This window comes from Hyperoodon ampullatus (assembly GCF_949752795.1).
Source record: "Hyperoodon ampullatus genome assembly, chromosome: 13".
In the NCBI taxonomy this organism is placed as follows: Eukaryota; Metazoa; Chordata; class Mammalia; order Artiodactyla; family Ziphiidae; genus Hyperoodon; species Hyperoodon ampullatus.
In genome coordinates this window covers 9,256,683-9,400,861 of record NC_136926.1, presented here as the reverse complement: position 1 = coordinate 9,400,861, position 144,179 = coordinate 9,256,683, and the positions used below count along the sequence as shown (strand labels likewise).

General features: G+C 43.7%; 3 protein-coding genes and 1 pseudogene across 14 annotated transcripts; 2 read left to right on the top strand and 2 right to left on the bottom strand.

Annotated features, from left to right (window-relative positions):
• Positions 1–15,802: 15,802 nt before the first annotated feature.
• Positions 15,803–36,800, top strand: PPP1CC (protein phosphatase 1 catalytic subunit gamma; the record flags this gene model as incomplete). Of its 11 annotated transcripts, none has more annotated exons than XM_079717332.1 (8): positions 15,803–15,857; positions 26,391–26,519; positions 27,414–27,644; positions 32,231–32,335; positions 33,658–33,881; positions 34,092–34,226; positions 35,475–35,535; positions 36,421–36,800. In XM_079717332.1, the coding sequence occupies 8 exons, from the start codon at positions 15,803–15,805 to the stop codon at positions 36,489–36,491; spliced, it is 1,011 nt and encodes a 336-aa protein (XP_079573458.1). The 11 variants fall into 11 exon arrangements, with proteins under 11 accessions (XP_079573458.1, XP_079573459.1, XP_079573464.1 ...); XM_079717333.1 differs by having other exon boundaries at positions 27,414–27,648; positions 32,238–32,335; XM_079717338.1 differs by having other exon boundaries at positions 26,391–26,522; positions 32,273–32,335.
• A 26,974-nt stretch (positions 36,801–63,774) lies between these two features.
• Positions 63,775–91,634, top strand: HVCN1 (hydrogen voltage gated channel 1). Its single transcript, XM_079717662.1, has 7 exons — positions 63,775–63,803; positions 68,033–68,072; positions 82,020–82,295; positions 86,920–87,024; positions 88,594–88,825; positions 90,847–90,959; positions 91,322–91,634. The coding sequence occupies exons 2-7, from the start codon at positions 68,052–68,054 to the stop codon at positions 91,385–91,387; spliced, it is 813 nt and encodes a 270-aa protein (XP_079573788.1). The 5' UTR covers positions 63,775–63,803; positions 68,033–68,051; the 3' UTR covers positions 91,388–91,634.
• Positions 91,635–92,658: 1,024 nt separating this feature from the next.
• On the bottom strand, positions 92,659–120,438 carry TCTN1 (tectonic family member 1; the record flags this gene model as incomplete). Its single annotated transcript, XM_079717979.1, has 14 exons — positions 92,659–92,802; positions 93,239–93,364; positions 95,392–95,554; positions 97,152–97,290; positions 97,823–97,910; positions 98,289–98,414; positions 99,197–99,340; positions 104,078–104,098; positions 105,777–105,886; positions 108,009–108,096; positions 109,628–109,779; positions 111,134–111,264; positions 116,682–116,802; positions 120,219–120,438. The coding sequence occupies 14 exons, from the start codon at positions 120,436–120,438 to the stop codon at positions 92,659–92,661; spliced, it is 1,773 nt and encodes a 590-aa protein (XP_079574105.1).
• Positions 120,439–124,288: 3,850 nt separating this feature from the next.
• LOC307062095 (large ribosomal subunit protein P1-like) lies at positions 124,289–124,631 on the bottom strand (annotated as a pseudogene). Its single transcript has one exon. The product of its transcript is annotated as a large ribosomal subunit protein P1-like (transcript).
• Positions 124,632–144,179: the final 19,548 nt, after the last annotated feature.

Genomic DNA, 144,179 nt, shown 5'->3' with positions numbered 1-144,179 from the left:
GTGGCATGCAGGATCTAGTTCCCTGACCAGGGATCGAACCCAGGCCCCCTGCACTGGGAGCTCAGAGTCTTAACCACTGGACCACCACGGAAGTCCCTATACTCTATTTTAAAAAGAAAATGTTCGTAAATGGAAAACCAGTGTCACTTGCCATAAATAGAAGATAACTGTAAATATATATAGTATTTAAAAACCAACAGGATCTTTTCACACCTAAAGGCTGGATCTGATGTCTAATCTCTCTTTCTTGAAAAGAGATTATTGGGACTTCCCTGGTGGCACAGTGGTTAAGAATCCGCCTGCCAATGCAGAGGGGACATGGGTTCAATCTCTGGTCCAGGAAGATCCCACATGCTGCCGAGCAACTAAGCCCATGTGCCACAACTACTGAGCCTGTGCCCTAGAGCCCAAGAGCCACAACTACTGAAGCCCGCGTGCCACAACTACTGAAGCCCCCACACCTAGAGCCTGTGCTCCACAACAAGAGAAGCCACTGTAATGCGAAGCCCATGCACTGCAACGAAGAGTAGCCCCTGCTCACTGCAACTAGAGAAAGCTCATGTGCAGCAACGAACACCCAAAGCAGCCATAAATAAATAAATAAATAAATTTACTTTAAAATATAAATAAATAAATATATAAATATATAAAAAGAGATTATCAAGGTTAGGACTTATTAGCAATAACTGAGACTTTCTCCTTAAGGTAATCATTGCTTCTAATTAAAATATTAAATTATATTCAAAAGTAAATAACTGCTCTAAACCAAGAGTTGTCAGACCAAACCATGGGCCTGCCACATTTTTTTTAATTTAGTTTTTAATTTATACTATCTATTTTTAGATGTGTTGGGTCTTCGTTGCTGCACGTGGGCTTTCTCTAGTTGCGGCGAGCGGGGGCTACTCTTCATTGTGGTGCGCAGGCTTCTCATTACGGTGGCTTCTCTTGTTGCAGAGCACGGGCCCTAGGCGTGCGGGCTTCAGTAGTTGTGGCACACGGGCTCAGTAGTTGTGGCTCGTGGGCTCTAGAGCGCAGGCTCGGTAGTTGTTGTGGACAGGCTTAGTTGCTCTGTGGCATGTGGGATCTTCCCGGACCAGGGCTCGAACCTGTGTCCCCTACATTGGCAGGCGGATTATTAATCACTGCGCCACCAGGGAAGTTCCCTGTCACATGTTTTTGTAAATAAAGTTTTATTGGCACATGGCCACACCCATTCATTTACATATTGTCTGGGATGCTTTCATATTACAGTGACAGAATTGTCAAGGGCAGAGATCATTTGGCCCATAGAGTCAAAAATATTTACTATCTAGCCCTTTATGGAAAAAGTTTGCTGACCCCTGCTCTAAATCGTCACACTCAAATTCTTTTCTTTTTTGTTTTTTTTTTTGCGGTACTCGGGCCTCCCACTGTTGGTGTGGATTTTTATCACCTTTAAGGGAAGCATCTCTTTGTAATAAAAAGCCCACAGCAATCTGAAAAGGCCAAATGCTATCCAGTTTGTGTGAAGCAGGCTCTTTAGATGCAAAATTCTTCCCACCTTTCTGAAGGCAATAGCCAGGAATGCCTTCCCCAGAGGGAGAAGAGTTGGTCAGAGCCCCTTGTTTCTCACTCTGAGCCAGAAGTGGCATCTTCCTGTGGGTTTTGCTGGGTGGTAGAATTATGTACGATTTTATCCTTTCCACGTGTCTTCATTTTCCAAATATTTGATACATTGTATTAGTTTGCTTGGGTTACCATAACGAAGTAGTGGTGGTTTAAACAACAGAAATTTATTTCTCACAGCTCTGGAGGCCAGAAGTGCAAGATCAAGATGTCAGCAGCGTTGGTTTCTTCTAAGATCTCTCCCCTTGGCTTGTTGATGGCAGTCTTCTCCCTGTGTATTCTCCTAGTCTTTCCTCTGCGTGTGTCTGTGTCCAAATTTCCTCTTCTTATAAGGACCCCAGTCATGTTAGATTAAGGCCCACCCTAATGACCTCATTTTACCTTAATTACCTCTAAGGACCCTATTTCCAAATACAGCCACATTGAGGGACTGGGGGTTAGGACTTCAATGTATGGATTTTGGGGAACACAGTTCAGCCTCTAGCACATGTATTAGATGCATTACTTAAAAATGAGTAGTAGAATGTTAAATATTTTAAAAGATAGACTAACAATCGTGGCCAACATTTTAGCCCGAGACTTTTAGTATGAAAGTAATGTGTGTCCAATACTTTAAACATTCAAACAGTGCAGAGGGTGGCAAGGGGATGTAGACACCTACTCCCACTCAGTCTTACCCCACTGTTGACAGTTTCTTGCATATCCTTCCAGAAACGTCCTCCACCTTCATGCTTTTTATTTTGCACAGCAGGATGATGTTTTATTTACTGCTCTGCAACTTGTTTTTTACACCGAACAATAGATAAATCATTGTCTGTTTTCAAAGCAGTGCATTCATCTTGCATCCTCAACCTCCATCTCAACGCCCATTTCCAAAGACCCCAACTTGCAAACAAGTTACTTGGAAGCAAATCTCAGACATCATGTCATTTCACCCATAAATATTTCAGTAACTATTACCAAAGATCAGGACCTTCTTTTTATTTTTAAACATAGCCACAAAACAAACGAACGAAAACCAGAGTAAGAATAGAGGTGGTGGTTTGGGGAAGGGAGATGATGATTCTTTTAATTTTTATTTCTCTTGATGATACTGCAATGCTGATTTGGAACTTTGGAAAATAAAATCAATAAAGAGCCATTTGTTCTTCACCTCCATTCCTACCATCAAAATAAGCAAGGTTTCTCAAGCCCCAAGAATCCCTTTGGTGTTCTTCCATCCTTAGCCTATAAAGCAGTGAGGCCAGAGAGAGTGTCCTTGGCCCTAGGGACTGCTTTCTTACCCTGCAATGATGGACACTCTAGCGCCTGGTAGAGGTCTGCTCTGCCACATGAAATGCACAGAGATGACCACTGTTCCTCACTGTCCCCAGGTACTGTCCCCTGGGCCTCAGACAGTCTTGTGATGTGAGGCAAATAACAACCTTACAACACACTCCTACTTAGAGTGCTGTGTTAAGCATTTACCTGCATCGTTTCATTGAATTCTGCCCCCAACTATTATTATCCCCATTTTGCAGCTATATTATTATTATTTTTAAAGGGACCAGTTTATTTTATTTATTTATTTGTTTTGGCTGCACCGGGTCTTAGTTGCGGCATGAGGGCTTCTCAGCTGCAGCATGCGGCTTCCTAGCTTCGGCATGCATGTGGGTCCTAGTTCTCTGACCAGGGATGGAATCTGGGCCCCCTGCACTAGGAGTGCGTGCGGAGTCTTACCCACTGCCACCAGGGAAGTCCTGCGGCTATATTATTAACAATGTTACCAAATCCTAGCTTGCACTGCTCTCTGCAGGACAGGCCAATACATCAAGAGATGAGTTGTTGGGGAAAAGAATAGCAACTTTATTCAGAAAGCCAGCAGATGGAGAAGTTGGTGGACTAGTATCCCAAAGAACCATCTTGCCAGAGTTAGAATTCAGGCTTCTTTTATATTAAAAGGGGAGGGGGTGTGGCTAGTTTTTGCAAATTTCTTGGTGTTGGAATTTTTTGTTCTTATAGCTGTCCACATAGGTCTGGTCACAATGTTCCTTATAAACCTCCAACTAGACAAACGTTATTCTTAGTTCTGCCACTTTTTATCTCTATATGCGTGGGAAAGCGTTATAGCTTTATAGGTCAGAGCCTTGAGAACTGGGCTATCCTGTATATTTCAGTCTATAGGTAACATTCTTTTACAAAAGGTGCAGAGCCAGCATGACTCAGCACAAGCAACAAAGCACAAAGGTTAGAGCTAAAGGAATAGATTCAATATGGAGTCATGTTTGTTCTTCTCTGTTTCAATAGCTTCGATGTATTTGTTTGTTTGACAGATTTTTACTGAGCATCTTGGATGTGCCAGGCACCCAGAATATAGCAGTGAACCAAGCATACAAAATCCCTGCCCACGCGGAGACAGAAAATAGATGGGCAAAGACATAATACAATGGCAGATAACTAGGAGTGACATGGAGAAAAATAGAAGAAGGTGAGGGGAGAAAGGGTGACAGAAGGGTTGGGGAGAGAGGGCTATTTTAGGTATGGTGGTCAGGGAAGGCCTTCTGACAAGGTGACAGCTGAACAGAGACTTGAACGTAGAGAGCGAGCAAATACCTAGGGTGAAGCATTTCTATCCAAGGAACAGCTTCAGGATGGGAGTGTGCTTGGAATGTTTGAGGCGTAGCAAGGAGGCCAGAGTGGTTGCCAGTGGCAAGGCGGAAGGTGGTAGATAGGAGTCTGAGGCTGGAGTGTGACACAGGGTCTGGCAGCTGTCGTGTGTCGTAGCCTTGTTCATATGGGCTCTAAGAGCTGGCAAATGCTATAAATCAGGGCTTTTTTTTTTTTTGAAAGCAGACATACCACTTACCAGCACACCAGTGTTTGTAGGCAACAGTCAGGGTTTGGACTTTATTCCAGGTGTGACAGGAAGCCATTGGAGGCTTCAGAGCAGAGAAAGGCATGATCATACTTTTGTTTCTAAGAGCTGGTTCGCAGGCTGGGTGGAGAACAGACAACAGGAAGGCAAAGTAGAAACAGTTTACTTTAAGTCCTCCAGGCCAGAGGTGATGGTGGCTTGAACTTGAAAGGGTTGGATTTGGGATGTGTTTGGATTTGCTGTAAACGGGGAACATGGAGTGTGAGCAAAAGACAGACAGCAATAATGATACACCGAGGTTTACTGTGGCCTTTCCGTGCTCTGGTTATCCATCGCAGCACAACAAAACAGCCTGAAACTTGGTGGCTTAGAACAATAGCGATCATTTACTTAGCTCATCTTTGCCCGGAGTGAAGTGACTGCTGTAAGGGAAGGGGCCTGGAAGGACTGCTTGATTCTGGGATCTTCTGAAAACTCTTCACTTGCATGTCTGATGGTTGATGCTGGCTGTTAACTGGAACCTCACCTGGGGCTGCAGCCAGAACACCTGCCTGGACCCTCGGCATGTGGCCTTAGCCTCCTCACAGCACAGTGGCAGGGTTCACGGAGCCAGTGTCACCAGAGAGAGCTGGGGGGGTCATTCTACCTTTTCTCCCCAGCTTTATCCAGATGTTATTGACCTGTAACATATGCATGTTTAAGGTATACAATGTGATGATTAGACAGATACATGTGTATATTGTAAAATGATTCCCACAATTAGGTTAACACTCCATTCCCTCACATAATTACCATTTTGTATGTGTGTGGTGATAGCATTTAAGCTCTACTCTCCGAACAACTTGTGAGTATGCAATACAGCCTCGTTAATTATAGTCACCGTGCTGTGCATTAGACCTCCAGATCTTATTCATCTTATCGCTGGGGTTTTTACCCTTCGACCAACATCTCCCCAACCCATCCACAGCCCTCCAGTCCCTGGCAACCATTCTACTCGCTTTTTCTATGAGTTAGGCTTTTTTAGGCTCAGCAAAAAAGTGAGAACATACAGGATTTGTCTTTCTCTGTCTGACTTATTTCAGGCCAGGAGAGAGTGGGATGGTGTACATTACCTTTTGAGACCCAGCCAGGTAAGCCACATAGCATCACTTCCACTGTAGAGACTCCCACCCAGACTCAAGGGGGAGGGAACCTAGATTCCATCTCTTGATAGGGGAGGGGTAAGGTTATAGAAGAGCAAATGGGACCGGAAATATCATCATGGCCAATTTTAGAAAATACAGTCCGCTACCTTATGTTTCAGGTACCGTGCTAAGCAGCCCACATACATCATTTCATTCAATCCTGCACTAACCTCACTTCACAAAACTGAGGCTTAGCAATGTCACTTGCCCAAAGCTACTCAGCTACTAAGGGGAAAGAGCTGGAGTTTGATTCCAGGTAACAGGCAAGCACCCGGTGGAACAGATATGGGGGTGGCAGAGAATGGCCTTCGGAGGTGAACCCAGAGAGGGGGCAGCCAGCAGCACAGAACTGGCTGTTCTGAGCCCGCTTACAGCCCTCTGCCCTCCCCAGGGTTATCCTTTGTTTCCCAACTATGTCCAAGGCCACAGCATTACTGTAATTCCAGGGCTGTGAAGAGGAGATGAGGTTTGAACACTCATGGGCAAAAAAGACAATTTGCTCCGAGTCAGGCCCTGGTAGCCTGATCTGGTTTGGCTCTGGAGGGCCTGGAAATCTGGATGGAGCTTCGCTGCTGGGCTGGGTAGGGGCCAGTGTGTGAGCAGATGGAAGGGCTGGTGGAAAGCACTTCCAGAAACCGTCAGTGTGTGGCTCAGATCCTCAGCAAGAGAGCTGGAGGGCTGGGCATTCCAGACCTCACAGATCTGAGATCCCCAGAAGGCTTCTAAGCCGAGCCAGCAGCCCCTTTACTGTGATCGATATTTCCTAGAAGAAAAGGCCAGACCAGAGCAAAAACCAAGATGGGCTCTAGGGACCTCCGGTTTCTCTGTCCAGTGGCCCATCATTAACTTCCACGGCAGGTGGCCTACAGTGGTTTTCCAGACTGCTGACGAGGAAGCGTTGACTCGGGGATGTGACACCAGAAAAATTGCCAGAATAACATGGCGGGTGCAGGGAGGGGATGTTGTAGATTATATTTATTACTTTTTGTTTGTTTTTTGTGGCTCCCTTTTCTTCTTATTATTTTGGAACTATCTCAAATTGTATATTTATTTTTTATTAAACCAACTTGGACATAAATATTATCAAAAAATTTTCCAAAAACTGGAAACCACCCAAATGACTGCCGACAGGTGAATAGATAAACATATTATTATCTATCCATACTATGAATATTACTCAGAAATAAAAAGGAATGGATCACTGACACACACAATATGTACCAATCTTAAAAACATTATGTTGAGTGAAAGAAACAAGGCACAAAAAGAGCCCACTCTGTATGATCCCATTTATCTCAAACTCTAGAAAAGATCACTATAGTCTATAATCGCAGACAGGAAGTCAGTCATTGCCTGGGACCGGGGTTTGGGGGTGGAGAGAGGTTGACTACAAAAGGGCTTGGAGGAACTTTTTGGGGGTATTGGAAATGTTCTATATCTTATTGTGGAGGTGGTTACATGAGCATATTCATTGGTCAAAATTCATTAAACTGTACACTTAAAATGGTTGTCTTTATCGTATGCAAGTTGTACCTCAAATGAAGTTGATTTTAAAAAAGTAATGTAACGAACTCCCACATACCCACCTTCCAATACAGGAAACAAAACATTAGAAAGAAAATTGCACCCCTGTGTACCCCTCCCCAATCTCCTCCTTTCTCCTTTCCTCCTAAATATGATGTGTTTCATGAATGTGTCTTTATGTTTTCATTACATGGAAACACTTTCCTGAATGTGGTATGTTTCTTTTTCATTTGTCTTTATACTTTTACTGCATGGGGTATATTCCTACACTGGTATTTTTCAAAATCAGTTTACACGGTCACAACCAGCATTTTAATAATAAGGATAGAATAGGATTAAAAAATAATCAGAGTGTATGATACATGGTAAGGTAAATATGTCTTGTGAAATTTTTGTTCAAGTTTTACATCTGTATATATGTGTACTGGGTTGAGACATAAAATATCTTTTTTTTAAATTAATTTATTTTTTATGCAGCATGTTCTTATTAGTCATCAATTTTATACACATCAGTGTATACGTCAATCCCAATCGCCCAATTCATCACACCACCACCACCACCCCCCACTGCTTTCCCCCCTGGTGTCCATACGTTTGTTCTCTACATCTGTGTCTCTATTTCTGCCCTGCAAACTGGTTCATCTGTACCATCTTTCTAGGTTCCACATATATGCGTTAATATACGATATTTGTTTTTCTCTTTCTGACTTACTTCACTCTGTGTGACAGTCTCTAGATCCATCCACGTCTCTACAAATGACCTAATTTCATTCCTTTTTATGGCTGAGTAATATTCCGTTGAATATATGTACCACATTTTCTTTATCCATTCGTCTGTTGATGGGCATTTAGGTTGCTTCCATGACCTGGCTATTGTAAATAGTGCTTCAGTGAACATTGGTGTGCATGTGTCCTTTTGAATTATGGTTTTCTCTGAGTATAGGCCCAGTAGTGGGATTGCTGGGTCTTATAGGAATTCTATTTTTAAAATATCTTTCGTACAGAGCACCGTGGCCCCCAAAAAGTTTAAAAAACACTGTCCTAATATATAACATAATATATTTTGTCATTTTAACTTTTATGTAAATAATATGATACAGTCCTAATCCTTCCCCAGCTGGCTTTTGTTCACTTGACATTAGCTTCCAGATGTATCCATATTGAGACATGTAGCTTGGTTTCATTCATTTCCATCACTGCATAAACATGCCACAAGTTATTTTTCCATCCTCCCATTATGGGATTTTTTTCTTTTGCCAAATGGAACGTTTCAAAAAATAGCTGTCACTATCACCACCATTTCACTTTAGGAAGGACATTTTAATATAAATAAAATTGGAAAGCCCTACTCTCAGAGTCAAAGATGGTCTTTTTAATGGACTAAATCTGGCTTTATAAAAATGCATTTGAGGGACTTCCCTGGGGGTCCAGTGGTTAGGATATGGTGCTTTCACTGCCGAGGACCTGCAAGCTATGCTGCACAGCCAAAGAAAAGAGCATTCCATTTACCCCACAGGGGGTAAGGTTGTTGTTAGTTCCTTGTTGATTGTTAGTTTGTTCAGTATACTGGTAAGAACACAATACCTACACAACATCTCAGGCAAGGTCTGCTGGGGAGGGGGGAGGAAGCGAGTAGAAGGGAGAAGGGGTTCAAAGGGAGTCTCAACTATAATGCTTTATTTCTTTTGTTACCTAAAAAAAGTCCAAGTCAAATATGGCCAAATGTTAGCATTTGTTAACTCTGGATTGTGAACAGGGTAATCCAAGCTTTGCTCTAAGCTTTCAGTAGTTCATTAAAAATGTTTTCATCATCAACCAGTGTTAGGAAATTTCCAGTATAGATAAGACAGGTAAAAGACAGTTTTGTCTTCATAGTTTAAAATCCAGAGCCGCCAGCTTGTCAATTCCTCTGTGATGTTGGTGAAGTCATTTAACTTTGCTGGGTCTTGTGTCCCTCATCTGAAAAAAGGGCTGGGCCAACCCAAATGTCCAGCAACGAATAAATGGATAAACAAAATGTGGTCACTCCATACAATGGAATATGATTCAGCCATAAAAGGGAAGTACTGACATAGGCTACAATGTCAATGAACGTCAAAAACATGATGCTAAGTAAAAGAAGCCAGGCAGGGCTTCCCTGGTGGCGCAGTGGTTAAGAATCCACCTGCCAATGTAGGGGTCACGGGTTCAAGCCCTGGTCCGGGAAGATCCTACATGCTGTGGAGCAAGTGCGCCACAACTACTGAGCCTGCGCTCTAGAGCCCGCGAGCCACAACTACTGAAGCCCCCGCGCGTAGAGTCCATGCTCCGCAACAAGAGAACCCACCGCAAAGAGAAGCCTGCGCACCGCAACCAAGAGTAGCCCCCGCTCGTCGCAACTTGAGAAAGCCCGCGTGCAGAAACGAAGACCGAAAGCAGCCATAAATAAATAAATAAATTTATTGGGAAAAAAAAAAAGAAGCCAGGCACAGAAGGTCATGTATTGTATGATTCTGCTTATATGAAATATCCAGGATAGGCAAAGACAGAGTTAGGAAACAGGTGGGTGGTGCCAGGACCTGGGAGGAAGGAGGAATGGGGAGTGGCTGCTAATAGGTACAGGGTTTCTTTCTGTGGTGGGCTTGTGCCTCCTAGAATTATTGTGGATGAAATTTAACACATATGCAAAGCTCCCAGCACTGTGCCTCCATGATACCATCATTGTTCAAAGTACCATCTCACCCATAGTGGGAGAAGGCGGGGCTGGGCTTATTAAGCTTGTTTCACCTGGTAAGTCAAGTAAGTGGCTTGCTCAAGGCAACACAATGAGTCATGTGTGAACTCTGCACTAGAACTTGGCTTTTCCAACCTGAGAGTCCAGAACAAGTTCTCTCCATGCTGCTTCTTCTCCTACTTGATACCAGAATGGCACTTTACTGTTTATAAAATATTTTTCCCCACATGATTTTCTAACACCTCTGGCTCCAGAGGCTCAGAGTAGCAGAGTGGTTAAAGGGCATGGCCCCTGGAGTTGGATAAATCTGGGTTCAAATCCAGGCTCTGTCGCTTCTTAGCTGTGTGTCTTTCGGCAAGTCACCTCTCTGAACCCTGTTTCTCCATCTATATATGGAGAATAATGACTTATGCATTAAGTGGGAATAAAGCTGGAAGATAGATAGATAGATAGATAGACAGATAGATAGATAGATAGATAAAGCAAGACTTGGGTCAATGCCTAGCACATAGTAAACTCTGAATAAATGATAGCTATTATATTAGTATTAGTAGTTGAGGAGTTACTCTGGCAAAGCACTTACCACACAGGGTTAAGACTGACAGAAGAACAGAGCAACTTCAAAGCCGCTTTGCCACAGGTCCCAGATGCTGCAAAGTGGTGGTTCTCATCCAGGAGTGGGAGGGTGGTTTTTGGTGGCACCTGGAAACATTTTGGAATGTCACTATTGGGGAGAGGGGGTGTGCTTCTGGCATCTGGTGGGTAGAGGTCAGGGACGCTGCGGAACATCCTAAATGCCCAGGACGGCCCCACAGCAGAGAATGATCTGCCCCCAAAGGTCAGCTGTGCCCAGGCTGAGAGGCCCTGCACCAAAATGAGCTTCCCTTTGCCAGACTTAGTTCCAAACAACAGTGTCATCCACCCTCTAGATATCGGGACGACTCGCTACTTTCCCAACCTGGAGTGAGTCATTCTGTGAAGCTAAGGAACACTTAGCAAGGCGATAATCATCCTAATTTCTCCTAAGTCCAGATGGAAATATATTTGGGGCCTTATTAAACAGAGAAACACCCAACATCACCATGTACTCTATGAGGGCCAAGGATGGTTTGAAAGACCCATCTTAATCCCCCTTCTCCAAGGCTTCTGGGAACATTCCAGGGAATCTGCTTTCCTGATTCTGCATGAAGGGCCTGAAGCACAAAAACTGGCACACAGTAAGCACTCAGTAAATGCTAGCTATTACTGTTATTATCATCATCATTATCATCATTGTCCTCATTATTACTTTCATCTCCCCAGGTACAGGGTAAGGTACGTTCTCACAACAACCTTCTGAGATGGGTGATATATCATTCCCATTTTGCAGATGAGGAAACTGAGGCTCAGAGCAGTGATGCCACATTTTTCATCAGCCCCCTCCCTGATCTCAGAGCTTCCACTCCTGCCCACCTACAGTCCATTCTCCTCACAGACACCAAAGGAATCTCTTAAAAATGAAGTCAGATCTTATTTAGGAGAAGATGTTCTCTGGGTAATGATGTTACGTGATATTTTATGACCCAACATTTCTTTATGATTTCAATATCTTGAAAAATTAAGATCAATGCCATGGTTGTGTAAAATGTTAACATTAAGGGGAAACTGAGTGAAAGGTATATGGAAAATCTTTGTACTATCTTTGCAACTTCGCAGTAAACCTAGAATTATTTTAAAATAAAAAACTTATTTAAAAAGTGAATCAGATCATATTACTCCTTGGCCTAAAACTGAGTGATTTCCCATTTGGCTTAGAATAAAATCCGAGTGCCTTCCTGTGACCTATAAGGCCCTGAGTGATCTGGCCTTTGCCCACTTCTTCATCTTCCTCTCCTAACACTCTCCCTCTCACTCTGTACTCCAGCCACTCTGGTCTTTCCACTGTTTCAACACTGGAAGACTGTTTCTGCCTCAGGGTCTTTGCACTTGCTGTTTCCTGTGTTGAGAATACTCTTTCCCCTATGGTGTTCTTCCCATAACTTTCTCCTTCTTATTCTTCAGATTTTGACTCAAATGTCAAATCCTCAGAATCCCTTTCGTGTGGTCACATGACCCTTTCTAATTCTCTCACAAAACTCATGACTCTCTGAAATTATCTTCTTCACTAGGTTCTCTGTTCGTCTCCATCTCCTCCACTAGACTGGTACTTCCATGAGGACAGAGACTGCTATATCCCCAGCTTCTCACACAGAGTAAGGCCTCAATAAACATTTGCCAAAAAACCCCCCCAGAAAAACCCAAAAAACAAAAAACAGTGTCTGCTGGTAATACCACAGGACATTGAAATAAAACGGTGAACTTTGTCAAAGGGCTTTCACCCATATTTTTTCCTGTGGTTCTCTACTCTGTATAAAACCTCCAGAATATCCAGGCAGGTCCAGATCTGCTGGCAAACCTCATCAACAACATTTCGTTTAATCATTTAACAATAATCCCAATGCTTATTAAGTTGGGGGAAGGGAAGGGGAAGAGTTCGCTCCCTACCTTCTAGAACAGAATTCCAAATTGTTGGCCTAGGGTCAAATGTAGCCCATGGATGTGCTTTGTCAGCCTTACACAGTGTTTTAGAAGAATTTGAGTTCATGACCAAACTTTAAAAACTGGAACATTTCACATCAAACTTCAGATGCCCAAGTTCTCCTGAAAACTCAAGAGGATCTGGCCCCAGTGGGCCCCAGTTTCCCACAGGGCCCCAATGGACTAGAGCTGGGGTGTGTGCTCTTCAGTTTATCACAGTCACTATCCACCTGGCTTAATTCTTTCATGTTATCAGCCTGGTCCCTTTAGTCACTAAGATTCCCCCTCAAAGGCTAAAGTATCCTTAGGAATACTACTGGTTTTCAAATATTTTCACTACAGCCCGTCTTCAAACCTTACATGGAAGCTCAATGTCTAAAACAGATAATAGTGATAACAGTTCATTTTGATTGAGTGCTTACTGTGTGCCATGGTTCTGCTTTGGTTGACTCAAGGGTTTGGGGATCAGAACCCCATCAGGTCCCCGTCATCTTCAGCAGGCCCTTAAGAAAACTCTGTGCATCCAAGGAAGACAGTTCAAAAAGTACATTTTTCTTTTTTTTTGGCCACGCCACGCGGCATGCAGGATCTTAGTTCCCTGACCAGGGATCAAACCTGTGCCCCCTGCAGTGGAAGTGGGGAGTCTTAACCACTGGACCACTAGGGAAGTCCCCCCAAAGTACATTTTAATCCATTCTCCTCACTATAGGCAAACTAGAGGAGGGAAGAGACACTCCACCTGTTGGAACAGTAGCCTTTCTGGCAAATGTTTGTCTGCTAGTCCTTAGTGTTGATAACAGCAGAAAAAAGTCAATAGGCGATACATTCTTTCCTCCCAGAGCTGTTTGCTATTTTCCGGGAGCCCTTCAGGCCTACCCTGCGAGCTCATGCCACTCTCAGGCTCAGAACCAGCTAATTCTCTTAAGACATGTTTCAGCAAAACTGGACTCTGGAGGGGAGTTGCCTGGCAGAGAATGGCATGTGGACAGAGGCCCTCCCTGTGCCCTCCCTGTGTCCCAGTCCAGTCTGAAGTTCTCCTCCAGCCCTGATGATGTCAGCAGAGGTTAACCCACCTGCTACTTTGCACAAGGAAATTTATGGTACTCTTATTGTCCATAGAGATGTGTTTAGACCATTCCCACATTTGTTGTGTGCTTAGTGTGTGCCAGAGTTGCGCTAGGTACTGGGGGTTTGCAGTGAGAATTTATTAAATATGAACAAGGGCTTTGGTTTCTGGCTGTCCTGACTTCCAGCTGTGGCTCTGAAACTTACTAGCTGTGTGACCTTCAGCAAACAACCTAGCCTCTGTGTCTCAATTCATCTGTAAAATGGGTGTGCTAGGAATAGTACATAATTCCTAGGATTATCTTGGGGATTCAGTGAGATAATTTTTGACACATACAAAGAAAACAAGTGCAGTGTTTGTTTTTCTCCACTTGTATTTATCAGAAGCTGCTATTTTTATTTGCGTCTTTTTTTGTCTGTCTGGCTTACTAGATGACTCTCCATGAGAGAAGGGCCTTGTCTTTCTTGCTCACCCCTGCTTCTCCGCCTAGAACAATGCCTGGCACAGAATAGGTGCTCCATAAATATTTGCTGAATGAATCGCTGTCTTTGATATTCCTGCTCTAATTGCCATTGCCACAATGCGCTTTGGAGGAGCCCAAAGTCTCGTGGACTCCAGGGAGAGCCACCCTGACCTTGACAGCCAGCTGTTCACAGCGGCTCTGGGCATCAACTCTGATGTCACCAACTGGGCTCTGTGCCTTGGGCTGACAAATGACACTTGTGTGTCTTCTGGTGAACAGAGCTACAGCGCGGGAGAGTGAGTTGGTGACTGGGGAAAGTGGAGTGAGCAGCTGAGCCAAGCAAGGGGAGCTCTGAATCCTAACGCCCCCAAGCTGGCAGCAGGGAGGCCATAGGTCCTTGTGCAAGGAGCCTGGGCCCCACCACCGCTTGGGCCCCCCCGGGGCGGGGGGAACACCGATTTTGAGATTGGATGCCCGGGTGGTGCAATCACCTCGATGGCATTTCAGGATGGGAATTCGTGCATCCTGCGTGCCTTGAGAAACAAAATTAATTTCTCTAGGGGGAGGGAAAGGGCTTTGCAAACTGTGAAGCGCTGCAGGAAAAAGCAGTTAAATGAAAAAGACAGGATGCAAGAAAGCAGTTGTGTTTGCTGAGCGTAAACTGCACTTCAAAACCAAGCTAGAAGAGACATATAGCCCCCGGAGGTGGCACACTTTGGAGGGGTCTCCTAGAGAGAGATGCACTTGGGGAGACTGGGAAGCCAAAGGAAATGGGCCAAAGTTTCCCGGGGTGTCTGTAGAACCCGGGACCCGCCCGCAATGCCCGTGGATGCACACTCGCTCTTCTCTTCCGGCCTCGAGCTCCGACGCGCGAAATCTGCAAATTCTCCCTTTATCTGCAGCACACGCTCGCTCATCTTCGTTCTGGCTGGAATCAGGGTAACCGTTCCGATGATTATATAACTTCCCGAGCTCAAGAAAGACAATCCAAAGATAGGGATGATAAAATTTTTTTGAGGGTGGATTAAAAATTTTTTTCCCCAAATGTAAGTTACAGAGCGCACAAAAAACGTACAAATACCCATATTTCCACCACTCAGAAAGAATAACTGTTAACATTTTTATTTACCTAGGAGAGGAGTTTCTTTATTAGTCATCAAATAAACCATTCCTTTCCTCCAAATCCCAGCAAATCTGAAACCAAATAAAGTCAACCTTCCTCTCTTTATTATCCTCCCTGTTCACCTCCACCCCAGATTTAACTTAAGGGGAGATTCCAGGACTCCCGAATCCCCTCCGTGGGCTTTTCACATGACCAGGTCTGCAAAACCTGGCCCCAGTGAACAGCGTCCCGCGGAGCCCGCAATCGTCGGGTACACAGCTGCATTTTCTCCTCCAACCCCAACTCCCGCGTGCAACTTTGTAACTCACGCTCCCGCCAGGGGGCCTATTTGCTCGGCCCGTTTGGCGGAAGGATTCCGCGCGCCATCACAGTTACGCTCGCAGTCTCCGCCCCCTTCCCGCGCTCTGGCCCCGCCCCCTCCCTGGTGCCCTATGGCCCATAAAGAAGTCCCGGCCGGGCCGCTGCACTCCCCGCGCGCATCCGTGCGCCGTCCGAGGCTGGCTAAGGAGGCGGCGGCCATTTTGTTCTTCTCGTGGTTCCAGTGGGGAGAGAAGGAGGAAGCAGGGAGTGGGGCGGTTGGGGGGGACCCGCCGCGGCTTTTGCCACCGCCGCCACCACCACCATCTCTGTGCTCGTGGCGTGGGAAAGGAGGTGTAAATCCCGGGCGCGAGCCGGCGGCGGCGCCACTGCGGGAGGGTCGGCGGTGGGAAGGCGATGGCGGATATAGATAAGCTCAACATCGACAGCATCATCCAACGGCTGCTGGAAGGTGAAGGGGGCGGCGGGCGGCTCCGGGGACTCGCGGGGGGAGGGGGATTTGGGAGGCCTTTTGGACTTGCGGCGCCGAGAGGAGTGAGCCCCGCGAGTTCGCCCGCGGGCCGGGGGCTGCAGCGGGAGGGAGGCTGCCCGGGGTTCCGCACTTGGGCCAACCCGCGGACACTCCTGGCTCCACTCATTCATTGCACGAGGGTGCAGCCTTTCTACTAGCCTTGAAATTTGAAAACTCCGCTCCCCACCCCCACGTTTCCGGTACGTACCCCAGTGCGCCCCGCACACCCGACCAATCTTTGGATGAAGGTTGGGGGCCCAGTCCAACTTACAGGACGGCACGTTACGAACTTTCTGGTCCTCGTTCTCTTGGAAAGCAACACGATGGGGATATGGATTCCACCGGGCTTGGGGCTTCTTTCCTATCCTGCTCATTTATATTTTTTGTGAGGCTGGGGTCGAGGGGCCCATTACTTGTTATTTGGTGACGAACGTTCGTATCTCAAGGGGATATTGGAACTCATCTCCTCCTGCCCTTCCAAATACTCTTTTTAAGTTGTCCTTATCTTGAAGAGGTCTCCGCGGTCTTTTCTGAACGTGCCTCTGAACCGAGAAGCCAGCAGTGATGACAGTTTCGTTAGGATCTTTCCAGTGTGCCAGGCTCTGTGTTAAGCGCTTTGCGTTCATCGGATAAATACAGTTATGATATTAGCCAGCGCTTTTAAAGCGCTTACTGTGTGTCAGGCATTTTTTGGAGGACTTTACAGATTTCATGTAATACTCCCAACAACCTTACGAGGTAGGTGCTATTATTTTTTTACTGTTTTTCAGAGGAAAATAAGACTCAAAGAAGTGAAGTCACTTGACCAAGGTCACACAGTAACAGTCAAGTTTCAAACCCAGGCAGCCAGGAGCTACAAGTCATTCAAGTCACCCTATGTATGAAGGAAGGAGGTGTCCAGTGGTTGAGCAAAGGTTAAAACAAATCTTAAATATTGGCTGTGAGACTCGTGAGGTGCCTGGCAATTGATTTATATTGATGTGGGAGACGGATGAAGTTAGTTCGGATTTTAAGGAGGGACGCCGAAATGAAATCACCCCTCACCACCCCCCAAATTCCAGAGCACATCTATCAATACTAACATCTAATTCCAAACTTTGAAAGAATTCACATCCCTTTCTTAATTTGAATACTGGATAATGTAGATTTGGCTGAGTTTTAACTGCTTTTTGTCTTTGTACATTTCTACAGTATTGTTGGACTATAAATGCTGTGAGAGATGGAGTCGAGAGCATAAACAGTTGGACAGTTCTGGTGTTAGAATTTGCAGATCTTTTGTTTAAGTCATTAGAATGAAACTCCTAAAAATATCTCTTCTTAATCTCTGTAAGGTATTTTCATTTTATAGTTTCTTAAAAGAAAAACCCATTAAATAGACCCCTGAAATGTTGCTGCCATTGTGGGTGAAAACCTTATTTGTTCAGTACCTGGCATTTATTTAAGAACCACACTTTTTTTTTTTGCACCTTCATGAATGTATTTATTTTCTTTTTTATTATTATTATTTTTTTATACAGCAGGTTCTTATCAGTCATCAATTTTATACACATCAGTGTATACATGTCAATCCCAATCGCCCAATTCAGCACACCACCATCCCCACCCCCTGGGGTTTTCCCCCCTTGGTATCCATACGCTTGTTCTCTACATCTGTGTTTCAACTTCTGCCCTGCAAACCGAAGAACCACACTTCTAATGCTAGTTACTACAGTTCTTTGATTTATGTGAGGCAACAGTGGGTCAGAAACGGATTAAACAGTTTGCAATAAGAAAAGAACTTAAAAATTTTTTTTTCATTCAGAAATTGTAAATTCTGCATATCTATGCAGGGACACGTGCGACTAGTTAAGAGCTGGCTTTATTTCGTTGAGAAGGCAGGAAAAAATGGAATCTGTGGATTAGAAACATTAGAATTTTAAGATTAGGTAAGTCTTGTTAAGTCCAGGGTTGCCCATAACTCTTGTATTCATATAACATTTTGTTAATTTTAATCTTGTTTTTTAAATTGTGCCAAGAAATTTGCCTTGATAAACTTGGATCATTTATAATGAGATCAATCTTTGTTTATTAATAATTTCTATGCATGTTTTGTACTTGAAAACCAGATTTTTTTAACATTTCATTTTTTTCATTGAAATTAATAAAGCATTGTGTTTTAGTTCCTCGGGAATAAGCTAGCTGCTCAACAGACGTAAATTTCCTTCTTTTCTAGTCAATGTTAAATTGGCAGAGAAACGGTTGAAAATGATCCATTGAGTATATATATAATCCAGGGTAGAAAAGGTTGATAATAAATTCTGTGATTCCTTTTTTTTAATGCCCCACAAACTTTTTCCTGTAAAAATTTTAATTAAGATTTGAGTATGTCTGAAAATGGAGGGAAATGTGAGTTTTGTGGCCTTGTTAGAATTGTTTACATGTTAGAGACTGTCTCCTTTTTTAAGGTGGGGGACTGTACAAGCTAAGTGAGAAGTAGTTCGGTAGTAGTACTAAAAAGACCATTCAAAAGTGAAGTCTTATTTAAGAGAATACCGTGTTGGTTTTAGATTTTAGTCACTACAGCTTTGCAGTTCTTTTCTACTCTAAACTTTTTAGTGAATTTTCCTTAAGGAGGCATCACTTCTGCAACCCACCGCAGAAGATCTCTGCCTTGTGGGTGATAAAACCTTAAGGTTGTCACTCCTTCGTATCATTCATGTTCACTTATTTAAATAACTGCACAGTAAAACTTTGGATTTAGGGAATAAGCCAGCTTCTGGTTTGTCTCATAGTCCTACTGTGTTGGAGAAAAGTGAGGTTTGAGGCAGAGTAACTTTGTAAGTGATCTCGTTCAGGGAGCGGTGATGGCTAGCGATTTTCTTGCAGAGCAGGCAGTTGTAACTTGTTTTCACATCCTGATTTGCCAGAAGCATCTTGGCTCTGAAGGTGGCGATTGTCAAACTGAAAGACTGTGCCAAGCTCTGCACAATTGCTTGACTTGCTTTAGTGATTTAAATATGACCTCTGCCCTGGCCCTCAGACAGCGTTTACTAACTTAATCCTCTGACTTGTAAAAGTAACCCGTGTGTTTAGATTTTCGGTGTGAAATGAAATATGTTTATATTGCAATGTTTAAAAGACAGGGGTCCTGAAGATAATAAAGGACAATTGTAATGGCAAAAAGAAAATAAAATCTTAAAATGCTGACCAAAGGAAAAAAAAAAATCTTTCCTAATGAGACCTCTGCAATTATTTTTTCTTTACACATCAGATAATTTCACCCATTAGAGGCTTTTCTTGGAATCAATGATCATAGGGCATTTTGCTGATAAAGACACTAATATTAAAGTACTGTGTTACTAATACTCTAAATTACAAGAAGTCTGTGTTGTGAGCCCCCTGCTCTTCCCACCCCTCCCGCATGTCAGTTGTATGCCGCGTCCTCTCCTATAAGGTAAGGCAAGAAAGCTCTTTTAGAGGCACGATCAGCAGCTTGCACCAATCCGAAACCACGGCATGAAAGGATTACTCTCCTTGTGCCCACAGTGCCTCCTCGCCTGTCAGTAGCAGGAGGCAGCAGTGAAATCTAATGGGATGGTGTGTGTCATTCTGTTGTGCTTGAGGGAGGGAATGTTAGCCCCAGCAGTGAAATCTGACGGGATGGTGTGTGTCATTCTGTTGTGCTTGAGGGAGGGAATGTTAGCCCCAGGAGCAGGAGGCCAGGCTTTCCTCCTCCAAGCTGGGGAAATGCATGCCATGCTGCGCCATGCATTGGTAGCCCGTCTGCAGTAGAGGTTGGTGAGATTGTTTTATATCTGGGAAACTGCAGTCCTATAATAACTTATTCTGCAAAAGTATGTGCCACTGCCAGTCAGTCTGCTTGACTAGGGTGAGGATTACTGATCTTGAAGCAGGGAAATCATTTCACTTAACCTACCATCACGGCTGTTAGTAGACCTTAAAGATTGAATTGTGAAGGAGATAATATTCTGATATGAATTGCTTTGTAAATGAGGAAGCTGGAAAATCTTATTCAAGAAGAAAAAGGAAGGATTCAATCTCTTTGGAGTTTATAGAATTCTGGGACAAATTTTTATGTTTTAGGATCAGACCACTGTATCCAAAGCATGTAAAAATAGATGATTTACTTAATGGTCTTGATGTTTTATCTGAAATATCCAATTTCACCCCTACTCTGGGGTTTACTGGCATCCCTCATCTAGAGGAGAGTGTATGTCACTGATATTAAGGCTTATGAAAATGAAAACCACTCATTACAAACGTAGGTTCAGATGTGAAGTCTAATCAGTGGTAATTTATCAGAATTGGTGGCTAGACTGTAGAGAGTTAAACATTTTTCAATAAATTGGCTTCACTCTAGGTGTAGAAAACTCAAGGTTCTTTATTGAGAGCAATAGACAGTGTTTTGCAGCTATATCCTGATTATCTGCCTTGAGAAAATTGGTGTCACCTTTAAATGCCCAAAGTATAACACCAGCAGTTAGGAAAGTCAGGATGGGGGAGGAGTGGTTTAGAAATTAAGATGGCCAGAAAGTGGATGTCTTCCTGCTGGTGACTTTGCAGAGAAACCAAGTGATTCTCGATTAACATTTTTGTGGCTTATATTTTTTGTAGAAAAGAACTTCATTGTTTGCAGGAAAGTTTTAATGTTACAAATATTCACTGTTTTTTGTTTGTTTTGGTTTGAGGTTTTATTTTCCTAAATCTGTCAGATACTGTGAGGTTATTGATTGTCACTGAAATGAATACGATGTGGCATATTGTTAAGATTGCCACCTACTTTAATAGGATTATCTTATTAGCAAAATCTCTGTTGATTTATTTTTACACCGCTTGTGCCAGTTTTAGGTTTTAAAACTTGATTATAGTTCAGCTGAGGCTTTTTGGTGGGTATGCTCTTCCTTGTCTATGATCTTCTTTTAACAGTTAAGGGGCAAGAAGAACACTTGCTTATTCCTCATAAATAATCCCAGAGTAGTCTTAAATTTCCCTCTATGGTTTTCATCTCTGCTTTGTTACCAGGCTGTCAGAAAAGTTAATGTTGTTTTGTGAGAAAAAGCTGGCATTGCAAATAATCACCAATGGCATTCTTTTATTATATCAGGTTTTTATCAGTTTGTTTTCAGTAAAATTGCATGGGAGTTTTTATCACGTGCTCATGTTAGTGATTTGCCAGATAAATAAATGATCAGATAAGTCAGAACAGAGCAGTCCTTGCTGGTAACAGCCATAGTGCATTTTTTCCGGAATCTACCATTTTAACCAGATAAAGAAAAGTTTTCGCTCAAAAAACACACGTTTGGGAATTCCCTGGCGGTCCAGTGGTTAGGACTTTGAGCTCTCACTGTCGAGGGCTCGGGTTCAATCCCTGGTCTGGGAACTAAGATCCCATAAGCTGTTCCCCCACAAGTCGCACGGTGCAGCAAAAAAAAGAGAGAGAGAGAGAAAGAGAAGTCACACATTTAAGATCTAAGTTGACCGTTTTGGTATATCAATCACTAACCTACGTATGTTCACTGTGCCTGCTGATTTTATTTCCATGCAGTGCCTAGCACCTGGACTTATGAGAAACATTCCACCTGGAAAATGGAATTCTTATTTGTTGGAATATTTTGGATTCTGTTGGCAATTGTTGAAATAATTTGATACATGCAATTTGAACTACTACTTAGGAAGGTATCATGAGGAGACAGCCCTTGAGTTTCCCACCTAGGGTCTCCTTTTTGTGTAGGTTTCTCCCATCATGCACAGAGCACAGTGAGGGTTTTAAACCACGAAGTAGTGACTGATTTTATTGAGCAGAGCTGTACTGTTTGCATTTTTTCTTTGTAGCTAATAGCGATAAAGTAGATATTCAAGCCTTTGTGTTTTTAATGGTATTGAAGATGTCCCTGAGATAAACTTTTAGTTTTATAGTTTTTAATGGATGGTTAGTTTTAGCTACAGCATTTATAATAATCTGCGGTTACCTAGTTTGTCTTATTTTATGCATCCTCCACTAGAATGTAAACCTCTCAAGAAAAAGGACAGAGTTGTCTGTCCTGTTGCCCAGGTATCCCCAGCATCCAACACAGGGTCTGGCATGTAGTGGTGCCTAGCAACTATTTTGTTGAATATTTGAATGAAGCATGGTAAAAATGAATATTGAAAGTCTTAAACAGATTACATCATTTAGTTCTTATTTAATGCTTCCTATATGTAAGGATGCCTTATGATTTTATATCCCATATCAAATTTTTCTTAGGGAGCAATGATTGTTGGAGTTTCAGTAGTTTGTCCTATAAAAACTCCTTTGGTTTAGAAGCTTAATGAAGAAGAAATTCCTTTTTTTTCACTTTTTCATGTTTATTATTGCTTATGAATTTGTAAAATGACAAAAACAGTTATGTGCTAGTTTACTTGCTTTCATTTGTTTTGTTTCTAAGTTAATACCGTATATTTTAAACTTATTTTCAAGATGAAGAACAAATTCTTAATTGGGAGGGTGGTCTGCTGGAAGCACTGCTTCAGACCTAGAATCAGTTGGGGCCTGGTGTCCTTCTTACAAGCGCTGTGATCTTGGACCAAGTTACTGAGCCTCTTCGAGCCTGTAACCCAAAAAAGTGACAGTGCCTAACGTCATGGGATTGTTGTGTTGAATGGCAGTATAAAGCCTGGGAAGTGCTCGGTTCGTGTTAGCTACAACTAATGCATGATTCTATTTGATGGACACTGAAAATAGTGAAAGTAGATTTTTATGCTGTTAGCCAATAGGCCATTTTTAAGAAATGTCTGCAGTGTTCACTCAGACTGCCAAAACCCATTTTGAAATCTTTATCTTCTGTTGCATAAATTATCTTCAACTTGAAATTTAAGAGTAATCCTAAATTTTCACAACTAGAAACTCTAGTAAAGCCTATGGGGAAATGACACTATTGCTTTGTAATTTTAAGGCACGGACAATTTTTGTTCTTGTTTTTTGCTAATCAAAAGTATATAGCTTGGGGGCTTCCCTGGTGGCGCAGTGGTTGAGAGTCCGCCTGCCGATGCAGGGGACACGGGTTCGTGCCCCGGTCCGGGAAGATCCCACATGCCGCGGAGCGGCTGGGCCCGTGAGCCATGGCCGCTGAGCCTGCGTGTCCGGAGCTTGTGCTCCGCAACGGGAGAGGCCACAACAGTGAGAGACCTGCGTACCGCAGAAAAGAAAAAAAAAAAGTATATAGCTTGGAATGCACGCTAATTGGAATGCCACAAATTAACAGAGATTTATTCAGACTTCATCCATGCAACACATTTTGTGCACCTACCATGTACTGACCATGGGCATGTACACTGCAGAGCAAGTGGTGTGGTCCTGGCGTTTACACTCTACCAGGAGGTCCAGATGAATAGGTGGAAGCAGACTGGCAATTATAATACACAGTGTGTGCTGGGCAGTGACCAGGTGTTGTGAGAGAATTTCAGAAAGCATAAAGCAGGCTTGTTGAGGGAAGAGGAGATGGCTAAGAGAGGTTTTCCAGAGTGAAGTGATATCTAAGCAGTCACGAAAGATAAGCAGGTATTCGCCAGTTGGTAGATGGTTTTGGCAGTTTCTATTTTTATAATTTTATTTTTTGAGCTAATTGTAGGGAATTTAAGAAGCTTTGGGACTGTGCTGTTTTTAATGAGTGCTGTTCATCAAATATAAAATATATCTTGATTTATTCTGGAAAAACTGCATTTAATCCTCACTCCAGTGCATATATGTGGAATGTAGAAAAATGGTACAGATGAACCTGTTTGCAAGGCAGAAGAAGTAGAGACACAGAGGTAGAGAACAAACTATGGACACCAAGGGGCGGGGGGTGGGTGGTGGATGAATTGGGAGACTGGGATTAACACAGACCGCACTAACTAAGAGGTATAAAACAGGTAACTAATGAGAACCTGCTGTATAGCGCAGGGATCTCTACTTCACTTTGTTGTACAGTAGAAACTAACACAACATTGTGAAACAACAGTACCCCAATTTAAAAAAAAAAATCCTCACTCCACATTAGGAATACTTTTTAAATTGTTAGTATTGTTCTTTACTAATCTCTGTACACTCCCACTTGAGGGACAAACAGAATAAGAGAACTAAAATTACCATGAACTCTGTCTAATGGTGGTAGTGGGAAGCCTCCAAAACCAGTAAAATTTATATTAGCAGCATTGATTTAATCTGATGCATTGGTGTAATATGATAGCATTCATATTAAAAGAATAGCCTGTGTGTTCCTTATAGGTGTAAGTCAGTTATTACATATTCTCCCAAAAGACTTAGAGTGGGCTATTCACTTACAGGTGTGGGGGCTCTTCTGAAAAAGATTCCAGTTGAAACCAGAAGCATCTAGGAGTCCCCTAGCCAAAAATAAAGTTTCCTTTTGGGCAGTCTGCCCAAACTTCTGGCTGACTTGTGGTAAAATCACTAATGATTGGGGTTTTCTGGCCAGTGAAGGAGGGATCCCACTATCTTTTCATTGGGAGTGTTTCTTGAACTCTCTCCTTTGTGTGTCTAGAGAGAAAAAATTACTTTGGTTCTGGGAAAAAAATCATTTTTTGTTGTACAGATAGCTCAGTTGCTGTTGTAAATATTATATACGTGTCTATTTTGAATAATTCCCTCAAAAGATTATCCTTACTATGCTTTCCCTTTAATTGCTTCTTGTTTCTTAATATTTGATCAGAATGAGATTGGCAGTCGTTTAGTTTAGTTACATATTTTGGGGTCCAGAGAGGTGATTTGCCCAAGCTATAAAATCAAGACAGAAACTTGGGGCTTCTGGCTCCCAGTTCAGCACACTCAACATTTTCTCTTTTTTTTTGTGCCCTTCAAGAGTTGGACTCTTCTCACGTGTCATGCTTTCTTATTTATTGTCTTTCATTGAAAAAAAATAACACCCTTCCATTTCTGCTCAAAACTTGTTTCTTCAGGGAATTCAGTTTCAGTGGCTATTCAGGCTGAAGGATGGCTTCCCCTAAGACAATATTTCTCAAACTTGGACACAGCCCTTTTTAATGGGAAAAAATTCTCAACAGACATCAGAGCTTTTTACTTGTAGTTTTTATTACTGTGTAATGTTACTTAGATATTTACAGAACAAAGCTAGAGTACAAACCAGTTAAACCTGTTGCTCTTGTTCAGCTATTAGGCCAAATGATTTTGTGATTTTGAATACAAACAAAGCCTCCAAAACTGATAAAATTTAAATTAACAGCATTGATTTAATCTGCTCATCACTTTATATTGGGTTTAATGGTGGAAAGATGTAGCCTTAGTTTTGTATTTAGTCTGGTCCGGTGTTTTTGCTTCAATTCTAATTTGGAGAATGCTTGCTTTCATAAATCTTTTGTACATAACAAGTATTAAGACTTTGATTGCGAGTTTTTGGCAAGCAGGCCAGTTCATAACTGTGAAATTAAGGTAAGTTTAGCAATTCAGTGCTATTTTTTATGTATTTAATAACTGTCTAGTCTGTTACAACTGGAATCAAAACAGAATTTTATTTCCTACTACTACTTACCTGCTGATAAATGAATTGTTATAAGGCCAGAGGATATCTTGTACTTCACTTTGATAGTAAGTAGAACTCAGAGTGCTCTGATGCGGGCACTTGGGAGTTTAGGACACTTGGTACTGTGCCATTTCTTTTTGCCTTTTCTCAATTTTTATCTGTTCAAATTACTAGGAAACCTTTCTCACAGCACATGCTGACATCCTTTGCCCTGTAGAGGCATGATTGTATTCACAAATGCAGGCCCAGAAAGTTGCACAGCAAAATAATGCACAGCAAGCATACAGTGTGTTTTAATGAAATGAAAACAACACTTAAGTTTTTTCATAGATAAATCTGGGACCCTTGAGAGACCTGTGGACCTCTGAAAAACACTGATTGAGTGGGGAGATCTGAGCATTTCCAATCTCACATTTTAAAACGAGAAATTCTTAGAACCAACTCAGTAACATGACAATCTCTAAAATCTCCTGCTACACAAATACTAATTCATTTATAAGGCTGGAGAAGGGAAGACAAGATGAGAGGCAAAAAGAGCTGGCCTGGTGGGCGGGTTATAGGTGAACCAGGCCAATTGTATGTCTTGGATGCAGAACTGAGGCCTTGAGCTGTGCCCAGGGGGAGTCTGATTTCGCAAGCGATAATAAGACTTTTCTAACACTATTCATACACAAGAGAGGATGACCCCTTGATCAGGATACTGTAAAGAAGTCTTACCTTGGTGTAGAAAATGCAATTAAATCTCTGAAATCCTGTCTTAAGATTTTAAGATTCTAATTAGGCATTAAAATCATGTTCTTTATAAGTGTCCTGAAAATAAAGCCCAGCCAGAAAGTAGTTAAACTATGTTTTTGCCTCCTCTTTATTTAAAACTTCTACCTTTTCCGATATTTTTAATTTTTACATTAAATCTTATTTTGACTTCTCTTGACTAAATTGGGGTTTTTCTCCCCTACAGTGAGAGGGTCCAAGCCTGGTAAGAATGTCCAGCTACAGGAGAATGAAATCAGAGGACTGTGCTTAAAGTCCAGAGAGATCTTTCTTAGTCAGCCTATCCTACTAGAACTTGAAGCACCACTCAAAATATGTGGTAAGTTTTGGCACACTAACAGTTATCTTTGGTTACGTGATTGATTGACTGAGTCAAGGATATATAGATGACCTTGTGTTAGCCAACAAAATTATTTACTATTTATGAGTAACCTGGAACTACTTAAAATTAAATAATTGTAGCCTTAGAATAAATACCTCTAATGGACTTAATGTGCTTAGATGTGCTTCGCATTTTCTTAAAATTATTTCACTAAACGAATATAAACATTGCAGAAGAAAGGAAAGAAATGAAACAGAATGGAGAGCTAAAAAAAGGCCTGAATTATGAGTATATAGGGATTATATTTAAGCTTAAAGCAACACTGGTTATGCCTAAAAATATGCCGTTTTGTAGTTCTGTTTCTACATGATAGATGCAGATAACTGGTATAAAAACTAAACTCTATCTGAGAAATGCTGTATTTATTCTTCTAACATATTTGACTGCATTGATGAATCTTGTGGTGTTTGTTTTTGTTTTTAAGTAAAATGCTCTTTGGCATTATCTAGCAGGGAGACATTGAAAGCCAGATGCATTGGTGGGTGTAGTGTGTGTACACCTTTGTTCACACCGGGCCAGGGCTTGTTAAGAGTGCAGCACTTCTGCTGACATGATCCCCAGAGACTGAGCTGTCGGAGATCTGATATTGATCAGCCAACCTGAAAGGAAAACCGTGTTACTTGGCAAGAAGCCCTGCCTAGGCATTAATAATCCTTTCCATAAAATAAAGTCTCAATTAGTTGAGTTTTGTGTGAGAGGCTGGATACACTTAAAATTATCACTAAGCTCAGTTGAACTAATAAATATGATACAAGTTTGGAAATTAGTAATGTTAGTGGTTTGGACTATATGTATGAAGACACTATGTAACAAAATTCTTGCTTCTAGGTGATATCCATGGACAATACTATGATTTGCTTCGACTTTTTGAGTACGGTGGTTTCCCGCCAGAAAGCAACTACCTGTTTCTTGGGGACTATGTGGACAGGGGAAAGCAGTCATTGGAGACTATCTGCCTCTTATTGGCTTACAAAATCAAATATCCCGAGAATTTTTTTCTTCTCAGAGGAAACCACGAATGTGCCAGCATCAATAGAATTTATGGATTTTATGATGAATGTAAGTACTTTCTACGTCTAAGGAAGATTTACTCAAATTGAGATTCTTGGTCATAAACTGAACATATTTCTGTTAGGATTTGCGAGTTTAGATGTAGTGTTGTAATTTCTCATATTTACTATTTCATTAACCTGTTTTTATCCTGGTTTTCTTTCTTGGTGTAAAATAATAGCACTCATTGCCGTATAATAATGCCCTGGATTCTTGTATGATGTGATGATTAGATTAGGAAGTAGCGATCACAGTGGTGATTTCTTTAAGATAATTTTTGTGATGAATAGTCACAGATAATTTAATTCTTAGTACAACTCTCAGAATCTGTCCACATAATTAGCTTCGTTTTTGACAGCTTTGAGATAAAATCTCATTTTGTAAACCTCATCCATCTTAAGTGTACAATTCAGTGATTAAGTAAATTCATAGTTATGCAGCCATCACCACAGCCCTATGCAAGCACTAATTACTTTCTGTCTCTATAGGTTTGCCTTTTCTAGACATTTCATATAAATGGAAATTTGCAATATACAAATAATTACTTTTTGTAATGTAGTTTTTTTCCTTCTGGCACATCTGCACCCCAGGAAAAATAGCAGTTACTATCTGAAATTGTGCTGAAAGGAGAAAACAGAATTGGGGGGGAAGCTAATTAAAAATATTTGTATAATTCATACATTTTATGACCCATTTTGGATTATTTAGTTGAGGTGCACTTTGAGTTGATAATTGACAGAAACAAGTTTTTGTTTCTTTTTTAAATGAAATAAGCCTTTTATTTTTATTTATTTTTTTACAAGAGTCTTTTTCTTTATTTCATTTTATTTTATTTTTTTAATTGTTTATTTTTGGCTGAGTTGGGTCTTTGTTGTTGCTCACAGGCTTTCTCTAGTTGCGGAGAGCAGGGCTGCTCTTCGTTGCAGTGTACGGGCCTCATTGCAGTGGCTTCTCGTTGTGGAGCACGGGCTCTAGGCCTGTGGGCTTCAGTAGTTGTGGCTCGCGGGCTCTAGAACGCAGGCTGAGTAGTTGTGGCGCACGGGCTTAGTTGCTCTGTGGCATGTGGGATCTTCCCGGATCAGGGCTCGAACCCATGTCCCCTGCATTGGCAGGTGGATTCTTAACCACTGAGCCACCAGGGAAGTCCCAGAAACAAGTTTCTTAAAGCCTTGAAAATAATCAGTTTTGGTGGAGAGTTTTATTGTTGGTGCTGCTGTTTTTAAGTAACTATAAAAAAAAATTTTTTTTTTTTTTAATTAAAAAAAATCCTTACCTCTATCTTCCTTTTGTATTCATCATTTCTGCCAGCAGGAGAGTTCAGGCTGGGAGGAAAAGGAATTTGAATTACTAGCACTTGCCAGTATAATTATAACAAGACTGGTAAAGCACTGTCACTGTGACCCTCCCCTAGACTGTAATAATAACCTATAGTCTCTCAGGGTATGGTGTTTTTCCATCTCAGTTTCATATAGATGTGTTCAGCTAGTGTATTTGTTAGAAGTACATTGCTAGAAAGGTTATGTTTATAGACTTAGCCCTCGTACTCGCAACCTCTTACATGACTATATATGTATGCCTATGGCCCTGAGACCCAGCTCATAAGATGAGGCTGGAGGAAATTAACTATACTTCAGTAAACAATTAAAAACAAAACAAAACAGGATGAGGCAGGAGGGATTACCAAGAAGAAAAATACTGTGGGTTCTGAACTGACTGGGACACCTGAGTTGGTCAGGAAAGATACTTGATATTGACAATGAGTCTATTAGAGAAGTACTAGTAAGGCAGTCAGTACTCCTTAGGTAATGCAATGAGAGGCAGAGAATTTTATAACATTTTGTTTCAGGTATTTGTTACAGATACTACTTTTTAGAACAGGTTCCTTTTTACACAGCTGTTAGCAAGTATTTTAATGTTTTCATTAATGAAGTTCAAATCCATAAGATCTCTTCGTTGTGACATATATCCTAGTCTAAGGGTATTGGCTACATCATTTTTGTTTCTGTTTAATGTGAGGCCCTATGATTTAGAAGGTCAGCACTGATTGGAATCAGTTTTGACTCTTGTTCGTCCTCAAGACTGATGTAATGACCTTGTACTCCAGCTTTCGCCTCTCCCATCAGGCAGGTAGAATTTGCCACCCAGTCTATTTGTGGGCCTAAAAGTGTTCTTGACTTAGGTGGCTTTCAGTTGATGCTTTGCCAACTTTTTTTTTAAAACCTTGATAATTTTGTTAAAATTTTATTGTACTGAAAAATTTTATTCAAATGGAAATTGTCATGGAACAATTTAAAAACCACTGTTTTATGTGGTAGAATTATTTCCTAAGTGTAACAAGCACTCTGTGCTACAATTCCCCCCCCGCCCCCCCCCCATTTTATGACTGTAGTCCTGGAAAAGCCAAGGTATCTGTTGTTGGATAAAATGTGGATGTGTGTTATCCTTTTCTGATACAGAGCTGTCTGGTCTATAGTAATAGGAAACTGCATTAGGGGTTCTGGCTCAGAATCTGAGGATTTGGAAGCTTGAAGAGACCTTGGCAATTATCCAGGAATCCTGGAGCCAGATGCTCCTAGTGGTCTGAAGTGGCCTTAGGGAGGAAGTGTAGAGAGGAGAGGAAGCAGGAGCCCAGAACTTAGTTAAGATGCTCAGAGACAACAGGAGGAAGAATCTTAAAAATTTTTTTTAGTTTGTTTATTTTTGACTGCATTGGGTCTTTGTTGCTGTGCATGGGCTTTCGCTAGTTGCAGTGAGCAGGGGCTACTCTTTGTTGTGGTGCACGGGCTTCTCATTGCGGTGGCTTCTCTTGTTGCAGAGCACGGGCTCTAGGCGGGCGGGCTTCAGTAGTTGTGGCACTTAGGCTCAGTAGTTGTGGCTCGTGGGCTCTAGAGCACAGGCTCAGTAGTTGCGGGATACAGGCTTCGTTGCTCCACGGCATGTGGCATCTTCCCGGACCGGGGCTGGAACCCGTGTCCCCTGCATTGGCAGGCGGATTCTTAACCACTGAGCCACCAGGGAAGCCCAAGGATCTTAATTTTTGATAGAGAAGCCAACAAAAATAGCAAAGGAATCCATAAGAGTAGCTGGAGTGCGTTGTGAAACTAAAGAATCAAGGAGTGAAGCACACTTCAAGAAGGAAGAGAATCTGTTGGCACTGGCAAATGCAGCATCTGAGCAAAGGAAAAATCCAGGGGAGCCATTGGAATGTTGTTCAGAGACCGGCTTCAGTAGAAAATGTAGACAGAACCAAATCACTTTTATACATAGGGGTTAGGACAGCCCAGCCCTGTTCTTGTATTATTACCATTGTTGGAAATTGGAGGTGCACAGGTTCCCCTTCAGGCTTTTGTAGAGAGGAATTCTGTTAGGCTTCCAGAAAACTCCAGTGAAGGAAGATATGAGACAAAGGGAATTAGTGGCCTCCAAAGAAATACAAAACAGGGTGAACCATGGTGAGGGTTATACCCAGTCATAGAGAAACATAAACTATTAGGAGAAAAAACAAAAATCCTCCTCTGCAAAGGGAGAAGTCAAATGTTTGTTGAATTTGCATTGCGCTTCAAACCTGTGCTAAACTTTCTCCCTGACTTGATTTACAGTGGAGTGGAAGATGGGGTTCAGGAAGCCTGTTGCTTGGGCCCTTGTCGGACTCAAAAGAAAGGGTACATTGAAAGCTGTAAACCTTTCAGTATCCACAGGATAAAAATGGAGAAGAGACTGAGGACAAACTTGGTTTAGGAGTAAGATTGTGCTTTTAACCTTTGGTGTTTTTTAGTATGGAGTGTACAGGAGATGAAGGCACCCTAACAATTGGGTCTTCCTCATCCAATTCAGAAAGATTTGTATTTCCAGGGTTTATGAGTGGGTTTTTTACTCAAAACATAGTTTTCCTGTGGAAACAGTACCTGAAAGGTATGCTTCTGTTCAAAGCACACAGTGACTCCAGAATGCATGGAATATATGGGTTGGTGAGGTGGGAATATAAACCACCCTGTAACATTTTTGGTGGGGGGGCATTCTCAGTGTTTGTGCAGCATGTTAGGGTTATCCTGGTGTGCCTGCAATAAGCAGTCTGTATTCCTCTGTAGTCGTTGTGCTTCCTACTAGAATATTTAGGGGGGCTGGGAATTAAATGGTTCCAGTAGCTTATTGAGGGTGGTGGTAGATGAGATGGGTGTTAACTCTCAGAGGCTTCCTCAGAAGGAAGAATATAATGGCACATGTGTGAGTTGTTCTTAGTTGCCTTTAGAAATAGGAACCTACTTTCAGGTTGAGAGTGGACAAAACAGACTAGATGTCAAACAGATTTGGTGTTATCAAATAATTGTTGAGGTTTAATGGTTATCCTTAATCATTATATCTAGAATTCTGATTTCAGACTTCCATGGAATTTTTAAATACTTCATATGAAACTGTAAGTTGTTGCTTATAAATCAGACATCTCCAAGTATTATATATATCTGATTCTCTCTTTTTTAATAAAAGCATAGTTTTTGTTTACTTAAGGTAGTCAGAACCTGCCTTGGAGGACTTGTCCTGAGGGAATGTACCTACAGAACACCAGTCTCTTTTTAACCATCCCAAAATTTTTACAGGTAAAAGAAGATATAACATTAAACTATGGAAAACTTTCACAGACTGCTTTAACTGTTTACCGATAGCAGCCATCGTGGATGAGAAAATATTCTGCTGTCATGGAGGTATGCGGGCTGATTTTAATTCCACATAGATTTTGATCTCTTCTAAGGAGTGTACACTTTGATATTTATCATCCCAATGAGTTATCATTGGGATAACTTCCTCTGTCAGGTAACTCCTATATTGCTGTGTTACATCTTGGGTCCACTCTGGCACATCCAGGATCATTTGGATACAAGTCCAGAGTACCCAATTGATTTGTTACAGGGAATTAAGGGTTCTGTAACAGCTTTGAAAATAGAGCAAAAGGATTTTTGAATATAAAATAAACAATATGCTGTACCATAGATCCGCTAGGATACTGAAAATGTGAATAGACTTCCCCTTGGTCTGTTTTTGATCCTTTCCTTTCAGAAATTTTTCGACTTAGATGTTAAAAGTTATTTTGCTTGGTGGTTGTGCTGTATATGATGTAATTAAAATAATAATTGCAAAGAGGATTTCTTTTCATCTGTGGTCAGAAATTAGACAACCATCAAAGAGCCAACTCACTATATTTTAGTAAATCCACTATCCCTGCCTTCCTTATATACTTAAACTGGTTTTGGTAGAGTTGGGCACGTGATTTTAAACTCATGAGAGTCAGCTACATCTGAGCTGGTGTGATAGATTTTATGGTCCTTGGACAGCGCTGGTTTCCTAGAAAGCTACATCACCTAAGTGTCTGCATCCTCTATGCCCAGTCACTACAAATGGTCAGCAGGGTGCTCTCTATGTTGAGGTAACTTTCCATATGCTATTTAAGCACATTGTGCCTTGCAAATTAGTGCATGTAATAAGTTCCAGACAGAGCCTGCCGCCTTTTTTTTTTCTTTTTTTTTGCGGTACACGGGCCTCTCACTGTTGTGGCCTCCCGCATTGTGGAGCACAGGCTCTGGACGTGCAGACTCAGCGGCCATGGCTCACAGGCCCAGCCACTCCGTGGCATATGGGATCCTCCCAGACCGGGGCACGAACCCGCGTCCCCTACATGGGCAGGCAGACTCTCAACCACTGCGCCACCAGGGAAGCACCACCCCCGCCCCCCGCCGCCTTTTTTTAACCAAAGCTAAATAAGAAAACGTAGCAAAGATTTAATGTAAGCCTTTGTAAGAGTCACTGGGTGTCTCTGTAGACAAATGGATCTGTTAAAAGTGGTAACATCGTTTTTATTTTATTTTTTTTAATTTTTTTTTAAGTGGTAAGGAGCATTGCTACATGAGCCTTTATTTTTATTATTATTATTTTGAATTTTTGAATTTTATTTTATTTATTTTTTTATACAGCAGGTCTAACATCCTTTTTAAAGTTCTGTTTTCTTCAATTTTTTTTTTCCGTTTAATAGGTTTATCACCAGATCTTCAATCTATGGAGCAGATTCGGCGAATTATGCGACCAACTGATGTACCAGATCAAGGTCTTCTTTGTGATCTTTTGTGGTCTGACCCCGATAAAGATGTCTTAGGCTGGGGTGAAAATGACAGAGGAGTGTCCTTCACATTTGGTGCAGAAGTGGTTGCAAAATTTCTCCATAAGCATGATTTGGATCTTATATGTAGAGCCCATCAGGTATTGATTTTGAATTTTACATGTACACTTAAGAGCATGTGTATGAGCACAGATTCTCCTTGTTGATTTTGGTGGGTAGGTATTGCTTATTTATACAAAACGTCTCTGGAAGTGTGACCTACAGGATATCAGGCTCAACGGGAAACTGAAGAGTGGTTTTACCCACCTAAAATTTGCACCTCCTTATACTGAAAATGTTTTCTCTCCAAGGTGGTTGAAGATGGATATGAATTTTTTGCAAAGAGGCAGTTGGTCACTCTGTTTTCTGCACCCAATTATTGTGGAGAGTTTGACAATGCAGGTGCCATGATGAGTGTGGATGAAACACTAATGTGTTCTTTTCAGGTAGAGGATGCTTTCGGCATTGTTTCCTTTTATTATGTCTGAATTTTACTGATTTTTTAAAAAATGCTACTTTCTGCCTACTATTCATTTATGTTGAGTAGACTGAATTTTTATTTTCCCTTAACTGGTGTTTGTCCTAGTTCAGTAATGAGTGAATTCCTTTTAAAGGAAAAAAATTATCATAGAACCCTTCCTCCAGTGTTGAATTTAACTGTTTTTACATTATTTAAGTGCATAAAGACCACAATATATTAGCTTCGTATGCTTATGGCTCCTTTACTATAAGTCTAAAACTACAGTGTCAGTGCAACGTTCAGCTAAAATTAAATCACCACTTGCACGTGAAAGTAGTACTGACTGCCATGTGCCAGATGTGCTATGTAATTACTCACTTCTCCCACCACTTTTCTCTAGTCTAATTTCTATAAAACCTCTTATTGATTCACCATGACATCATTTGGCCTTCACTTGGCACAAAAGAATCATTTACACATAAAGTCTACCTCAATCTTTTTCTCATTCACTTGTTATGAATAAACTTGTATGACTTCAGGCTAGCCCAATCATAACAAAAATACAGCCACTGAAGTCATGAGGCAGTCATCAGTTAACTGAATTTAAAACAGGTGTTTTTTGTATTTAACCAAGTATCAGGGAGAGCTTGCAGCTCCCAGAGATTGTGACACGATTCCCTAGGGCAGGGGTCCCCAACCCCCGGGGCCAAGTTAGGAACCCCCCAATCCCCGGGGCCAAGTTAGGAACTGGGCCGCACTGGGTGAGCGACTGAGGCTTCATTTGCCGCGCTCCCCGTCGCTCCTCATCCATTGCTTGCATTACCGCCTGAACCATCGCCGCCAGCCCCGCCCTGTGGAAAAATTGTCTTCCACAAAACCAGTCCCTGGTGCCAGAAAGGTTGGGAACTGCTGCCCTAGGGGTTTGAGGGACACTATTCTAAAGAACTCCCCCCCACACACACATCAGAAGGGATACCTAAAGGTGTGACTTCCAAAAATTGTCATTTTATCCATAGGCAAAATAATTTGTTCAGCTCATATATCTTAGCTGTTCATCAGAGCATTTATTACCAAAATGTTTGTCAGCTTGGTTTGTATTAATATGCCGGTGGGGACTTCCAAGTTGTTGGGTCAGTTTTAAACAAAAAACTTTCTGAACAAAAGATTTGAGTGAAATTTAAGATTTGAGGTTGAGTGCATTTCCTAAAATGCATGGTCTTTTGAATCCTTGCAGATTTTAAAACCTGCAGAAAAAAAGAAGCCGAATGCCACGAGGCCCGTAACACCTCCAAGGGGTATGATCACAAAGCAAGCAAAGAAATAGATGTCATTTTGACACTGCCTAGTTCGGACTTGTAACATACAGTGTATACCCTTCGTTTTTAAAAGTGTGATGTGTATTGGTCAGCCTGCTCAAAAAGTGTTTGTGGGCCCCCCCTTCCATGTTTGACTTAATGAATAGTATTTGCTGGTTATAACAGCAAATGAAAGACTCTCCACTCCCAAGGAAAAATGTTTTGTTTTGTTTAGTTCTCTGTTCCTTTTTGCAAACAACTTTAATGATGGTGTTAAAGCTGTACACCCCAGGACATTTTATCCTTTCTAAGGGGTGAGTGTACAACTGATCTTTTTTTTAATTCAGTACAGCCCATGAATAATGTAAATGCTCACTTTCTTTAGGATATAAAGAGAGCCCTAGGGTGCTCAATCTGTACATGTTATTGTCATAAAATGCATATTGTTGGATACAAACCACTGTGAACTCTTTTTTGTTTTTTTTCAAAGGGATTGCTTTTTTTCTCATTGTCTTATGTACAAGCTAGTTTTTATAGCTATCAACATTAGGAGTAACTTTCAACCTTGCCAGCATCACTGGTATGTATATTTAATTAAAGCACACTTTCCCCTGCGATATACTTAAAATGACGATTAAAGCCATTATTTTAAATGTTTGTGACTCTTCCTGAAGCCAAAGTTTCTGTTGAAATATATATTGACACCCCCCTAAGTACAAGGTGGCATGGTTGTGTACATCTGCCGCCTTTATGGGGATTCAAAAACAGGTTTTTGAGTTTGAATAGCAATTAGTAATATAGTGCTGTTTAAGCTATTAATGATTAAAGTTAATAACATTTTGTACGATTTCCATATAGCCTATTCATTAAGTAATCTTTTTACAGTTACATCAGGCCTGAGCCCGTCCATTCAGAAAGCTTCAAATTATAGAAACAATACTGTTCTATACGAGTGACTGATTATGCTTTCTTTGGCCTACATTCTTTATTCTGCAGTGAAGTTGAGGCTTATACGTCAAAACAAAGGAACTAACTTACTATCCAGCAGTTTATACAGAACTCACAGTATCTATGACTTTTTTAAACTAAGATCTGTTAAAAAGAAATATGTTTCAACAGATGACCATGTATAATACCATGTGGTGAAAATAAATTCAGACTTATTAAATGATGAACTTGTTAAATTCTCTCAGTGTCCGTTTATCAGCACAATACACACAGGAGAACTGTCGATGGCATATTGAGTAGCCTTTAATGAATAAATTGCTCTGGAAACCACACAGTTTCAACTTGGATTTGTCTTCCTTCAAATAGTCTGTTTTCCAAGATGGATTATAATATGGATGCTCATGTTCTTCGAGTTCTTACCTGGATATAACTAAGTTTCTGAAGTAGAGCAGTGAGATTGAACTGTCTTCCCCTACTATTTAGGGAGGTGTGGGACTTAGTGAGTTGTGACATCATCTGTATCCATAGTTTTCTTTTTATCTGGGTTCATTTGAACTTGGCAGTAAAATTCAAGAGCTACTTTTTAAATTATTATAAATCATCCACCAGTGTTTTTATACACAGATCTTTGCTCTCTTCTCCCTTCCCTAATTCATATGGAACACAGTGTTGTGTCCTTTTATATTTGTCACAAGTGTGTCAAATGCGTATTTCTCGAGTACATTAAAAGTGGGTGGAGAGAGTATCATTTGAAAAGCACTTTCTTTTATCAAAAACTGATGTCTCTTAGGGAGTTGGGAGAGGACCTCCTAGTGAGGGATTGTTTGAACTGACATTTGCTTGTGGAGAGAAGAGCAAAGTCTGCACTACAAGTTCTGGCCCTGAGGCATAGGCTGTGTCCTTATCCCCAGTGTGCTCCTGACTTGAAGGAGGATGACCTTGTGAGCTCTAGCTCCTTCCTGCTCCATGTTTGTGACAAATTCAGAGTTTGCATTATTTTACTTATGATATTCTCCCAGATCTCTTTGACTACAAGAAGAAGATGATGAACAATAATTGGTGTCAGTTTCATAAATCTTTAACCTATGCCCTGGACATTATCAATTGTATCACTTGTAGGATTTCAAAATCCTATAAAGTTGTACAATTGGGCCATTTATAACCCATTGGGCTTGGGTTATAAAGTGTGGAGTGTATTATCTAGCTTAAAATTCTTCCAAAAAGAACAGGCATAGCACTGGTTAAGTAGAGAACAAAATCAATCTTTGGTTTTAGGACATAAGATCTTAGGAGAGACTCAAGTAATTTCAAACTAGTATGTGATGACAGAACTCGAGGCTTTGCCTTGTAAATCCCAGTCTGCACTAACCTTACCTTCTCATTTGTCCTTTATCTCCGTGTGCAGTTGAGGTCACATCTGCCTTTATAAGCTAGTGGTTGTACTCAGTCCAGGTCCTGGCTCCTCCCCTAGCTGTGTGATTTGAGTGTGTGACTTAAATGCTGAGCCACAGTGTCCCTAGCTATAAAACAGGGACAGTATCTGCCTCTCATTGTGAATCACTGAATGAAGTAATGAGATATGTTCAGAAGAATGCCTGACTCAGAATAGTATGCAGTAAATATTTGCTATTTGTTGCCTTATAATTTATCCCAGTTGTTTCATGTGTATGAATATCTCAATTGGCTGAGTTCTAAGTAGCACCTACCTTTTGTTTGTAGCCCTATTATGACCTGATACTGAGCCATAGCTAGCTACACATTTCTTTCTCCTTTTTTTTTTTTTTTTTTAATTTCTTTGGTTGCACCAGATCTTAGTTGTGGCTCACCAGCTCCTTAATTGCAGCACGCATGTAGGATCCTTTTACCCGACCAGGGATCGAACCTGGGCCCCCTGCATTGGGAGCGTGGAGTCTTAACCACTGCACTATCAGGGATGTCCCTAGCTAAGCACTTCTGAGCACTGACTGCATACAGAATACCTATAGATATTCTCAGCAGATACAAAAGAAATAACTAGGAAATGAATTTGTTGTAATAATTAGTGTAATTTTTTCAATTCTAGGTTTTTTTAAGTGAGTATTTTATAAAGTATTTCAGTTCTCAAGTTGACAGCACCATTACAAAACCATTCAGAAAGACAGGTATTGCCATCCCTATGTAGCTAAATAGTCAACATAATACATTTAAATCCATTCACAGAAATTACTGATTTGTACCTACTGGGTTAGGCTTGCCCACGTCTATCTGCAGTAAACAGCAGATTCTAACATAGCATCTTGTTCTTCAGCCACCTTGATTTAAGACTAGAGGCATTTCAAGTAACATACACATAAGTGGAATAAGAGACATGGGAGCTGGGAACAAATGACTGCTGATCCATGAAGAAGGCACAGGATTTAGACTGATGGAAAGGAAGAAAACCTAAGTTTCCCAGTGTTGAGCCATGATGAAAGGTTGAAAGAAAACTCAGTTTGTGGGGAAGTGAAGATGTAAGATCAACCAGTACAGCTAAGACAAGGTGGGCATTTTGGTACTCGAGAAAGGCGAAAGCCATTGCAGGGAGGTGCAACATGAAAAATGTTAGGTTTATTTTGGCAGAAACACCCTCTAAGGTAAGGGTCTCATCCAAGTTATCATGAGTGTAGTAGAAGAGAGGGCATAGAGCTGGTTATTGGCATGAGGGCAAAGAAGCAGTGTTTGTTCATGTCTGGTTACATAGAAATTAAAGAGCTCCTTCAAAAATAAGTTAAAGAGGGGACTTCCCTGGCGGTCCAGCAGTTAAGACTCCGCACTTCCAATGCAGGGGCACGGGTTCAATCCCTAGTCGGGGAACTAGGATTACATGCAGCACAGCCAAAAAAAAAGAGATTTCAAGTTCTGTATGCCATTTCCTACCTCTTAAGAAAAGACAGACCCAAAGCTCACTCAGCCTTGCAGACCAGTTAGTTTGAATCTGCAAGGATGATTCTTCACTTTTTTTTGTTCTGCAAATCAGATGTGCACGTCAGCCAGAAGAATGTGACATCTTCTGCTCCAGGCTTCGGTTTCCTCACCTGTAAAATGGTGGAATTATGAAGATTAAACCCATAAAAAGTGCCTACAACTTGACTTACGCATAATAAGCATTCACTGTAGAGTTATAAAACACCAGAGAATATTTCCAAGATTTACATCAATGGCAGCACAAAAGTTACATTAGGAAAATTTGATACAGGCAAAAGTCAATTTTTATCTTTACTGGATTATGTATGTGAACTTCAGATGAAGAGTAAAAATGAAGGACTTCCCTTGTGGTGCAGTGGTTGAGAATCTGCCTGCCAATGCAGGGGACACGGGTTCGAGCCCTGGGCCGGGAAGATCTCACATGCCACGGAGCAACTAAGCCCGTGCACCACAAGTACTGAGCCTGTGCTTTAGAGCCCGCGAGCCACAACTACTGAGCCCGTGTGCCACAACTACTGAAGCCCGCGTGCTTAGAGCCCGTGCTCTGCAACAAGAGAAGCCACCGCAATGAGAAGCCCGTGCACCACAACGAAGAGCGGCCCCCACTCGCCGCCACTAGAGAAAGCCCGCGTGCAGCAACGAAGACCCAAGGCAGTCAAAAATAAACTAATTAATTAAAAAAAAAAAGTGAAAATGAAGATGTACTATCAGTGCAGTCAACCTCAGCCCAAGAAATAGAATGAATACTTAAAATTTCTGCATCTGTGAATTGGTACGTGATTGATTGTGTGAACACAGAGGTGACTGCTATCCATCTGATAAGCACAATAGCTTCAGTCATTCAGTCATGACATTTGGATATATTGCAAATATCTGAAAAATTTCAAGTACAGGTAAGCATTTTAGTTGTGAGAATTGTGGGTCTGTATATTGTCAGTTATTTGAAGTACATGTTATAGGATTAAGTAAAGCACTTCAGTTAATTACAAACACAGTTTTTTAACCAAGAAGTTAAAACTAAGAAAGTTAGAAATAATTAAGTAGGGAAATAGACTGTTACCTAGATAAGTTAAGGATGCACTTTATATTCTTTGAGCTAACAAGTTTATAAGGCTGCAAAATATTGGAAATTAATCAGTGTGGCAACAATCTTCTAAGTGCTTTTTTTTTAACAGTACGCGGGCCTCTCGCTGTTGTGGCCTCTCCCGTTGCGGAGTACAGGCTCCGGACGCACAGGCTCAGTGGCCATGGCTCACGGGCCCAGCCACTCCGCGGCATATGGGATCCTCCTGGACCGGGGCACGAACCCGTGTCCCCTGCATCGGCAGGCGGACTCAACCACTGCGCCACCAGGGAAGCCCTTTTAAGTGCTTTTAAAGTCATTATCCTACTATTAGAATGCAGCACTCAATTTGGTTTTAGGGCCAGCCAAACGACAACTTCCAGTTTCAGGTAACGGTGAGCATCTCTGCCTAATATTACAGATGTGCAGATGCTGACCACACGGGGCAGTAAAGCGCCTGATGGTGCTAAGAATCGTTCCTGCCTAGTGTCTACTTTGGAAAATTCTGACAATTTTAATAATTTAAGACATTTTTTTGGATAAATTTCAAATTCATTCTTATGTCCCAAACAACCAGTTCTCTAGCAGTGATATTTGGCTGTAACCAGCTTATGAATTTTCATAATCATTCAGCCAAGATATATATTTGATGTAACTGTAGAAAAAATACTAAGGAACCACTTTAAAAATGTGTATTCTTTTTTTCTCCTAGCCAGCCAGTTAGCACAGTATCAAATACCATGTCTCCCAGAGATGACCAGCCCACACACCAGTTGTTCAGGGCTGGGGAACAAGAGAACAGTAACCAGTCATTATGTTCTGGGACAGACTGGCTGCTTGACCTTTCCAGCAAAACCCTGGCAAGTTAGGTAGGTGTGGCAGGAGAGCGGGTGGGATTAAGGATGTTCTTGCTGAAGTTGGCAGAAGTTCACATGCCATCTGCTGGAAATGTTCTCATTCACCAACTCCACGAGCCTTTAGTGGAGGCAAATTCTCTACCTTTTATTTACCAAAATAAAGTCACTTTCCAAATTTTGATGACCTACTGACAAACACCAATATCTTCCTTCTCATATTTAGGTTTAATCTTTCTGATTAAGGGATAGCTGGAGTTGACTTCGTCAGATTGTAGACTTAATCCCCTGGTCGGGAGGCTGTACAGCATAAATAGGATGCACGGATCCAGTGTGGTGGATCAGGGGTTGGCTGGATTTTGCTTTGCTTAGATTGGTTTGAGATTTGCTTTGTGTTCCTTTTGCTGTTCTAGGGCCATTGGGTATTTCTAATGATGATGGACTAAAGAGAGGAAAGAAAACCAGCAATCCTAAAGTTTGCTGCAGTGAAGATTGCTTATTGAGTGCACATTTTGGTCACCATGATGTGCTTTTACAAGATTTTTAAAATCCATAATCTTGCTCAGATTAACACAGTTTTCAGTTGTATTTATACTGAGACTTGAGAAAGGTGATCTGCATTCCTGTCCAACTCCAGGAAGCTAGGATTCCTGCAGTGCTGTTCAAACTTTTTTTTTTTTTTGCCAGGTGGAACCCTTCAAACAAACGTATCAAAGGCATCATTTGTAAAATAAATAAAATCAGAAAGCCTCTGTTAGAAGCAGAGGCTTATCATTCTATATACTTACAGGCCTGTAAGCATCGGTAGGATGTCAGTATAACCTTCTACTATTAGAGCCTTTTCAAACTTTGTGATGCCATGTCTAAGATCTAACTAGCTAAGTACTCTTTGGGTAGAAAGTCAAACAAGTTAGCACTTTGAGAGTTATTTAGCTGGCTTTCATTTCTTAGCATTGCATTATGGGACACAGTAGATCAGGAAAGCATCCTGCAGATCCTAACAAAACATCCTTTAGGAGACCAGGGCTTTTCACTCGGGGTGTTCCATGCCATTTATGTTTCTTGAGTGTGTGTGGGTGTAATTAAATGTATTCCAATGTGTGTATATAATCATATCCTTGCTTTTTCTTCATTGTATCCCTGAACAATATGTTAAATTTTGCCAATTTTTGAACTTTATGTAATGAAAATTATACTGTGTATTCTTCTGTAAATGGTTTCTTTAAACATGTTTTTTTTTAGGGGTTTATCCATGTTGACATGCTTGATTCCCAGTTTTTGGTTTTGTGGGCGTGTGGTGGGGGGTTCCCCTCCTTTTTGCTTTTCTTTTCCTCCACTTTTTTTCTATTTGAAGTTATGTTCTTTATAACTCACTGTTCTTTTAGTGGTTACTCTTAACAAATTTAATTTAAATCATTAGTGTTAGAAGTTATTATCTTTGCTCTTCTTCCCCTTCTCCTTTGACATCTACAACGAGATATGTGTTAGACCTCATTTTTCCATTTCTCTTCAACCTCATTTTTTTCCATCTCTGTCCTTATGATCTGCATTCTCAAAAATAGCTTCAGCTCTGTCTTCTAGTTTATTAATTTTCTCCTCAGTCAGCCTAATCTATCTAATCCATCCAGTGAATTTTTAATTTTAATCACTATTTTTATTTCAAGTTTTGTTTTGTTTAGATTTCAAAATCTGCTTGGCTATTCTTGTTGTCATTTACTGCCTCCTAATTTTTTATTTATTATAAATTATTTATTTATTTTTGGCTGTGTTGGGTCTTCGTTGCTGTGTGCGGGTTTTCTCTAGTTGCGGCGAGTGGGGGCTACTCTTTGTTGCGGTGCGCGGGCTTCTCATTGCAGTGTCTTCGCTTTGTTGCGGAGCATGGGCTCTAGGCACGTGGGCTTCAGCAGTTGTGGCACACGGGCTCAGTAGTTGTGGTTCGCGGGCTCTAGAGCACAGGCTCAGTATTTGTGGCGCATGGGCTTGGTTGCTCCGCGGCATGTGGGATCTTCCTGGACCAGGGCTCAAACCCATGTTCCCTGCATTGGCAGGCGGATTCTTAACCACTGCGCCACCAGGGAAGTCCTCCTAATCTTTTTAAACTTAAGTGTTATTTCCCTGAATATGGTAAAATGGTTGTTATCCCAATATCTGAAATCTTTGGGAGCTTCTTTGTTGTTCCTGCTGGTTCTCATTTCTGTGTGTTTTGTGATATTTTACTTGGAGTTGCCCGTTTTACTTGTCCTTTTATCTTTATCTGTGGGGAGTCTCTGCAGCCTGGATTGAAGTTAAGTTTCCCCAGAGAAGATAGGAGTTTGCCTTTCTGGGTAAACTGGGGCAGTAGCAACATAGAATCTTTAATTCCTCACTTGATGTTTTTCACATCATACAGGTATCATGAAATGAAGCCTCAAACGTTTAGGTCCTAGCAATGAATTCGTAGGAAAGAGCTTTTTACTCCCCTCTACCCAGTGCCAGGGTCAAGATAGGCAAGCTTCTTTGCCATCTCCTGCACGGCAGGGTTATTTCTTCTGTTTTTAATGCCATATACCCAGCTGTAATTGGGGTCTACTATAATTAGGTTGAACTATGGAGGAATGCCTACATAATTCAGCAACGTCATAAAGTTTGGGGCCTTAAAAAAATGGCAACTTTCTAATAGATTCCCTGCCTTGAGTAGGTTCTGGGCTTTATCCCCTTCCCCAGCACCCCTAGAGAGGTATAAAAACTGAAGTGGAAGGTCTCCAGGGTTTTGAAGAAGCCTTTAAGACAAAGCCATCTTGGTGCCCATGTGCTTCCCAAAGTTCAAGGTTCCTATTTCCACTTTGTTTAGGCATCACTCTGCTAATCTCTTTTCTGCCAGCCCTATAATTTATTTTTTTAACATAGTTTTTACATTTCATTTAATATTTTAGTTATTTTAATCAAGAGAATCTTTCAGGGTCTTTCTCCATCCTTTGGTCTCTTCAAGTCTCTTTAGCTCATTTCTATTTCAGTAGTTGATCCTATTAAGTTGAATCCTTGGCATTGTTTTATGAATTCAAACATACCACCACTTAAACCCAGAGACTTTAGTATTCAGGTGCCTGTCAGATTTCTCTTTAATAGTTCCTTTCTTTGATCCTGGATGCCACTTCAAATGGGAATTATTTTTTACTTTATATTTAAATTGTTTGAAGTTACCACCTGCAAATCCTTTTAAGATCCGAGTTTGATGTAGGAAATAATTTACTGGGTGGGTGTATTTACTACTATTTTAAAGACCCATGTTGATTTGCTGTGCTATTTTCCTTTTATAAGAATTTATTATACACTTGGATTCCACACCAGGAAGTGAAGCGGCTGTGGTGGAAAGACTATCAGGATTTAGGTCAAAGGAATTGAGCAGCGAGACCAGGCAGCAGAGGTTCCTCACTCCATAATTCCACAGTACAGCCTCTGGGGTTATTGATCTGGGTCTGTGAGCTCCCTGAAATTCTATGCAGTATATTACCTGTGAATCTTTCTAAGGAAAGGATTTATAGCTTCATCAAGTTTGCATAGTTCAGAGGGGGTAAGTGCTGGTTTGAATGAGTGAGTGGGCCTGGGTCCTACCTCAGACTTCATTTGGTTTGAAGGTGGCCATTCTCATGATGACTACTTTAATTCTAGAGAGGGTTTCTAAAATACAAAGAAAATTTCCAGGCCTAGAATTTAATTCTCCCTTTTTTTTTTCTTCATATCTCGTGTTTTAAAATGGTATTTATGCACTCTTTTTAGTAATTATCTCACTCATGGTTTCTTTGCCAAGAGTAACAGAAATCCTGTTGGTAATAACTTTAGTATTTATGATGAGCAGATCTGTGTTCATTTTGATGAAAAAACAGCAGAATCATACATCTTACAGCCATAAGGGAACTTTCTGAATTGTTAGTAGTTTCTTTACAATTGTTAGTAGTTTCTTTACAATATAGATGGGTGAGATTCAATTTAAGTTTCCTATTCCTTTAGGAGTCGTTTGTTACAAAGAAGTAGAAAAAGTAACTTAAAATTATAGGGTTTTCTGCAAACTGCTGCTCAAGCTAGTTCTTACATACACAGAGGTACCCATTTCTATAATGAATTTTTGGATATGTGTGGCCTTGAGCTAGTTACACTCGCTCTCAAGTCTGCAGAAGCCCACATACGCAGCAGCTCGCAGCTCTTCCCCTTCCTCAGGGCCGTACTGGGTAGTGGTTAGAGCATGGACTCTGCACCCTAGGGCTAAGGTGGGAATCCTCACTGCCACTGCTGATTGTGTGGCCTTGGGCAAGTCATTTAACCTCTTTGTGCCTCAGTGTTTCCCTTGGTTAAAAAATAGGGATGGAAACATTACATCAGTGATTGCTGTAAAGATTTTAAACATTAATACATGGAAAGAACTGAGACCCACACCCATAATAGCTGTGTGGTAAATATGAGACATTACTATTATTGCTTGACTGCATCCTGCCACCAAACCATGTAGCATTAAATGAAAGGTATAAAACAATTAAAACAGAAAACTCTAATCCCAGCCTCCTTACCGTCTTATGGTTGATAACCAAAAATGGAATTACTTAGCAAAATGCACTGTTGTGAAATTCTGTTCTACAAAGATCCACAAGCTTTCTACAAGTCACACCAAGCCAACCAGGAAACTGAAGGAAAAATATCAGTAGTTTCACACACAGTCTCAACAAATCAATTACAACTAATTAATCTCTTTTTTTAAGGCATGTTTTAACCTTTTAAATTAATCCACTTTTTGAAAAGGTGTAATGCACGTAAGTCATTTTACAAAACACTCTAAAATGTTAATCTTCCATTCTCCCTGGCCCCTCGGCCACCCTCCCCAGATGAAGCTGTTCCTGTTTTTTTTTTGCACTTTTCATGGATCTGGCTACTTACACCAGTGTGTATGAATATATATCTTCTCAATCTTTTTTTTTCTTTTTAATGCCAGTGGTATTGGAACATTGTTTTTATTACGGTAGATTTTCCCGTATTAGTATATTATACAGCTACCTCATTCTTTGAACTCAACCCCTGGTTCTAATTTTTCAAAAAGCTTATTAAAAGAACATTCTTCCTCCCTTTGTGGAAAATAGAGAAGTGTGAAGCAGGAATACAATAGTAAAATGTGGGGAGGAAAATCCTATCACAATCAGACACAGAAAGCTGTTTTATGCCAACAGAACTGACAGTATTTACCTGTAAACATTTGTTCTTTGTAACAAGCCACATTCCCAGCCCTGGTTTCTCAAGTGCAGGTTGAGGAGTGCCTTCTGAATCAGTTCCAAAAGACGGAAATAAGCTCAGCGGGCCCCAGTACAGCTCTGTGATTGTGCCAGAAGGAAGCAGCAGGGACCGCACCCCAAAAACCAAGCAAGGGCTGAGCACAAGACAATGAGGGGGCCTGGGGCACCTGCCAGGTGTGGCAGCTCACTCAAAATGATGGTTCATTAGCTGCTACCCCTGTGCCCATGTACCCTAGAGCATCTTGTTCAGATTTTCTCACTGATTTTATGTAGTGGATAATGACCATGCATGTGGTTAAAAAGGTTTTTTTTTTCCTGAAGGTAAAAAAGGATAGACAGTGAAAGGTCTCCTAAGCTTCAGTTTTCCTCCTCAGAGACAGTGAATCTCCAATCCTGTGTATTTGTAAGTTGATCTTTTTTCCTTACACACTAATTTTTAACACACTTCTACATTTTGGTTTATGTAGTATATTAACCTATACTCAGTAATCTTGGAGATCATCTTATATTATGTGTACATATTGCTGCCTTATTCTTTTTTAGAGCTATTTGTATATTTTTACCATAATTGATTTAACCAGCCCCCATTGGATGGACTTTTAAGTTGTTTGCCCTTGTTTGCTGCTATACTAATGCTGAATAAATATCCTTGTCGTGAGGTGAACACATGTACAACTCAAGTGCTATCTGTTAAATAGACTCCATGAAGTCAAATTGTTAATCAGAAGGGGAGGTCAGGTTTTTCAACTTCTCATTCTGAAAAAATTTCAAATATGTAAACAATTAGAAGAGTAGTGAACCCCCATGTGGGTGTCATTCAGCCTGCACAGTCAACTTGGAGTCGAGCTGTGTCATTTCTACTTAACTCCCCTAACATCATTTTGAAGTAAGTCCTAGATATCATATTTATAAATATTTGTTTGTACCTCTAAAAGATGATTTTTTAAAAACATAACTATGATACCATTATCACACCTAATACCCAGTCAGCATTCAAATACACTGAAAGACATGATACTAAAACATTAGGGATTGGAAACTGTCTGTACTCTGACATTCTTTCTTCATTTGTTACCAAGAATATGTCTCTACACAGAAACTTTCCTTCCTCCGCTCTATGATTACCCTGAGTTATAATGTGTACAGGAAAGTCAGGATAAACACTTGACTCTTTCCCTTTATTTACCAATTAAAAAAAATTTTTTTTGGCCACACCACGTGGCATGTGGAATCTTAGTTCCCCAACTAGGGATGGAATCCACACCCCCTGCAGTGGAAGCGCGGAGTCTTAACTAGTGGACTGCCAAGGAAGTCCCTTATTTACCAGTTTTCAAAATGAATGTGTCACCATCCTTTCACAGGTGACCGGAGATTCAGGATTTGTTTTGTTTTGCTCTGTTTTAGTATCATTATGAACTCGTGGGCTTCAATCCGTTGCAATTCATATTCTCAAAGTTTACCTTTTACCATCTTTAGCCAGTCAGAGCCTCTGAGTTTCCCTACATTTTTTTTTTTTTTTTTTTGGCTGTGTCCTTTTGACGTGACTCTACTATGGATTTCCGTGCCTTCTGCTCTGACAAGGTGCTAGGTGCATTTTGAACTTTCCTCCATTTCTCCAGAGCCACAGTTCCCTTCCGTGGGAAATGGCTTTTGGTCATTTAGTGTTGGGGTTGGGGCTTGTTGCTACTGAGTTTGTTTCTAGGCTTTTCAGTGAACAAAGCTAGGAAGTATGTATTTTTAAGAGAAACTAGAACATTAATTCATGCTGATATTTCCAATCCAAATTTAGGATTACATAGTTTTTACTTCTTTGATTTTACATTTGTATCTTATTCTCTTATAATGAAAATATTAGTTCCCAGCAATAGTAACAATTATTTATTTGCTTCATCCTATATTACATATAATAGTTTCAGAAAAATATGAATATTATTAATAATATGAGTACTGAATTTTTTAATAGTTCTTTTTGTCCTTAGAGTCCTTTTAAATCCTACTGGATGTACAAATTACCATGTTTTACAATCACCTGAGACAATTCCTCTCGGTGGGATTATGCCAGAATAAAACAAAATTGTTCATTTGTTTCATCTTGCTTCTCCTTTTTTTTTTGGCTGTACCACGCAGCTTGTGGGTGGGATCTTAGTTCCCTGACCAGGGATCAGGGATCAAACCCAGGCCCTCAGCAGTGAAAGCACAAAGTCCTAACCACTGGACTGCCAGGGAGTTTTCTCATCTTGCTTCTTTAAATTTATTTTTATTTAAATTTTGCTTTTGTACCTAAGGATAAACTATTTACATGGTCCCAAAGTCAAATACACAAAGCAAGTTATATTCAGAGAAGTCTAACTTCTCTCCCTGCCCTCTCCACCCTGTCCTTACCTCACCCTGTTTGTTAATCCTCCTAAGTGTGTGCGTATGTGTGAGTTTAATATAAGTAAATACATCTGTATATTCCCAGACCCCCTCTTTCTTGGAGAATGGAAATATATCAGGCACACTTGCTCATACCTTACATTTTTCTTTAACAGTTTCTCTTGGAGGCCATTTCATAGCAGCATTTGAGTTCCTCTTGCACTTTTCCAGCTTCATGGTCCTCCAGGGTGGTAATGGAACGGTTTCTTCAACTAGTTCTCTATCAGTGACGCTGGGGTGGCTCCCAGCCCGTGTTCTCTCAGTAGCGCTGTGGTGAGTAACTTGCACATACATCTTTCCATGTCACTGGCCCGGTGCCTTTGGGATAAGTTCATAAGAAGAGTCAAGGGGTAAATGTATATGCATTTTTAAAATAACTTGATATATTAACTTGCCTTTCAAAGAGAGCACTGCCTGCCTTCCACCAACATCCTTTGAGAGTAGACTGGTTTGAAATGCTTGTTTGCATGGCAGTGACATCCAACTCAGTGTCCCTGTGTGTTACAGGTGTCCTTGCTTCACCCCTTGAGCCCTGATGAGTCACCATGTCACAGGAGGTAGACCCGGGGCCACATAGACCAGGCACAGACAAGGGAGGGTGGCTGGGCTGTGCTGTGTTAAAACCAAAAACCAGGGCCATTTAGATGCCAAATCTTCCATGGTCTTACATTGCCTTTGTGTTCTTCTAGATCATTTATTTTTATTTATGAGCACATGTGTACTTGTGCGTGGGTGCATGTCTGCATGTGTCAGACACCAAGTTTCAATGATTTGTCAGTAAGTGCCTTCTGATTACAGGTCAACACATCCATAGTTCTTTCCTTTAAAAAATATATTAATTGAATGGCTGGCATGTCCTCAGCATATATTAGAGGTCCCAGAACAGATTCTTCATCCTTCCTGGGGTTCAGGGTTATTTCTGTGAGGGTAAAATTGGACATGATTGGAAAACAACAGGGCCTTCCCCACAGGTGTTCTGGATGGGAATTTCAGGCTGAGGTAGTAGTGTTTGATGCATCCTGGGCTCAAGTATCCCTTCTCAGGTTTACTTTGGGAAACTCTGTTGCTCACCCTTAAAAATTTCCCCAACTTTTGGACAGTACAGTTGCCTCCCAACTTGCACCTCCCCCTCTCCTGTATATAGAGCCAAAAGTGGGACAGAATTAATCCCACTACTCATTGGCAGAAAAGTTGGTCTAGTCATGGTCAGCCCAACCCAAGCCACCTAACACATGGTATTTCCCTGGCCAGAGTGTGTTGTTCAGGAATAGAAAGACAATCCAGATTGGTCTAATCAGAACAGAAGGAAGCCCAGGACCATTCTGTGATAGGGGTATGGGGCAAGAAGGCCTCTAAGTTGTGGTATGCCAGTGTGAAGTCTAGAACTGCTACATTTTGCAACAAGGAGGGAAACTAGTCTGAGGACAAAAACCAACCTAAGGAGAATAGAAAGGCCAAGGAACAGCAGAGAAACAGAGCCAGAGCCTTGATCAGACCATACCTGAAGCCTGTACAACCACTGGACTAGTTCAGTTATGTGACACATTTCCTGTTTGAATTGAATTTTCTGTTATTTGCAGCAAAAATGGGCTTCTGGATTTGCCATCAACTTATTTTGTGCAATGATAGGAAACAAAGCAGCTTCTCCACAGAATGGTTTTAAAATGCTACCAAATATCAACAGCTGAATCATTCAAATACTTATATATTTGGGTTTCCCAAAAGAAACCTTCATAAATTTTTGTGCTCTGACCCAGTCCATACTTTCCGGTGGCAGACTGGATGGAATTGTACGAGAAGATTGTTTTAATGTGCTTGTTTCCCCCTCTACTTCCTTCTCCAACGGCTAGACTTAACAACCAGTGGAGGAGTGAATCCCCCCACATTGATAGAAAGACAGCACCTTCCAGAGAAGTTGCTTTTGTAATCCTGCCAGATGAATAGCCAAGCCTAAAGTTGGGGAGCGCAGAGAAGAAGCAGTGTTGCCAGCACAAACTGGTGCAGCTTAGGAAACTGGACATTCTATCCATGGCCCAGGAAAAGACCCAGCAAGTGTTGGGTGATGCCCATGTTTTATTTGGTATAAAACCCAGTGCCTGTCCTGATATTGGCCCCCCTCATAGCCCCTGTTACTGTGTGTGCCAGGCACCACATTGAGCCCTGTCCCTGAATTAGCTCATTCTGTCTTTCCATGCCCAAGGTAGGTACTCAGAGCCCCATATTATTAATGAATAAGGAAACTGAAGCACAGATTGTTATTAAGGCAAATGATGTGGGGGGTTTTTTTAATATTTATTTTATTTATTTATTTTCCTTATTTTTTTGGCTGCGTCGGGTCTTAGTTGAGACATGTGGGATCTTTTCGTTACAGCGCGTGGTCTGCTTGGGTTTCTCTCTAGTTGTGGTGTGCGGGCTTCTCTCCAGTTGTGGTGTGTGGGTCTTCTCTGTCTAGTTGTGGCACGCGAGCTCCAGGGCTCGTGGGCTCTAATTGTGGCGTGCGAGCTCAGTAGTTGTGGCGCGCGGGCTTAGTTTCCCCACAGCACATGGGATCTTAGTTCCCCGACCAGGGACCGAACCCCCATACCCTGCATTGGAAGGCGGATTCTTTACCACTGGACCACCAGGGAAGTCCCTGGGTTTTTTTTTTTAATGAAATAAAGATCAGCCAAGTACATAGTAGGCCCTCAGTAAATGTTTGTCAGGTGAATACGTGTTACATATTTTACTGGGGTTACAAAAGGCTGACACTTCATTAATACCTTTCTTCATCCAGGTACTACAGCAGTTATTCTGTAATAAGCCCTGGGAAGGCAGGAGTCCTGCCCTCACGGAACTCAGTCTGGTACAAGAGACAGGCATTAAGCTGAGAACTAAATAGTATGGATCGGTGTGAGCGGGGGGATGACCAGGGACGGCCTGCTTTGGGGTGTTGGGGGTGCGTTCCTGAGGAAGTGCCATTGCAACAGACTTGAGCGTGAGAAGGCACTGCCGGCTGCACCCACATGGCAGGCCGGCGTTTCTACAGGAGGAATAACATGCATGCCAGCCCTGAGTGAGGAGCCTGGTGCAGGAGAGGAAATCAAGACAGGGCAGCAGGAGCAGAGTAGCGGGGTGCGGACAAAGCTCAGTGGAGCTGGGCCCAGGCCAGGCAGGGAAGGCCTCCTTGGCCACAGGATTTTAATCTCAAGAGCAAGGGAAAACCAGTGAAGGTTTCTGAGCTTTGTGACTCAAGAAAAATACTTTATTCCTTAACCTGGTGGTGAGGACATGGCTGTTTTTATAGTATTCTGTATAATTTTTGAATGTCTGTGATATTTTTTTTAAGAGATATGATTTTGTGAAAGTCACTCTCAGTACTGGGTGGGGAGCGCAGGTCTGAGGTAGACAAGAGTGAAAGTAGAAAGACTGCTGGAAGCAGCAGGTGGTGGTGACATGGCCCAGGATGGTTACAGTGAGGACAGAAAGAAGACAGACACCAGGGGGGCGGAAATGGGCTTCGGGGGAGTTATCAGGTTGGGGCAGCGGCGGGTGGAGCAAGGAGGAATCAGGACTCCTTTTCTTTTTTTTTTTTTTTTTTTGCGGTATGTGGGCCTCTCACTGTTGTGGCCTCTCCCGTTGCGGAGAACAGGCTCCGGACGCACAGGCCCAGCGGCCATGGCTCACGGGCCCAGCCGCTCCGCGGCATGTGGGATCTTCCCAGACCGGGGCACGAACCCGTTTCCCCTGCATCGGCAGGCGGACTCTCAACCACTGCGCCACCAGGGAAGCCCAAGACTCCTTTTCTAACATGAGTAAAAAGGCCACGTGCCCAGCATGTAAAAAGTTCTATTTTCATTCTAAAGATAGAGCAGGTAGCATTGGCAAGGTGCTTACTAGTGGGGATTTTGGGACAGACAGAAACTGGTTTTAAATTCACCAACAGAGTGACATTAGGCAAGTCAATAAGCCTCTCTGAACCTCCATTACTTTCCTTAAAATAAAGATTTTCAGTGGTTGTGAGGATTACATGGGGAGTGCACACGTAAAGCATTTCCACAGCCCTGTGCTGGGCACCCGTGAAACAACGAGTCAAGGGAAGGACTCTGCTTGGCTGTTACTGGAAATCTAAAGAGACTTGTTGTAACCTCCAACTTGGTGGCAGGACCTTTGTTGGATCCCAGGTCACCTGTTTCAGCCATTGCTTCTCAGATTGGGTGACACGAGAACCTCCTGGAGTGCTTGACAAAATGCAGAGTCCTGGGCCTCACCTCCAGAGATTCTGATTTGGAAATTGGGACCCAGGAAAGTGCATTCATCAAGTTCAGTATCAGAGTGATGCAGATACTGGGGGTTCATGGACCACACTTGCAGAAACTCTGCTGTAAGCCCCACTACTTTCATAAAATACACAGATACTCCCCACCTCCTCCTAGGTGGTGATAAAAAGAGGGCTGACATTTCTACCTCTGTTAGTTGGCAGTGACAGGAATACCAATCAGACTGGCTGTAGCAAAAAGGGAATTTGTTGGCTTGTACAACTGACAGGACCAGGGCTCTGAGCACAGCTGGATGCAGGGCCTCAAATGAGATCAGCAGGATGCAGCCTCCATTTTTCCATCAGATACCTCTGCTGTCCTCTGTGTTGGCCTAACTCCCAGGCAGGCCTTCTCCACATGATGCCCCACAGGTCCAGGCTTACCCATCCTTGCAAATAGCAGCCCCAGCAGAGGACTTCTCAGTGAAGAGTTCCAGCCAGAGTCCTCTATGGAACCCCACTGGCCTGGTTGGGTCAGCTTCTCTCAAACCACCTGGATTGAAATTAGGGGATGGCTGACATTACCAGAAGGAGGGGGACAATGCCGAGCAGGGAAACACTAAAGATAGCCACCACGCTTTCTAAGGGAGAAGTCTGACTAGAAACACGCCCAAATACAATGAGCTGTCTCACAGGTAATGAGCTCCCCATTGCTGGAGATAGTCTAGCTGTGACCAGGGTGCACTTTATAAGATGCTACCCCGAGAAATGATTTTCTTTCCTCTAGACCTCGGCTCTTAACAATGTCCTTCTTTCCCCTTTTCCCAACCGAGAAGACCCAGCTTAAACACCACTTCCCCTGAGAGGCCTCCTCCCTGCAGCTGCCCTGTGACTCTGCTTTCCTCTGTGTGACTATAACCACAGCTCCCGTGGACAGTGAGTTCACGTCCTGCCTTGCCACTTCATGGCTGGGTGACCTTGGACAAGTGACTTCACCTGTCTGAGCCTTGTTTTTCCTCATCTGTAGAATTACTGGCCGTTTCCCAAAGGTCTCTCTCCACTTCTTCAACAACCATAGACTTTTTACCGGGCACAAGGTGCCCTGAATAAAGACTGCAGTTCCCATGTTCCCTTGCAGCTGGGTGTCCTGGGACCAAGGGCTCCCCATGGGGTGGGAGCAGTGCTGTGAAGCCGCTCTGAAGAGGTGGCTGGCGTACACCCATCTAGTGTCCTTTTCTTGTTTATCCTCCATCCTCCTGCCTGAAGCGCAGGTGCCGCCATCTTTGACCATGACGATGAAGGCCCTAGGAAGGTGGAGCAGTGAGCTGGAAGGTGCTTTGTGGAACGGAGGCACCTCCAGCCTTTGGCACAAGAAATAACTTCTGACTTGTTTAAGCCACTGATACTTCGGACTTTGTCTGACAGCAGGACCTAATGCTAACTCATCAGAGTTCCTGCCTCACGGGGTTGTTGCAGAGATTAAACAAGGAGATGTGTTGGATGTGCCCGCACAGTGCCTGACATGCAGTAGGCATGCACTCCATGCAGGTGGCTGTTATTTTCTCCCAGTTGCCATGCTCCCTGCCCTTGTTGTTCTGCCACACATTCCAGTGGGATGTTTACAGCTCCACCTCCCACACTGAGGACGCTGTACCTTAACAGCAGGAACTTCCCCTATCTCTCTCTCCCTCAGCTCCTGGCCTGGGTTCCTTGGATGCAAATGAGAGAAACCAGCTCAGGCAGACAGAAACAAACAGGGAGTTTATTGGAAGGCAGTGAGACACCCACATGGTGGAAGGGAAGGCTGGAGACCCAGGCTTGGCACAGACAGGCACCAACAACCCCAGAGCTTCTCCACTGCAGACCCTGCCCTGATGTGAGCTGTCTGTCTCTTTCCCATTGGCTCCATTTGGGTCTCAGCTAGAAGAGGGGGACACCTTGAACAGTTCCATCAGACTGTACCCAACAGGTGAGTCAGTTCCCTGAACAGGAATGGGTGCTAAGCAGCAGCCCAAACCCAACAAGTGTCCAAGTGTGGACAAGCGCTGGATGTTCTTGGCAATAAGTAACAGAAGTCCTCACCCAAACAATAGTGAAATGTGTCATCTCTCAAAAGCAGAATTATGCAGGTGGCTGTGGGCTGAGTAGATTGGTGACTCGGCAGCATCATCAGGGGCCTGGGTGCTTTCCGCCCCTCGCACTGCCCTCCTCAAGCAGGGAGCAGGAGTGCACTCCAGGCGTTAGGTCCAGACCTGGACCAGAGGAAGGAGAAAGGCAGCAGGCTCCTGCGATGCTCCTGGAAAGAGCAAGCTTCCCCTCAGGTCTCACTGGCCAGAGCATTGGGTCATATGCCCTTTCCTGAAACAGATACTGGCAAGGAGGGATGGCATCACCCAGATTGGTCTAGACTGATCTCCTGGGTGGAGAGAAGTTGGGGAGTCAGTCTACCTGCAGACTAACATGGGACCCATCCATCTGGTTGGACCTTCTCCAGCTGGTCAGGAGGGCCGAACCACATGGGCGAGAGTAGTTTCCATGAGTAACCAGCAGGTGGAACAAAGCGATGCTGCTAAATCTTTTAATTTGAGGTTCTGCTCACCACAGTGAGAGTGGGAAAGTATTTATAGTTCCTTCTGTCCTCTTCTTCCCAGTGTAAGAGTCTCACCCACTTCGACAGGAAAGGTTCCAGAGAACTGGAGAACCTGACCCCTGAACGCTGGCACCCACTGCTCCTGGCACAGGTGGAGAAGTCCACTGAGAATCCTGTGTTTGGGGCACGGTTCGTGCTCCACCTCTGCCTCTTACCAGCTGTGTGGTCTTGTAACTCACAGTCTTCTCTGTGAAGATGCTTAGCACATCTTTGCCTGACATACAGTAAGAGCTGAATAAACGCAGCTTCCTACATTCCAGGTTCCGTGCTAGGCCAGGGGGACTCCGGCGTGGGCCCTACCAGCCCTCCCACTTCTGCCCTGTTTCTCTGCTCCGTTTCATGAGCGCTCATTCTTCCTTGAGTGGTTTCTGTGCCCTCCCTCCACTTCCCTCCCTCTCTGCACTCTTCAGCCCACTCCTCTCTGCATCTGACACCATTCACTCTTCCGTCCTCCACACACTCTCCTCTTGGTCCCCAGGACCCTGCATGCTCTGGGTTTTTCCTTCCACCTCCCGGTTACTCTGTCTCCCTTGCAGCCTCTTCCTCACCTGATCCATCTCTAGCTCAGTCCTGGGCCACTTTGTCTACACTCGGGAGGGGGAAATCTCAGCCTGGTCCATGGTTTTCAACACCAGGTGTGTGCCCATGACCCCCTAAAAGGAAAACTCCATGTTTTTCTCTCTGCTCAGTACTTTCATTTCAACAAATGTGTGGGGTTTGCACACCAAGCAATTCTGACACTAACTGCCTGGAGTTAGCACAGACCCCACAGGTTAAGGGCCCAGCCCCATACGCCTTCCCCTCTCTTGCCCTCCACCCTTCAGACGACAGTTGCAAGTCCAGGTTGTCACCTGTGCTTCTTACTGAGCACCTATAAATCAGAGGTTCCTCTGATCCCCTCCTCAATCAATAATTTGCTAGAATGGCTCATAGGACTCTAGAAGATGGTTTACTCCAAATTAGGGTTTACCATAAATGGATACAACTCAGGAACAGCCAGGTGGCAGAGATGCATAGGGCAAGGTATTGGATGATGGAACACACAGCTTCCATGCCCTCTCCAGGCACACCACCCTCCCAGCACCTCCACAGGTTCACCAACCTTGGAGCTCTTCGAACCTCTTCAGTTAGGATTTTTAATTGAGGCTTCATTAGGTAGGGTGTAATTGACTAAATCATTGGTCTCCTTGCCAGTATCTAGACCAATCTGGGTGATGCCATCCTTCCTTGCCAGTGATTAACTCAGCCTCCAGCCCCTCTCCCCTCCCCAGGAGAGGTGGGGGACTAAAAGTTCCAACCGTCTAACCCCTTAGTTGGTTCCCCTGGCAACCAGCCCGCCATCCTTGGGGGCTTTCCAAAGTCACTTCATTAATATAAACTCAGGTGTGGTTCAAAGGGGCTCATTTTGAATAGCAAGAGATGCTCCTTTTTTTTTTTTTTTTTTTTTTTTTTTTTTGCGGTACGCGGGCCTCTCACCGTTGTGGCCTCTCCCGCTGCGGAGCACAGTCTCCGGACGCACAGGCTCAACGGCCATGGCTCACGGGCCCAGCCGCTCCGCGGCATATGGGATCTTCCCAGACCGGGGCACGAACCCGTGTCCCCTGCATCGGCAGGCGGAATCCCAACCACTGCGCCACCAGGGAAGCCCAAGAGGTGCTCCTTTAACCTTAATTACTAGAGCATCTCATGAGCTGGGGACAAAACCAAATAAAAGATGCTCCTGGGACTTCCCTGGTGATCCAGTGGTTGACTCCGCGCTTCCACTGCAGGGGGCACGGGTTGGATCCCTGGTCGGGGAAGTTCCATGTGCCACGCAGTGTGGCCAAGAAGAAAAAAAAAAATTTTTTTTAAAGAAAGAAAAGATGCTCCTATTACTCTCATCACTTAGGAAATTACAAGAGTTTTAGGAGCTCTGGCCAGGAGCCCAGAGACAAAAATCGGAATATATAGTTTTTCTATCACAAAATCACACCCTAAATCTCTGACTCAAATCCTACTGCCCTCATGACACTGCCACTTTAACAATTCAAACCAAACATTATCAAAACCAACTAGGACGTCCCTCTACCTGTTCCCCTGCCAGCCTTCTCCATCTCAGTGATGGCACCACTGTGCACTCAGGGGCTCCAGCCTCTTCCTCACCCTCCATGTCCAATCCCTCAGTTTCTCATCTGTTCAGTATATCCCAAATGGATCCCGAACCCATGCCCTTTTTCCTTGCCTCTTCTCAACATTCTAGTTCAAGCCATCATTATCTCTTACCTCTACTTCCTTTTTTTGCCTTCTCTATAATCCAGTCCCCACCCAGCAAGCAGAGTTACCTTTGTAAAATCAAACTATGTCAGTGGATGAAAGGGTAAACAAAATGTGGTCTGTCCATACAGTGGAATAGTCAGCCATAAAAAGGAAGGAAGTAGTGACACATGCTACAACATGGATGAACCTCAAAAACATGCTGAGTGAAATAAGCCAGACACAAAAGACCACATACTATATGATTCCATTTATATGAAATGTCTGAAATAGGCAAATCCATAGAGACAGAAAGCAGATCAGTGGGTACTTTAGGGCTGGAGGTAGGCAGGAATTGGAGTAACTGCTTAATGGGTACAGGGTTTCTTTTTGAGATGATGGAAAAGTTCTTAAATTGAATAGTGGTGAAGCTTGCACAACATTATAAATATACTAAATGCCACTGATTGTACACTTTCTAATGGTTAAAATGTTACATAGGGGTCAGAGATAGTCATGACCTTTTAATGTAGCTACATTATCTTATGTAGGTACCCACACCTATCATACATAGGTATCCTTGTGTGGCTGTCACTGGTATAGATGGGATCTCTTGACCCAGGCAGTAGATGTAACTCTGGGAAATCCACACAGCCCTTGCCCCCGGCCCTGGCTGAGATCTCATCGACTTCTCTCTCCTTTCCATTTTTGTACGTCCTCCTGGAGCCTGGCTTTTCCCCAAGGAAGGGAAGTGGTCAACTGCAACAGCTGAAACACTGTCTTGAAGGAACCAAAACCAGCAGAGATAGCCCTCTCTCTTCCTACTGGGTAAAACTAGAACTGTCACTGTCTTGGCTCTTCAGGGGCGCAAGCAGCCTAGACCCAAAGCTTAGAGCTTCCCAAAATGCTCCATGAACATCAAAAGGCAGGACACCCAGAAAGCTCCTGGGACAATGACTGACACATACTTGAGCAAGCTGGGCTTACTGCTTGATAAGAAATGTGAAGGATGGGGGGTGCGGCAGGGACTCCCTTGTGAAAGAGAACTGTGTCAGCATCGCCCAAAACAGAAAACACGACCTTCATTTAAAGTAGGCGTTTCGGGCTTCCCTGGTGGCGCAGTGGTTGAGAGTCTGCCTGCCGATGCAGGCGACACGGGTTCGTTCCCCGGTCCGGGAAGATCCCACATGCCGTGGAGCGGCTGGGCCCGTGAGCCATGGCCGCTGAGCCTATGCGTCTGGAGCCTGTGCTCCGCAACGGGAGAGGCCACAACAGTGAGAGGCCCGCGTACTGCAAAAAAAAAAAAAAAAAAAAAAGTGGGAGTTTCTAATCTCTTTTGTAACATGGGTCCTCCTCTCAGGGTAATGTTTTCAAATGCATAAAAGAAAACGCATCATTTTACAAAGGACCCCAGTTATCTTGAAATGCAGTTATTTTTCTAATTGTGATAAAGTAATATATGAAATTCTTTGTTAACACATTAAACTATAAGAACTAAGAACTAGTTTAATAACTACTGTAATTTTTTTTTTTTTTTTTTTTTTTTTTTTGTGGTATGTGGGCCTCTCACTGTTGTGGCCTTTCCCGTTGCGGAGCACAGGCTCCGGACGCGCAGGCTCAGCGGCCATAGCTCACGGGCCCAGCCGCTCCACGGCACGTGGGATCCTCCCAGACCGGGGCACGAACCCGCGTCCCCTGCATCGGCAGGCGGACTCTCAACCTCTGCGCCACCAGGGAAGCCCACTACTGTAATTTTGAAGTAGTGAGTGTAAGTTATATTTTGAGATATCTATAAATACTATATTGTAACGTGGAAACATCTGTGATTTTGACTGACTACAAAATCATGGGTGCTGCTAATACAACTGTGGTTTGTTACCTACGTTCATAACTGAAGGAAGTACTAAATTTAAGTTAGAGGTTAATGCAAATTAAGATGTAATTTTTTTCCCATCCAAGTTTATGGACCTCTTGGATTCTTTCTGTGGACCGCAGGTGACTCTGCCGTAAGGACTGTTCGCCTCACCTCCTCAACTACTAAAATAGGAGCTCTCTGAGAACAGAGGTGCTCCTTCCTCTCATATTAAGTATCTAGAAAAGGCCTGCCACACAGTTGGTATCCAGTGCCAGTCTGTTGAGTCCCTTGGATTTTCTAGGTAGACAATCACATTGATTGCAAATATTAGCTTTTCTTTTTTCAATCTTTGTACCTCATGTTGCTTGTCCTATTGCATTAGCTGGGATCTTCAGTACAGTGCTGAAGAGAAGCAGTGATGGTGGGCACCCTTACTGTATTATGCTCAGTACTCATTTGTTAATTTATGCTGTTGCATAATTACATAATGGAATGTAAAGCACCTGCTGTGCCAGACTCTCTGCTAAAGATGTTAACACAACTGAGATGTTTTCCTGTCCACTGAGAAGACTAAGTAGTACAGGGGATTCCAGTGAAGATAGCAGTACTGAGAACATTACCAAATTCTCCAGACTTCCTGACCAGCTCCCTCAGGATCCTGATTCCTAAAAAAGTATGGAAATAGCGCTTCCCTGGTGGTGCAGTGGTTGAGAGTCCGCCTGCCGATGCAGGGGACACGGATTCGTGCCCTGGTCTGGGAAGATCCCACATGCCGCGGAGCGGCTGGGCCCGTGAGCCATGGCCGCTGAGTCTGCACGTCCGGAGCCTGTGCTCCACAGCAGGAGAGGCCACAACAGTGAGAGGCCCGCATACCCCCCACACACACACACACCACACACACACACACACACACACACACACACACACACACACAGTATGGAAATAGGTCCCTGCTGGTGGCCCCAGCCTCCAGGGCATAGGTAAGGTTGGCAGCTGCAGGCTTTCCCGGGAACACTGCAGTGTAGGTCAACGATGAAGAGCATGGGAAGAATAATGATTGGTGCCTCCAGCAGGGGTCAGCCAGAAGGTCAGGCCAGGGGCAGTGTTTGAGCCTTTCCTTGGTAGGGCCTGTTGAGATCACCGGCTGTCTGTACTAAGCTTAAAACTACAGGCAGGACTAGTTGTTAAAACCAACAGAAAGAGGATTGCAGCTTTGAGGTGGGAGTTAGGTGAAGGAGTACCTGAACCTGTTCCCTCACTCTCTTCCCTTCCCCAGCCCTCAGGGAGTGAACGCAGGGGAGGGCTGGGAAGAACAGTCCACATTCCTCTACTCTGTCTAGCTGGCCCTGGGGGTGGGAAGGGAGTTTCTAATAAAATATAAAGTGGAAGTTTAGAATGGACCAGACTACTACTCCTTAGGGACCAGAATGGGACTGTTGTAATAACAAAACGTGACTGGGGAGTTAGATCAGACATGTTTTAAGAAAGCCCCCTACCCAGCAGGAGGCAGCAGGCAGGACTGGGAGGAGCAGACTCAACAGAAGCTAATGGAGACAGTATCTCTGGGATAGGCAGAATGCTGGGCCCCCGGAGATACTCAAGTCTGAATCCTCAGAACCTATGAATATGCTACCTTACGTGGCAAAAGGACATTGTACATGTGATTAGGTCAAGGATCTTGAGATGGGGAGATTATCCTGGATTGTTCAGGTGGGCCCAATATAATCACAAGGGTCCTTTTAAAAGAGGGAGGGAGGGGCTTCCCTTGTGGTGCAGTGGTTAAGAATCCACCTGTCAATGCTGGGGACATGGGTTCGAGCCCTGGTCCAGGAAGTTCCTACATGCCGCGGAGCAACTAAGCCCGTGCACCACAACTACTGAGCCTGTGCTCTAGAGTCCGCGAGCTACAGCTGCTGAGCCCGTGTGCCACAACTGCGGAAGCCCACGCACCTACAGCCCGTGCTCCACAACAAGAGAAGCCACTGCAATGAAGAGTGACCCCCGCTCACGGCAACTAGAGAAAGCCCGTGCACAGCAACAAAGACCCAATGCAACCAAATATAAATAATAAATAAAAATTTTAAAAAATCATATAAAAGAGGGAGGGAAAAGGGTCAGATCTAGAGAAGGAGACTAACGATGAAAGCAGAGGTCAGAATGGTTAGCCAGGAGCCAAGGGATGCAAACAACCTCTCGAAGCTGGAAAAGGCAAGGAATGGATTCCCCCCTCGAGTCTCCAGAAGGGACACAGCCAAGCCAACACCTTGATTTTAGCCCTTTGAGATCTGCCTGGACTTCTGACCTCCAGTGCTTTGTTGTCTTAAGTGTTATTTTTGTGCTGTGTTAGGCGACTAGGTTTGTGGTAACTTGGTACAGCAGCCACAGAAAACTAGTACAGCTCCCTCTCCGCCCCGCCCCCGCCCGCCAGCCTAACCAGAAGAAGCAGGGAGGTGTGTAGAAGATAGATGGCTTCTGCCCTTGGAAGTTTGGGACAAGTGGTCTTTTGGAGAAGATGGAAGCTAACGGAAGAACTGAGACCAGTGCGAACAGTGCCAGAAATAAGGTATGGACAGAGCGCTGGGGAAGCCTGGGTGAGGGAGGGCCTGCAGGGAGGGACGGTAAAGCTGGGGAAGGGGAGCACTAGTCGGCCTGAGCAAGGGTGTGCTCTGCCTCGAGGCTGGAAGGCTCCTCCCTCGTGCCAATACCAGCCCAGCTGCAGGGCACCTCCTCTTCACCTCCAGCCTCACCTCCCCCGCCCCCCCCCCCCAGGGGCGTCCTGACAGCTTCGAGGTTGGCCACCCGCTTAGGGCATTCTGCCCACCCTCCACCCCCTGCCTGCAGATACTGTGCAGGGGACAGTCAGGGCCCCCCTTAAGTAACCAGGAGTTGGCAGGGGGTAGGGGGAGCGAGCAGGAGCCAGCCCTGCTTCCCTGGTGTGTGTGGTGGGGAGGCGGGTGGACCCGCTGCCAATACATCCCGTTGGAGGAAGGAAGTGGTTCCCTCCTCCCACCCCTTCCCTTAGGGTCGCCTGGGCCAGGATTCTCATGATTCGTGATTGGCTCCCACGGGCGGGACCTTTGTCCGTCTGCGGGATTGCAGGAGGCCCAGGTCACGCTCGGGCCTGCGGAGCGGGAGGGGGCCGGGTGGGGGGAAGCCAGAGAGCAACAGGGAGACCGACAGACAGACAAGAATGACGGCAACGGGACAGACGCGGGCCAGAGCCCGAGACCAGCAGCTGACTGAGTTAGAGGGCGGGCGGCGGGAGGGGGCGGGAGGAAGGGGCGGGCGGCGGGAGAGGGCGGGACGGCTGGGCAGGCGCCGAGCTCGCAGTTGCTGCGGTGGCCGCCGGCGGGCCGGGCGCAGGGTAAGTGCTCCAGGGCCGGCCCGGGGCGCGCTGCCCTTCTCCGAGCTCTCCCAGCCCGAGCCTGCCAGGGACCCCCGCGGGATCCCAGGAGGCCCCGGTTTGCCCTGGGTTCTAGCGTTTCCCATCTTGGGGGAACGCGGGCAGGCAGTGATAACTCAGGGATCCCTGCCTGGCCCACGGATTCTAGAATCCAGTGGAGAGGAGGACAGGAGACAGCACGCACATCTCCCCTTGAAAACGGAAGTGTTGAAGAACTACCCTTTTGTATGGAGTGCTTACATGGGCCAGGTGCCTTCACTTCATCACTTGCCTCGTAGCAGCAGCAGCAGCAGCAACAGGTGAGGTAGGTACCATCCTCGTCTCCCTCTTCCAGGTGAAGACACCAAGACTCAAAGAGGCCAAGCCACTCGCCGGGGGTCACACAGCCAAAAGAGGCAGAGCCAGAACTCACCCAGGTCGGTGTGAACCCCTAAGTCCTCTTACTCGTCATGCCTGCCCCGCCCTGTCCTGCACCCCTAGGGAGACGGCAGGGAGAAACCAGTGCTGGGAATAGGGGAGGAGGCCGAGATGAGCCAGCCTGCTCATCCCTGCAGGAGGAACCTCCACGGCAACAAATCCTTCGCCTGGGTAGGGGGTGCCAAGGAGCAAGAACAGTGGCTTGGGGCCAGGTTAAACTCCAGGACAGAGAGGAGAGGGCGGTGCAGCCCCTGTCCAGGAACTCCGGGGCCTGTACCAGCACTCCCGCTGGGCACAGGGGGGCTCTTGCAGGCTTAGCCATGGGACTTCAGTTCTCCGTGCCTCAATTTCCTTGTCTGTTTCCTTTGCTTATCCGTAACCTCGGGGTTAAGCATGCTTCGTGCCTCAGAGGATTGCCGAGAAGATTAAATGAGATGGTTGGTGTGAAGGCCTAGCCTAGTGTGTGACTCAAGCTGTGCCCCCTCCATCATCCCCACCCATCTGAAAGCACTTCTCTGTCCTTCACCCTCAAGTCAGAGCTATCTGAGATCGGCAGTATTTCCTACAGCCCCGCCAGCAGCTGGAAGCTTCTTGAGTAAGGCCAAGGCTGGGGCCTGCAACTCCTCCCTCTCTGACTCCGAGGGAAAGGCTGGTAGAGGCGGGTTTTGAAAATCTTTGGGGTGAGGCTTGCACAATTCCAGGACTGCCCTGTAACTCCCAAGCCCTCCCCCACCACCAGTTTTGCAAGAAGGAGGAAGCCTAGCATATTCTTGCTCCAAAACCTGCTCCTCTCTTTGTCCCCAACATCTAGGCCAGCAGCAAGTGCTACTCCTCAGTGTATTCTGCATCTGGTCACTCCTCTGCATCCCCACCGCGACCCCCAGATCCTCAGCACTGTCTACTGAACTCTCTGCACAGTTAGGCCCTGGTTGATTTCCTGGCTCTTCTCATGCCCCCATCCTCACTCCACTGCCTGCTCACTGCAGCCATACTGGCTTCCTCCTTCTTTCTTGGACATATTAAATTCTCTGCTCTCTTGGGGTGTGTGCACATGCCCTTCCTCCTCCCAGGGATTCTCTTTCTTGCCATCTTCTTGTGATGCACCTCCTTGCAATTCAGAGACGACCATAAAAGTCACCTACTCAGAAGCCTTATCTCACCACCCCAAACGGCAGGAGCCACTCTTGCCTGCCCTTTATTGCATTACTGTTTTTCTTTCTAGAGCTTAGCCCTGGGTGATGTTACCTTGCTTATGTGTTTCCTGGCTAAGATGTCAGCCTACCAGGGCCCAGACCTTTTTCTTGTCTCTACACGTTGGATTCCCCAGAACCCAGTGCCATGCCCTTGCACAGAGTAAAAGTTCCGATAACTTTGTACAATTGCAGGCAGTGTGTACAACCATCAGAGTTCTACTTCTCATTACTTAATAGCCTTCTTGCGACATTTCTGCATAGACCTCAGAATTGTCATTCCTCCCGCTGCCTTCCTCAGCTTTTCCCTACAGTGGGGCTTACAGGCTGTTTCCAGGTTCTAACCCTAATGTCCAACTTTGCTTTAAACACCGTGGTACAAATTGCACTTTTTTTTGTTGTTGTTGCTTTCAAATGATTTTTGAGTTAACAGTTTCCAAACTGATGTGTTCAAGTCAAGGGTATGGTCATCCTGATGGCATATACCACTTATTACCAGGTGACTGTTTAGAAAAATTATCCCCAGCAATGTGTGCAAGTTTTCCTACAGCCCCGCAAGCATTGGGTTTTTTCATTTTTGTTTTGTCTAGTTTAATGGGGAGGTTATGGCAGGTTTAAATTTTCCGTTGCTTGAATTAGTGAATCTGGGTGTTTTCCTATGCACGCGCTAGTTCCGTTTCCTGTCCTGTGAAGGAAGGAAATCCAGGGCACCTTAATTTTTCCCTTCACCTTCACTTTTGGTGGTGGTTCCACTTGAGCCCACCTCGTGAGAGCAGGGTGAGGGCCCCCAGGGGCTGGAACAGGAACACACCCAGGTGAACTCTGATGGTTGCAGAAGCTGCTCTGCCAGTCAACCAGAAAGAAACTGAGTCCCTTGTGCCCTAAGCATGGTACTGTGGGGAGAAAAAGAACTCATTTTTTCTTTAGGTCTTCGTGATTTTTTTTCAAAATGGTAGTATTTTTTAAATTACAAAAATAACACATGATATATAAGGTTATTCATTGGAACTTTGGGAAGCTAATGTTGGTCACTAATGGGAACTACACCCCCCCTCCTCAGGGGAATCCTGTGTGGTCATCCAAAGAGTGCACTTGCTCTAGAGCACATGGCGTAGAACGATCTCTGGGACACTGTGTTAGTCTCCTATGGCCGCTGTAACAAATGACCACACATCTGATGGCTTAAAACAACATAAATTTATTATCTTACAGTTCTAGGGGTCACACGCCCAAAATCAGTCTTGGTACGCCAAGATCAAGGTGTTGGCAGGGCTATATTGCTTCTGGAGTCTCTAGGGGAGACTCTGTTTCCTTGCCTTTACCAGCTTCTAGAGGCTTCCCTTATATTTTGCATCATGACCCCATCCCTCCATCTTCAAGACAGCATAACATCTTCAAATCTCACTCTGTCTCCAATCCCTGCTTCTGTAGTCACATCTCCTATTCTTCTGATTCTCTTGCTGTACTTGTAAAGATGCTTCTGATTACACTGGGCCCACCTGGATAATCCCCCCATCTTGGAGTCCTTAATTTCATCACACCTGCGAAGTCCCTTTTGCCGTGTAAATTGACCTATTCACAGGTTCTGGGGATTAGGACTGATGGGGCTATCTTTCAGCCTCCCACACCCTAAAGGGAAATAAGGTTCAGAGCAGCGTGAGAGGTCACATTTGTTTAAGGGGAAAAAAAAGAATAAGTATGGCTGTGCTTGGAAAGGCATAGAATACCTCCAAGGGCTATGTGGGAAACTGGTAGGAGAGGTCTTCTGGGAAGAACAGGAGTAGAAAGAAGACTTATGTGTCTTAGTATCTTTTTGTATTTAAATTTTTTACTACACATGTCACCTATGTTAAAAATAAGTTTTAAGAAGTAACACATAATCATTGTAAAAGTTCAGACCTTCCAGAAACCAAGAGAAAGAAAATACCCACCCCACCCTCAAATCACTCCCATTTTCTCCAGCAATAACCACTGTAAAGAGTCTGGCTGTATCCTTACAGACTTTTTAAAAAATGCATATATCATTTTCTCACATAGATGGAATCATGCTGTACACACTATGCTATAATGTGATGGGGGAGCACCCGTTATATTACATCTTTCCTCATCCACATATGGAAATGTAACAGCACTGGAGTCTCCCACTCCCAGATGTACTGTATCTGACTCAACCAGACCCTCCCTTGTTGGTGGACATTTAGATTCTTTGCTGCTTTCCAGAGCAATCTCAACACTAACATATGTCTGTCTGGTTCTTAAATGGAGTGAAATTCACATAACATAAAATTAAATTTTTTTAAATTAACTTTTAAAGTGAGCAATTCATTGTCATATAATACATTCCCGATGTGGTGCAACTACCACCTCTATCTAGTTCCAGAACACTTTCGTCACCTCAAAAGGAAACTCTGTCCCTATTAGGCAGTCGCTCTTCATTCCCTCTCCCCGTAGTTCCTGGCCACCACCAGTCTGCTTTCTGTCTGTACAGATTTGCATATTCTGGATATCACACATCAATGGAACCAAGTACTATGTGACATTTTGTGTCTGGCTTCTTTCACTTAGCGTAATGTTTTAGAGGTTCATTCATGTTGTAGCATGTGTCAGCACTTCATATCTTTTATTTTTTATTGAGGTATAATTGACCTACAATAGTTTCAGGTGTACAACATAGTGATTCGATATTTGTATATATTGCAAAAGTACTTCATTTCTTTTTATGGCTGGATAACATTCCATTGTATGAATATAACATCTTTTATTTATCCATTCATATGTAATGGACATGGATTGTTTCCATCTTTGGCTATGAATATTCGTGTACATGTATTTGTTTGAGTGCCTGTTTTCAATTCTTTTGGGTACATACTCAGGATGTACATCCTTCTTCACATGCTTTGAGCTTTATTATTTCCTATTTTCAGACACTGTTAACCTAAGCAAGTTAAAAATAATTTGTAAGAAAGTGCTGGAAAACACATACTACGGCGAATGATAGTAGGATGATAGATCTGGACAAATGTTTTCTTATTTTCCAGATCTGGAGACGACAGGAAAATGGCCACCTGGGATGAAAAGGTAAATTAATTCTGGAAGACTAGCAGCGTTAAAGGACCTCCCAGCCTTGAGAAGATAATTCTGTTTGGTGTTTCTAACAAGATAGAGGAAAAACACGTGTTCAGGATGCTTCCGCCATACCAAAGTGTTAAAAGTCACCGAGGTGAAAGCTATAGAAGGAACCTCAAGATAGCCTGATAATCGGAAACAGACCATTCAAAACCCAGCTCTGCATTTTAATAGCCCTGTATCATTTGGTCACGCCCTTCACCTCCCCGAGCCTCAGTTTCCTTATATGGAAAATGGGGAAAAGTTACTTAACCACCCCTGTTCCTGAAGGCTCACAGGGAGGAGTTGAGGAGACAATGGTCTCAGAATGCTAGGCCAATACTGAGCCCATAAGGCCTTCTCCCAATTGCTTATTTTACAGATAGAGACACTTGGGCACAGAGAAGTAAAGCTACTTGCTCAAGATCACACAGGTAGGAAGTGGCGGAGATGAGATTTCAACCCAGCCTGACTCCAAAGCGAATGCTCTGCCTCCTGTGCTGTGTGGCCGTCCTGAGCAGGACTAATAAATTCTGTCCGTGATGTCTGGGGTGCAGGCTTGTTGGATCTGGGGAGACGTTAGTTGTGAAGGGTGGGGCAAGGTGAAGAGGAAGTGTTGGCTTCCATTTCAGCTGTTCACTTGGAGCTTCTGGGGGCCTGGCCAGGTAGAGCTGTCAGGGCAGTGCCAGCAGCTCAGGGTAGCAGCAGAGTGATGGGGCAGAGTTGGAGAAGCAAGTGTGAGGGTCAGAGGACCATGGGATGATGATGATGATGATGGTGGTGATCTTGCATTTCATCAAATTGATGGCCCCTTTAACTGTGAGAGTATTTCTGATTTAAAGCTGTTTACAATGTGGGAGGAGGAAGTGACCAATGGCACTTACAACATGCCACCAATTCTGATTTCAGAAATGTGGAAATGTGGGAAAATGTTCAACTTTGCATTAATGAAATATGGGGGCATTTCCAGCAGAGGGACGACAATCACCCTCTGTAGAGTTGTGTCAATTCCTGATAAGATACGGGAAGCTTAGTGCCTGCCACCCAATAGCAGGAGCTCCGTGAGTTCCAGTTATCATTAATACTCACAGAAAGGCAGATGGAACAGTTTCCTTCATTTAAAGCTCCCTACTAGGCAAACCAAAAAAACAAGCGGAAACGCGCGATGGTGGTTACGCTGTGGTGTAACCGGCTCACTCCTACGTCTCACGAGGGGCTGGATCAACCCACACGACTGCTGGAAAAAAAACTTGACAGGTGTATCAAGAGTCATGAAAATAGTCATAATCAAACCTGGTCATCTTACTTGCGGGAAAGGAAACAACCCATAAAAAGGAAAAAGTGGGGCTTCCCTGGTGGCGCAGTGGTTGAGAGTCCGCCTGCCGATGCAGGGGACACGGGTTCGTGCCCTGGTCTGGGAGGATCCCACATGCCGCGGAGCGGCTGGGCCCGTGAGCCATGGCCGCTGAGCGGGCGCATCCGGAGCCTGTGCTCCGCAATGGGAGAGGCCACAACAGTGAGAGGCCCGCATACCACAAAAAAAAAAAAAAAAAAAAAAAGGAAAAAGTATAATTTACAGCACAATTTAGAAACACAAATTTATGTGTTTCTTAGCATGTAAGATGCCATTGATTGTAGAGGCACCATTATTTTATGTGCTACGAAGAAGAAAAAGTGCCACCATTTACTGTGATCTCATGTGACACAACACTGACACTGGTCAATTGTAAGACAGACTTCAGAAATGTTAATATGTGAGAAAATGTGGCCTTAGAATTGGTGATAGAGGTGCTAAAAATGAACAGAAAATGCAATAATGAGCACTGACTCCTTGGTAAATTTCTTGGCCATTAAAAAGGCATAAGTCTGATGCATATAGGTAGTGGGGAGAAAATAAGATACAAAGTTGTCTGCAGTCTTCGATTATAATTGTAAAAGACATAGATTAGAGTGAGATGGGTAGATAAGTAGATGATAAATTTGGTGTGTTGGGCTTATTATTTCTTTTTGCTCATGTTTTCACAATAATAATACTGAAAGAAATAGATCTGGAGTAAAGGTCTGCTCATTGGGGTGAATAACAGCAGGTAAAGCTGGGGATTCCGGGTACGTCAGGGGGTCTGGCTGCAGGGACAAGTCGCAAGGGTGGGGGTGAGGACACAGAAACATCAGGGCAAGCAGAGGGTTGGAATGCAGAGCCAAGGGATGACACCTCGGGGGACTCCTGGGGGCGGGAGCCTGTCTGTCATCGAACAGAGGCCAAAAGAAGGGGTGGCCCCAGCGGCATTGCTGGGGAGCTGGGGAAATTGGACCAGGGCCACGTGTAGCAAATAAGCCTCTTACTGATTCAAAGAATAAGTTCCTTTTAATAATTTACCTTGTGAAGTTAATTATGTTTTTACAAAACTGTTTTAATAGGATTGCTTTTAGGAGATTTTTAATTGTCCAGCTCCTCTAATTTTGGGGAGGAAAACAGCTCTGTCGTAGAAGAAACTGGTGGGGTTTTTAGCCATGGCTCAGACCTAATTTGCTGTAGCCAGCTCTGCCCAGAGGGGCCCCCAGCAGGGGGGCTGCCCAGAGGGGCGCCCAGCAGGGCCCTCCCTGCCCCTTCCCACCTCTCTGAGCCTCCGTTTTCCTCTTTTGTAAAATGAGAACAGTGAGGATTAAACAAGATAGTGACTGGAAGGCACTTAGCAGGGTGCCGGGCTATAACAGACGCTTGGAACACAGGAGCTACTGACGCCATCATGAGGATAAAGTAGGTTTTCAGCCCATCAGCTGACCTAGTCCTCAGCTCAGATGATTGCATGTCACCAGCCACATCTGGAGAACCTGGTTGCCAGGTGTGCTTAGAAATCCTTGTGGCCCTTTGGCACGCTTCTCACAAGGTGTTTGGAGGCACCGGGTTCATTTACGATGCTGGTTCTTGACCTTGGCTGTACATTGGAGATCCCAACACCCAGGCTACCCCCAGACCAACTGAATCACAATCTTGGGGGCTGTGACCCAGGCACTGGGTTTTTTTTTTAAAAGCATCCAGGTGGTTCCGATGTGCAGCCAGAGCTGAGAGCCATTGGTTAAACTGCAGCTGCACTGGCCTCCTTCCAAGGACCGAGCCACAGTGGGGCAGGAAAGAGGGGAGCCCTGAATTCTTGTTTATCCCATCTTTTCCATGGCTGAAGCATCACTAAGATGTTGGGGGGTGGGGTGGCCCAGATGACTCAGTTGTACTGGTGATAGGTCCTAATTTCTAGCTGGGTAAATATTTTTTTCTTTCTATGCTTTCATTTCTTTCTATGCTTTTGTTAACACAAATAGCAGCCTGACTTATGCTTCCCAGTTAACATGGCTGATTCACAGACTTTGGGCAAGACTGCCACCTCTCTGACAATCATCCTCTCCCTCCCCCAGGGAAATAGACAGAGTACATCCCACCATACCCGTGTTTTTCAAACTCAACCCATTAGTGATTCCTGAAATCCATTAATGGGCTGCCATCAGCCTTTTAAGAAATAGAATAAAGTGGTAGACATAAGTCTCTCACATGTTAACTTTAGTTATAGAACATATATATGTCAATGTGTACTAAGTGGCAGGATATAAAATGTGTTTCTTATTGAGTAACACTGGGCTGAACTCCCCGCCCAACATTGACCTTCACCAGCTGTGAGCTGGGTCCGGGGCAGCATTCAGAGAGGTCGTGCAGGAGGGAGAGGGCTCTGGGCCAGGCAGCCTGGGTCGGAGTCTGAGCTCTGCTTCTCACTGGCTGTGTGAGCTGGGGCAAGTTGCTTGGCCTCTCTGTTCTCAGTTTCCTCACCTGTAAATGAAGAGGATTCGGTCCCCACCTTGTCGAGTTGTTGCTGTATGTTACAAAGGGCTTTTGCACAGAGCTCAGAAAATGGCAGGCGCTCTGGGGATAGTTACAATCACTACAGTTTCTACTACCTTAAATGTTATTTCCCACATCGTCTCCACCCAGCCTCCTGATCAACTTGCCAGGTCAACAGACTCTTCCCTCAAATCAGGAGGGATTCTGACCCTACAGGAAATGGAGAGAAAAGTTGGAGAATACGTCTCTGGGGCACCTGGGCCACCAGTCAGGCTTCTCAGTCTACCAGCAGCACCACCCCCTGCCCAAACTAGTCAGCCGTCACGGTGGTTATTTTCGTGAAACCTCAAACTTCCTCCCCACCCTAGAGAAGGAAAAGCTGCTACGCTTATTTAAAGACTTCCCTGATTTTAAAAATAGGCATTCCTCAGAACATAAATCCCTGGGGACAGGGTAGGGGGAGGTGGCGGTAGAGTACGTGAGCCTCTGGGGTACATGAGTCCCCCAAGAGGAGATATTTGCTCGAGGGATTCATTCCACCCTCCAGGTATGTTTAGTGGGAGGGAACCTGTGGTCTTCCAGGCATGAAGAATACGGAGGATATGGCATGAGCAAAAACCCACCTACCCAGTCCCCTAATGGGGAGTGGGGGAGGAAACAGACTCTGTTACACAAACAGGTGGATCCATCTCCATTGGGGAGGCATGTGGGCCATGCATGAATGCAACAGGGGAGGTACACGGTCAGCTTCCTGGAGCTGGGCTGCTTGAGGGAGACCTCCTGAAGGAGGAAAAGAAAAATGACAAGGTGGAAGAGGAGTGGGCGTTCTAGGCAGAGGAAATCACGTGTGCAAAGGCCTTGTGGTCGAAGGAACCTATTGAGTACAAAGGGCTGAATGGAGACCATGTGGCCAGAGCAGAGAGACTGGTGACAGGTGAGGTCGGATAGGCAGGCAGAGGCCACAGTGTGCAGAATGGCTATAGGTCTCTGGAAGGCACTTGGGTCTTTTTTTTTTTCCCAGCCGCACCACACTGCTTGTGGGATCTTAGTTCCCTGACCAGGGATCGAGCCCAGGCCCTTGGCAGTGAAAGCGTGGAGTCCTAACCACTAGACCACCAGGGAGTTCCCTGGGTCTTTATTTTTAAGATCAGTGGGAAGCCAAAGAAGAGTTTCAAATAAGGGAGTGCATTAGGGTCCCCAGGATCACCCCAGGTTCAGTGATTCGCTAGGAAGGCTCATAGGACTCAGCATACAGTTCCACTCATGGCTAAGATTTTTACAAAGAAGAATCAGCAAAGGGAAAAGATACATGAAGTGGAATCCAGGGGAAACCAGACACAAGCTTCCAGATTCCTCTCCCAGTGAAGTCACATGGGACTTGCTTAATTCCTCCAACAGCAAATTGTGACAACACATGCTAGGAGAGCTTGTTAGAGACTCAGCACCCAAGGTTTTTATTTGGGGGCTGGTCACATGGGTACCTTCCAAACTCCAAAAATTCCAGACTACCCAGAGGAAAGCAGGTGTTCTACAGAAACCACTTGTCTTTACAAACAGTCCGGTCACAGTGAGCTGTCCTTACCAGGTGGGAACCCTCCCCAAATCCAAGTTCCCAGATGTCAGCCAAGGGCCAAGCAGGCCTTTCTAAGGGCAGCAGCCCCAGGCCTTTTCTGCACAGGGAGTGACGTGATTATGTTTCAGGAAGTGCTCTCAGGCTGCTGACGAGAATCTAAGAGCGATGGGAGAACAGTGAGGAGCTGGTACGTCCTCCAAGTAAAAGGTGGAGGCTGCGGGGGCAGGGAGGTGGCCGAAGATGGGGGAAGTAGATGATGGATTCAAGGGTCATTTAGATGCTAAAATGCACAGGGCTTAGTGATAGGTGGGCTTTCGGGGAGGGAGATGGAAGGCAGGGGTTGGGGACAACCTCTCTGACCCTGGCTGGGTGTGTCTGAAGATCCCTGGACCCAGAAGACAAGGTGCAGGTGCAAGTCCATGGACTGTTCACTGGGTGGTGGCAATTGCCATGTTGCAAGTCTCAGTTTCCCCTGCTAAGGGAGGGAGGATTGCATCTCAGAACCTTGATTCAGCCTCTTTCAATATCATCGTTCTTGTTGCTTTAAAAATATCAGCTTTCTGGCACGTTTTCCCCCTCATTGACAGAGCGTCTCAGAAAGAACAAAGCTAGTAGACCTGAGTTCATATGCCAGCTTTACCACTTATGTTTCTTTGTTTTTAAAAACTGTACACAAACAAGTTCTCAGTGTTAAGAAATTAAAACAGAAAACAGTATATATTAGGTTGAACCACATGAAATTGTCAGTTTCTACCAAATTTGACCTACAACAATGGTCATTAAAAAAATTTTTTTTAATATTTATTTATTTACTTATTTTGGCTGCACCTGGTCTTAGTCACGACATGCAGACTTCTCAGTTGCTTCACATGGGCTTCTTAGTTGCAGCATGCATGCGGGATCTAGTTGCTTGACCAGGGATCGAACCCAGGCCCCTGCATTGGGAGTGTGGAGTCGTACCCACTGGACCACCAGGGAAGTCCCCCAAAATGGTCATTTTTTAAAAAGTCTTATTTCAGGAAAGTCTTTTTGAATTATATCTTGAACCATTCTGTTCCATTGTTTTGGTTTTCTTTTTCAGGGATTCCAGTTGTATACATTAGATATATGTGTGTGTGTGTCTGTATGTGTGTGTATATATATATATTTTTTTTCATTCTCCCTCCCTCTCCACTCCCCCCAAATACTTCGTTCTCTGCAGGTTAGATCTTATTACATAAATGACTTATTTCTTATGGTTAAACCTAATAGGAAAAAAAAAAAGAAAGTTTCTCTTCACCCTCCAACCCAATCCCAATCCCTATCCCTTCATAGAGGTAACCACTTGGTTTGGGTTGTTGATTTTGTTTTTAACAAAAATGGCATTATACATTTTGATCTGTAATATGCTGGTTTTTACTTGATCATAGATGAAAAACACCTTTCTATGTCAGTACATACAGCCACGCTGGCGTACTGCATTCTTAACAGCTGTGTAGTATTCCACAGTGTGGTCTACCACAGTGTATTTAACCATAGACCTTGAGGTTGTAGCAGGTCTGCAGTGAGCATTATGCGTGAGTGTCTTTTTGCTCATGTGTGAGTCCCTTGTCAGGTCCAACAATGACATTTAAAATTTTGATAGAAACTGGTTTAAGGCTGATCCTCCTTGGCTCCCATGCCTGGCACATTGGAGAGACTCAAATATTTTTTCAAAAGATGAAACTGCCTCATTGCCCTCCTAAGAAGGATGTACCCATTTCCTTGCCCACCAGGTGGTGTAGGGGAGTGCCTTCCTCACCCCATCTCTGTCACCCTGCCACACCAGGTGACTTTGGGCAGTAGGTCTCCCCTCCCCAAACTTCAGTTTCCCCTTCTGTAGAATGGAGAGACCACACCTCCCTGTCCTACCTACTTCTCAGGATTTTTGTCAGCTTCAAGTGAGAGCAGGAGAGGATGGAGGTGGCCTATAAGCCTCAAGCAAAAAGAAACAAGTGGTTTTGTGACCCCCAAAGGAGCCTGCTTTCTCCCAGGAATGCAGGATGGATGTGCGGCCCACGAAGATGAGAGAGAGAGAGAGCGTACGTGGTCTGTAGTACCCTTGGGCTGACTCGGACACACACCCTCTGTATTAGCTTCCTGGGGTTGCAATAACAAGTGACCACAAACCAGATGGCTTAAAACAACAGAAATTTATTCTCTTAGTTCCGAAGTCCAGAGTTCTAAAATCAGGGTATTGGCTGGGTTAGAAGGAGGCTCAGAGGGAGGATCTGTTCCATCCCTTTCTCCTAGCTTCTAGTGGTTGCTGGCAATCCTTGGCACTCCTTGGCTTGTAGATGCATCACTCCAATCTCTGCCTCCATCTTCTCATGGCCTTCTCCTCTGTGTGTCCTCTCCTTTTCTTATAAGGACACCAGTCACTGGATTTAGGGTCTGCCCTAAATCCAGAATGGTTTTATTGCAAGATCTTTTTTTTGGCCTCACTGTGTGGCTTGCGGGATATTAGTTCCGTGACCAGGGATTGAACCCAGGCCCACGGCAGTGAAAGCACAAGAGTCCTAATCTCTGGACCACCAGGGAATTCCCAGCAAGATCTTTAACTAATTACATCTGCAAAGGCCTGTATTCCAAGCAAGGTCATATTCTGAGGTTTCAGATGGACATGAGTTTTGGGGCAGCCACAATTCATCCCACTGCACCCTCCTAACAGGCAGATCTCCGGTCATGGGCTGCCTGGCTTTTTCTTGGCCATGTCTTCTAACACAGGGGCTCCAGGTCATACAGCTCAAGGGCATATCCTGGCTCTGCCATTTTCTGAGTGTATGACTTTGGACAAGGCACCTTTTTCATGGCTTCGACCTCAGAGGGGTGTTAGGAATTAAAATGAAATGGTGCATTTAAGGAATTTACCGGTGTGCTAATACAACAAATAATAAACAATCAACAATAATAGATGTTGGTGCTGTTGTGTCTTGTTTGGGGTACAAGTATTGATTAATAAGCAAATCAGGTCCCTAAAAGTAGGCTGTGGGAGGGAACGGGGAAATGGGGACTTAAGGGATATTAGGCCCTGGGAATCAAGAGTCGGCTGACTTTCTTTAAAAGTACCTTTTTCAGTGATTGTTGGATGACCATGAAATAGGGACTTCCCCCTCCTACAGATGGCGGCTTCAGAGTCTGTAAGAATAGACATTCACAAGAACGTTTTCTTCTCCATCAATCACGGGTCTGTTTTTCTTGTTTTCTCCCACTTTCCCAGGTAGTAATTTTTCAGATATAATACCTGTCATGTGTAAACCAGAAGTAGGCGATTACCTTTGATGGGTAGCTCCTGCGGTTTTGCTGTTAATGCATTTACTAAATACTTATTGAGCCCCTCCCTGTGACTGGAGGAGGAAGAGCATCTGCCCTCCCAGAGTTCACAGACCAGTGCCGGAGACAGACAACCTTGAGACGTCAAAGTGTTTGTTAGTGAAGGGCTTGATGGGGAAGTAGAGGAAGGACGCTCACCCAGCGGGCGGTGGTTAAGGAAGACCTCCCAGGGGAGGTAAAATCGATGTCTGTAAGACTTGAAAGAGAACTAGGGTGAGACAGGTGAGGGTATTCCAGGCAGGGGGCAGGCCGTGTGAAGTCCTGGAAGCAAGAGAGAGCATGGTTCATTCTAGAACCGCAATGCAGTTGATGTAACTGGAGTGTGGCAGAGGCTGGGGAGGAGACCAAGAGAGCTTTGACCTTGTCCTGAAGGCAGCGGTTGGCAGTGGGTGAGGGTGGAGGGACTGAAGGTAATGGGAAGAGGGGGAGGATAGGCAAGGGCAGGGACACAGCCAGACCAGCCTTGGAGAAAGGTGACCCTGGCCACCACTGGGTGGAGAAAGGGTCAGAGGCAGGAGGCTGAGTGAGGAGGCTGGTGCTGGCGTCCCGGCAAGAGGCGAGAGCGGTAGGAGAGAGTTAGACAGAGAAGAGGAGGTGCAGCATGAGTGGTGTTTAGGAGGTTAGATTGACGGAGAGAGAGGAGCCAGGAATGATCTTTAGTTCTTGGCTTGAGCAGCAGGGTGGATGTGACACCATGACCTAGGGGAACATGTAAGGAAGAGTGGATCTGGGGGGAAAGATAAGAAATTAGTTCAGTTTGGGTCATAGCAACTAATGACCTGGCAGGATATCAGACAGCAGGCTGGAGACTGATTTGCACCCGAGCAGCATTGAAAACACAGGTGTGTAGAGACCACCGAAGGGAGAGAGTCGCCCTGTGCCAGGACAAGCTCATGGTTGGGGACTTGAGGACTTCTGGTGGCGTGGGGGCAGGGACATGGTACAGGAAGGGAGGCCAGAGATGGGAGAAAAATCAAGAGGCGAGGTTGTCAAACAGAACCAAGTCCACAGTGTGAGAGGATACAGTCCAGTCCAGCTGGAACCATAGTTGTGGGCTTTGATACGGAAAGGTGACCCCAGAGAGAGCAATGCCAGGATATATTGGGACAACAAGGGTTAATGCAGGGGAGATGGAGGTGGGGGTGTCCAGTGCCAGGGCCTCCACTGATCTAGATTCTCCGGGTTGCACGTGAAAGAAACAACTCAATCTATATAGCTTCAGCCAGAAAAGGAATCTTTCAGTTCATGTAACTAAATAGTCTGGGGGTTGCAGAGCAAGCAGTGGGGCTAGTAACCAGAGAAACGAGATATCCACGGGTGATGATGAAGTTGGAGGAGTGGAGGTGAGAGCTTTTGTTGTTGAGGAATAATAATACCAGCTGGTGCTTACAGAGGGGCTGCTCCAGGCTAGGCACTGAGGCCAGTGGTCCCCGTAGCTCACTGAGTCAGTCCTTCCGTCCCACCCAGGCAAGGTGGGGGGATCCCGAGAGCTGAGAGTCCAGAGTGGGTGGTGAAGTTGCTGAGGCCCACAACGTTTTCATGACCTTTGCCCTTTTCTGGAACTTTTCTGCTTCCGGAATGACAGATTTTTGACTTAAAACCAGAGTTGTTTTGTGCTCTGCTGGGTGCCATAAATATTTTCATCCCAAATTACTGAAAGTTGCTTCTCTACTGGGTGCAAAGTTTCCAAAAAAATTTCCTTTCCTGTATGAAATATAAAATGTGGTTTTTGCAAAGCACCCTGAGGTTCCCACCGTGCTGAGAACTAGTACAGGAGGTTTCCATCTGCTAGGTGAGGTGTTTTGAGGGGGGCGGATTATGGCCAGTAGCCACCCAGAGAGATTTGGGACATCTGTGGGCCTGGCCTTTGGCCAGCCCTGGGAACCCAGCAGTTGGAGGGCTGGCGTGGGAGACAGGGCACCAGTGCCCTCAGCCAACAGGCACTTGATGGGCTTCTGTTCTAGGTCAGGTGTCACATGATACTCTGGGGACATGGACTCTTGTATCTACGTGTTTATATTTTTCCATCAAATTTGGAAATTTTCTTCAGCCATTATTTCTCCAAATATTTTTCCTCTCATCTCCTTTTGGTACTCCAGGTACCTGTATATTAGGCCACTTAATATTGTCCCTGAGGCTCTATTCTTCCCCCAACCCCAGGTCTTTTTTCTCTCCATGCTTCCACTGGATATTTTCAATTTTTTATCTTTTAGTTCACTGAACTTTTCTTCTGCAGCATCTAATCAGCTATTAAGCCCATCAGTGATTTTTCATTTCATATATGTATTTTTCTGTTCTAGAGTATCCATTTGGATCTTTTTTGTATTTTCCATTTCTCTTTTGAGATTCTCCATTTGTTCCCTCATCAAGTTCATGTTTTCCTTGAAATCCTTGAACATATTTAGAATAGCTATTTTCAAGTCTCCATTGGCCAATTCCATTATCTCTGTCCCTCTTGAGCTATTAAGCTAATTTTTCTATTGGTTATGGCCACATTTTTTCTGCTTATTTATCTGCCTAGTAATTTTTTATTATATGTTGGACATGATGAATGTTATGTTGTTGAGGGTGTTTTATTATATGTTGGACATTATGAATGTTATGTTGTTGAGGGTGTTTTGCTGTCTTCCTCAAAAGAGCACTTTTGAGTTTTGTTCCAACGGGCAGTTAATTTACTTAGGGATAAGTTTGATCTTTTTAAAAAACCTTATTTTTAAGCTTAGTTGGGAGAGGTCTAAGGTAGCCCTGACTGGAGGGCTAGATTAGGTCTACTTATAAGGCATGGCTTTTTTGGAATTTCTACTGAATGCTCAGAGTGTTCAACAAGATCTCTCTACTCTAGCTGTTTGGAACTCAGATCTCCTAACCCAGCCCTGTGTAATTGGTAGTAGTTCAGCTCACAGTTCCCCAAGAGTTGTTTTTTTTTTTTCCCCTGAAAGTTATATTTTGTCCTGCCTCATGGAATCTTGCTCTGCACATGTGAATTTTAGGACTCAGCCAAAGTCCAATTTTTTGAGTTTCTTCTCTGCGCTGCTTCCTTTTCTCTGGTACCTTGACACACAAATTCCTGAGGAAGGAAACTTCAATAGTCCTGAACTATAATCTTTGTCTCCAGAGTCCAGAAAGTACTTCCAGGCAGGTGATTGTGGGGCTCATCTCATTTGTTTCTCTTCTCTCAGGGATCACAGTAAATTTCATATATTTAATCCAGTTTTATAGTTTATCTAGTCTTATGGCAGTTGCTTTAACTGGTATAGTTAATTTTATGGCAGTTGCTCTAACTGGTATTGTTGTTTTTACCAGTTACTGTATCATGGTCAGAATCAGAAATCCCATTCTTTTGTATGTTTATGCTCACATTTTACACATTCCAAAAACAATATATAGTCATATTTTGCGGCCATTGACGTAGGAAGAAAACTAGGAGAGTGTGGAATCCCAGATGCCAATGAAGGAAGTTTTTGAAGAAAGGGAGTGATCTGCTGTGTTCAGTACTGCTGAGGGGGTACACGTGGATGTCATCAGTGATACACCGAGACACAGTTCATTCATTTTAACTGTGTATAACATTCCATCACATGAATAGAAAAAATTCACTTCTCTATCTCCTACCATTTAGGTGAACATTTGCAGTGAACATTCTTGAACATGTTACTGATTTGAGTACATGTGGGTGAGTTTCTCTTTGAAGCCTATCTAGGGGTGGGATTACTAGATCATTAACTAGTACAGCTTCATCTTGACAAAACAATGCCAGATTGCTTCCAAAAATAGTGGTGTCAGTGTCTGTTCCTGTCTTCAGGGTTCAGGAGACCCCCATTGCTTCACACATTCACCAACATTTGCTACTGTAGACTTAAATTCTTGCCAACATGAGGAACAAAAAGCTGTGTGATTGTTACGTCAATTCACGTTTTCCTGAATATTAGTGAAGCTGAGTGTCTTGGCCATCTGGGTTTCCTCTCATGTGACCTGCCTGTTAATATCCACTACCTAATTTTACATGGAGTTGTATTTTTGGGGTAAGATTTCTTTATATATTCTGGACACTAAAACTTTGTCTATTAAATACATTGGAAATATTTACTCCCAGTCTGTGGTGTATCTGACTTTGTACAGTTGTGTGTGTGAGAAAGAGAGAGCGAGAGAGAAAAGTTTTTAGCTTTGATGAGTTAGGTCTATCCATTTCTTTTGTGTTTTGTGTCTTATTTAAGCAGTCCTTCCCAGACCTGAGGTCATAAAGATACTTGTCTGTATTTTGTTCTAAGACTTTTAAAGTTTTTAAAAATACATTTATATAGGTTAACACAACTGAAGTTTATTCTGTGTGTGGTGTGAGGTAGGGATTTTTTTTTTTCCCTGTTGGGAAAGCCAGATATCCTAACCTCTCCAGTGTTTTCTCACTGATCTGGACTGCCATTGCCATCACATCCAGGTTCCCACAGGGACCTGGGTCTGTTTGGGGCTCTTTTTTCCTGTTATGCTGATCATATTGCCTATTCTTATAAACATACCTGAAAGTTTTCATTATTGAACTTTATAAAAAATTTGATGTCTGGTAGGGTAAGTTGGGCAAAGGAATGGGAGGATATTTGCTTTTTTACTTTGAAGTCCATCCGTCTTTAAACAACTGTCCATAATGTATTTAAAACAGCACTGGCTGAACTTAGGAAAAATCCGCTTGCTGCTCAGACCTTTCCAGGACTGATCTGTGGCATGGAAGGCGGGGAGGGTGGCTTCACTTTTGTGTGAAACTTTGGGTACTTTTACTTTTGCCTTTGCCCTCTCCCCGCCCTGCCAACTCTCACCTCTGGGGTTTTAGGTTGTGATGTCTCTGAACCATGGGCTGCTCTTCCAGTATTTACATGAGGGCCCGTGGTGGGTGTTTTGCGACTGGGTGGCAGTACCTCTCCTGTTGGTTACTGCCAACCAGACCACGGTGGCAGGCCTGACGGAATCTGGGGTTTCCTGTTGCCTCACCGGCCCTGAGACCCTGGATTCCAAAAATAAATGCACGAGAAACCACTGTGACCTCATGGTCTGTGCTTGCACGGTGCTCTGAGCACAGGGACTGTCTTCACCCCGTGGCCCGGCCCAGTGGGGGCCCTGCTCCCCCAGAGTGACAGATGGGCCACCTGAGCGCTTCCTCTCTGTCCCCTCCCTTCAGGCAGTCACCCGCAGGGCCAGGGTGGCTCCCGCCGAGAGGATGAGCAAGTTCTTGAAGCACTTCACCGTCGTTGGGGATGACTACCACGCGTGGAACATCAACTACAAGAAGTGGGAGAATGAAGAGGAGGAGGAGGAGGAGCAGCCACCGCCCACACCGGCCTCGGGCACGGAGGGCAGAGCTGCCGATCCTGCCGAGGCCCCTGCCCCCGTGCCCAGGCCCCGCCTCGACTTCAGGACCACTTTGAGGAAGCTCTTCAGTGCCCACAGGTTTCAGGTAGGTGGGCAGAGGCCCGAGATGCCTGGGGTGGGGCAGAGCCGTCAGCAAAGAGTCACGAGGGCAGGGTGGGGGCCCATCTCTGCCACCAGCTTCTTCACTCCACACACATCTACTGAGCACTGGCCATGTGCTGGGCAGGTCCCATGTGGTCTGGGGCAAAATAAGTCCTAATCCAAAAGTCAATTAAAGTTCATCACCTGATGAATGGATAAATAAAATGTGATCTATCTGTCCTCAGCCATAGAAAGGACTGAAGCACTGACACAGGCTACAATTTGGATGAACCTTGTCAGCGTGAGCCTAAGTGGAAGAAGCCAGACACAAAAGGCCACATGTCTTATAATTCAATTTATATGAAATGTCAGAACACGTAAATCCGCAGAGACAGCAGATTGGAGGGAATGGAAGTGGGGGAGTGACTGCTTAATGGATACAGAGTTTCCATTTGCAGGAATGAAAACGTTCCGGAACTAGATAGTGGTGATGGTTGCACAACCTTGTGAATGTGCTTAATGCCTCTGGACTTCATGCCAACTTTAAAATAGTTAAAATGGTAAATTTTATGTTATGCAAAATTTACCACACACACACAAAGGAGACTGGGGTCGGGGGGCAGTCTCTTCTTTTGTGAAGTGATGCCAAAAATATCTGCCTTGCTTAACCCACCGCCAGCCTCCAGGTGTGGTTATGGGGTGACCCTGAGAGGGAGACGCAGACTTCAAAGAATAGCAAAGGGAATGGGACTTCTACAGGGTTCAACGTCTGTCCCAACATCTGCCGATTTTGAAGGACAAACGCGGGTGGAGTCTGGCCAGCCCTGTCTGAACCCCACCCCACGTCCCCGATGTGGGCAGGCAGGTGTCTGGAAGCATGTTCTGAGTCCCAGGAGAAAGCAGGAGGCTCCTTGTCAGCCCAGTCCCTGAACGGAGCCATTTTGGGGTCCCTGCTGCAGGGATAACTACGATAATCCAGCCCCTCCCTAGAGCTAATGTCCCCCATGGAAGCAGAGAGAAGCAGCCCTTTCCTCTCCCATCACTGACTTTGTTCCATGGTAAAATAGAAGGAATTATTTTAGTCTTTTTTTTTCCACTCTCGTGTGACTTGGAGAAACAAAGCAGGCAACACAGCACTCCTGACAGCTTAGTGCTTTCCTCTGTGGCTCTGACAGAAGAGAAGACGTGGTGTTAAGTTGTTGGTGTTGAACTCCCAAACCCTCGATTTCAGGAGAGAAGGAAGGAGCCAGCTTCCTTCCAGCTGCAAGGGGAGCCCTTGGGAGGTCCCACCTCTCCTGACCGGGCCCCCCAGGGGCACGTGGCTCTGGGGGAAAGCAGAGTAGAGATGTTTATTCATTCACTCAGCAGTGCAGTCGCTTCTTAGCTTCTGCTATGTGCCAGGGGTACAGCAGTGAGCATGGTGGGCATGTCCCTGCCCTCACTCTTGGAGGATTAAAGGTCCGTGAAGAGGTGGGCATTCCACTAATCAGACAGATGCTGGAATCAAGTGGAGAGAAGTCCTCTGTAGGGAAACTGAAGGGGGCTCTGAGAGATCTTGGGGGTGGGGGAGACCCGACCTAGGCTGTGAGGTGGAGGACGTGTGGCAGAGGAGGTGACATTTCACTTGACACCTCAAGGTTGGGCAGGAGTGAGCTCTGTGGATGGGAGGGGAGGAGCTTCCCAGGCAGAGCGGGCCATGTTTGCAAAGGGCCGGGGGGAGGAAAGGGTCTTCAGTATTCGAGGATTTGAGAAGGGTCCTCGTGGCTTGTATGTATCCAGTAGAGGGAGAGGAGGCACTGGAAGGCCATCCGTGGGCAGTGGACAGCCATCGAAGGTTCTGAGTATGGGGGTGGGGAGGGGTTGACATGAGCAGTTCGTAGAGGGGCCCAGAGTAGAAGCAGGGAGGCCACCTTGGAGTAGGGGTGAGGGTTTAAGGGTTTGATCTCTGCAGATAGAGTCAGCATACAAGATTCTGGAATCCCTTTCTTGGGTGCAGTCTCCACCTATTCCCATGGTTTGAGGTGACCAAGGTGACATGATATATAGTTAACTGTTGTCACTTCTCCCACAGAATGGCACAACCAACCAAGGGAGAGAATTTGGGGTGAGTCAGGCCTCTGTACGAACGGGCAGGGTAGCTGGGCTAGGGGAGGATGGCCAGGAAGGCCAGGAGCCTCACTTTGATTACCTGCTCACCGTGGCCGGGCCCTCTGCTGAGCTCTCCTCACACATTATCTCACACGATGCTCCCCTTGTCACTCAGGGTAGAAAATGTGGCCAAGCCCATTATCCCCTGAAGGAAGCTGAAGCTTAGAGTTAACGTTGAGGCTCAGCAGAGTTGAGAGCTGTGCCCAAGGTCCAGGCTAACGGGGGAGCCGGCCCAGGACTGGCTGCCCCACAGTCCACGCTCTGTGCTGCTGCGTGCTGAGGCTAGGCACAGCCATTTTCCAGTGACGATTTGGAATTAACCAGCTTCCCTGAATCCTCAGCATTTTTCTTTGTGATGTGGCTCCCTTCAGAACTAGTACTGCCTTGTGAACTGGCAAATTCAGGGCCTTAGGGATTAGTTCATAGAGGCTGCGGTTGGGACCTGGGCATTACAGTTTGTGACCTTGGGTATTATAGTTTGTGACCTTGGGTCTCTCTCTCTCACTTCTTAAAATTGAGGTGAGATTCACATAAAGTTAATCACTTTGAAGTGAATAATTCAGTGGCATTTATTTAGTACATTCACAATGTTGTCCAACTGTCAACCACTATCTAGTTCCAGAACATTTCCATCACCCCAAAAAGAGATCTAGTACCCATTAAACAATAACCCCCAATCCCCAATAAACACTAATCTACTTTCTGTCTCTATTGATTTGCCTATTCTGGACATTTCATGTAAATGGAATCATAAAATATATGTGGTCTTTTCTGTTGGGCTTCTTTCACTTAGCATATTTTCTAGGTTCATCCACATTGTAGCATGTGTCAGTGCTTTCATTCTTTTTTTATGGCTGAATACTCAGTCTGTTTTTAATAACTCTGTGCCTTGGTTTTAGACCAGATGAGCTCTTAGATCCCTTTAGGTCTAAAAACCAAAGAGGGAGGGAGGAAAGAAAGAAGGAAAGAAAGACCTCACCTGAGGCTTGAGTATTTTTTTGGCTGCGTTGGGTCTTCGTTGCTGCGCGCGGGCTTTCTCTAGTTGTGGCGAGCAGGGGCTACTCTTCACTGCAGTGCACGGGCTTCTCATTGCAGTGGCTTCTCTTGTTGCGGAGCATGGGCTCTAGGCGCGCAGGCTTCAGTAGTTATGGCACACGGGCTTAGTAGTTGTGGCTCGCAGGCTCAGTAGTTGTGGGGCACAGGCTTAGCTGCTCCGTGGCATGTGGGATCTTCCCGGACCAGGGATCGAACCTGCATCCCCTGCATTGGCAGGCGGATTCTTAACCACTGAGCCACCAGGGAAGTCCCTTGAACCTTTACTAAGCTACTGAATTTGGATTTGTCTGCAAACTTCATTAAAAAGCACTTTGCCATACAATTTTCACAATAAACCATGTCATCAAATACTTTAACTACTGAAATAATTACTACAGGTTGAAATGGTCAAAAGGTTTAATAGTCCACTCTTTATAGGCCTGAACTTGTTTAATTTCACCCTGAAGCTGTAGAAACTGCCAAGATAATGGCAGGTTAATTTTTAGAGATCAAAATCTATCTACCTGAGAGTGTAAGAGGCAAGGCCCTGGAGGAAGTAAGTGATGGTCCAGTATTTCCTAGGGAAGAGAAGGGTCACACAGTGTCCTTTGGGGTTCCTCCCGTTGCTGCCATTTCCACCAGTGCCATGTCATCCCCAGGGTCTCCCCAAATGCCATCACCTCCACCCCACCTTTAATGTCCTCACCATCATCACCACCTCCGTCACCATGACTACCCCCACTGCCATCGATATGACCACCCACTCACTTCACCCTGGTCCCCACCTTCCTCCCCCTCCAGCAGGTCACAAAACCCACCGGATTGTCTTTCCTACAGCAGCTCTTCTCTGTTCTCCAGGAGACGCAGGACTCCCTCCCCCTTCACTCCCAGCGAGCACATGGGAGTTGGGGTGGGTACCTCACGGCTCCAGCCAGAAGCTCTTTCATGGGCACAGTGGACGTCACTCTAACCCAGCTGCCTGAAGGAGGCCATATCTGTGAGGCTGGATGTTTTAAATTTTAAATTGCTTATTGAGCATTTGTTCTGGGCGTAACCCGGCAAGAGCAATCCCCAGAACTAGAAAAATAAACGCTTTTAGAAACTTTAGTATTTTTTGCCATCTAGGAATTAGCAGTTTGGTTGGAGATGCTGAGAAGCAGTGAATTTATGAGTAAGAGAAAGACCAGTGGTGACCGAGGGTCAGTCAGTGAGCCACACGGAGGCTTTAGGAGGACAGGCACTGCCCAGGGCTGGAAGGAGGGGCTCCTGTCCAGAGGAGCTGGCCCCCAGCAGGCTCCCTGCAGGGCGCTCGGGCTGTGGGCAGTGGACTACCATCCTTGGCATCTTTCCCCAGTGGTTTCACTCAGATGTTTCCAGCCCTTAAAGATGAAAGGAGGGTCCCCATTTAGGTCTCATGGTCTCTTGCTTCTTCCCTTGGTCCACAGGTTATCATCATCTGCCTGGTCGTTCTGGATGCCCTCCTGGTGCTCGCTGAGCTCGTTCTGGACCTGAAGATCATCCAGCCTGACAAGAATAACTATGCTGCCAGGGTAGTGTGTCCGCAGCCCTTTAATGTGGTTCACTCTGTGGGTGGGCAGGGTGGGGCAGCACCTGCCTTGGAGTAACTAGGCCTATTTGAGGGTAGTTTGATTGGGTGCTTTCAGTCAAAGAGCAGAGAAAATGTCTTCCTTTCCCAATTATATATACGAATTTACTACAAGCAGGAAACCTCCTCAAGTCACTTGATGGCTTGAACCTTCAGCTATCCTAGACCACTGAGCTGGAGTTTGTCACTGATTATCAAACCAGGAGCATGATTCCTTCCCATCCCCCAGAGGAAGATGAGCTGTTTTTCCTCCTGTCAACATTCTGATGTGGTCCCTGTGCTGGAGCCATTTGGGGGGATGTGCCCACCATTTATTCCCTGATTCACAGTTCCTGCCTGAGCCCACCCCAGACATTCACCCAAAGGGCAGTGGACACACTGAAAATGCACTGTGCGGCCCATCACCAGTAACTGGGGAGAAGGCCAGGGGCTTAAAAGCATCTCCCCACACCCTTTGAAAAAATTCAGTGGACAACGCAAAACTGTCTTTTCAAATGGTAAAAGAGCAGGCAGAAAATATTAAACCTCCTTCCTCCTTGTGGCCCCTTTCACCACGGCAGCCGTTAACGTTTTCTTCTGTGCCAACCCAAGTCCTCCCATAGATAGATGATTATCTTTCCTCTCCCTCTGTTGTTTAATAGAATCAGTAATATACCTCCTATACTCACTGTCTTGTGCCTTTTTCTTTACTTTTTATTATGAAAAGTGGCAAATATACATTTTGCTGTATTGCTCTCTTTATATATATACATATCCACAAACACACCCCACCCATCTATTTTTGTCTGACCATTCGAAAGTAAGTTAGACATCACGGCACTTCCTCCTAAATACTAAATATCCAAACTGCCCCAAATTTGGTCACTGTGAGCCTCTTCGAGCTGACTGCTCTGTCCTCTTGACATGACTCCATAGCCTTTGAGCGTTTTCTTGTTTTCTGGCCCCGGATGATGTCCCAGCTCATTCGTACTTTCCCTGCCCCGGAATGGAAAAAGGTTACTTTAGTGAAAGCTAGTATTTATAAATCAAGATCTGGGAACTCTCTTCACTTACCACCTTACCATCATTTCTAGTTGATACATACGAATCAGCCTTGGTCTTTTGAACAATTGCATAATGCTCCATGTGGAGGTACCATAATGCATTTAACAAGTGCCCTAGTCTAGTGGACATTTCTGTTGTTCTCCAAACAATGTAGAAAATCTTTTGTTCTGCAAATGATGTTGCAGTAAATATCCTGTCTTTGTGCACACATGAGCTTTGCAGGGCCAAAGGGCATGGTGGATGTTTTCAACTGCCATTGCCCCATTGCCCTTCAGAGAGCAACGTGTGTGCTGTTCCCAGCCACAGTCCAGCCCAAGAACAGCACCTGGTGCTGGCCAGAATTTGGGATTGGTCAAATGAATGGATTCTCTCGGTGACCGGGCAGGTGCATTCAAGGCCAGCTCGTCCGTGTGACCTGCCCCAGCCCATGACAGCCTGAGTCTATTCTGTATCTCCTTGTCCCCTTCAGGTGTTCCACTACATGAGCATTGCCATCTTGACCTTTTTTATGATGGAGATTTTCTTTAAAATATTTGTCTTCCGCTTGGAGTTCTTTCACCACAAGTTTGAAATCCTGGACGCCATCGTCGTGGTGGTTTCCTTCGTCCTCGACGTTGTCCTCCTTTTCCGGGAGCACGAGTTTGAGGCTCTAGGGCTGCTGATTCTGCTCCGCCTGTGGCGGGTGGCCCGGATCATCAACGGTATGTCCCCTGTGCTCCTGGGCTGGGGGGGCGGGGGATGGGACAGTGGGTGGAGCCTGGAAGGGGCGCAGAGGCCCTGGTCCTCCTCCTCCTGGCAACCAAGAGAAACATGAAGTGGTCTGATTTGATGTCCCACTGTCACCTTTGTGGCTACAAATAGACACCAGGACATGTGCTCTGAGAGGAAGTGCCTTTCTCCTTCAAACTCTCATTTCTATGATTACTGAAAGATGTTTATGGCAAGGGTTAGACTAGTCCCTGATCAATCCCTGCCGGCTTGGTTCCCAAAGCACCTTTGTTTTTCATTTGGTGTTTCCTGGAGAGTGTTCTACCAAACCCCATCCCACCTTGGGAGGGGAACCGTCGGAAGGGGAGCAAGGAAGCTGAGAAATGCTGTACACTAGACTCTACCCCCTTTGAGAAAGTCACAACACGAGCTAGCACGCTGAAGGCTCTGAGAACTGTAATTGTTTTCCAAGTTGACCAGTTCAACACTTTGGGAGGAAATAACACCTATGAGCGTGCTGTAGACTCTGGCTCTGGAGGACACACTTGGGGAAATACTGCTTTACCGTATTTCAGGTACAGATCCTCTTCCTCACACACTCTCTGTTGGTGCAGGGAGCCTCCATGCCAGAGAAGCCATTTGTGCTGTGATTTTATGTGGACCTAGTGACTGGTTAGCGGTTCAGCCATCAGCGAACTAGTCAAAGTTGATCAAATGCCTGTCCTCGGACTTGCCGCATCAGAATCACCCTCAACACTTTAAGTGGAGAGTCTGGTGCGGAGCCCAGAGGGAGGGGTCCGTCTGTGAAGCACTCCCAGATGATTGGTGTCTGGCAGGGTTGGGAATCCCTAGACTAGTCCCCAACACGACGGGCTGTGGGTCGCTGTCAGGACACTGAGTGAGCGACAGTGCAGCCTGTTGGAAGCAGGCCCGTCCCCTGCTGGGCACAGTGAGCCCCATCGTGCCTCCCGGGCTCTGTGGCCGCCTGCTGTGGTGCCACCCGGCCAGGGAAGGGGCTGTGCGAGCGGCCCTGTAGGGCATGTGGGCTTTGGGGGCGGCCAGTTCAGATCTAGTGATTAAAGTAAAGCCTATTAAGAACCTTTATTTGGGTTCTGTCAAAGGAAATAATGGAGGCTTTTCAGATAATATTTTAGATGCTTATGTCGACTTTTTCATCTAATCTAACAGAAAAATACTCTCTGCAAAGGTTATGTGAGGTAGATAGACCATGACTGATTATAAATGACTCATGAAGCAGTTACTACCCAGTACTCTCACATCACACTGTTGTGAGATTTATTCATTTTCTTTGTCTAAATGGCAGCGAGGCATACGACTGGCTATTGCCCGTTATTACATTGCTATCAAATTTAGTAGCGTGACTGAAGTAACACAAGGCTAAACCGGATTCAGTGAGACAACCAGGAACACTGTGGACCAGGGACGGCTACTCCCAGGCCTTGTGGGCGCCACACGTGTGGGGGAAGGTCCGGACTCCATCACTCACACTTGGAAGGGGGCAGAGCGGCCCCACTGCAGCCAGTCTTTGAGGCCGTGTCCACAGTGTGGTGTGGGCATCTGGGAGCCAAGATGCAGGTCATTGCCTGACAACTAAACTGGCCACAGCTCTGGAGGCAGAAAGTTGGCAAAGTGACAGTCCCAACCCCAAGCTTGAGCATTTCCAGGCTTGCACTAAGTGCCTTTTGAACAACTGCTGCTAAGCAGCAAGACTGCTGTGAACTGCCCCCTACTAGGGAGCTTAACCTTCATCTGGTCAGTGATTATTTTTAAGGATTTCTCACACCGGACAAGCCAAAGAAGTATTTCACAGCTGGGTACTGAGTAGCTCAGAAATGAAAAATCTGACCCTCCTAGTTCTGACGCCTTTAAGCCATGATGACTGTTTTACTTGTCACCACTCTTCCCAGCTATACATTTGTAAGGAATACAGGTTTTTTCCCAAGGGGCTAAATTAGAGACCAGTATCATGGAGACCCTCGCAATTATTTTTCAGGGATAATTATCTCGGTTAAGACACGTTCTGAACGGCAACTACTAAGGTTAAAACAGATAAATATACAACTGGCCACCAAGATCCAACACCTTGAAATCAGCTGCTCTGAGAAGGTAAGAAGGTGTCTGGGAAAACGCCCTCTGTGTACACAGATCGTTCCCTGCCTCCAGCCTGAGCTTCTCCAGGCCAGGCCTCTGCTCACTCAGTGCCCTTAGCCCGGAGCCCACTTCCCTCGGTCAGGCCTTCCTTGTCCTTTCGGATTCAGTTTAGGTGTTGCCTGCTTCCCTGCAGCTTCGCCAGGTCTCTCTCCTCACTGCCATTGCTGCTGCGCCCCGGCTGACTGATTGCACGAGGAGTATGGCTTTCATTCAGCTCTGCGTCCCTGTGCGTGTCTGGGGCTCACTCTGTGACTGCCACATCCCTGGTGAGGCTCAGAAGGTAAATTCAGTTATTTGTCTGCTTTTTCTAATAACAGGAACAAGAAATTGAAAGACTTAACAAGCTATTGAGACAGCATGGACTTCTTGGTGAGGTGAACTAGAGGCATACCTGCTCCACCCCAAAGGGAAGACCTGCCTCACGGGCTTGTGACGAGGAAGACAGCCGCCCCTCCTGGGGCCATGTTGGGGAGAGGTTTGCTTTGATGGCTTTGCCTCACTGCCGCCAGCTCGGATTCTGGGGGACAGTCTTTCAGAGGCTCTATTTCTTCCTTGGTGTGACTGAGAACGTCCCATCCCATTCCCACCCCACACTGTTTAACAAATGTATCATAAACTATATTTTTCTCATGCTCAACACTTGACTCTTGCTTGAAAATGAACAACAAGCTGGACAATTACTAGCTGTATATAAAACTTAATCTCATCAAATGTACAGTTTTCACATTTCACATGTATATTAAGGAACCAGTGCATCCTTTCATATGACCACTCTGAAAGACAAAAGAGAAAAAAGAGAGCTACCTTAGTTATCAGCACATTCTAGAAAAGTCTTTTCTATTTCCAAGCCGTTCTAAACAGCTAATCACAATGTCCCCCAAGGGGCTTGTTCTCAAGTACCCAGCCCCTCCTCTGCATCCTCCAGCTTTTAGCTGGCTCCACCCAGTTCTGCCCCCTGACAACATTTTTCGCAATTACTGTACAATTAATGTATAAAATAAACTCTCTCCTTCCCGCGGGCCCTCCTACTATATTCTTTCTAGGTTCAGCTGCTTGGAATCACTCTGTGGCATCCTATACCGGCCCACTAGCTGGTGAGCAAGCTAGCTCCAGTGCCTGGTACAGAAGTAGCAATTAGACCCAAGACTCCACAGTAATTAACATAACATTTGGGGGAAGATCCCCTCATGAGGCCTTGTACTCTACTTGCATGATTTTATGCAACTTGCTATTTTTGTACTCATTTTAACGGGACCTGAAAAGAAAGCCTGAACTAAAAATAATATTTTAAAAAATAACTCACATGAAAGCAGGGGATGAATAAACTGGATAAACCCTCAACGCCTGCACTACTTCAAGGTCTGTTCTCTTTACATTCTTCCCAAAGGTGCAACTTGGCTTCTGCATATGACCTATGTGTTGAAAGTACTGGAAATGGCCAAGCCAGACCCCTTCTAAAGTCAAAGCAAGTAGAATGAAATTCCCAAAGGGAGAAAAGAGAGGAGGGAAGTGAGTGGAGAGGGGAAGTGTGTCGGTCTGGGGGCAACCTCAAGGGTTATACGTATAATGAAGTGGGATGTCTCCAAGGAGCCCTGGGCCCCGCACATGCTTGATTAGACAGGTGTGGTGTTGTTTCCCTATTTAATGACTTACGTCAAACAAACGGGAAGAAGAAATTAAAGGGCAGCCTAGCATTGATGGTTGGCTGAGCTCTAAAGCCTGCCTCTGCAGGTGCAGACACATCCACAAAAGTAACCGCAGTGGAAATAAGAATTGTCCTTTTATTTCCTGAGTTGGTCTGTAATAAAAAAAAAATCAGAGTGATGCAAGCCCTGCCATCCAGTGTGTTCACCAGGATAACAAAGATGGGACAGCTTTCATTTCCTTCCTCACCCGACCACTGTTGGTTCATGAATCTGGTAGGTACGTGGAGGGCTAATCAGCCATTAACTCAGAGGAGAGATACAATTTTCACTCAGGTTGTCCTAACACATCGATGTCATTCACAACTCAAGACAAGAGTTTTAAAGATCAAGTCTAAACAAGAATGTTAATGTGAATAAAACCCCTGTGTTCAGGGGAGTTTTTTCTCCAAGTAAAAGATAATGACTGCTAAATTGTTTTAAGAATCCAGATTGTTTAAATTTTAATTATCTTTTTTACAAAATAAATTTCACCTATCACAGTTTTGTCTGGACTCATGTCTTAACCTATACCTTTAAAATTAGGCCTACCTCGGGAAACGAGGTTGAAATCAGATTTGCAGTTACATTGACTATTTTAGCCTGTGGGTTCAATAAGGATCCGTATTTAGTCCACTTCACTTCTATAGCCAACGCCACTGGGAGCTGGCAAGAATCCTGCAAAACAAAATGCCATTAATCAATTTGAGTATTAAACAACCTCAAGTCAAACTTAATCTGCAGTTCAGAGTTTTAATTACAAAATGTTTCACATATTACAAAATGTTCTGAACAAGAGGATGAATAGACTCTAGAAGTTCAGATAAAAACAGCTTAGAAAAAGCACATATTTTAAAGTACTCAATGCTCCAAAAATATTTTAACACCTGAAGCATAATTTTTCCATCCCTTCCCATCTCTAAAGAGGCCAGCATTACCTGGCAGCTGTGGTAACCCCAATACCCAACTGTGGAACCTCCAGGGCCTTAACAGCTCTAACTGTACCTGCCTGTTTACATCTACCTCAGAGATACTTGAGGAGAGAAGTTGGCACGGGGGGAGGGGGGAGAGGGAGAACGGTATTATTCACAGACAGAAATGAAACCTGACTGCATATCATGTTAAAATGCACTTAGAGGAAATTCAAGTGCTTCCTTTTCACTTATCTGATTTCATCAGTTGGCAATTAAGATGCTACATCAGGGTATACGGGCGGCATCTTAAGCTGTCAAAGATGTTAACTCTCCCTCTGCACCAAGAGTGCTGGTGCCAAAATGAAGCTGCCCGAGTTCAGGCGACACTGGGACCTGGGCCTGAGGCCTCTGCCCAGGACCCCTGTTTGCTCAGCCCCAAGGGGAACATGGGTGAGGAGGCCCAGACCTCTTTCCTGCCTTTACAGTCTCGTCAGTTGGCAAACGTAATAATGTGGAAGCTGCCCAACGGGGAGATGGAGTTCCACTGGAGTATTCTACTTTTGTGACATTTTTCCACAATAAAAAGTTTTTAAAAATACATCTCTTTAGGGCATGAAAAGCTAGCAGGCCTGCTAAATTTGGTGCCTGCCAAAAAGGCACGGGTGGAATTCCTTGGCTTAGAACTGCCTTTTAAGAAATTTGCAAGCTGAAAAATCCTTGAGAATATCCTGTTGTTAGGAAAAGATGCAACACACAGCTGGTATCAACTGGGCTTAGCAGATGCTCTTGTGCTGGCCATGCCTAGAAGGCTGGTAGAGAACCCGTTCCAGGCCCTCTGAGCTCCCCGACCAGCACAGACCCCGGCAGTGCTAGTGTCTGCACTGCTGCCCCTCTCCCCTCAACCTGTGTCTTCCCTTCTGAGGGATAAGTAATAACTGGATGTCTTAACCATCTCTGAGAAACCAGAAGCAATTTGCCTGGTTCACTGAAGCAGCAGAGCTGAGCCAAGACCTAGCTGAACAGCAGGGACTGAGTAACCACGGGTCCCTGCTGGGGACTCGGTGGGGAGGGCAGGATCCCCATGCTTTAAATGTGCTAAGCAGGTAATGAGAGGCCTGAAGAAACTGTGACAAGAAAAAGCCAGGCAATTAAAGGATAAGATGGGGAGCACGCCTGCGGTGACAGGGGCTGGCCCACACTCTGACTGCTGAGACAAAAGAAAAAGGTGGGCAGAAGAACCACACGTGATCCAGAACCTATTTGGAGGACGTCAACTTCCATTAAACTCTTCTGGGAACTTTAGAATTGAAAGCTCTGACATGCGGACTGCTTTTATAGACCAGGGAACAATGGATGGGACAGCTTTGCAGACGGAAGTCTTGTTGAAACAGTCCTGACATTTACCTATCATCTCACGATGCCTAGAGAAGGCCTTACATAACACCAACAGGGAATAGGATGGTGACTGGTAGTGGTTTCCATTTATGGAGTGACCACTAGGCATCATGAATGTTACCTCATTTAACTCTCAACAAGCCCATGAGGTCAGTAATATAGCTATCGGAAGAGGAAACAGAGGCTCAAACCTGTAAAACCACTGGCCACAGGTGACAATGCTAACTAGGGGCAAAATCAGTGTTCAAGATCCAGGCTCATCTAACGACAAAGCCCAAGCTCCTACCCAGAGCCCCCCACCGCCAGCTCCCCCACTGCCTCTACCTCCCCATAGTGAGGGGCAGGTGCACGTTGGAGAGACCACTAGCATGTGGCCTTCAGCTTCTCCCCCTTTACCTTCATGTGGGACATCTGGGTGATGAAGTGGACGGGTACCCAGTCCAGCACATCCTGGGCCTGGGAATTTCCAAAAGGGGCCACATAATCTGGGAAGCCCTGGCCCTTCAGCAGGCTCTCCACCTTCTGCGCTACCAGCTGACATGTGATAGCTTTGGTCAGTCTTTTGGGAAAGAAAACAAGGTCAACCGAATGAGGTGATTGTTCAGACCTGCAGTTTTTTGTTTTTTGTTTTTTAAATAAGTGTCAGGGTCATATTTTATTTTGACATTTCTCTGGTACACAAAAAGTACTAAAAATGAGAGACAAGGTATTAGCCTTTATGTTACATCTGCAAAATGCATCACTTTAATACAGTGTTAGTACCCATAACATCTGATTATAGAATATCGTACCTGCAGTTTTTACAGCCCTCAACAACACGCATATTCTCTCTAGTTTCTTTTCTCACTCTCTAAAAGGGGATTTTTGGAAGTTAAAGTGTCTCTCACTTTGTGAAATCTTGGTTGGCCAGGGAGATGAATCCAAAACAATGTATTCCATGGAGAGGCTCTGTACAAGAAGGGTTCCATGGCCAAAAATTTGGGAACTATTGCATACCCATGTTCCCCCTGAAGTACACTGGCGTACTGAAGGCTCTGAGAAGTGCTTACTTAGTAAGGAATCATGTTTTTAACTTTAATTTGGTGTTTCCCAAACATACTGGACCACAGACTTACCCCTGCTGACATGTTATGGAAGTGTATGCCATGGAACCCTCTTTGAGAAGTGCTAGTCTAAAGCAATCAGAATGATGTAAATGGTGAATATTGTTCTAACCAAAATAATGATGTAGATACCCTGGGGAGACATAAGGATGGGAAGCGAGTGGGTGGTGGGGTGGGGGATCAAAGGAGAAAGAGCCAAATCTTCATCTTCCACAGTGGGAACTCAATAAATAATAAAAGTCATAATAAAATAGATAAGCAACAGGGCCTATTGTATAGCAAAGGGAACTATGTTCAATTGTTGTAATAACCTACAAAGGAAAAGAATCTGAATCTGAAAAGAATATAACTGAATCACTTTGCTGTACACCTGAAATTATAAATCAACTATACTCAAATAAAAAAATTAAAATTAAAAATAAATAAGTCATAAAACCAAAAAAATCAAGAAGTAGCATTACGTGTGGGTTATTTAAATATTTCCAAAAAATATTGGAATTTCCAAAAAATCAGCTGTAAGAGTTGCAAGTGATTGTCTCTGGGATGGGGGAAATGAAGGTAAGAACGGCTGTCTTTAGAACAAGCTATGAAGAGCTGTTTGACATTTTACACTATGTTTGATAATAAAAAGATAAATTAAAAACAGATCACATTCAGGCTGCCTCTCATTGGGTTTGTTGTGCTGAGTACATTAAACTTCAGAAATAAAGGAAGGACTTTCAGAGAACATATTTTTGCTATGAACTCAAGAGCTATGCCACCTTAGAAACAAAACATACGCCTTGAGATTTTTACTCTGCCGTATTTGATAAGCGCAAGGGTTGTAACACTTTCCTTTGAATCATGACAAATGGTTTATGGTTATGAGAATTAAAATTAGAAAACCAAAACTACATCATTGTAAGTTATTGTTACTGTTGCTACTACCCACTAATAATAATGCTAATGAGCTTGTCAGCTGATGCAGAGGTCTGATTAAAATGCGCAGGGTAAGAATGCTTTGTTTTCTGACCAACACAAATGGGCTCCCACAGAAGCAAGTTACTCTCTTACCTGAGTTTACAGCCAGATTGCATGTTGTAACCAAATAATACTGGGGTCCGGATCCCCGCTATTGCTAAGCAGTCTTGCTCAGCTGTGCTACGAAGAAGAGTAAGTTGTCCATATCTGTTTGTGGTCTGCATAATCCCAGACATTCACAGAAGGTTAAGGGAGTTGCCCAGTACTAAAGCAGCTGATTCTTAGGAGATGGTGTCACATGAGTCACATGAGAGAGACCCAAATATCCCTTCCTCTAGGTCTCGGGAATTTTGACAGTTATTTCCCAGAAGAAGGCAAAAAATAGTTATAACTATTTTCCTTGATTAGGAGATCCTCAAGAGAAAACGTCTCAGAAACAGGCCCTTCAAAATTAACTCCAAATTTTCAAAATCACTCAATTTGTTTAAGAGTCTCTGTTTAAGTATAAAATTAAATACCTCTAAATGTCTGTCAAGCTTTCTGTCTTAAGATTTTCACTGTAAGACACTGACAGTCTCCTGGGCCATACTGCTCCACACTGTCAGGCTCCACACAGCCCCACCTGCTGTGCAGGCAGAGCCACCCACAGGAAGCTCTGGCGAGACTGGTCTCTCAAGTCCAGCCCTCAGGACTCTCAGCAATAAGAAGTGCAGCCCACACACGTGGACAGGGAAATCAAGCTTCTCTATGGTGCCAAAAAGGATATCCCTTCTGAGGCTGAAATCCAGCAGCTAACGGGAGTCCCACAACATAACCAGGGTTTCCACTGAGAGCAACTGGCTTTGTATTTTGCTGGAAGACAATGCAGAAATGCCCCAAGTAATTCTCATTTTAATAAGGAAATGGCAGAGAGAAAATGAAATGGTTTTCATAATAAAATGTGGGATTACCAACCAATAAAAGAATCTCTCTCCCTACTCAGAACTATAAATATATCTGCTGAGTGTAGGAGTACATCATGCTGTAAAAGAACAAGCTCACATGGAAGAGAAAAGATACAAGCACTCTGGCTTGATTTCATTACAAACTCCACAGGCTACATGCAAGCCCTTTGTTCCATACAAATGGTTAGATGTGGTAATACTTCTAATTTGAGATTTTTTTTCCCACTAAGTCATGATTTCTTTATACTTGGCAATTACATACTTATACAAAATTGATCAAACTTACCTGAATAAAATAAATTTCAAACTTTTGTTGGAATGGAACCATTGCACTGCTAACCGCTCCCAGAAGAACAAAGACATCAGCTTTTATTATCTCACCTGCATTTGTATACGTGAGGCTATACTTCACCTAAAAAACAAAATGATACTTCAAATACACCTGTTTCTAATAAATTTCTGTACCTGTATTAATAACTCAGATAAAAAAGCATGTATCTAGGAGGCAAATCCTTTCCTACTTCTCCCTCCACATGTTAAAGCTTTTCTCTCCTGTCCAATCGGATTATGGGAGGTGTTACCTCAGCATCAGCCCCAGCTGACAGACAGGGGCATCTAAGCCTTTCTGTGCCCAATTACGTAAGTTCCAAATCAGCTGGTCTGAGCAGAATGTAATCAGCCTATCTGTGTAGATAAATGTGCTAAAATAACAGCAGTGGGACTTCCCTGGCGGTCCAGTGATGAAGAGACTCTGCACTCCCAGTGCAAGGGGCCCAGGTTTGATCCCTGGTCAGGGAACTACATCCTGCATGCCACAACTAAAGGAGCCCGCATGCTGCAACTAAAAGATCCCGCATGCCACTATGAGGATCCTGTGTGCCGCAACTAAGACCCAGCACAGCCAAATAAATAAATATTAAAAAAAAAAAACACACAACAACAGCAGCAACAACAAATTTTGATGTATCCTTTTAAGTTACTAGGTTTGTGGAGAAAAATCACACGATTGTTTCAGAGACAAAGAAGCGACCTCTGATGAGACAGGATAAAGGGAAGTAGGAGGCCAAGACAAGAAAAGTGATACCATCGGATGGCCAGAGCCCCCTTTGGAGGGCGTCCAGTTACCCCTCATCACCACGCAACTTGAGTCGCCCACAAACAGAGCAAACTTTCAAAGCCAAATTGGGCACCTACCTCAAGAATGATGTTAGTGCAGATTTTATCATGCCCAGCCTCGACAAGAACCAGCGGCCTCAATACATCAGTGTCAGTGTCTTCCAGTCGGGTTAGCGTTTTATTTAGAGACTGAATGATGATGGACTGAACAGTGATAGGGACCTGCAAAGTAAGGTCCTGGATTACTAAAGACACACCACAACAGAGGTGAATGGGTTAAAATAACGAAAAACTTGAAAAACACCTCCGCAGATACACCGCCAAGAAGGGAAAAGCGTGCTATAGAACAATATGCATACTAGAATTCCACATTTGCAAAAACACAGATATTTATATGTAAACACATGCATACATTCACAAAGAAAATATCTGAGAAGGATATAACCAAAATGTTAAGTGATTACCTCTGGAAACATGTTCACACAAAAACGTGTACACAAATGTTCACAGCAGCATTCTTAATAGCCCCAAACTGAAAATAACCCAGTTGTCATTCATCAACTGATGAATGGATAAATAAAATGTGGTCTATCCATACAAAAGAATATCATAAATAAAAATAATCATCTATAAAAAGGAATGAAGCACTAACACATGCTACAACATAGACGAATCCTGAAAACACTGTGCCAAATGAAAGAAGCCAGACACAAAGGACCGCGTACTACATGATCCCATCTATAGGAAATGTCCAGAATAGGCAAATCCATAGAGACAGAAAGTAGATTAGCGGTTGCCAGGGGCTGGGGGAGAAGGTTGGGGTAGAATGAAGGGTAACTGCTAATGAGCACAGGGTTTCTTGTTGGGGTGGTGAGAATGTTCTGGAATTAGATATTGGTGATGATTGCATAACCTTGTGAATATACCGAAAACCACTGAATTGTACACTTTAAAATGGTAAGTTTTATAGTACATGAATTATATCCCACACACACACATACACACAAACTCCCATCACACCATCAAATGCACACATACACTCTCACCTCCAAACCACAGCTCCTACTGATAAACGCACTCACTGTACACATGCATGTGCACATTCTTCACACAATCCCAGGGTCCATCCTCCTAAAACCCCACAACCTCTCTGAATATATGCTTGACCCAGTTTATACACAACTTCTACACACACCCTTACACACGCACACAATGGGTGGTGGGATCATGAGTAAGAAAAACAGAGACAAAACAAATTTTTAAAGCAAAATCAGGAAGCCCTGGTTAGACCAATGCTATTAAAGGACATTTTTCACTTATGGAGATTGCCAGCAGAGTGACAAAGCACCAAGCAATCCTTTAAATGGCTCAAACCTCTACATATTTTGGCCTCTTTGTACCATGAGACAAGTCTGATGTTTGCTCTAAATGCCTGCTCTTAGAAACCACTGTTTAGGAAGGAACCTAATTTGTTTTGTTGTTTTTTTTGTGGTACGCGGGCCTCTCACTGTTGTGGCCTCTCCCGTTGCGGAGCACAGGCTCTGAACGCGCAGGCCCAGCGGCCATGGCTCACGGGCCCATCCGCTCCACGGTATGTGGGATCTTCCCGGACCGGGGCACGAACCCGTGTCCCCTGCATCGGCAGGCGGACTCTCAACCACTGCGCCACCAGGGAAGCCCAAGGAACCTAATTTGTATCTAGTTGTTCATATTGCTCTGAACTTTGCCCTTAACCATGTACTATGTTGTTTATAATTCAAAATTATTAAGTATTTAAGCTGTAATTTTATAGATAAACAAGGAGTTCTTATGTACTGCTCCCATGACCAAGAAGACCAGCAACTATCCTTGTAAGTCAGACCTCTAATATAAGAACATGACGTGGTTCAGAAGCAAAGATGAGATGTCATGTGATGGAGTCGCAGGAGGGCAACACCAGTCACCACAACGTCCTCTGCATAACAAGTCTCACCACTGGGTTTAAGAGTTACACAGGGGGCTCCCCTGGTGGCGCAGTGGTTGAGAGTCCGCCTGCCAATGCAGGGGACACGGGTTCGTGCCCCGGTCCGGGAAGATTCCCACATGCCGCGGAGCGGCTGGGCCCGTGAGCCATGGCCGCTGAGCCTGTGCGTCCGGAGCCTGTGCTCCACAACGGCAGAGGCCACAACAGTGAGAGGCCCGTATACCACAAAAAAAAAAAAAAAAAAAAAAAAAGAGTTACGCAGGGAGTCCCATGCTACCGGTTAATTAGCTCTTAATCAAGTCATCAAAAGATAACCCTGGATTCCTTTATCTGAACATGCCCTGATTCAGCAATGACACTGTGTTCTAAGAAAGTGCACACCGTTCCATATCAGCCTCTGATGGAGCCATTCCCATGGTGTGTGGGTGTGGCTGGCAGAAACCGAAGGGCTCAGCTGGCTTTGTAAAGACTGAGGGATGAGTGTAAGTGGCAAGAGCTGCACTAGTATATCACCATCCACTGGACCAGACACAAGAATGAAAATGGTACGGCTCTTCTGGTTTCCTGAATGTCCTATTCAATCATATCCCATTCCCAAACTACCCACTGGCAAAGAACTAAAGCATACTTAACAATGAAACTACAGGGCCATGACAATCTTTCATTGATGGCTCAACAGATATTGACAATAATTCCAAGCAATCACAATGGGCTTCTATTAATGGGGAGACTGGATCCGATTTTTATATTCCTCATCCTCTAACAGATCTTGGAAGATGCATTTTAAAAGAATTTAAACACATCCTTGATATTAGTTGATATCCTGCGGAGCACAAGCTTTGGTGTCACACAGATCTGAGTTGGAAGTTGCAGTCTGCCTCTTCCTGATTGTGTGGCCATAGGACGCAAAGAGAGAACGTGTGTGAAACTTCCAAACTCAGGGCTTGGCACACAGTAGAGCTAGTCCAATGTCATGGTTAAGAATAAGGTCTCTGGAGCCAGACAGCTTGGTTTCTCGTCCCAGCTCTGCCTCTTCCCTGCTGTGTAGCCTTGGGCAAGCTAAGTCATCTCTTTGTGACTCACATGCCAGAGTGCCAACAACAGGACCTACCTCCTAGAATCACTGGGACAACTAAAGGACTGCAGACACACATACACTTGGAGCAGTGCCTGGCACATAGCACGTGCCTTTGAGTAACGTCCTATTATCCCTCACAAGAGGTCTTCCTTTCTTGATTGAATCAATCCTTAGTCATCCATTCAATTAATACATAACCCACTGAGTGCCCAGTACCGACTAGGCACCATCTTAGTACCAACACTATATGGCATACAGGGCGGCTGTCCCCACAGACAGTTCAAGCTTTGAATGCTATAATAAAAGCACTTTTTAGTGGTTGGAAGTATTTGAGAGCTAGTCTATTATATGACTTTCAAACTGGGTCCCTGGGAGCTGTAGGGTTCCTCACAGGGACCAAAAAGGAGAAAGATGGGGAGGTCAGGCAGGTAAAGGGCTTCTGACCCCACCCCTGCTCCAACTAGGCGCTTTGCTTTTTGGGTTTTTTAAAAAATTAATTAATTTATTTTTATTTATTTGTTTTTGGCTGCACTGGGCCTCCGTTGCTGTGCATGGGCTTTCTCTAGTTGCGGCGAGCGGGGGCTACTCTTCGTTGCGGTGCGCGGGCTTCTCATTGCAGTGGCTTCTCTTGTTGTGGAGCACGGGCTCTAGGCATGTGGGCTTCCGTAGTTGCAGCACACAGGCTCAGTAGTTGTGGCTCACGGGCTCTAGAGTGCAGGCTCAATAGCTGTGGCGCACAGGCTTAGTTGCTCCACGGCATGTGGGATCTTCCCAGACCAGGGCTCGAACCCGTGTCCCCTGCATTGGCAGGTGGATTCTTAACCACTGCACCACCAGGGAAGCCCCAACTAGGGGCTTTGGATTCATTCCATGTTACACACCAGGGAAGGCTCTCCCTTCTTTCACTTGAAGAAGCACTATAACTGAAATAAGTTTGAAACCACCTTCACAGATGAGGAAATCCAAGCCCACACACAGTAGTGTGAAGTCCAAAGTCACACAACCATTCCTTTCCAAATGTCTATCTCAAACATGTTTGTGTCCAGAGACGTAATGAAATCAATCACAGTGGGTACTACTGTCCGCAGTGCTTCCTGCGTGCTAGTTGCTGCACCAAGCACCGAGTCTTACATTATGTGCATTCTCTCCCTTGAGCCTTACATCAAGCCTCTGGGGCAGAGACCTACCATCCACTTGCAACTGGGGAGACTGAGGCATATGTCACACAAGAAAACAACAGCAAAGCTGACTTTTGAACCAAGGGCAACCAATTCCACAGGCTCTGGGAGACTATGACAAGGCCACTGCCTTGGCCTCCTTGGGGACTGTATTCACAGGCAGGCACAGGGTGCAGCCCCAAGAGTAAGAGGTAGATCCACCATACTTCTCTCTGACATATCTGCAAAGAGACCGTGGCCTCCTGACCACAGCTCTATAGGGCCCCTGAGCTGGGGCCATAAGGCTTTGAATAGAACCTACCTGCAACTCAACACTGGAAGCTACACTGAGAGTGTTCACCTCCTACACAGGTGTGTACATTCACTGGGCAAAAGGTTTCTTTCTATCTTCTACACTGGACAGGCAGAATCCTGGGAGCTAGCCAGCTCTCCTGACAAGAGGCCAAGAAGATATCAAGGGATGCCCTGAAAGCACAGAAGCCAATCACACCCATTGTCAGTCAAGACAGCTACGTCATTTAAACATGAACAAGTGTGGACTACAAAAACTAAGGAATTTGAAAATCTGACCCTTTTGTGATAGCAAAAGGATGGTCTACTAAGGAGTTTCCCTATTTCATTTCTGTTTGCTTTTTGGCAAATGTTTTTGTTATTGGCAGTAAGGTACCCTTCTGACCATAAGTGTATTCATTTCAAACGCTCCAAAGTAAGACAATAATTCCATTAAGAAGTACTCTTACCTTTGTTCCTGAACCAGGCACCTAGATAAAAAGAACAACAAATTTTGTTAAGTACAACAAAAAGAAGCATTTTTATTGCTTTTTCAGACTGTGGGTTAAAGGGCACATTCATCTTATTAAAGACTTCTCAAAGAGGAAAACAGAATTTCCTTAATCAAGATTTGCCACCTATATATTTTTGTATCTGTGTCACAATAACTTTACATTTCCCTTCTATATTCATTTCCTTCAGATTGGGAGCTCAGGAGACCAGCCCAACAGAGCTAGTCTCAGGAAGCCTCCATGCTTCAGTGTAATTATGCAGTATTTTCCATATGGTCATCAGTGACATAACACTGTAGGGAAGACATGGCTCCCATCCTCCTGGTCACTTGCGCTGCGCCTGTCCTCATCAGAAGGACACCACTGCCTGCCCAGGCAATGTCCAGTCTCCTAAGTGGCCTTCCTGCCTGTAGCCCGAGGCCCCTCTAGGCCAGGCTCCTGCCTCCCCAGCACAGCCGGAGCTCTTTTCCTGAAGGGCTCCACCTCCCTTCATTCCTGTCCCCACACTGCCAATCCCACTTCTCTAACCCCAAGATGCCCTATTAGGCCAGTGGGAGCTTTGGGGAGGGGGATAAGTGGACCTGGTGGTGGGGGGCTAAGCTGAAAAAGAACTGTGCCTGCATGCCTGAGGGACTGCTTCCAGGACAACTGTGAGAAGTCACACGAATTGGAAGAATTCACAGGCATAGATGGCTGACTTGGAGAAGAGAGGGAGAGGGAAAGGGCAGGGAGATGAAAGATTCAACTTGATTCTGAAAACTGAAGCCCAGATGAATACAGGTGCCATGGACGCCCCCGTCACCACACTCCAGAAATCGGAGGGGGAAGGGGGCTTTCACAATAATCATATGGTTTTTAATCACTGAAAAATGTCTTCTCCCCTTGCAACCCTTCACATCACCCACCAAGCAGGCCAGTGGCCTCTCATCTATTCAGTTCAGGCTTCAGTCACCGTAACCAGGAAGAAGGGGCCTCTTCACACAGGGGCCTCTTCTTCTCCAGCAAACTTATTTCCTGTTCTTTCCTGGGCGCTTATTTCATCTGCCAACCAGAAAGATAACTTTGTGGTGCTAACATGATCATTTCCGTGACAGACATTAAGATGTTTTTATAATTCTAAAGGTTTTGGTTATTAATAAAGGTCTTTTTAATTCAGGAGACAGACTATTGGTTACCATCAAAATGAATGAAAGCAAAAGAAAAAAAGGAAGCAAAATATGAGCTAACTATATAAAAATAAAAATTATTTTAAGTGATTATTTCAATATCTTTGGTATCAGTAGACCAAAGAACTGGAGAAGAAAAATTTTGAGTGTCAATCATGTATTGAAATGATGCTCTACTTATCATATTTTATTTTTTATTTATTTATTTATTTATTTTTTTGCGGTACATGGGCCTCTCACTATTGTGGCCTCTCCCGTTGCGGAGCAAAGGCTCCGGACACGCAGGCTCAGCGGCCATGGCTCACGGGCCCAGCTGCTCTGTGGCATGTGGGATCTTCCCGGACCGGGGCACGAACCCGTGTCCCCTGCATCGGCAGGTGGACTCTCAACCACTGCGCCACCAGGGAAGCCCTACTTATCATATTTTAAAAGGGTACAAAGAACAGAAAATAAACCCAATGAATCAAGTTTCACTTCAAAATAATTCTTACCCTCAAAATTTTAGGGCTGCTGTAATAAGCCAGGCTCAGGGTTTCAATTTCTTTACACTGTTCCAAATTTATCCTTCTGGTGCACTTAACAGCTTGGTTAACCAGAAATGCTGGAAATCGTAGCATTCCCAAGGGAAAGGGAAAAAAAATTTTTAAAACAAGAAAAATTTTAACTGTCCAACAGTAACTAAAAAATTGTAATCTAAGTAAAACTGCAAACTTATGACACAGATATAATATGCTTAATATAGGGTTTAAAAAATTATTTTTCAAATACATAATACATTCACATGATTCAAAATTCAAAAGGCACAAAAAGATATTGAGAGAAGTCTCCCCCCAACCCTTGTCCTCCAGCAACCACCAGTTCCCTTCCCCAGAGACAGTCAGCAAGAAGCTTCTTGTGTATCTTTCTGGAAATATCCTATGCAAATAAAAGCATGTGTGTATGTATATATGTATGTGTATATATGTGTGTGTGTATGTGTGTATACACATAAATTTTTTTTTTTTAGTATTTCTTTCCCCTTTTGGAAACAAACTCACAATATACATTCTGCCCTTTGTTTTTTTCACTAAACAATGTATCTTGGAGTTCAGTCTATCTCAGTACATGAAGAACTTCCTCCTACTCTTTTTAGGGAGAATTAGTATTCTATTATAGACATGCCATAATTTATTCAACCAGTTCCCCACTAATGGAAGCTGTCTCCAGCTTTGCCATAATAATGCTGCAATCTATTGTTTTGCATGTGGGCCAGAGTTTCTGTAGGACCAACTCCTAGAAGTAGAAAAGCTAGGTCAGAGGGCATATCCATTGGCAATATTGATACATAATACCAAAGTGTTCTTCACAGAGGCCTTACCAATTTTTAGTCCCACCAGCAATATAGACAAGTGCCTACTTATCCACAGACTTAAATTTCTTTACGCTTTGCCAATCCATTAGGTGGAAACAGTATCTCAGTTTCGTTGGTTTTTTTTTTCTCATTAATTTTTTTGGCTGCATTGGGTCTTCGTTGCTGCCCACAGGCTTTCTCTAGTTGCGGCAAGTGGGGGCTACTCTTCGTGAGGTGCACGGGTTTCTCATTGTGGTGGCTTCTCTTGTTGCAGAGCACAGGCTCTAGGCACGCGGGCCTCAGTAGTTGTGGCACACGGGCTCAGTAGTTGTGGCTCATGGGCTCTAGAGCGCAGGCTCAGTAGTTGTGGTGCACGGGCTTAGCTGCTCCACAGCATGTGGGCTCTTCCTGGACCAGGGCTCACACCTGTGTTCCCTGCATTGGCAGGCAGATTCTTAAATATTGCGCCACCAGGGAAAGTCCCTCAGTTTCGTTTTAATTTACACTGTTCCTTTGTGTGAGCAAGGTTAAGCATCTATTCAATAGAACACATTTTCCTTCATGTAGCAAGTGTTGCTTCATTAGGCCACATACTATCATCCACTGCTTAGCAGGTTTCTGCATAGTGAGGCTGGCTAAGGACTGGAGAGCCAGGCCTATTGCCTTCCACTGCCAAGAGGGTTACTCCATGGAGTCTATGATGCTCCTGAAGGAGAAGCAGGACCCATGGGAGGCAGCTGCATGGGTTGTATCCCTGCTCCACCACCGCCTGAGTAAGAAACTGAACGTTTCTCAGTTTCCTCATCTAAAGAATGAAAACCACCCTCCCTTAGAGGATCACTGTAAGGATCACAAGGAAAAACACATACAAGCACTTAACACAATACCCAGCATACAGTTAATCAGTGTTAGCTACTGACAAACTTTAGCTCCAGTGAGGAAAGAACTTTCCAACAGGGACTTCCCTGGTGGTCCTGTGGTTAAGACTTCACACTCCCAATGCAGGGGGGCCCAGGTTCGATCCCCGGTCAGGGAACTAGATCCTGCATGCTGCAACTAAAAGATCCTGCATGCTGCAACTAAGACCTGCTGCAGCCAAATAAATAAATATATTTTTTAAAAAAGAACTTTCCAACAACTGGAAGAGTTAAACAACTTAATGGGCTGGTTACAGGTAGTGAGTTCCCCATCACTGCAAGTGCTCAAACAGTGACTGCATGTTGTAGAAATATTCTGGCACTGGGTGGGAAACTGAACTATACAACCTTTGAGGCCTCTTTCAACTCTAAGACTCTCTGTTTCTAGTTACGAAGTCTGTTTAATTATGACTACTATAAATATAAACTAAGAACAAACTCTGTTTGCAGAGGAAAAAAATTGCCCACTCTCTTACCTGCAGGGTTATCATCGGTGCACAGAGATGATGTAAGGGGAGAAGGAAATCTCAGAAATGAATGTGAAGTCTGCAGATAAACCCCATACTGCAAACAGAACAAAAAACAGCTGTCATGGTGTTACTAAGGCGTTCCTTCAACACTTACTGCGCACCTACTATGTGACAGGCAGCACTGCAGGCACCGGGAACACAGGGGTGATTAAAAAACAGATGTGGTCCTTGTCCGCAGGGAGCTTACCTCTAGCTGTCCCACCCTTTTCCTTTTAAGGATGTGTGTTTCTGTGTACATGTTACTGCATTTGCAGGCTTTTTTATTCTAGGCAATTTTATTTCTATTCCACTGGAAGGGTATGTAGGAAGCTGACACAGGTGCCAGCAAGGGGGAAACAAGCCCTGTCCTTCACTAGAGCTGGGAGTATAAATTCCTGCAATCTTTCTGGAGAGCAATCTGGTATTGGTATTTTTAATTCCCATTCATTTTGACCAAGTTAACCCGTTTATAGGAGCATATCCTAAGGATTTAATCAGACAAAAATATATGTATCTAGGGACTTCCCTGGTGGCGCAATGGTTAAGAATCCACCTGCCAATGCAGGGGACATGGGTTTGATCCATGGTCCAGGAAGATCCCACATGCCACAGAGCAACTAAGCCTGTGTGCTACAACTGCTGAACCTGCGCTCTAGAGCCCAAGAGCCACAACTACTGACCCATGTGCCCCATCTACTGAAGCCCACACGCTCCAGGGCCGTAAGCCCCAACTACTGAGCCTGCGTGCCACAACTACTGAAGCCCACGTGCCTAGAGCCCATGCTCTGCAACAAGAAAAGCTACCACAATGAGAAGCCCGCGCGCCGCAGTGAAGAGTAGCCCCTGCTCGGTGCAACTAGAGAAAGCCCGTGCACAGCAACGGACCCAACACAGCCAAAAAAAAAAAATATATATATATATATATACATATATATATATATATATACCTATAGGAATGTTTATTGTGGATTATTTACAATAGCAAAAACTAGAAACAAATGTCTGTTAAATAGTGGAATGACTCAATAATAAATAACGACACATCCATGGAAGGAATACTTTGTACCAGTAAAATATAGCTCCAACACTAGCTCCTTCCTATACCTATGTTTTCCTCATCACTTAAATGGAGACAATGACATATCCTTTCCAGGGTTGTGTGCAATAATGTCTGAAAAGCTCTGCACAGTGCCTGGCACATGGGAAATTCTCAAGAAATGGTAACTTTCATAGTGACATGGGAAGATGCATAAAATTTGCATCTTTGCAAATTTTTGCAATTTTTTTTTTTTTTTGCAAAGAAGAAACCACTTTGCTGCATCTTTTGAGGTGGAAAAGAAGAAAAAATTCTGCAGAGACAAATGCAAGCTTACCACAGAATAAATGCCTCAAAACCCTGTTAGAATTCAACTACTCAAGTTTAATTTTCATGATCTTTGATCTATAGGCACACACATTAAGTTTTTTAGTTTATAATATGAATTCTATGTCTCAGAAAAGCCCGTTTACTGGGAACAAACTGAAAAGTTAACTTACAAAGACAAGATATTTGTGACGGGATGAGTGGACTTAAGTTCCTGGCTCACCTCATATTTTGCAGTATTTGGAGCATCCGGTTTGGTTGTCAAGGAAACATCTGATTCTGCATTCGATGAAAAGCCATCTGATGTTTTCATCAATTTATCAAAATTGCTTTCATCAGGCACTTCTGGATTAATAAAGGATAATGCAGGTTTATCTGTTTTTAGAAAAAACGTTTTAGATCAGTATAAAATATAACATGTATAGTATATATAACATACGTAGTATTTTGGAAACAACTTTCAGTAGCATTAAGGCTGATGTGAAGACATTAAAGTGTCTCTTTTTATATTCACTTTCCCCAAGATTTCTTGAATCTTATTAAATAAATAGGATCTTTCTCTTTTGTGGAAGCAATAGTTTCTAAAGCCTACAGGTAAAGAGCACAACAGAAACAAATAATAATCAATCTCTTTCTCTGGCAAATGGACTGAGGCATCTGCTGCATAAACCTCTAAGGGGCAACTCTCTCCAGATGGCTATGGGAATGAAAGACCCAGTTTCTACCCTCACACAGCCACCTCCAAAGCCCAGGAGGATAATGTGCCCTGTACATGAGAGGTGGGAGGAGGAGGGAACAGGCTGGTAATGTTCACTGGGCCTGTTATGTCAGAGAACATGACAATGACTGACCAGTCATTACCTCAGATTACAAATCACAGAGCAATCGCCTAAATTTTCAAGTGCAAAGGAACAAAACCAAAATATAAAGACACTCTGAAAAGACGATAAAGTTTGATAAAACCATAAATGTGTCTCTGATCTTCGATATCTTTTTTTTTTTTTTTTTTTTTTTTTTTTTGCGGTATGTGGGCCTCTCACTGTTGTGGCCTCTCCCGTTGCGGAGCACAGGCTCCGGACACGCAGGCTCAATGGCCATGGCTCATGGGCCAAGCCGCTCCGCGGCATGTGGGATCCTCCCAGACCGGGGCACGAACCCGTGTCCCCTGCATCGGCAGGCGGACTCTCAACCACTGCGCCACCAGGGAAGCCCTGATCTTCGATATCTTGATAACATTTTACACTCACATGTACTTTGGAACTAGACACCTAACTGAGCTAAATGCTCAGATAAAAATAAAGATCCTGTTTTCATGCAAATATTCTTAGTAAAAATAAAAGAGAAAAAGGGAACGTGAAACCAAAGCTGAACCTGATTCTCAACTATTAAATCAGGAGGAAATAAAGTAAAACACACACACACACACACACACACACACACACGCACACACACACCCCTAAATAAATCTAGATTCCTATGCATGTCTACATATTATAAACAGCTTTGAAATAAAGTATGAGATTTCAAAAGATAACTACACAAGCACAATTAAAGAAAACATGCATGGCCACAGGTTTATAAAGTTACTTGCAGTTGTCTGTGGAATGGCCTCAAGATAAACTCTAGCCAAGCCACAGAATAACTGCTTTAAATCTAACAATGGGACATTTTTCCATAAAAGAAAAAAATTTTCAGAGTTTCACAAAGTATATCACCATCAAATACTTACAATTTGTAATGTGAATGCAGAAAATAGATGGATTGATTTGGTCAACAAGTTTAAATACTCTCTGAGGTGGGTCTGCTGTAAAATTCAATGAATAGATGGCTGCTTTTTGACTACAAAACTGACTATCACCCCTGAAAATTAAAAAAATAATAAGACAAAGTTTTAAGGCAAATGTACACAATCTTAGCAAGATTATTTTAAAACTGTCAGATGTTTGCACTATACTATGTTAACAACTACATGGAGGATATTTACGAAAGTGCGATGCTAGAATCGAATCCACTTTTATTTAGTTTATTCAGTGTTAAATTGTTTGGCATTTTAAACTTCTTCCTCTAACAGTGAAAATATGAAGAAAACTAGAATCACCTTTAAGAAAATCTTGTCAAGTATGGAATATAGATCAGAGTATAATTTTGATGTAAATGAACCTTGCAAACTCTGACAGAATCAATTACATAAAATTTTGCAGAACTTCAGATTGTTTATAAGTACCCAGAATGGATCCAAAATTCCTAGTCTTTAGAATAAAGCTGTTTTCACAAAGGATTGTGAGAATGAGAAAATGTAACGTCATCTGGAAGTTTCAGGGCTTAGAAGTTACAGTATAGATAAGTCTTCAACCAATCCCAGACTTAACAAACACTAATCTATTTGATACTAATACAGATATGGCATAGAGATATAACAAAAATGAGATCATATTACATACTGCTTTAAGGCTTTTTTCACTTAATATATAGTGCCCAATATTTCCCATATCATCAAATATGTTTTTGTATTATTATACTAAATAGCTTCATTGTATACCAATTTATTAAGATACTCCCAATTTTTTTAACCAATCCTCTACTGTTGATCTAGGCTGTTTCTAATTTTCCCCGATTATATATAATGCTATAATGACATCCTTGTACATACATTTTTATTAATATCGCCATTTATTTCTTTAGGCCGTATCTCCTGAAGTGGAATTGCTGGGTCAAAAGGTAGGCACACATAATTTAAGGCTTCTGAGACATACGGCCAGATCGCCTTCCAGAAAGGCAAGATGCATCCTCACCAATGCTGTAGTAATAAGAGCGTGTATTTCCTGTACTCTTGCCAAGATTGGATATCATCATTCAGTTTTTACCCTTTGCCAATTTCATGGACAAAAGCCTGTCATCTCATTGTTTAAATTTGAATTTTCTTTACTAGTGAGGTTAAATATTTTTCCATATAGTTACTGCTCACTGGTATTTGTTCTTCAGTAAGTTGACCTTTTTTTTTTTTTTTTTTTTTTTTTTGTGGTACGCGGGCCTCTCACTGTTGTGGCCTCTCCCGTTGCGGAGCACAGGCTCCGGACATGCAGGCTCAGCAGCCATGGCTCACGGGCCCAGCCGCTCCGCGGCATATGGGATCCTCCCAGACCGGGGCACGAACCCGTATCCCCTGCATCGGCAGGCGGACTCTCAACCACTGCGCCACCAGGGAGGCCTGACCATTTTTTATTAGAACGTTTGTCTACTCATTGACTTATAAGAACCCATATATATATATATATATATATATATATATAGGCTGCGTTGGGTCTTCATTGCTGCATGTGAGCTTTCTCTACTTGTGGTGAATGGGGGCTACCCTTCATTGCGGTGCACGGGCTTCTCATTGGAGTGGCTTCTCTTGTTGCCAAGCACGGGCTCTAGGTGCATGGGCTTCAGTAGTTGCAGCACGCAGGCTCAGTAGTTGTGGCTCGCGGGCTCTAGAGTGCAGGCTCGGTAGTTGTGGTGCACGGGCTTAGCCGTTCCGTGGTATGTGGGATCTTCCTGGACTAGGGATCAAACCTGTGTCCCCTGCATTGGCAGGCGGATTCTTATCCACTGTGCCACCAGGGAAGTACCTGATTTTTTTTTAAATAATGAAGTTGTCAATCTTTTCTTTTATAGTTTGCCTTTGGGTTTATGCTTAAAAGACATTCCCTAACCCAAGATTAATAAATGTTCACCTATATTTTTCATTTGCTCATTAATTTTTTTTAACGTTTTTATCTCTTGGTAATTTACTTCGATGTAATGCTATGAAGCAGGAACCTAATGTTTTTTGTTTTTAAATAATCATCCTACATCATTTACTGAATGATCCAACCTTTACTCCACAGAGATGAAATACTATATTTACATTAAATACATAAGTAGAAAAAAAATAATACTTTTTAAAAAAATTAGCTGGTGTAAAATCAGTACACACAACTGATTTTTGGCCTTTCTATTCTCTTCCAATGACCTACTAATCTGTCTTGAATTAATACACATTATTTTCATTATTATAGTGTTACAACTGTTTTAAACCTAGTAGTTTGTTCTTCTTATTCAATAATGTCTTGGCTGTTCTGTTTATTCTTCCAGATGAATTTTAGAATCATTTTGACACATTATCCCTCTCCCATCTGACTAGAATTACATTATAATAAATTGAAATGTATAAGTAATGATTCTTCCCATCCCACTACACAGACTGTATCTCTCCAGTTATTCAAATGTTTTATGTCTCACTATATTTTGAAGTTTTTCTTCACAAAAATTCTGAATAGTTAAGTTTAATTCTAACTATGTTAAATTTCTATTGGTGTTATGAGTAGAATCCATTTCCATTATATTTTTTGAATGTTTATTGCTGGGGTATTGATTTATTTTGTAGCTGGCCTCTTTTCCAAATGCTCTCCAAATGTATAGTTCTAATGGTATATCAGTTGTTATCATAGGCATAAAGAATATTTTCGAAAAACCGTGAGTAGTAATAATAAGAAAAAATACAGCACTGAAAAATCTACGAGTCCTACTGGGCCTTAAAGGATGAGTAGGAATTAGACAGAAAGGGAATGGGACACTAATCCAAGTACAAGAATGGCATTGGCCAAGGATAGGTAATGTACTGATGGTACCTGGAAAACAGAGTACCAAAGGTGGGCTGGATGGTGGATACCAGATGGGGTTAGTAGGAAATAAGATCTGAAAGAGGCTGGGATGGATATGAATCCAGGTTATGGATTCTGTAGGTAATGAGAGTTTTTGAAGGTTCTTTAGCAAGTGAGTGATAAGTTGAGGTGTGAGCTTTTGAAGAGGAAGGAAGTAGGAATGGATAAATATGAGGGCAATCGTAAAAGACAACTCAGCAGAATGGGACTCTTCACCCCTCCCCTTCGAGTCAGGCAGCTCTCCAATCCTGTGCAGTGAATCAGTATCACATCCGTACATTTCTCTTTAGTCCCACTGTCACAACCTTCAGGGGTAAAAGAGAGGGCACCTATTAATCCTCATCTGCAATAGCTTCCTGCTTGGTTCCCTGTTACCAGGCCTGGCCCCTGTGATCTACTGTCCATGCTGCTGCTGAATTTATTAAGTTGGGAATCTGATCACCTCACTTCCCGGCCCCCTGAAGAATTCAGGAAAAATCCAAACCCCTCAGCATACACACAAGGCCCCTCAGAATTTGACCCCTGCCATTCCCCACACTCCTCTGGCTCCACCCTTCCCTAGCCATGCTGAGTTACCTGCAGTTAAGGCAACAGGCTGTACTCCTTCACCCCCATGCAGCTCCCTTGGCCTGGAATGCCCTTCCTGATTCTGTGCTGGCCAACTTCTACTTGTTCTTCAGAACCCAGCTCAGTTATTTTCTAGAAAGACCTCCCTACTCCCACTGTCTGGGTTAGATCCCACTCCTCTGAGTTCTCCTAGTGTCTGGGGCAGAAACTGCCATCCACTCATCTGTCTCCCTTACTCATGAGCTCTTTGAAGGCAGGACCATGTCTAACTCATCTTTAAATCCCTGGTACTGGCACACAGGAGGGCTCAAGAAAGGCATGGTGAGATGTGAAAGACGGCTTTAGATGTGAGAAGGCAAGGAAGAGACAGGAGTCAAGGTAGCCTCCAGGTTTCTGGCCTGGGTTTCTGCCTGGGTAGAGAAAGTCAAAAGGGGATACTTGAGGGTCAGTTAGGGGTGGAGGGGAGAAATTCATTCATCCATTTAACTCATTTTTAATGAGGGCCAACTATGTGGCAGGAGCTGTGCTAGGCACTAGTGGTAAATGGTATATAAAAGATAATTCTTACTCTCAAGAAGCTTACATCTAATGAGGAAAACAGACATAAATCCAATAATCTTAACAATAAATTTACAAGTTATTGGATGATAGCACTAGCTGATGACAGTTCAGCAAATGTAAATAAACTTTTTATGAGTTGGAATCTACATAACAAGAACACACAACTAATTAGGACTATTAGTTTTGATTTCAGTATTTCTACACTTCATATTCAGGAGAAAGTCACAAGCAAAACTAACAAAAAATTCTGAGGTCCTCTCCTGAGGGCACTAACTTCTAAACCATGAGGTCCACAAACCACACCTAATTTTGTAAATAAGTTTTACTGAAATGTAGTCGTGCCCATTCATTTACATATTGTCAATGCTGCTTTTGCTCAACAATGGCAGAGTTGAGAAGTTGCAACAGAGACCATTATGGCCTGCAAAGCTTAAAGTATTTATTATGTGGCCTTTTACAGAAAAAAGCTGGCTGACCCCCACTCTAAACAGTCTATATCTAAAATTACAGTACTGGCTAATTTTTTTTAAACAATTACATTCTAAATAATGATCTCAAATCGGAGCAGATACCTCACTCTCAGGCTCCTGGTACTTACTAAGACAGGAAAACAGAATGATTTTCAACAAAGACTGAACCACAATATAGTCCAGCTAGCCAGAAAAATAATCTGACTACAACACCCCATGCTCCAAGCATTTTTACAATATCAGAAGTAGATTCAATTTCCCATTGGTCAATAAAAATTCCCATGGGAAAAACACATCACACTTCCAAAAAGCATTCAACCTATCAAGTTTCAACGCTAAAACTTGATATAAGACTAAATGTAAATTAGCTATCTCTGAATAATAAATTGGTCCCATCCTGTATAAATTAACCTCTCCTAAGTGCTGCTATTTTATCTGAATTATGAGAAGCAGATAAATCAGAAGAGATTATTTCTTTACCTTATAATCGACTGGGAATCATTTTCCATTATTCTCCTAGACAATGTGAACTGTGAGAATTCCTGGTAGATTCGTCCATCAGAAATGTATAAACAAAGCTTTCCTATCTACTTAATTTTTTGTTACAAGTATTATGTCTACAACAAAAGCTGTAAAATTAAACTGTACTTTTCACCCTAGGCTATACATGAGACTAATTCACAGATACAAAAATGTGACACCTTATCTGTTTACAAATCACAGTGAAATGTAATTCAATATCTGAACACAGAGATTTCATTATACCGTTTGTAAAAAGTACACTCTCTTCTCTTTTGCCTGAGTTATCATCTGGCTGGATGCAAATAAGGGATAGACACTCTTCTACATATTGGTTTGGACAGCATTCCAAACCAATGATGCAAAATTCAGAAAATCAGGTTTGCGTTTTTCAGCCTGGGGGAGTTTTCGCTTTCTGTCCCCAAATTTTATAACCTTGGTCCAATTTTATCAAACCTGCATGTGTCAAACTTACATGACAACTGGGATTGAGCAGGCAGAAAAGACACTGAAATCCACGGAGCTGCAATCAGGATCACAACAGCAGTTGACATCACACAGTGCTGGAGACAAGTCACAGACACACAGAGCAGCAACTACAGAAACAAGAAAGGTGGGGTGCAGAGCGTCACAATCAACAGGTAGTGACTGGCCTCCTGCCACTGCAAGGTACCAAAAATCCATCTCATACAGAAGGTCCATTTTATTTTTCCTATTGCACTTTGGGGGAAATTTGTGAAGTGAAAATAAGTCAGTTTGAGCACTCCTCCATCCAAGGTTTCCCCAAAGTGGCTAATCATCTGACTCATCTGGAAAGTTCTGTTTGTGTTCTACCTAGAAAGACTCTGATTTGGTAGCTAACTATGAAACCAGACACGTGTTTTTCAAAAACTTTCCAGGTGATGCTGATAATTAAAACGTTTAAGAACCAGCACGGTAGATCACTTGCCTGACCAAAAGAACCACCAGTTTAACACTGCAGACTCCTGAGCCCCTCCTCCGGAGATTCCAATTCAGAGGAAGGGCCCACTTAAGGCTGCCGAGAATCAGGGTTCTCTATCTTGTTCCTCTCCTCAGACGTCAACTGCAGCTTTGAAGCTGAGCCCACATTCACAGGCTATTGGCCAAGAATCAAACTGGCTCAAGTTCTTTGTACTTGGGATCCTAGAAATATCTTTCGTAATTCAGACAATAAAAGCATGGGAAGGGCTTCCCTGGTGGCACAGTGGTTGAGAGTCCGCCTGCCGATGCAGGGGATACGGGTTTGTGCCCCGGTCCGGGAGGATCCCACATGCCACGGAGCGGCTGGGCCCGTGAGCCATGGCTGCTGAGCCTGCGCGTCCGGAGCCTGTGCTCCGCAACGGGAGAGGCCACAACAGTGAGAGGCCCGGGTACCCACCGCCCCCCAAAAAAAAAAAAAAAAAAGCATGGGAAGAGGTAGGAAGCCCCACTTAGCAAATTTTAATTCTTAATAATGATAACTACCTGGATTTTTAATTCCCTATTTTAGTCTGTCAAACGGGGGCAAAAAACCTTTAAAGAGATAGCAGAGCATGAGAATGATAAATACTGAACTCATGGTAGTTTAATTACTGCTGGAAGGGAGGGAATAAGATCAGTGCTTCAATCTTACCTGTAATGTTTCCTTTTTTTGAAAAAGGATTTCATGCACAAACAAATTTTAAAAAGGGATCTCAAGCAAATGCTGGTAGACAATACATACAACATTCTTATTTGCATTTATGAATTATTTTACAATGTTTCCCTCTAGCCAAGGACTCCTTTGTGTGCTCAGAAGTGTTGAGGCACCCTGCCTTATGTGTTCAAAATTAATGTTGATTTGTTTTACAAAACTTAAAGCCTTTGTAGGTAGGTAGCTATAAGACTGCTAGGGACAAAGCAATAGTGTTTAATAACTCTACTTAGGAAAAAAAAAAAAAAGGTCTCTATCCATGTGAGTATGCTTAATCAGCCAACAAGTATCTGTTGAGCACTCCCAGGGTCTAAGTAGCACTCAGCTGCTCTTCCAAGCCTCTTCACGTCTACAGGGTACTAATGAACAGAGCTCACATTCAAGATGAAAGTTATCATCCTTCTCTTCCACCTGTAACCCATTCTGCAAACGGCTGCCCAGTTCTCCACTCCACTCAGTCTCCTGCTACAACATGTACCCAGGGTGTGACCTAAAATCAGGCAAGTAATTCACTAACATGAAAAATGGGAATAACCCAACATCCTAACGTTATAAGGATTAAATGAGATACATCACAGATGAAATGCTTAGCACAGGGGCTGCTACACAGTAAGCAGTTAATAAATGCCAGCTGTCATTTATTATCATTACTTGCACAGGTCTAAACAGAGGCCCTTTAAAAAGACGAAGGAAAGGGACTTCCCTGATGGTGCAGTGGCTAAGAATCCGCCTGCCAATGCAGGGGACACGAGTCCGAGCCCTGGTCCGGGAAGATTCCACATGCCGCGGAGCAACTAAGCTCGTGTGCCACAACTACTGAGCCTGCGCTCTAGAGCCCGCGAGCCACAACTACTGAGCCCACGTGCCACAACTACTGAAGCTCGCATGCCTAGAGCCCATGCCCCACAACAAGAGAAGCCACGGCAATGAGAAGCCCGCGCACCACAACGAAGAGTAGCCCCCGCTCGCCGCAACTAGAGAAAGCCCGTGCGCGGCAATGAAGACCCAACACAGCCATAAATAAATAAATAAATTTATTTTTAAAAAGACGAAGGAAAGTGTAAATTCATCCTCCCATTTTGGAAAAACAGCCCTGAACACCTATTAATGATGGTTCATGAACAGCTTCATTTTGGGAAGAAAGTGCATTAACAGATGAAATATTTACATGGATAAAAGATAACTCAATCCAAAAAATCTTAGAGAATTTCAGATATTGAATACTTTGCTGTATTCTGTCCCAATTTATCACTTAACTTCCCTACTAATTCATCAAATAAATAGTTTTGATATAAAACAAAGCTTTTTTATATTGAAATAGCAAATATATTTCTCTGTACTTTTTCTTAGGACTACTCATAACTTATAAAGGAGAAATAATGGTTCAGTAACTGAAGTTAAGTCCTAGAGTTCAGAATGTCAGCCAATGATGACTTTTCCATCTACTAATACTGAACCTTACTCAATTTAAGAAAAGATCTTTTTCTCTTAAGACGGGATAAAAAATACTGCATACCTATTGGAGTTACAGTCAGAGGACTTAAAAGGGATTTTTTTGAGATCACAAACCCCTTTGACAAACTACTCACTGCTATGAACTCTCACCCCAGAAAAATGCATATTCACAAAAGTTTGCACTCTATCTTGGAGTCACAGCTATCCCCTGAAGTCATCCATGTCGAATCAGATTACTAAATAGTCACCAAATCTGTGACTCAAGGATTAGATCACTTTCTGAGAAATATGTTAAATATCCCTAAAGATGAATCTTAAGAAGTGATATAACCCCTCACCCCATAACTTCCCACCTCCAACTCAACACAGGAGGAATCCTGGGTTCTTATAATTCAAGTCAACAGACGGGGTCCTTTACCTAGTCACTTTCAGTAAACTAGACTTTTTGCGTCTCTTTTTGATAAGTGAAAAGTTCAACGTATCCTATGCACTGAATTCCCACAACTGTCTACAAACTTTCGATTTAATTTTGTGTTCAGCTGCAAAGCTGCAAGCAAGTATTCATTCATTATCACCTTTAGCATTAATGTTGTCCAAGACCACTGCAAGTACTTTCAAAGCTTTTTATATTGTCCCACTTGGGCTCTCTGAGTCTCGGTTTTCTCATCTGTCTGACAGTGAATAATAACATCTACCTCTAACGGTTGTTGAGAGAATTAATGCCTATGAAACACTTAGCAATGCCTGCACACAATAAGTGGTCAATAAACGTTAACTACCATTATTATTACATCCTCACCCGGGCTACCACCCCCCGCAGTCTGGATCACTGTAGATCCCCAGGAATTGGCACTTGGTACCCACCGTCCGTGAGCGGGGTGGGCCTGGAGCCGGAGGAGGGCCTGGGAGCCCTGGGGGTTTCATGGGGCCTAGGAGATACAGCAGGTCGGAAAGTCGTCGGGGCTGGCTTCGTGGAGTTCAGGGCCTCCGTCGTCACCACTGGGGTGTCCCCGGCCTGAGCGCTCACGGAGGCCCAGCAGTCCAGGAGCAAGAGCAGGAGTGACGGGAGATCCCGCAGTCCCATCACCCAGCGGAAACCCGCGCAGCTAGCAGCCAAGGACCGCGCGCTACCAGGCAACCGCGGCGGCTGGGTGCGAGGCATCACGGGAAGGGTCGCGAGAGGCCGCGAGAGACTGGGGGCGGAGGGCGGGGCCTGGGCGAGGCGGGCGGAGGGCGGGGGCGGGGACTGGGCGGGGCAGCCGCAAGAGGCGGGGATGGGGGCGGGGAGAGGGGCGGGACTGTGGAACGAGGGCCTAGGGCAGTGTGAAGCCCGTGGACACCTGGGGCTTGTGAATCCCGCATGTGGTTTCCGAGCGGACTGCGGTACTTGTTTAAAAAATGCGGATTTCCAGGTTCCACCTCAGGGGACTCTGAATCAATAAGCCTAGGGCAGGGTCCAGGGATCAATATTTTTAACAAATGTCCTAACGCAACCAGTGGTGGGGGGGACAGAAATTTTGGGACCCACTCTCCTAAAGCTACTAAATAGGGCTTTTTGAAGGAGCAGAGATGACATCACTGTCCTTGAATTTTCTCTATCTTACACCTGTCGACACTTTCTTTGCCGTTTTTGTTTTAGCCCACTTAGGCTCTCTGAGCCTGGGTTTTCTTATCCGTATGACAGGGATAGTAACTACCTCTAGGGCTTGTATCCCAGGAAGTCTCCAGATAACTTCTGTTCACTGTGTTGTGATAAGGGGGACAGATGAAAACTTAATAACTTTTTCTACAGACAAAAAAAATTGACAAAAATTAAGTAGAATGATTTATAGGTGTTAAAAGGAAAAAACAAAGCAAATCTACTGTAACTCTACAAAATGAATTGAAGACCACAAGACTCAGGGAAGCCCCTCAGTTCTAAGCTGCCATATTTATAGAAGTATTCCAGCCCAGGTATGTTGGCTGTATCTTTGATACTTAATCTCCTTACAATTCAGAAGTGAATGTGAAAATACTTAAACGTATCATGGTAATTATTCAAGAAACACATTTTTCCTATTCAGAAGAATGCCAAGGGAATTCCTTGTCGGTCCAGTGGTTAGAACTCGGCGCTTTCACTGCTGGGGGCCTGGGATCCATCCCTGGTTGGGGAACTAAGATCCCACAAGCCACGGCGCAGCCAAAACTAAATAAATAAATTAATTAAAATTAAAAAAAAAAGAATGCCAAAATAGTATATATACCTAGTTTATTAAATTTATACAGCAAAGCTAAATCATCAAAATGACATCTTTAGCACCTTCCTATGGCATTCCAGAGAAAGTGTATAAAATATAATTGGATCTAATGTGTAATACAGATATTTCCAATTCTTTTCTACAAAGGATTGTTTTAACATCCACCTGAAATTCTGGACCACTTTTAATAACGCTTGTATGTAACGTTTTCCTTTAAAAAAACAAACTATTATTTTCCAAACCTTCATCTCATAACTTCTAAATCCAGGATGACTTGTTTTTCAATCTTCTCTTTACTTCCAGGCCTCTGCTTTCTTTTCTATACCTTAATATCTGTCAATCATGTTGTCCTATTTTCTGTTTTGAAATTTTAGGCTGTTGGATTAAATTTTGATAAAGTGACCGTCAGTTCTAACATTTTCGAGTTTATGGTTTGGGAAATAATCTCACCACCCCTTTTGGTTCAATCTCAAACACTCCGTAGGTGGCCCAAAAGTAATTTTATGACATTTTACACAGTCAAGATGAGGGCTGCATCAGCTCAGATCCATTTTGCAAACCTTGGGAACATTGAAACTTTTCATTTCACAGCTGACTCCTTTCTGCCAGGTTTTTTTTCATCTTTCAACCCAAAGGATCCTTTCTCCCTTCCTTGTCCCCTGGCCTTGGCAGGTTCCCTCATTAAGATGGAAGGACACAAAGAAGGACCAAGATTTATTTCCATATTTTGTCCAAAACTGCAGCATTTGCATCGTGCATAAATATTTGTGACCTAAAATGTCCATCTGTTTCTCTAGGATTATTGGCATTCTCAATTCCTTATAGCCTGTGCCAACGTTGGGAGGAGTCAAGACAATTTCAGCTTTTTGGAATTCTGCACTTGGAAGCTGCCGCATGTGAGGAGCTGGAAAAACCAAAGACAGGAGTAGCTGGGTGGAAAAATAGCTGAGCCTGACTTCATATAGCAGTGATAACCCCTCTGTCTTGGTCTTTGGTGTGGTTTGGGGTGAGTTGACTATTATTGTTGTTATTATTATTGCTAAAGTCGTGGCTTCTAATCTGTCCAAAATTAAGTATGCAGTTTTGCCTATGATTAAGTATATACACCCATCTTTATTCATCTGAGCCAAATATTTTACAAATAGGGAGGCAGAATCATTCGGCTTTATAAAGGGATTTCTTAGAATGACAGGAGATGAAGCCTGTGTGAGGAGAAAGGACTGACTCTATTGTTTTGACTGAAGTGAACCGTCCAGTAATTCATTTCTAAATCAGCACCCAGAAGAAAATAATCCCCAGCTTCTCTGCTCCTTGCATTTCCCACATGCCTAGTCAACCACCAGATACTATTCTTGTTCTTCAAATGTTTTCTGAAACATTATGGGGGCAGAAGGGCTATTTGAGCAGACTTCACATTCTTGAAAGGTTTCAAATTTACAAGTTTGACCTTTTCTGAAAATGAAGTAATAAATACCGTCACAGACATGCATTGACAGGAATGAAACAATTCTTTGTTTACCAGACAACTTTAAACTTGCATCCTATTATTGGACCATACTGAAGTCTGAATAAACTAATCGGCTTTTTAAAAATTAATTAATTAATGTATTTATTTACTTTTATTTTTGGCTGCATTAGAGTCTTCGTTGCTGCATGTGGGCTTTCTCTAGTTGTGGTGAGCGGGGGCTACTCTTCATTGTGGTGGTGCGCCGGCTTCTCGTTGCGGTGGCTTCCCTTGTTGCGGAGCACTGGCTCTAAGCACGCGGGCTTCAGTAGTTGTGGCACACGGGCTCTATAGTTGTGGCTTGCGGGCTCTAGAGCACAGGCTCAGTAGTTGTGGTGCATGGGTTTGGTTGCTCCGCGGCATGTGGGATCTTCCTGGACCAGGGATCGAACCCGTGTCCCCTACATTAGCAGGCAGATTCTCAACCACTGCACCACCAGGGAAGCCCTTTAAAGTTATTCTTAAGAACCCAATTAGTTGGGACTTCCCTGGTGGCACAGTGGTTAAGAATCCGTCTGCCAATGCAGGGGACATGGCCTGTGCAGCACAAAGGCCCGACGCAGACAAAAATAAAATAAATTTAAAAAAAAAAACTTAAAAAAAAGAATAACTTTAAAAATTATTTTCAGATTGAAACATTTCAATCACAATAAAAGGTACAAAAAAGACCACTGTACACTGCACCGAGATCATTCAAATTTAACATTTTTTCACATTTACTCCACATTTCTTTTTAGTCAGTTTTATTGAGGGATAATTTATATACAGTATAAATTTTTACATACAGTTTTTTATATACAGGTTTTCTCATGCACCAATATACAGTTTTTTTGGTATAAAGTTTTATGATTTTAACTAACACATACAGTCATGTAACCACAACCATAATCAAGATACAGAACAATTTTACCAGGGAGAAAATTTCCCTCATGCTCCTTTATAGTCAGCCCCTCCTACTGTCCCAGCCCTGTAAGACATTGACCTACTTATTTTCTGTCCCTGTGGTTTTCCCTTTTCCAGAATGTCACATGGATGGAATCATACAGTATGTAGCCTTTTGAGCCTGGCTTCTTTCACTTAACCTAATGCCTTTGAGATTTATCCACATTGCATATATCAACAGTCTGTTTCTTTTATTATTATTATTTATTTTTAAGAGCTCAGCTTTTTATTGACTGTGTTACTAAAGATGTTTAGTCAAAAAGACCAAAGCCCATGTCATCATCGGACTCTTCAGATTCTTCTTTCTTTGCTTCTACTTTCTTCTCCTCAGCTGCGGCAGCAGTGGTGGAGGGGGCAGGATCTCATGCTGGGGCAGCACCAGCTGCTGGGGCAGGTCCACCAGCTCCCACGCTGCAGATGAGGCTCCCAATGTTGACATTGGCCAAAGCCTTTGCAAACAAGCCTGGCCAGAAAGGTTCAACATTTACACCAGTGCTTTAATGAGGGCATTGATCTTATCCTGGGTGACCATCACCTCATTGTCGTGCAGGATGAGGCCGAGTAGATGCAGATGAGCCCTGAGACGGAGGCCATGGTACGGGCCAGTGCTAGGAGGGGGCTCGTCACCGGATGAAGTGAGGGCCTCACCCCAAGGCGGCCTTAGCTTCCTCGGAAGGACCGAGCACCTTAGCGGCAGCTGAGGAAAGGGGTGTTTCTTTTATTACTTTTATTATTATTATTATTGTAAAAAAAACCCACATACCATTAAACACCATCTTAATCATTTTTAAGTGTACAGGTCAGCAGTGTTAAGTGTTTTCACATTGTTGTGCAACAGATCTCTAGAACATACATCCAGAGGAGTGTGGGGTGATGTTTCATTGTGGTTTTGATTTGCATTTCTCTAATAATTAGTGATATCAAGTATCTTTTCCTGTGCCTATTGGCGATTTGTATATCTTCATTGGAGAAATGTCTAGTCAGGTTTTTTGCCCAATTTTTAATTGGGTTTTTGTTATTGTTTTTGAGATGTAGAAGTTCCTTATATATTCTAGATATTAACCCCTCATCAGATATGTGATTTGCAATTATTTTTCTCCCATTCCATAGGTTGCCTTTTACCCTGTTGATTGTTTCTTTTGACACACAGAAGTTTTTAAGTTTGATGTAGTCCCACTGTTGCCTGTGCTTTTGGTGTTATATCCAAGAAATCATTGCCAAATCCAATGTCCTGAAACTTTTCTCCTATGTTTTCTGCTAGGAATTTAATAGTTTCAATCTAGTTTGAGTTAATATTTGTATTTGGCAATAGGTAAGGGTCTAATTTCATTCTTTTGCATGTGGATATCCAGTTTTCCCAACACCATTTGTTGAAGAGACTGTCCTTTCCCCCTTATATAGTCCTAGCACCACTGTTAAAAAATAATTTGGCCATATATGCAAGAGTTTCTTTCAATCCACTCCTTTCTATTGCTGACAAGTATTCCATAATGGATATACCACGATTGCTTCATTCATTCACAAGTTGAAGGATTTTAAGTTTTTCCAGTTTTTGGCAATTCCAAATAAAGCCACTATAAACATTCACATACAGATTTTGTGTGATTTTCATTTCTCTTGGGTGCATACCTAGGAATGAGATTTCTGGGTTTTATAAGAAACTTCCCAACCTTTTCCCAAAGCGACGTACCTTCTGCATGCCCACCAACAGTGTATGAGACTTCAGTTGCTTCTCATGCTCGTGAAAACTTGGTATGGTCAGCTTTGTTTTCAATTTCATTTTTAGCTATTCTAATAATTGTGTGGTGGTATCTCACTGCAGTTTTATTAGTTGGCTTTTAATAAATCCAATCATCTTGTAATGGCACATTTACATGGCATTTTAACCTTGGGGTTAAAATGAATTTGTTAAAAGAATTTGTTAAATATTAAATGAAGAACTTAATTCTTCATTTTTCTGTAAACAAAGAGCCTCAGAAAATGGAAGTGGGCTTCCCTGGTGGCGCAGTGGTTGAGAGTCCGCCTGCCGATGCAGGGGACACAGGTTTGTGCCCCGGTCCGGGAGGATCCCACATGCCGCGGAGCGGCTGGGCCCGTGAGCCATGGCCGCTGAGTCTGCGCGTCCGGAGCCTGTGCTCCGCAACGGGAGAGGCCACAACAGTGAGAGGCCCGCGTACCGCAAAAAAAATAAATAAAATAAAATGGAAGTGAGCTGACCTCATGGTACCACTGAAGGGCACTGCTCTCTCCTCCCCCACTTCAATTTCTGTTTCCATGTTGTAAACATGTTTTCATCATTTTGTTCTCAGGATCTGCAGGTAGCCCCGTTTTCATCCACTCCTTACTGGCAGCCTGTGAGTGAGTTCTTCTTGAGGCCTGAACCTGCTTCATTTTGCCTGGTCATGGGGTCAGGCATTTCTGCTACAGCTTGTTTAAAGCCTTTACCTTTTGTTAACCCAAATTTGTTGGAAAGAACGTGGAGACCAAAGAAAAGCAAATACAAGACTGTGTAAGCCTATGTCAAAAGCACCAACCTCACACTGTTAAAGCATGTTCTCCATGCCCCAAATCAGAACCCATGGTCTGACAAGCGTGCAGGTAGTTAAGAAGACAATTTAAAAATTAGAATGTCCTGGAAACATCAGAATTATTATAGTCATAGTTATGAAAAATCTGGATGGAATTAACCCTAAATCCAAACCCCAGAATCCCCATCTCTACATTATTGTCCATTTATTAGGGGGGGAGAAAAAGATGGCCTGATAAGAAAAGATGAAGTTTAACTAGGTCTGTTTGGACAAAGACTTAAATTGGTACCTCTTTTTAATAGGGATCATTTGTGCATTCCTTAAGACAAATAATGAAAGTCCGTCCAATCTAAATCTAGCTGTAGTTTCTCCCTCAGAGGGCAACTGCTTACTATAGTGGGATAATAAAAGATCAGTCATATTTTAACTTCTGTCACCTTCTAACATGAATCAGCCTAAAAGTTTCCTCTTAAAATGTTCTCTGCAAGACATAAGAAGCTGGTAGTTGTAACAGTTTCTGGGGAGGAGGAAGGAAGGAGAATCGATCTTCAATCTATTTTGCAGGTGTTACTTTTCACTTAATAACTAATTTTTTGTTTTGGCCATGCCTCCTCGCTTGCAGGATCTTAGGTCCCTGACCAGGGATTGAACCCAAGGCCACAGCAGTGAAAGCGCCGAGTCCGAACCACGGGACCGCCAGGGAACTCCCAATAACTAATTTTTAAATTAAATAAACACAACAATAAAACAAAAAACATATGTTCCCTCTCTTAATCCCATCATCCCTATGTTCCATCAGGGGGAGCATTTGGAAAATAGGGCACAAATCCTTTCCTCCTGCCAGCATCTACTGCTCAAACCAGACATGAAAGCAAATTTTAAATCTTGTGAACATTTTTCAAGTCTAAAAAAAAATTAGACTCAAACAAATTGTGTAGTCCTCTATGGCTGTACTGTAAGAAGTGTTTACTTTGAGGACTTAGTGAAAATACATCTCACTGTTCTTGAAATTTTTTAAAGGGATGGCACAGGGGGAGACCCAGGTAACTTCTGTTGGTCATCTGGTCACCATGACTTGGAGGCTGGCCTTGGGTTTTGACATTTCAGAAACAAACTCTTTCCAGGTCAGCCCAGGATTCCTGGGTCATGGTAAGCACATCTTCCATAGATCGAGAGAAGTCCATGATTGATCCTACTTATCCTTCAAATTTCACCTCCTCCAGGAGGCCCTCACAAATTTTGGAGCAAGACCAGGCTGTTACTCTTGTTCCATCCCTTATTAGCTGGGTGACCTTGAGCAAGTTATTTAACCTCTCTGACAAAGTCCATCATACTGATGTTTCCAATTAAAATTAAGACTAGAGGGGTTTTACTTAACCATGTTGACCATACCTATTTCCTTTTTTCCACACCATAAAGCTTGGTTCTCAAAAACTCCAACATAATTTATTATTTGCTTTGTCCCAAAATACACTTAGCATAGTGCTAAGTCTCAGAATAGTAATACCAATACTACCACCAAACACATGATTATTAAAAAAAAGTTCCGATTTTTTTTTAGCTGCACACTTTCACTTAACCCCTCTGTTTTTAGCACGTGGCCTCATCTCCATCCTTTTCTCTGACTGCGATCTCTGAACCTAGAGCTGTCACGTTTCAAGTTCACCAAAGAATAATCTTTGCAGGGATTGGGGTAAGGAGTCACAGGAGGGAATCTGGGGTTAACAGCTCCTAGTATAGGTGTACAATTAATGATCTGTTTTCAGGGGAATTCCCTGGCTGTCCAATGGTTAGGACGCCGTGCTTTCACTGCCAAGGGCTCAGGCTTACTCCTCACTGGCATCACCTTCCTAGGGTTTCTCCACTCAGCTAAATCATCCATCTACTTCCTATCTTCTGAAAAGGATTTGACATCTCTCATGAGCAGTCATCTTCTCTCCTGTTCTCTGTGAGTTTAGACCTTTTGGATCCCTTTTCTATCATTTTAGTAGTGTTCAGGAGAGAGCAGAGATATCTGCATGGTTTCCATTCGCCATGTTTCTATGTTTCCTATAAACATTTTCCATATCAGGCATAGTGAGGTAGTATAGTGAAATGATTAAACGCACACATTCTGAAGCCACGATGTTTGGGTTCAAACTCCTAGTTTTGCCACCTTCTAGCTGTGTAACTCGGTCATGCTTTCTCTGCTCAGATTCCTCATTTATAAAATGGAGATGACTAGTGGTACCTACCGCAAAATTGTGTGTGCGTGGGATGGTGCTGGGCACTTATTAAGCACTCCAAAGGCTTTAAATGTTATTAAAGAAAGGGTGCAGGTTTCCTTAACTGGAAAGGACAAGATGATGTTGATTAATTCTGTCTTAAGCTAAAGGAGAAAAAACTGATTCTCTGGTAATCTTGCCTTGCAGTTGACTGTATTTTCCTCAGGGCCTAGCAGTTCTGAATCTTGCAGTTTCACTTTTCTTCCTGCAGGTGGCAGCCTTTGTCACCAAAACTTTGTTCCTCACACAGGGCTGACCGTGAGGGGAAAACAAACCCTCTGTCTTTAGTCTTTCATTGGATCTATCATTCAACCAACAAATATTTTACTGAGCACCTACTATGTAGGAACCAGGGAAGCAGCAGTGGTCAAGTACACACTATTGCTGCCTTCTCAAAACTTGCAGTTTGCAACAGCTGTAGAACTTAATTCAAAGAAGCTGAGAGAACATCCCAAGAAACCCTTCCATGTGAATGTACTATGAGGCACCAGCCCTAACTGGAGTCCTAATTCCAAGACAGAATGCCCTGTTGAGCAAAATGACGTTGTAAAGGACATTACTTAACACAAATTATTTTTCAGGTCTCCTTGCCCTTAAAAGGAGGTGCATTGAGACAGTCACCAATGCACAAAGCGGGTATTGGGGCGTTGAAGTGGGTGGACAGGAGGATTTATGAATTATAGGCCAGAGATGACAACTCTCCAAATGTCCCGCAACTTTTAAGCCAAACGTCTCCTTTTTAAGAAAAATTAGCCAAAATTTGCAAATAAGACCAAGAGAGGGCAATGTAGCTCTTGCCATGTCATCTAGGACGTTGATTAACAAGCCCACCCAAGGATTAATTCTCTAGCAGGGGTTGGCAAACTTTTTCTGTAAAGGTCCAAGATAGTATATATTTTAGGCTTTTGGGCTATCTGCTCTCTGTCAACTACTCAACTCTGTCATCATAGTACTCTGTTGTTTAGAGCAAAAGCAGCCTTACACAATATGTAAACAAATGGATGTGTCTGTGGTCCAATAAAACTTTATTATAAATGCAAGCAGCAGAGCCAGATTTGGCCCACTGGCCATATATGTAGGCCAAGGAAAGTATCTTTGTTTGCTTAGCTATTTACTATTTATTAAAGGCTCAGATTTTTGTCTGGTTTGAGTTCCAAAGTATTCCTTTCCAGTATAAAAAAGAATCCCAAAGCTTATCATTTTTTATTACCCTGCAGAGATTAACCAGTTTAGTATCTAAGACCCCTCCTCAAATATCTACTTCCTCAAAATGCTCTCTGAACCAGCTTCACCATCTTACTGTTTCCTCTTTAACAAGGTGAAGAAATTTTTGACATGTGATTATTCTCTATTTGAATGAGTCATGTTTAGACATTGTTGTTTGCTATACTTTTGTTGTTCCCTGGTAATTAGCAGTAAAACCTATTAACTAAGAGCCCTGTGTTACCATGGAGGGTAGCAAAGAAAGAAGGAACTTAGGAACTGTATCTCATTCTGCTGTCAAACTCAGAGGACAGAGGAGGGAAACCCCGTGAAGGGGAACAGAGTTTTTGTGCCTTTGGCAAGGAATTAAAAGCCAATATAACTTCCCCCCAAATTCCCCTCCCCTCAGCCTGCATAAGCTTTACTTCTTTATACTTCCAAAAATGGACTGTGGGAGGAGTTATTCTATCTTATCCACTCTCGGAGTTGATCTGTAGGTTTGTTTTTTTTTTGTTTTTTTTTTTTTTTTTTTGCGGTATGCGCGCCTCTCATGCTCCGGACACGCAGGCCCAGCGGCCACGGCTCACGGGCCCAGCCGCTCCGCGGCACGCGGGATCCTCCCGGACCAGGGCACGAACCTGCATCCCCTGCATCGGCAGGCGGAGTCTCAACCACTGCACCACCAGGGAAGCCCGATCTGTAGGTTTTCACTTCCACATTCAGTACTGAAGTCCTGGCCTCCTCAAATTGACCTTTTTTTTTTTTTCCTTAGCCATGAGGCTTGTGGGATCTTAGTTCCCCGACCAGGGATCAAACCTGTGCCCGCTGCAATGGAAGCACGCAGTCCTAACCACTGGACCACCAGGGAATTCCCTCAAATTGACTTTTTAAAGCAAGCCCCACACTGAGGTGTTATGGACTGAATGTTTGTGTCCCTCAAAATTCATATGTTGAAGCCCTAACCCCCAGTGTGACTGAAATTAGTGATAAGGCTTTGGGGAAGTAACTGAAATTAAATGAAGTCATAAGGATGGGGCTCTAATCCAATAGGACTGTGGCCTTATAAGAAGAGGAAGCCATGTGAAGACACTATGAGAAGGTGGCCATCTGCAAGCCAGGAAGAGAGCTCTCATCAGAACCCAAGTATGCTGGCACTCTGTTCTCAGACTTCCAGCTTCCAGAACTGTGAGAAAATAATTTCTGTTCTTTAAGCCATCAAGTCTGTGGTATTTTGTTATGGCAGCCTGGGCTGACTGAGACATCGCCAAACTTATTCCAGCCCAGGACATTTGCATTTGCTCTTCCCTCTGCCTGGAATGCCCTTCCTCCAGAACTTTATTTTTTTCTTTATTTATTTGGCCGCACCAGGTCTTAATTGCGGCACACGGCATCTTTGTTGCCGCGTGCAGGATCTTCCTTGCAGCATGCGGGATTCTTTAGTTGCGGCATGCAGGCTCTTAGTTGTGGCATGTGGGATCTAGTTCCCCCACCAGGGATCAAACCCAGGCCCTCTGCATTGTGAGTTCAGAGCCTTCACCGCTGGACCGCCAGGGAAGTCCCCCTCCAGAACTGTGTACGGCTGGCTGTTTTGCTCAAATTTTCACTTAGATCTCAGTTCAAATGACACGTATTCAGAGAGGCTTTCTCTGCCCACCGTAATGTAGCCTCCCCACTCCAGTCATCTCCCTGATTACTAATGAAATTGGGTCTCTCTTCATATGTCTATTGGGTTTTCTCTTCTGAAATGCCTCTTGTTAAAAGATAAACTGAGGCAAATCAAAAATTTTAATAAAACTAACACAATATTGTAAATTAACTATACTTAAATTTTTAAAAAGAAAAAAATTTTAAGAGTTTATTTGAGCAAAAATCAATTTGAATCGGGCAATGCCAAACCAGATGTGGTTGGGAGTGCTTCACTGACAGGAGCTAGGGGCAAGACTTTTATTGAGAAGATGCAAAAGCAAAGCAAGGAAGTTATTTGATTGGCTGCACTTAAGTGGTTGCCTCATTTGGGAAAGACTAGTTGGCTGTTTGTGATTGGTTGTCTTTAGGTTTCGATTTCTTAACCTTGAGGCATTTACTTTTTGGCTGGCTTATGCAGGCTGCTAAGGCCTTAGAACCACCTCAATCTAATGACCTCCTTGTTTAATTAATTTAACATACTGCTGGGCATTTTTTATATTTTTCTACTTTTCTATTGAGTTATTTCTTTTTCTTTACTAATGTGAAGGAGTTCTTGATGTACTCTGGATACTAATCCTTTCTTGGTTTTATGCATCACAAATACCTTCTCTCAGGCTGTGGCTTATCGTCTTTATTTAAGTATTTTTTTAATGGTGACTTTTGTTATGCAGAAGCTCTAACATTTTAAAAAATGTTAACTATGGTAAAATATGCATGACATAAAATTTAAGACGGCATTTTTTTTTTTTTCCCCCTGTACGCGGGCCTCTCACTGTTGTGGCCTCTCCCATTGCGGAGCACAGGCTCCGGACGCGCAGGCTCAGCGGCCATGGCTCACGGGCCCAGCCACTCCGCGGCATGTGGGATCTTCCCGGACCGGAGCAAGAACCCGTGTCCCCTGCATTGGCAGGCGGACTCTCAACCACTGCGCCACCAAGGAAGCCCAGCATTTTTTTTTTTAACATCTTTATTGGAGTATAATTGCTTTACAATGGTGTGTTAGTTTCTGCTTTATAACCAAGTGACTCAGCTATACATATACATATATCCCCATATCTCCTCCCTCTTGCATCTCCCTCCTACCCTCCCTATCCCTCCCCTCTAGGTGGTCACAAAGCACCGAGCTGATCTCCCTGTGCTATGAGGCTGCTTCCCACTATCTATTTTACATTTGGTAGTGTATATATGTCTATGCCATTCTCTCACTTCGTCCCAGCTTACCCTTCCCCCACTCCCCGTGTCCTCAAGTCCATTCTCTACGTCTGCATCTTTATTCCTGTCCAGCCCCTAGGTTCTTCAAAACCTTTTTTTTTTTGATTCCATATTATGTGTTAGCGTACGGTATTTTTCTTTCTGACTTACTTCACTCTGTATGATAGACTCTAGGTCCATCCACCTCACTACAAATAACTCAATTTTGTTTCTTTTTATGGCTGAGTAATATACCATTGTATATATGTGCCACATCTTCTTTATCCATTCATCTGTCGATGGACACTTAGGTTGCTTCCATGTCCTGGCTATCGTAAATAGAGCTGCAATGAACATTGGGGTACATGACTCTTTTTGAATTATGGTTTTCTCAGGGTATATGCCCAGTAGTGGAATTGCTGGGTCACATGGCGGTTCTATTTTTAGTTTTTTAAGGAACTTCCATACTGTTCTCCACAGTGGCTGTATCAATTTACATTCCCACCAACAGTGCAAGAGGGTTCCCTTTCCTCCACACCCTCTTCAGCATTTATTGTTTGTAGATTTTTTGATGACGGCCATTCTGACTGGTGAGAGGTGATACCTCATTGTAGTTTTGATTTGCATTTCTCTAATGATTAGTGATGTTGAGCATCCTTTCATGTGTTTGTTGGCAATCTGTATATCTTTTTTGGAGAAATAAGACAGCATTTTAAAATGTATGGTTCAGTGGCATTAAGTACATTCACATTGTTCTGCAATCATCACAGCCATCCATCTCCAGAACTGTTTTCATCCTGCAAAACTGAAACTCTGTACACATTAAACAATAACTCCCTGTTCTCTCTGCCCTCCAGCTCCTGGCAATCACCATTCTACTTTCTGTCTCTATGAATTTGATTCCTCTAGCTACCTCATAAAAGCAGAATCATATAGTGTTTGTCTTTTTTATGTCTGGCTTATTTCACTTACCATAATGCCCTCAAAATTCATCCATGTTGTAACATGTATCAGGATTTCCTTCCTTCTTAAGAAAGAATAATATTCCATCATATATATATATATCACATTTTGTTTATCAGGTCACCCGTCAATGGACACTTGGGTTGCTTCCACCTTTTGACTATTATGAATTATGCTGTTAGGAACATGGGTATACAAATATCTGCCTGAGGGACTTCCCTGGTGGCGCAGTGGTTAAGAATCTGCCAGCCAACGCAGGGGACACAGACAACTACTGAGCCTGCGCTCTAGAGCCCACGAGCCACAACTATTGAAGCCCGTGCACCTAGAGCCTGTGCTCCGCAACAAGAGAAGCCACCGCAATGAGAAGCCCGTGCACCGCAACGAAGAGTAGCCCCCGCTCACTGCAACTAGAGAAAGCCAGGGTGCAGCAACGAAGACCCAATGCAGCCAAAAAAAAAAAAAAAAAAAAAAAAAAAAAAAAAATCTGCTTAAGTCCCAGCTTTCAATTCTTTCAGGTGTATACCCAAAAGTGGAATTGCTGTATCATATGGTAATTCTGTTTCATTTTTGAGGAACAGAGTCTGCACCATTTTACACACAAGAGCTCCACCAACAGTGCACAAGAGCTCCATTTTTCCTACAACCTTGATAACATTTCGTTATTATCTGGGTTTTGTGTTTTTTAAATAGTAACCATCTTTATGTGTGTGAGGGGGTATCTCTTTGTGATTTTGACTTGCATTTCCCTGACAATTAGTGATGTTAAGCATCTTTTCCTATGCTTATTGGCCATTTGTTTACCTTCTTTGGAGAAATGTCTATTCAAGTCCTTTCTCTTTTTTTTTTTTGGCTGCGTTGGGTCTTCTTGCTGCATGCAGGCTTTCTCTACTTGCAGTGAGCGCGGGCTACTCTTCGTTGTGGTGGTGCGCGGGCCTCTCATTGTGGTGGCTTCTCTTGTTGCGGAGCACGGGCTCTAGGCACGCGGGCTTCAGTAGTTGTGTCTCACGGGCTCTAGAGCGCAGGCTCAGTAGTTGTGGCGCACGGGCTTAGTTGCCCCGCGGCATGTGGGATCTTCCCGGACCAGGGCTTGAACCCATGTCCCCTGCATTGGCAGGCAGGTTCTTAACCACTGAGCCACCAGGGAAGCCCCTGCTTTTGCTTTTGACCTCTGGAATTTACTCTTGTATATGTTGTGAGTTAGGGATCCAATTTAATTTATTTTTCCCCCAGAGGGATTACCAATGTCCTCCCACCATTTTAAAAATAATATCTTCCCACAAATCTGTAATTTTACCTCCATTTCCTCTCAAGTTTCCACATAGGCATGAGTCTATTCGCCCTCTTATTATCTACCTAGCTGAGCCTTCAAAAACTCATTTCCTGGGAATTCCCTGGCAGTCCAGTGGTTAGGACTCCACGCTTCCACTTCTGGGGCCGGGTTTGATACCTGGTAGGGGAACTAAGATCCAGAAGCCTCGGGACGTGGCCAAAGGGAAAGAAAAAAATTTTTAAAGTATAATTAAAAAAAAACCTCATTTCCCTTTCATATCTGTCTGGTCTGTCTACTAAGATCACAGTTTTAGCTTTAAAAAATCTCTGCCCTTCTGAGGAGAGTAATCATTGTGAAGATGGGAGCAAGCTGGAAGCAAAGACTTTTGAGACCACAGAGGGAAAGCATCCCAGAGGGCACAGAAAACCTGGGTGAAGTCAATTATACCCGCATTGAAAGAAAATTCCAGGCAAAAAAGAGCAGTTTAAGGAGTGCAAACATCCCCTCATTCTCCTCCTGGAACCAAGGATTCATGCCCCACAGGGGGCAACAGATGGGAGAAGACAGAAATCTGCTGTTACCTCTGCCAGTCTCACTTCCAGATCTATGTGTCTGTTTCTCTTTAGCATGATTAAAAATATTGTAAATTTTTAAAAAAATCCCTGCCTTCCTCCAGTTTAGTCAGTCGGTCTTCTTTTATTTGCCTTTCACTCTTCCACTGGTTCTGTTCTGGTAGCATGACAGAGGCTTTTTTTAAAAACTGCTATATTTGAGGTATATTTGACATATAACATTATACTAGTTTAAAAATAATTTGATATTTGTATATATTGCAAAATGATCACTACAGTAATTCTAGTTAACATCCATCACCATACATGGTTACAAAAAAAAATGTTTTTTCTTGTGATGAAGACTTTTTAGATCCACTCTCAGCAACTTTCAAATATGCATGACAGAATCATATTTTTAAAAACAACCTAGTTCTTCCTTGATTGCCTGAGCAAACCTGTTTCCCAGAGACAAAGACTTTTAGGCATAAGCTTCATTAACTACCTTCTTAGCTTTTGGATTTTCATTAGCTTTCTCTACCTCAACCCCAGAAGAAACATATCTCCTATATAAGGGTCCTGTTCTATTCATTTGTTTTCACTAAAAAAATATGCCCCCATTCTGCAGGTAAACTCAGGGTCTTGGCTCCCCAGATCCAAAGTCATGATCAAGGTTTATGCAATTAACAAATCAGAGCAAACCTCGATCCCAGTAGTGGGGTGAACCTTACCAGCATGTGACAATCCAAATGGAGTCAAGAGATCAGCCCCTTCACAGGCTCTGCTCATGACCCTGAAAGAAGCTCAGAACGACCTACAGAAGAACAGATTTACAGCATCCACCTACTCCCTGTGTTCATGCTGTAAAAAGGCTACAATCTCACAGACAAGATCTCTGTTGACTCGAGAATTTAGCTGTCTTTACTGTTTAAAATCCAGCCTGAAGCTTTGCTGAAATACGTAATACAAGAAGCAAAAATCTTCTACCCATCAGAGCCTAAATGTTTATAAGCTAAAGCTTTGCCCTCTTTAAGGTAAGCCTTCCCTGGGACAGAAAGGCTTTTTTCCCCATAACGTAATCCCTGTCCCAGCTGCCTGCTGAGGTCAAAGCTGTACTCTCACGGGTTAGGTCAAGGCCTGCCCCAGAGGCCCTCGTACTCAGGCTCCTGCCAGTTAAAATCTTACCAAACAACTGTAGCTGTCACAAACTGCTCAGGTCAAGAATCCACTTAACCCACAATTACCTTTCAGCCTAGAGCCCTGACTACACCAGAAACCTGATCCCATGTGTTATTTTAGCCCCCAAATGTCAGCCTTCGTGCCCATCTCTGAGGTTTTCTGAAGAGAAAATTAACATGTTTGGGGTTCATGGAGTGATAATTAATTACCCCTTCTTGACCCTTCCAAATTCTAAACCCACTGAGATGTAGATGCATGAATCAGGCAGCTGGGGCTCCAAGTATCAGCTTTATTGATGTTCTCTGATTGGAAAACATGGCTTTGTTGTGCACACAATCCACATCTGGATTACGCTGAGTTACCTGGTCACGGACTGCAGGCCTTCTCCAGAGGGACAGGCTCCCCATGGCAGAGGAGGAAACGAGTATCCAAAGGACAGACCACAGCAAGAAAGAATAAAGAGAAAGGACTGGGCAACATGCTCATTGAAACCCAGTCCCCCTAAAACTGAGTTCCCCTGCCACCTTTATGATTAACCTCTCTATCCAACACTTTATTCCCTTTCTTGTCCCACCTCTGTTCCACTCAGGATTGAGCAGTGTCAAAGAAAAGGTGGGACTGAAACTGAGCAGGACCCTGCAGGGCCTTCCCAGGTACAAGCCCCTCCGTGTACCCCACTTCCTGTTTGGCCTTCCCCGAGTTTCCAAGAGCAGACTAAAGCAGTTAATGACTAGAACAGTAGAGTCACAGGATTCCTAGTTCCTCCCAAAGGGATATAGACAACAATCTGACACATATCTTTGAACTGTTCTGAAGAAATTAAGACCCTCCCCCCCAGGTGGAGGATGGTGACAACATGCTGACCACAAACACGAAGACCCCAGACTGGTTGGAACCAGAAGGCTGATGAAGATTCCCGAAACATCACCCTGTTACCTCATAACCAACCAATCAGAAAAATGTTCACGAGCTGATCATGCACCCTGCAACCCTCACTCCCAATGTTGCCTTTAAAAACCCTTGCCTGGGGGCTTCCCTGGTGGTGCAGTGGTTAAGAATCTGCCTGCCGATGCAGGGGACATGGGTTCCACCCCTGGTCCAGGAAGATCCCACATGCTGCAGGGCAACTAAGCCTGTGCACCACAACTACTGAGCCTGCACTCTAGAGCCTGCAAGCCACAACTACTGAGCCTGCGTGCTATTACTTAAGCCCGCATGCCTACAGCCCATGCTCCCTGACAAGAGAAGCCACTGCAATGAGAAGCCTGTGCACCACAATGAAGAGTAGCCCCCGCTTGCCACAAATAGAGAAAGCCTGCATGCAGCAACAAAGACCCAACACAGACAAAAAAAAAAAAAAAAAAAAATCTTTGGTTCATCAAAGGACACAATGTTAAGAGGTGAAAAAAATAAGCAGAAATAGGGAGAAAAAACAAAAAACAGAAAACCCTTGCCTGAAAGCCATTGGGGAGTTCGGGTCTTTTGAGCACTAGCTGCCTATTCTCCTTGCTTGGTGCCCTGCAAATAAATGCTATACTTTTCTTTACCACAACCTGGCTTCAGTAGATTGGCTTTGCTGAGCATCAGGCAAGTGGACCCGAGTTCAGTTCAGTAACATCAGCATCTTTTTCTGAGTTCACCAATCAGACCTTATCCTCATCTCATGGTGGTAGTAAAGAAAGAGATCAGAAGTTTTGCTTCAGCAGTTTTTCTACTGAGAAGTGGCAGTTCCCTCTCCTCTATGTAAACTGGTGGAGGATAAGTTTCCTTCTAAAAGTTGCCTTTGGTTTGGTGACTTATTCTTTTTTTTAATTAATTTATTTATTATTTATTTTTGGTTGCATTGGGTCTTTGTTGCTGTGCATGGGCTTTCTCTAGTTGCGGTGAGCGGGGGCTGCTCTTCGTTGTGGTGTGCAGTCTTCTCATTGTGGTCGCTTCTCTTGTTGCAGAGCATGGGCTCTAGGTATGTGGGCTTCAGTAGTTGTAGCACGTGGGCTCAGTAGCTACGGCTCATGGGCTCTAGAGCACAGGCTCAGTAGTTGTGGCGCACAGGCTTAGTTGCTCCACGGCACCTGGGATCTTCCTGGACCAGGGCTCGAACGTGTGTCCCCTGCACTGGCAGGCGGGTTCTTAACCACTGTGCCACCAGGGAAGCCCCTGGTGACTTATTCTTGATTCAGTCATTGTAGTCATGCTATGAGGATCATATGATGTGTTTGTCAGGATTCACTTCCTTGCAAGCCAAACTCAAAGTGGCTTAAGCAAATCAGGGAATTAATATGAGTAGAGGGACTGATCTTTCTTCAGGCAAAGCTGGATTCAGGGGTTTAATCGTTATCATGAAGCCTCTGTTTCCTACCATCTCTAGGCTCTGCTTCTCTCTGAATTCCCTTCATTCTCAGGCTAGCTCTTCCCAAGCAGTGGCAAAAATGGCCATCAGCAGCTCCAAGCTTTCACTCTACCAGCTTAGAAACCCTGTGAGAATTTCTCCTTAATGCTTTCAGCAAAATCCCATAATGGAGTTTCACTCACCTAGCTTGAGTCGTGTGCCTTCCTACTGGACCAATCGTGACCAAGAGAATGCAGTGCACTGATTGGTCAGACCTGGGTCATGTGTCTCCCTTCCATCTAGTTCCACCCAAACCACATGAACCAACATGGATTATTCTTCCAAGGAATCAAAATACTATTTTCAGAGAATGGGGGGAATGGATACTAGGTGGGAGAAGCATGACCATCACACACAATGCAAAGCAAGGTAAGTTCAATGGAAAGAACAGCTTGTGGCTAGTGCCTTCAAAGGGGCTTTGCAGGGCAGGCACCAAGAGTCCCCTGGATACCTCTCCAGTTGGCCCAGCTCCACCCATTAAATTCCTATGGGAGGAACATGTTATTTGCCCCCCTTTCCTCAGCTGTAAAACAAGTTGCTTGTTCTATGTGACCTCTCAGGTTCTCTTAATCAACAGCATTCACTCTTTACGTATTTATTCAGTACCTATTGTATGCTAGGCAGTGTTCTGGACCCTTGAGATAAAGTAGTGAATAAAATACACAAAATCCCCTGCTCCTATGGAACATACATTTTAGTCAGGAAGGAAACAAACAATAAACAAAATAAGTCCTGTGTGAAATGCAGACGGGACTGTTGGGTGTTTTAATGTTTAAAGAGGTGGTCAGCGCAGACCATGCAGGTAATGCACATAGGAAGTGCTCAATCCGTGGTATCTATTGCTCTCACTTTCATTACTCTTCTTGTTTTATTATTTTATTATAATATTATTTATTATTTTATTATGATTACTGGCATATTAAAAGCATTTGGTGACTCCTTGGTGTCTCCAGCATTAAGTACCTTCAGCTTAACATATAAGGCCCTCTGCAGTAGGTCCTATTTTTTTTAATTGAGCTATTCACATATCATAACATTCACTCTTTTAAAGGGTACAGTTCATTGTTTTTTAGTATATATATATAAGATTATGCAACCATTACTACTATCTAATTCCAGAACATTTTCATTACCCCAAAGAGGAACCCCAAACCCATTAGCAATCATTTCCCATTCTCCCTCCTCCCAGCCTCTGGCAATTACTAATCTGCTTTCTGTCTCTATGGGTTTGCCTATTCTGGACATTTCATATAAATAGCATCATACAATGTGTGGTCTTTGGGGACTGGTTTCTTTAACTTAGTATAATGTTGTCGGGACTTCCCTGGTGGTCTGGTGGCTAAGACTCTGTGCTCCCGATGCAGAGGGCAGGGGTTCAATCCCTGGTCAGGGAACTAGATCCTGCATGCCGCAACTAAGAGTTCACATGCTGCAACTAAAAGATCCCGTGTGCTGCAACTAAGACCCGACGCAGCCAAATAAATAAGTAAATAAATATTTTTTTAAAAAGTATAATGTTTTCAAGGTTCCTCTATGTTGAGGCATGTATCAGCACTTCATTCCTTTTTATGGCTAAATAGTTCCTAAACTATTTTCCTAGCTCCATTTCTCATTATTCCTCATTCAAACCCTAAGGTTGAGCTGCACTAGACTACTTGTTGTTCTCCAATCATTCTGCATTCGCTGAGTTTCCATTTCTTTCACTTGGAATGGTTATACTCCCTCCTCAGACCTCTGTCCATGTAGGCCTCTCACAAATGTCACCCTCTGTGAGGTGCCCTGAGTGTTCTCCCACCCCAATGGGTCCTCTTTCTCCTCCTCACACTCCTTTATTTCAACCAGTGGTGTTTATTTTCTCTAAATTTATTTAATTTTAACCTTCTGTGTCAATACTGTGACTGTCATGAAGGCACCAACGTTTTTTATCCTTAGCCCAGAGCCTCAGACTTAACAAGTGCTCCCCAAATATTTGTTCACTTGCAAGGCATCGGTATAACCCAGTGGTTCTAAATTGGGGGTGATTTTGCCCGCCACCCCCCCAGGGGCATTTGGCAATATCTGGAGACACTGGAGACATTTTTGGTTGTCCCAACTAGGGGGTGAGGTGTTCTATTGGCATCTAGTAGGTACAAGTCAGGGATACTGCTAAACCCCCTTCAATGTGTAGGACAGCCCCCTACAATAAAGAATTATCTGGCCCCAAATGTCAATAGTACCAAGGATGAGAAACTAATTAATTCTCATTTTGAATAGGTTAGCAGAAAGAAATCAGACAAGATCAGTGTACCAGTGTGGCAGAAAATCTCATTAGGGAATTCATGCCTTTTTTTTTCTTTTTTTAGGTGCTGGGGGTGAGTCCAGTGCAAAGCTCTTTCCTAATGCCATAGAGGTGCTGTGGGAACACAGATAGCATTTTCACCACTCGCTCGCTTCTGAGAGTGACAAGTGACCTCCCAGGAATCCTTGAAGTGCTAGGAATGTAACTTTGTTAAGGAAGAAAACTCTTAGGGCTTTTTAAGTCTAGCAAAATGTCACAAGTGAATTGTGCTCCTGGGGTAGGGCAGGGGAAGTTGGTTTTCTTTTCCTTTTCAAAGTACCCTCTCCTGGCTTCCCCACAATAGTGAAACTTTTTAGAACTGGCTCTGGAATAAATGATTCAAGGGAACCTGAGGCCCTGTCTCCTCTCCTTTCCGAAAAGGTGCAAAGGATCTTTGAGAAAGGATTCTGTTCACATTGTGCTCCGAAGAGCAACTCATTTGCAGAAAACTCATTTGCAGGAAACTCAAAGCACTCGTATCATTTAACTGTGAAAACAGTCACCCCAACAGAGCAGAGGTTACCAGCGTCAGAGTCACATCTTATGTTGCTGCTCATCTCATCCAACCGGTTCTTGTGAGTGACATGGAAATCAGGTAATATATGGCCTGAAAATGAAAGGTAGGAGCAGTCTAATTGAGGCAAGGAACAGGGGTTGACGTGCTATTTTAAAAAGTTTGTCCTTGGGGTAGAATTACCTGACATCCTGGCTGGGATTTGGTAGTGGTGTGTGCTTAAAAGAACAACCTTTAGCACAGCTGGCACAGACATAAATGCCAAGCAGAGGATCCGCAAAGCTCCACCCCCTCATTCTGGGCACTCTCCAATTCTTGTGGGCCATAAAAAATAGCAAGGTGTAACTGCATTCCTAGGATCGCTGTATCTTTTAACCAGTAAATGAACTTTTTTTTGTCTACACCTTTGACAAAATGCCACTCATTACGTGAAGTGGTTTGTTCAGTCCAATTTTGATGAAAACCCTTAAGGAGAGAAACATATATAGAGTACTTAGCACACTGTGAATCATAAAAGTGTTTAATGATGACAGTAACTGGGATAACAGAATGTGCTTTGAGTGGATGGTTTACAGGTCTTTAGATGTATTTAAAAAGGTATAAAAGAGATTCATTTATAGAATGACATGGGAATCCCCAGAGGAACTACAGTTCTGTCAAAAGTGAACTAGAAAAGGACCAGTGCTTCTTGGTGATATACATTTATGTTTCAATAAAACCAAAAAGTATTCCAAATTAGATCACTTGCCTCAAATCTCAGTTTTCTTTTATTCCTGAATCCATTCATTCAGTCATTCCTTTATTCAACAAATACTATTTTTATATTATTTATGCTTCCTATTCAATTATCCCTTCTTTTATTCAACATTTACAAACTGCCCGTTAGTTGTAATAATACAATGGCAAATGATCCTTGCCTTTGGGGTGCTTAGGATCTAGTGAAATATTCATTCATTCTTTCATTTGTTTACTAAAGTATTTACTGTGTGCCCATATGTTCTGGGGATACAGTAAGAAAGAGCACAGGACCCTCAGGTAATGGAATTACATTCTAATGGGTGGAAGGAAGAGCAAAAGCAAAGGCCCTGAGGCAGCTGTGAGCATGGCTAGAGCCCAGTTAGTGAAGGGGGCACAGGACCAAATGGGGTGGAGAGGTATGCAGGGGCTAGATTATGTACAGTCCCACCAGCATGGTATGTAATTTGAATGGACATTCATACACACATACAAATATATTACACACATTTGGTGAGCTAATCTTCACATTACATTACAAACTCCCCATTAAATTTAGTTATTTTTCAACCTAAATATTTTCAGAAGAAGGTTGCTTAGTCAAAATCTGGAGAAGGCTACTGTGATGTCTTTGTTAAGGGTGGGCTGAGAGCTTAAAAAAAAAAAGTAGGGGAGCTGCCTTTCTTGCTAAGAGTTGTCCTTCTGATGAGAAGAGGTGGCAGCTGTGGGAGGAGAGAGGCAGGGCCCTCATCTGTGCAAGTCTCTGGCACTGCATGACCTCTCTGGGCACCCAAGTCAGAGGTGGGGAGAAGACCTGCTTAGCTAGGTGGACCTTCAAGAAAATTAAGATTTGAGGCAAAGAAATTTGGGGCCTAGAATTTTTTATTCCCCACTTGGCAGAACCGTCTGAAAGTCTGAAACACTTCTGTATGACATGGCTGCAGTGGCCGTGCCTGAATCTCCATCACTAACCCTCCACCCTCACCCCACCGTCTAATAGGAACATATAGTATTTTCTCGAATTTTCCTAAACATTATGCAAAACGGCTCTTCTTCCCAAACAGATTGCCTCCCCTAAACCCTTCCAATATATAAGTTCTGGAGGTGTCACTAGATTACTTCAGTTTACTTCAGTGTACTTCAGTGTCTTAATATATATACTACAGAATAATGATATGTGACCCGATACTTTCTTCCAGGTTTTTCTTTAAAGAAATAGTGGCGTTATTTAAAACAATAGCTTTTAAAAGATATGGTTAAAGCAGGGGAGAAAACAGCCCACCTGTAATTCTCGGTATTTTAACTTAGGTCCCGCGTCTGGGGAATCCTCCTAGGTGCTTGAAGCTAGG

Bases quoted from the DNA above. Each gene is read 5' to 3' on its own strand.
- HVCN1 (XM_079717662.1), top strand. From the start codon at position 68,052: ATGGCCACCTGGGATGAAAAG. The intron at 82,296-86,919 runs GTAGGTGGGCAG...CTTGGTCCACAG, and splicing joins TCAGTGCCCACAGGTTTCAG to GTTATCATCATCTGCCTGGT. The intron at 88,826-90,846 runs GTATGTCCCCTG...ATTATTTTTCAG, and splicing joins GGTGGCCCGGATCATCAACG to GGATAATTATCTCGGTTAAG.